Source organism: Panthera leo, chromosome B1 (assembly GCF_018350215.1).
Source record: "Panthera leo isolate Ple1 chromosome B1, P.leo_Ple1_pat1.1, whole genome shotgun sequence".
Lineage (NCBI taxonomy): Eukaryota > Metazoa > Chordata > Mammalia > Carnivora > Felidae > Panthera > Panthera leo.
The window spans coordinates 184816088-184959555 of NC_056682.1; the positions used below are offsets into that span (position 1 = coordinate 184816088).

At 46.6% G+C, this 143468-nt stretch overlaps 2 protein-coding genes across 7 annotated transcripts; one reads left to right on the forward strand and one right to left on the reverse strand.

Annotated features, from left to right (window-relative positions):
* The first annotated feature begins 3355 nt into the window (after positions 1-3355).
* Positions 3356-98032, forward strand: CCDC149 (coiled-coil domain containing 149). Of its 6 annotated transcripts, none has more exons than XM_042936779.1 (13): positions 3356-3465; positions 38619-38780; positions 40999-41037; positions 45809-45868; positions 55125-55232; positions 69553-69669; positions 70469-70641; positions 71381-71453; positions 72870-72954; positions 75002-75146; positions 83520-83596; positions 90949-91065; positions 97403-98032. In XM_042936779.1, the coding sequence occupies exons 1-13, from the start codon at positions 3418-3420 to the stop codon at positions 97834-97836; spliced, it is 1638 nt and encodes a 545-aa protein (XP_042792713.1). In that variant the 5' UTR covers positions 3356-3417; the 3' UTR covers positions 97837-98032. The 6 variants fall into 6 exon arrangements, with proteins under 6 accessions (XP_042792713.1, XP_042792715.1, XP_042792716.1 ...); XM_042936782.1 differs by lacking the exon at positions 3356-3465 and adding an exon at positions 12812-13113; XM_042936780.1 differs by lacking the exon at positions 3356-3465 and adding an exon at positions 21745-22025.
* A 7539-nt stretch (positions 98033-105571) lies between these two features.
* Positions 105572-110708, reverse strand: SOD3 (superoxide dismutase 3). The gene is made up of 2 exons (XM_042936785.1): positions 110520-110708; positions 105572-106947 (listed from the first exon to the last, which is right to left on the reverse strand). Exon 2 carries the CDS (start codon positions 106929-106931, stop codon positions 106191-106193), a length of 741 nt encoding a protein of 246 aa, XP_042792719.1. The 5' UTR covers positions 106932-106947; positions 110520-110708; the 3' UTR covers positions 105572-106190.
* Positions 110709-143468: the final 32760 nt, after the last annotated feature.

A 143468-nucleotide genomic window follows, 5' to 3' on the forward strand; every position in this document is an offset into this window, starting at 1 on the left:
ATTGGTCCCGTGCAAATGGACTGTGGGGCGGAACATTTAATGTACTGCTTTTTATCAGATATGAGGATAGTTGGTGAGCGGTCTTATTTTTTTCTTTGAAAAAAGTTAACCACAATATAATTAGCTTTGTTTTTGTCAGCCTGGGCTGCTGTTGATGAGGTATCTAGAGGCCTTCTGGAATAGGTGCCTAACAGCTTAAACTGCATTTAATTATTATTATTACTCAATGTCAGGCTACATAAATGAAAAGAGATAAAAAAGAATCGCTTGCAGCTACATTGCCTTGGTTGGTGATTTCATCACATCTCACAAGCTAAGCAGGTTCGAGCTGGCACTTGGGGCATAAAACCTCTAAGGAAAAGCCAGGCAACTGTAGATGCCATTTCAACTGGGTCGGAAGTTTCTCCACGCGCTGGGGATGGTAGAGGCTTGCCACTCTTTGATTTTCCTCCCCAATACCTCAATACCTCAATAACTGGCTGACTTTCTGCAGGGAAGGAAAGCACATAGGGGAAACAGAGTCACACGGAGACTTGTCTTAAAGGTACATGGTCTCTCCTGTGAAGATCCCTGGGCTCCCAACTGCTCACTGATTATCCTGCCACCTGAAATACTAGCTGAGTCTCCAAAGCAGCAGGGGTACCGTGAACCTCAGCTATACATGGTAACTGGAAAGGAAGGGCTGCTTTCCTACCTGAATGCACAGACCAGGAAGCAGCGGAAGGCAGATGGACCACGTTATGCCTGCTCTTCCTACAGTTTGTTTCATCGACAGGTCGGATGAAACCAGATGGTTTGCCAGAGGGCAATATATTGGCAGACGGTACCTTGATTCGTAGCGTAAGGCATTGATCAAGGCTGTTAGGAACAAGTGTCTGGCACCGAGTTAACCCTAGACATTCAGCTCAGGGATGAACCTTCTTTCTATCCCTTTGGATTAAAAAGAGAGTGGATTAGGTGGTCCCAGCATGGTCAGAAAACCGGAAGCCTTAGGCTGCATTCCAGCCTCTATTTTCTCTTCTTGTTCCCTAGAACATCCGCTTGCAAAGCCTTGATGGTAAGGCTTGCAAACCCTCCAGGACAGGGCCCATGGTCTACAATGTCGTTGAACATTCCCAGGATGTGTACGGTATTTGTACATAAAAGGCACTGGATAAATGTGCGACCTGGCAGACTGGCTCCTTGTCATAGCCCCTGGCCTGCCAGATTCTGTTGCAGAATCTTCTCTAGATGAAGGCCCAACAGGTCCTGACGCCAGAGGCTGTTGCCTTCTACGGGGCCACCAGGGAGAGTTCAGACCATCCAGGCTCCTCGTCAGGAGTATCACCATCCACGTCAGTTATCTGCTGATGCATGGGTTGCAAACCACCCCAAACCCTAGTGGCTTCAAACACAACAGCCATGTGTTTCACCATGTGGTCTGTGGGTCAGCAAATTGGGCAAGGCTCAGCTGGGTAGTTCGTCCACCGGTTTCAGCTGGGCTCCTGCGTGAACCTCTCATCTGTGGCACCTGGGGGTCACTGGCTTCACGCACAGCTGTGGCAGCTGGCCGGCTGTTGGTCGTGAGTCCATCATCCAGCAAGCTCTTCCGGGCTCGTTTCCACGGTAGTGATCACAGGTTCCCAAGAGCTTAAGCAAGGAGCCCCACTACACAAGCGCTTCTTCACGAGCTTCTTTGTGTGCACAGTTGCAAACACAGCAGTAGCTAAAGCAGGTCACATAACCGAGCCTGGAGTCAAAGTTATAGACAGTGGCTGGGACACCGGCAGGGAATTATTAATGCCGTTTTCTGAACAGTGTACCGTGCCAACAAAACAAGGCCGACAATAAAATGCAGTATTTCCATCTCCCAGGTGTGGTACTTCTTTTTCAGGCTTCCAAGATGTTGAAGAGGCCCTCTGGGAGCCAGAAGTCCTAGTTGAGTCTCTGTTTCTCCACGTTTCAGATCTCGGTAGCCACATCTGATAAATGAAGAAGACAGCCATCTCACAGGGTTGATCCAGGATCCACAGGGGGCTAGAAATCATAAAGCAATGTTGGCAGTCAGGCTTCCACAATTGTGCAATAGGTTCACAACTCCTTCTCAATGTACCTGATCATTTGCACAGGTCGCGCTTCTGCGACTGGAAAGCTCACCATTGGTGGTGGTCCGTGAGAGTTTAGGAGACCTCGGGAAACCATCTTGAATAATAATGATTCATATGTTGAAGATTCCCTGCCCTCTATAACTCTCTTCGGTCCTTCCTCTCAGGGGAAAGTCTCGTTTGATGCCAGTAGGGTTTTGTTTTTCTTTTTTTTAAGCTTATTTATTTTGAGAGAGAACGAGAGAAAGTGACTGCAGGCAGAGAGAGAGGGAGAAAGAGAGAATCCCAAGCAGGCTCTGCACTGTCAGCACAGAGCCCCTCGTGGGGCTCGAACCCACCAACTGTGAGAGATCACGACCTGAGCCAAAAACTGAGTCTGAGGCTTAAGTGACAGAGCCACCCAGGCGCCCCATGATGCCGGTAGGTCTTAAACACCTCTCCTGACACATGTGCAGCATCGTGCTCAGAGCTTTTAGTCCTATTTAGAATTCAATAGTGTTTTATTTTCAATATTTTCGTTTGCTTCCTATTTATGACAGCTGAGAATTTGAAAAATAAATATAAGTAAACACTGGAAGCTTTGAAAACAATGTTAACTATATAATAACAGGAGGTTCGCTCATTCATGTGACCAACACATATTTGTAGAGCACCTACTATGTGCCAGGCCCTACACCTAACATTCATTAGAGAACAAGGCCACCACCCTGTCCCGGTGACGCTTACTTTCTGGAAGTGGGTCAGGGGCTGGTTAGACAGTTGGGGGGCGGGGGGGTTGGTTCTTGCAGGGGACACGCAGGTGTCTGTTGAGCCCGCCTCCGGCCCAGGGAGAGCAAGGCATCCAGGACACAGGAGTCACCTGCAGGTTGAGACCGCCGGCTGCCGTCTGTCCCTTCCCTTCGAGGTCCCGCACGAGGGTCGAGGGTCGGGGGGCCGGGGCTGGCGCAGGCGTCAGGGGTCCCGGAGTGGTGGTCAGGGGTCGGGGGCCGGGGCAGGGGTCAGGAGTCCCGGCGCGGAGGTGGGGGGTGGGGGGGTCAGGAGTCCGGGCGCGGAGGTGGGGGGTGGGGGGATCGGGAGGCCCGGCGGCGCGGGGCGGGCCGGGGCCGGCGGGGCCCTGGCTGCGGGCCGGGAGGCCGCGGCTCCTCCTCCCCTTCCTCCCGCGGAGGCGGACGTTGAGTCAACAGCGCGGGCGGCCGCAGGAGGCGGCGCGGCGGCTCGGAGGCGCCCGGCCCTCTCGGGGCCGCGCGGGGCGCGGGTGGCGGCGGCGCGGCGGGAGGCGGAGGCGGAGGCGGGCGGCGTCCACGAGGCCGGCCCGCGCCCGCAGGAGGAGGCCATGAACGGCGACCGGACCGAGAGCGACTGGCAGGGGCTGGTGAGCGAGGTGAGGCCGAGGCGCCGGCCAGGCGGGAAGGGCCGGGCCGCGCGTCCCCGCCCCGCGCCCGCAGCACGTCCCCCCTCCCCCGGCCCGCGCCCCCCTGGGTGGCCGAGCGCGGCGCGGGGACGCGCGGGGGGCGGGGGACGCGCTGCTCTCCGCCCCCGCCAGGTGCGCCGCTCGTCGCGCGCCTCCCGGGCCGGCCGGGCGCCGCTTCCACGCCATCTGGTGCCGGCTTCAGGGGAGGGGCCTTCCCCCTCCCGCGGGGCTCGGCCTTGGATTGGAGAGCGGAGCGCGGGGGACCCGGCAGGAGAGGAGCCAAGCCCCACCTGCCTTCCCGGTCACCACCGTTGTGGAGCCCAGCGATTGGACGGCCCGCGCTGAAGCGGAAAGGTGGTGCCGGGGAGGGGGGGGGAGATCCGGGCCCTGGGGTTCCCCCCCCCCCCCCCCCCGGGCCAGGTGGAATTACCTGCGGTGGAGGTTTGGGTGGGGGGAGTTCGGGGTCCTCCGTAGCCTTCATTCAGTCACTTACTTCTGTCAACAGTGTGTCTTGCGGGCCTACTCTGGGTAAGGTGGAGAGCCATTTATCAAAGGAGCGAACGACAGGTGCGAAAGGCACTCGATTCCTGCAAGCAGAAAACACCAGCCCTCTTCCCCCCAAACCCCTTTGTCACAACCACCCCGGGGTTGGCTTTTAGTCTCCTGAGCTATTGCCTCTTCAGCCCAGCCTGAGTTTTTTGGCCTGGGAGGGGCTGTCCGGCTTCTGCAGGTGACAGTGAGGGCTGATGTCTCCCTGTCACAGGTAGGTCGCTCGTCCTGACTTACCGCCATATGTGATGGCAGTTCCCGGTGCTACCTAGCCTTGCTGAGCACCCCCCTCCCCCCAGTTTTCCATTCTCTCCGTCTGGAGAACCATCCCTTTGCCCAAAGCCAACTTGGGGCCTCTTTGACTTTACTCCTGTGCACATAATGCAGGGTGTAGTGATTTGCTCTCTTCCTTCCCCTGTGGGATGTTAGAAGGGAAGCCCTTATACTTTCTCCTGTAATCATTTCCAGGGCCTCCAGGTCAGGCGGATAACAGTACTTCACATCTGGTGTGTGCAAAACGTTGTATTTCTGAAGAGGAATAAGGTGTCATAAGTTCTCCCTGGTTTAGTTTGTTTACTCTTGGTCTAGTAGCTGAAAACTCCTAACTAGACAGTGTTCGGACGCATTGTTTTGCGGCCTGCGCCCTCCTGTCTCCTCTAACTCCCTGGCTCTATGTCAAGGGACAGATCCTCCAGGGAACTTTCAAGAATCAAGAATCATACCCAGTAGTCAAGGAGGCTTGGGGTGCCTCTTCATAAGAGTCCAGGGTTAGGCTCTGAAATGGCAGCAGAATGTTCTCTACTCCAACAAATATGTATCGAAGGTCTATTAGCAGCCAGGTATCTCGCTAGGTGCTTGGGATTCAGCGGCAAAGAAGGCAGACAACCCCTTCTGCTCTCAAAGAATTTCTGGAACCTATGCTACAGTTTGGGAGAGTTACGCGATAAACATGAAGAGAATGCCAAAGGGTGGAAAACCAGAGGAAGGAAGTGCTTCATTGCATCCCAATATGCCTCCCCGAGGTGGCCTTCCTTCTGCCTTGCACTGACCACACTACTGTGGCCTGGTGGTCTCCCCACCGGGATGTGTGTTTTACTTGGCTTTGATCCAGGGGCCTACACACCGAGCTCCATACACAGCGGGTGCTCAAAAAATGCTTATAGAATAAATCAAGATCCTGACATGTGCCTTTTAGGAGTTGCCTTGCCTATCCCAGCTGGATTTCTTCAGGGTAGTGCATTCGTGCCTTACACAAACACTCAGTAAAGGCTCTAGGGCGTGGAAGGCACACAGCAAGGAGCTATGCTTGCCCCTCTCCTAATACCACATGGCTGTTTCTTGAGTCCTTCATCAGTGTTAAATATTTTACATAGCCTCATTCTCATAATGTTATAAAGTAGGAATTATTTCTCATTTTGCAAGTAAGGACACTGTGGCTCAGATAGGTTAAGGAGCTTGCCAGAGCCTCACAGCTGGAGCGGGCAGAATTTGAACCCTGGTCTGACTCCAGAGCTTGGAATCATTAGGCCATACTTTGTATGTTAATCATTGGTTCATCTCTGTGTATCTTCAGCTAGACAGCAGGTTCTCCAAGAGAGAGGACCATGTTTTATTCACCTTTGAATCCCCAGCGACTAAATCAGTGTTCCTCAGAGTACGATCTACAGATCACCTGCACCCCAGTCATTTGGGGAACAAAGAGCGCAAAGAGTCACTCTGCATTTTTGGGAAAAATGCAAGTTTTAAAGTCTCTCCCCAGATCCGTTGTGCATTTTCCCCTCTTCACCGTGGATCCTTCTAAGTCTTAACCCCCCAGTAGCTGTGAATGGGACCTTATTTTGAGATCGGGTCTTTGCAGATGTAATTACGTTAAAGACTGTGAGATGAAATCATCCTGGATTTAGGGTGAGCCCTGAATCTAATGACTGGTGTCCTTATAAAAGAAAGTAAAGATAGATTTCAGACACAGAGATACAAGGGAGAAGACAATGGGAAGGCACAGAGAGGGAGGCCATATGAAGATGGAGATCGAGATCAGAGTTGCACATCGAAAGTCCTGGAATGTCAAGGTTTGCCAGCTGCCACCAGAAGCTGGAAGAGGCATGGAACAGATTCTCCCTTAGAGCCTCCAGAAGGAATCAGTTCTTCTGACACCTCTTGACTGTGGACATCTGGTCTCCACAGCTGTGAGAGAATACATTTCTGTGTTTTAAGCCACCCAGTTTGCGGTAACTGGTTATGGCAGCCACAAGAAACTGATACACCGATGGCATGAAAATGCCCAGGGATATAGCCTAAAATCTACTCTTCTCAGACACTGAGCTACCCAGGGGATTCCCCTGCCCCACTCAAGTTTAGCTGGCCAGGTGCGGACTGGGCCTGGCGTGGAGATGCCTGCTACGTAGCCAATAGGATCCATGGGAGAGAGTGGTCAGTGGCTGGTGGTGTTTCAAAGTGATTTTGGAATCCAGCCAGAAGAACTGGGGAAGACAGTCACCAGACATCTGACCTGAGCTGAGTGGGCCTTTTGATGGCTCACATCGATTTCTGCAGAGGACCTGGTTTCTGCCTCCCGCCCTGGACACGCACTCCATTGCCCTTCCTGCCCAGAGCCCTGTGCTGCCTTTCCATCGGTCTGCTTCCGCGGCTCGCCTCTACCAAGCCGTCTTCACTTAAAATGATCCTACAGAGATCAGTTTTGTTTTCATATTTTTAGTATAACTAGCTGAAGTTGCAGCCCACTCATAGGCCCCAAAGTAAACACGGCCATGCATGTGAAAGAAGCCTGGCTGATGTTTTCTTTTAGAAATTAAATGTCTGGGGAGGGGGAAATGTTCTTCCTAGCACCACCTGAAGTGATCTTCCAAAAGATCTCTCTCTCTCTCTCTCTCTCTCTCTCTCTCTCAGGGAGAGGTCTTGAAATGCAGCCATGCAGATAGTCAGTAATTTTTTATTTCTAAAATAAAAATGCTGGCCACCTCTTGGCCCGCTGCCTTATGATAACCCATGCCTAGTTCAATTTCACTATTTTCACCATTTGAATTTTGGTTAATTAATTAGATAGCAGTCAGCGTCGTATTCTTGGAGTGTGTTGTGTAACCCTGCACCTCTACCCAGAATAGAGCCACTGACATTGAAAGACAGAGATTGAATAGGCCCTATGGTTAATGGTGTGGCTTTGGGTCTGCGTTGTTGACTGAGCTCTGTGGGTGAATCTTGGCTCTACTTCTCTCTGGGTGCAAATGATCAAAAACCCAACCCAAAGCGGTTTAGCTCAGGGAATTTATCGGCTGATGTTGTGGGTTGAATTGTGCTTCCCAAAAACATATGTTCAAATCTTAACCTCCCAAAGCTGTGAACGCAACCTTGTTTGGAAATAGGATCTTTGAAGATCAAAGTTAAGGCAAAGTCATTAGAGTGGGTTCTTAATCCAATGACTAGTGTCCTTACAAGGAGAGGAAAATTTGGATGTAGGGATGCACAGGGAGAAGACACTGGGTGAAGTCACAGAGGAAAGAAGGCCATGTGATGACAGAGGCAGAGACCAGGAGTTATGCAGCTAAGGAGTTCCAGAGATTACTGGAAACTACCAGAAGCTAGGAAGAGGCAAGGAACAGTCCTCCCCTGGAGCCTTATTAGGGAGCATGGCCCTGCTGACACGTTAATTTTGGACTTTCAACCCCCAGGAGTACAAGAGAATTAATTTCTGTTGTTTCAAGCTGACCAGTTTATGGCCGTTTGTGACAGCGGCTGCAACAAACCAATACAGCTGACCTGTCTAGTAATTCCAAGAGAGGAGTGGTTTGGGCCCCAGCTGGATCTCACACTCAAATGGGCACTTTCTCTCTATCCATGAGTCTCCTTGCTGTTTGTCTTAAGTCTCAGCCTCCCGTCCTTTTCAAGTTCAGAGAGGAAGACAGCAACCCTTATGTAGTACGTCCCATACAACCGCAGGCGTCCCTCCATTTGAACCCACCTAGATCACTCACCTGGCCTGGAAGACAGTGGCTCAGGAGTGTGGTAATCTGGTTGTGGGCCCTGCCCAGGAAGGCCATGTGGCCTGAGAGCGGGTCCTGCTCAGGAGGCCACGTGGCCTGAGAGCAGGCAGGCAGCAGGGGCTATTTGCCCTAAGCAGAATGGACCGGAAAAGTCCCTGCACTGTGCAGCTTCTCTGAGCCTCGTTTTCCTAATCTTCAGATGGGTAATGAGTACGTACCCCGTAGGTGTGTGAGGGGCTTGCTAGTCCTTGGCCCTCTGCCTGGCAGGTGGTGTTTAGTGAACGTTAGTACAATGAGCATGAACCTCAGGACAGAAACTTAGGCATTCATGAAATGAAAACGTCTATATTTTGCTACAGCATGTGAATTTTGATTACACATTCCCATTGTAAGGGTGATGGAAATGTACTTTGGGTCGGAGTCCTGTGTCTCCCTTTCCCCCAGCCTGTGTTTAAGTTGTAGGGGGCTTAAGTGGTTCTCAGCCGCTGGCAGGGGTGACGGGGTAGGGGTTACGCATCCCGTCTGGGCTACTTTCATATAGTCGCAATCTCCTCATGTTTCATCTAGTATCTAGTCATAGGTCATGGTTGTGTCTCTCCTTGTCCCCCTCTCAGCAATGGCTTGTACCCCACCCGTGCTACTTTGGGTGAACGAAGAACAAGCTGATATATTTGCTCCTTCGCGGCTCTGAGCCTTGCTCAGAGGACCTTGCTGAGCAAGGGGGACCTTGCTCTCTTGCCCAGGGTAAAGGCAAGGGATTCATATTCCGCTGCCCCCAAATCACTCCTGAGCTGACGGAAACTTTTGGAAACTATTGTGCAGTTGTCTGCATACATACACCACATGACACCGGGTGGGTCTAAGACCCTTGAGGTTATTGTCTACTTCCCCAGAAAGAAGGGTGAATTTTTTGGGTTAAGTTTAAGCTACTTTAACAAAGGTACCTACCCTCAAAATATGTTGTTTTAAATAAGGTGGATATGTTGGTCTCTTTCATGTTACAGTGTGGTGGTCCAGTCTGGGAGGCCCTGCTCCGTGAGTCATCTAAGAACTCAGATTTTTTTACACCTTCTTACTCCAGTGTGTCTTAGGGGGTGGTCCCCAACTGTATGTATGAAGCTGGTTGTTGCCATGTTTTTGTCCCAACCCATGAGAATGGGGGGAAAAAAAGGCAGGGGGAGTCCAGGGTGAGGGGCTTTTTATTTTTTTATTTTTATTTATTTTTTTTTTTTTTTATTTTTTTTAATTTTTTTAATTTTTTTTATTTTTGGGACAGAGAGAGACAGAGCATGAATGGGGGAGGGGCAGAGAGAGAGGGAGACACAGAATCGGAAACAGGCTCCAGGCTCCGAGCCATCAGCCCAGAGCCTGACGCGGGGCTCGAACTCACGGACCGCGAGATCGTGACCTGGCTGAAGTCGGACGCTTAACCGACTGCGCCACCCAGGCGCCCCGAGGGGCTTTTTAAAACTAGGGATGACTTCTGCTCACATCCCATTAGTCTGAGTATAGTCACGTGGCCACACCTAGCCATGGAGGCTAGGGAGGCTAGGGAATGGAACCTTATCTGTGCCCAGCTTGTACTTGGGAAGGTTCTCTTATCACCACTGAGATGGTTTTTCACAGTTTGGGAGGTTCAAGAGTAAGAAGGGTACATAGGACATGAAAAACATAACCACAAAAGGAAAAAAGAATAAATTGTATTTTATCAAAACTTAAAACTTCTGCTCTTTGAAAAACTCCTTTAGGAAAATGAAAAGATAAGCCACAGACTGGGAGAAAATGTGTGCAGAACAGAAGTCTTATATCTAGAATATATAAAGGACTCTCACAACTGAATAATAAGAAAACAAGCAGCCTAATTTTTAAAATGGCAAAAGAGGGGTGCCTGGGTGGCTCAGTCAGTTAAGCATCAGACTCTAGATTTTGGCTCAAGTCAAGTTCATGGTTCATTAGTTTGAGCCTCGAATCGGGCTCCACGCTGGCAGTGTGGGATTCTCTCTCTCAAAGTAAACAAACAAACTTTTTTAAAAAAAGAAAATGGCAAAAGAGTTAAATAGATTCTACACTCAAGAGATTTGGATGGTGGGGCACGTGGGTGGCTCAGTCGGTTAAGCATCCAACTGTTGGTTTCAGCTCAGATCATGATCTCATGGTTTCATGAGTTCGAGCCCCTCATGGGGCTCAGAGCCTGCTTGGGATTCTCTCCCTCTCCCTTTCTCTCTGCCCCCCCCCCCCCCACTATCTCTGTCTCTTTCAAAATAAATAAAATAAACTTTAAAAAATTTAAAAAAAGAGATTTGGATGGAAAATAAGCACATGAATATATACTAAACAGTGTCAGTCATTAGAGAAATGTACATTGAGACCGCAATAAGGCTCCACAACACAACCTGTCAGGAGGGAAAAACAAACAGATAAAAAATGGATAAACCGAATGCCGCCAAGGATGCAGAGCACTGGAAGCCCCATGCGTTGCTGGAGGAATAGAAAGTGGTTACGGCCACTTTTGAAAACAGTTGTGCAATTTCTCATAGAGTCAAACAGACGCTTAACCGAACAACCCAGCCGCCCTGCCCCTGGGTGTTTACCCAAGAGAAGTGAGGACGCACGTCAACACCAAAGCCTGTATGTGAATGTTTATAGCCCTTTTTTTTTTTTTTTATAATCACTGAGAATGGAAACAGCCCCAGTGTCCGTGAACTGACGAGCGGATAACTGTCGTGCGTCCATGTAATGAAATCCTGCTCAGCGTTACGAGGGGACAGGTTACTGATCCATGCAGAAACATGAATGAGCCTTCACAACATTTGGTACACCTGAAGCTAGCGTAACATTGTGTGCCAACTATACTAAAAAAAGCAAAAAAAATTGGCAAGTGATGGAAACCAGAGGCTCGAGCCAAGCGTACCTACTGTAAGATTCCATTAATACGAAATTTCTGGGGAGGCGCAGCTAGAAGGACAGGAAACAGATCAGTGGTTGCCAGAGCTTGGGAATAGGGTGAGCAGATTGACGGCGGGAGGGCACAAGGGAACTTTGTGGAGTGATGGACGTATTCTGTGCCTCAGCCGTGGTGATGGCTATGTGACTGTACAGGTGTAGTGAAATTCATAGAGCGGTACACCCAAAAAAGATGAACCTTTCTCTGTGTGAATTGTGCCTCAAGAAATCGAATGTTTTCAAAATCTTTTTTTAATATTTATTTTTGAGAGACAGAGAGAGACAGAGCGTGAGTGGGGGGGAAGGGCACAGAGAGAGAGAGAGGGAGACACAGACTCTGAAGCAGGCTCCGGGCTCTGAGCTGTCAGCACAGAGTCAGACGCAGGGCTTGAACTCATGAACTGCGAGATCATGACCCAAGCTGAAGTTGGACATGTAACTGACTGAACCACCTGGGTACCCCGAAATCTAATTTTTTTAAAGGGGAGAGATGGATATTTGAGATAGACATTGCTCTGGAGAGCTTTATTCCTTACCTCTTCACATCCCACTTCATCAGGTTTCCAGCACGACTAGCCGTGCTCCCCACCCTGGTCCCGGGGTTCCCCCTCCACTGCCCTCACCCAGGCGGATTAGGCCGAGGCTCCGTGCTCATTCTTAGAGACTCACTGATAGCCAACCTCTCTTTCTTTGCCCTCTGATTCTGCCCTTTCCTCAACTTTGGAGATCTTTCTAGTCTTTTGGGAAGCCATGGGGGAGGGAGCTCCTGGGGAGACTGTTCCATGCCCTGATGTCTCAAGGACCAGACTTCCAACACTGAAGAGCCAATCGCTTTGTTACCTGTGTTTTGCTGGATGCTCCCTTCCTTGGAACACAAAGGCAGAATGTCTGGTTTCTTAAAAAGGCAGAGGGATGTGTAGGGAGAAACAGGGTAGGAATTATAGGAAATGGAGGCAAGGTGGGTAGATAGGACATCAGTTAATATTTCAAAGTATTATTCATATTAATAATAGTATTAAATGAAAAAACCAGTACAGAATAGCGGGCACATATATAGACAGTTGGTCAGGCTTGAGAGGTGGGAAAAAGCTTCCTAGAGGCAGTGGAACTTGAACTGGGTCCCTCCCCTTTGGTTGAAGAGGCCATGGGTGATCATGATAGAAGCAGGCATGAACACTGGGCTGGCAGTTGACCTTTGAGGAAATGCTTCTGACCTTTGAGGAAAGGCTGGAAGTAGTGGGTTGAGGTATAGCAGACATGAGGTTGGAAGAGCCAGGGTGGACCAGATGGTAATGACCTCAAAAGCAAGACAGAGGGCGTGCTCTAACATAGCTGGTAATGGAGAGGTGCTGGACACTTTTTTAGCTGGGATACAAGTCGATGAAACTATCCGGGATAGATCTGTTTCCACCGAACTCAGTGATCACTGAGTCTCTAACAGAGTCTGCGAGGCACTATGCCAGGCAGCGGGGATGTGCAGACAAATTTGGTAACTTTGCCAGGAATCGGGGACAGACAAGATGAGGGACTAGCAATCTAGTGTTTTCTGTCACCATCAGCATTTCCGATTACTCCTTTGGCACCGAAGCCATGCCACTTACATGCTTGTCTAACTAACCTATACCGTGTCTATCTCTCCACTGAACCCAAATGATCTTGAACTCCTTGAGAGCAGGGACCATGTGTTGTTAATTTGTGGCCTTAGCTCTCTTTGCACTGTGCTTTGCCCTTTATAGGAATTAAGTAATTGTAGGATATATGAATCTGGATGTTTGAATAAATGAAGTGGTAAGGAGATAACAGCGTCCGTGGGAATAGAGGAGAAGGGATGGCTAAGAGAAAGATTTTGTTTTTAATGACCCCGACAGGATTTCATAGCCAACTGGATTGGGAAGATGAAATGGAATGGGTCCAAGATGACCCGTGATGGGTGGCTAGAGAGAGGCCGGGCTGGGCATGATAGAGGATTGGGAGTGGCCAAGTCTGGTGAGAAGAGATGAGTTCCATTTAGAACTCTGCATTGTTCAGAGTTTCCTGGGAGTACTTGAACTCTTGCAAGGCAAGCTTAGTGCTTACTGGGAGCATTTTGGATGAGCAGCTATCTGCATAGTGGCAGGCTAATTTCAGAGTAAGTTTATTAAAATTAGCATGTGGGGGAAAGTGAGCACAACTGCTATTTTTAACTAATAGGATTCATGTTCTCTCCTGTGCAGGGAAATTCGCATATGCGCTTCTAAAATTGACAATTTCTACTCTTATTATGTTAAAAAATTAATTTAGTGACTTTCACATTGAATAAAATACATTGGCTGAAGATTAGAAGAGGACTTCGGCTAGTCCCTGAATGAAAATGACCAGAGTGAATGACATTTCTTACTCACCGCCTGGTTTTCCACTAATAAAACCACACTGGGGCTTTGGGTACCTCATGGTGGAGATCTTTGCTTAGTGGAGAGTCTGCATCTCTCTGTGGCCCATCAGGTGACATGGTGCCCGTGGGAGGGGATAACTGGTTCCCAAGGAATGTAAACCTTGGTTGGTTTTTGTTTTGAAGTCTTCCCATTTTCATTTTCTGTATAAGTTTGTTCAATAATCTACTCTGTTTCTATCACCTTATGCTGTTTTGTTGTGACATATCATTTATGCCCAGGATATCAGATCTTCTTCAAGACAGTCTATCCTCTGTACAACTAATATATTATGCCACCTTAAGAAGAAAAGCACTTTTCACTAAGTCTTCTTACTCAGAAACCTTCTTGGCTCCCCATTATCTGGTATTCAAAGGCTCCCCTCAAACTGGCCTTGAGCTTTCCAACTTTATGTCTCATTGGTCCCCTCAGAAACTGAGTGTTCCAGACAAACTGATCCATCCTGCATTCTGGTTCCTACCTCATTCCCACATCCTGATCTCATCTGGGTGGGCCTTCTACTTCTTCCCAGACCACAGCCTTTACTAGGCCTCCAAAATGGAATAGAAGCCCGCATCCCTCATAAAATCGTCCATGACCGCCCAAGCTTGAAGTGAACTCTTCAGCCTGTTGCGTTACATGGCTTAGACTCCAAGCCACTCATATAGCACTAAAATGCTCCCAGAGAAATATAGGGACCTTCTCTGTGTGTGGATCTCAACTCCTACACAAGTTAGTGAGCTCCTAAGAGAAGGGACTGTGACAAGCTATGTTGGGTGGGTAGGAGATAGGAATGAATTTCATGCTATGACTCAAGAGGAGCAGAACTGAGTGGGGATACTGAATAATACCCAAGAACCAACCCAGTTCTGACCCATATACAGGACCTCTACTTTGAGGTCTTCACTCATGGAAAAGTGACTCATCAATGTGCCTGCCCACCTATAGCTTTATTAATGGTCGACACACAGGTAGAATGTTACTGATGACATGATTATATCCTCTGAGCAGGGGAGAAATTACCTGGGTGCAGTGGGAAGGTAGCTGATCTGCCGGGAGTCAATGCGATAGGGATGAGGGTCGAGAAGGACACAGGAGCCCACCTGAGCCTCTTCCTTGTCCCCTTGCTCTCCTCCACTCTCGATCCACCTGAGTCTGCCTTCTGCCCCTTCTTTTCTCCTGCAATGCCCTTGCCAAGCCCATCCAAGACCAGACTCCTCTCTGCCATGCACAGTGGTCTGTCCTCAGGTTTCAGCCTATGTGGTCCTGGCTGTGCAGCCTCTGACACTCCACTCTTCCTCCCCCACCTGCTGGGCTTCTGCATCCCTGCACGTGGCCACTGGACATGTCTCCAGGCACCCTACACTCAATGTGCCCTAACCCGAATCCATCCTCCCTCTGGCTTCCGCCTTTCCTATCTGTCTTCCCTTCTTCCATCCCATCTCGATTGATGATGTCGCTACAGAGTCGTCTTTGATCGTTCTTCCCAGCTGAACCCAATCTAATTATTAATCAAGGCCCGTATTTTCTGCTCTTGAACAAGTCTTTAATAAGGGCTCTGTGTCGCCATTTCCACCGTCCCACCACGGCTCAGATTCTCATTCACTGTCCTCAGAATTATCTGCTACATCCTGTAAGACCTTTCTTCTGTGTCCTGTCATCCAGCTGGAGTTGTCCTTATAAGCACTGAAATGCTTTACCACTCCTTTGCCTCAAGCTCTCTGATGGCCCTCAGGGGCCTGCAGAGTCAAGGCCAGTCCCTCAGTTGACCTCCAGGGCCCTGCTCCCTCCTCACCTCCAATGATTCCCCTGGGCCCCTTCTGCCTATCCACTCCCCCACTCTCCACAGAACTCCTAACAGATACCAGATCGTTCCATGCCCTGAGGCATCTCTAGGTCTTTGCTTGTGTCCAAGGTGACCTCCTTTGCATACTTAAAGGCCATGGTCAAATGCCACATCACATGAGCGTCCTACCTCCCCTGGGCCTGGTATGTTTTACTTGGGAAGTTGATGGTACGTTTCAGTTGGGAAGATGGTGTGGAGAATTGTTGGCAGCATAATAAGGCAAGGTAATGGGGTTCCTGACAATGGGGGCCCTCAGAGAGGTGGGGGGGGCAATAATATCTAGTACAATTCCAGGCACATGGTCCTTGGCAGGTACTCATGGAAGGAAGGAAAGAAGGGAGGAAGGAAGGGAAAAATGGGAAGGAAAGAAGGAAGGAAAGAGTTCATGTTGCCATTTCTGATACTGTCTTTGAAGCCAGCCCTGCTCAGCTGCTGGTGTGCCCCACTTCCAGCCTCTCCCCCAGACTGCTCATGGCCCCAAAGAAGCTGGGAGTGAGTGTCCACGTGGCACCAGCCCATGACCGGTATCCTCACCAGCTGGGTCATGTAAGTCTTCAAGCTCCGTAGGTAGGTAGCTACTTAGTGTTGGGTGAATCTCATGACTTCCCCAAGACCTCAAGTTTCTCTGGACTTTATGCAACGAGGATAACAATATCCATCTTGTATCCCTCACCTGAGATGAGGCTAGAGTGAGGTGATATATATGAAAGTATGTTTCCAAGTCCCCGACCCTCTGCAGCCGAGGTGGTGGTCCTGTGCTTTAGGAAATGGTGCTCTGGTCTTCGGAGCCATTGCTAACTCCTTCCCACGTTTGGTGGGGTCCTGAATAAGCCTCTTAGTAGGCTGACATCAGTTCTCAGGACACAGCACTTGCTCACAAAGAACTAACAGTAGCCTCCTCCCTGGAGAACATGCCTCCCTGCCTCCTGCACCCATTTCTGCCCTCCCGCCCTCTCCCTCACTGCCTGGTCAAGTGCCTGGAAGCAAAACTGGGATCTGACCCTTCCTTGGTCAAAAGCCTCCATAGCTCCTGCTGGCTCTCACTTTGTCTCAGACTTTATTGTTGTTTAAGGCCTTTCTTACTTTCATCCAAACCAAATGATCTGGCCTTACTTTGCACATCTCCGTTTCACATGTCCTGTGTTCTCGGTAAACAGAAGCACGCTGAGTGTTTGCAGGAAGCCAGCGTTTCCACCCACCTGGGGTTTGCTCAGGCTGTGCCCTCTGGCAGGAACCCTGGTTCTCTTACTTCTTCTCACTCCTCCTTCGAGGCTCAGTCATAACCACCTTAACCTCCAACTGGAAGGTCTTTGGCCTCCTGCGATCGCATAGCATCCAGGTGCACCTCTGTGACCAGGTCGGAATTATTTACGTACGTGCCTTGTCTCCAGCCTGGAGTTACTCAGAGTGGGATGGGGTGGATGTTTTTTGAATCTGCCATTATACCCAGCACAAAGTCCTGCTTGTAGACAAATCTGAAAGAGATGACAAGCCTATCCGGCTCTCAGTTAACACTTGCATTGAAAACCTGCTGAATTAAAACAAGGACATCCATTTGTTTGCTTGTCAGAACAACATTCTCGTGTGTTTCTCTCCCCAAAGTCCCCTTGTATCCATTTGATCTCACAGACCTTCTGACTTTCCAAATACAGACTGTGATCTGTTAAAGGTAGTAAGTCAAATCTCCTTTTAATAAGCCCCAAGGGATTTATGAATTCACTAGAAGTCGTTTCCTCTCTCTTTCTCTCTCTCTCCATCCCAACCTCCCCTTCTTTCCTTTCTTTTCTTCCAAACTGAAATTTTATCGTATCAGATATATTGCTTGACAAGAGGCAGAAGCTGTGGGTGGGAAATCATTTGGTTATAAAGAGCTACTTTCTGTAACGGGCTCTGACCTGTGTTATCGTGCGTCGTACCCAGCCTCTGCCTTCGCCCTGGACTAGAAGGGTTTGTGCCAAGGTTGTTTGCACCCACCTTTGACTCTCATGCAAAGAAGCTATGCAATTGCTTTGGCCTCTGCGGTCACCTCATCACAGGACATAATACATAAAAACAGTACCTTACATCTGTCTTTCTTCTACTGATGCTTAAGAGGATTAACCCAGCCTCAGGCACCTTGCTAAAAGTCAGGGTGCAGAAGCCAATGGGATGCTGTCACCTTCTTCTCCATTCCCTTATCCTCATAACCACCTCGTCAGTTAGAATGAGCAGGGGGTAGTGTGAAGAAATGGAAATTCGGAGTCCTTATTGATGGTCGCTTGGCAAGAAGCAAGTATGTGGAGGCAGGCCTTTTAACTTCAAGTCAGATGTTTCTCCCACCGGAAGGCTTGGGTTCCTATCCTCTGCATGCTCGTGCCAGCTGACCTAGATCTGAGCCCAAGAACTTGAGCTGAGATAGAGACTTCTGGGGTCGGGTTCCAAATTCCCGGCCAGACTTCAGTAGAGGCTGGAAGTTGAGCAAAAGTGGCGTCGGGGACGCCTGCAGATGTGGCCATAACTGGAGGACGGTCAGGATGCCACCTCTGCTGTGGAGGCTGCAGGCAGGCGCTCCAGGTGACCCAGTGCTGTCTGAGCAGGGGCTCCGCAGAAGTACTAGAATCTAATAATGCCACGGACCCACCTCCCCTGGATCCTACCTGCCCCCATCACAGAGAGTTTCCTTGGGCAGCTGTGGGGGCCCTACCCTTGTCGGCCTGAATCTGTGAATGGAGAAAGGGTGGTGAAGAGAGGTGAGTGACTGAAGGTATTACCTAGAGATGGTAAAACTTTGGATCATGATGGATTTGACTTTAAATATCTGAATAAACTTAAGCGGCCCCCAAATTTAGAAAATATACGTGTGTTTATTCATTTTTTAAAGTTTATTTATTTTTATTTTCAGGGAGAGAGAGAGAGAGCAGGGGAAAGGGAGAGAGAGAATCCCAAGTAGGCTCCGTGCTGTCAGCACAGAGCCTAATGCAGGACTCGATCCCATGAACCATGAGATCATGACCTGAGCCAAAATCAAGAGTCAGACGCTCAACCAACTGTCCCTAGAAAATATACGTATGTTTAAAAGAAAATAACTATAATTCTAGTACCCAGAGATGACTACTGTTAATATTTTAGTGTTTAATCATTCAGATACTTTTCCAGGCCTTTATTTCTAAAAATGAGTTTATATCACATGCTACGCACATACAGTGAATGCACAAGGTGAATGCTCAACGCATTTTTGCACGTGCACCACCCAGGTCAAGATATAGAACATTCTCAGCTCCCCAGAAGGCTCTGCATGCCTTTCCTAGTCGACTCTACCCACCCACCCCTCCTGCACCCATTAAGCATTTTTTTGAATTCTGTCACTGTATGCTGTTTTATAAGGTGTTCTTTTTCTTGCTCAGCAATAAGTCGTGAACAGTTTCCACGTCACTAACTCATCTCCATCGACATCAGTCTCTGTGGCAGCACGGGATTACACCGTGTCGACAAACTATACATTTGCTGGACTTTGAGCCTATGTCTTAGAAATTCTTAACTGCATTGTTTCCCACTGTTGGAACACCCAGATGTCTGACATCAGAGTTCTGTTAAACTCTAGAATAGGCTGCAGGGACAGTGACTTTAAGGTTTTCCCGTGGTTTTTTGCACAGCCGGCTTATATCTTCCCTTGCTTACTTAGTTTCTGTGAATGCACATGAGTTAGGCTGAACGACCTAATAACTACCCCTGTGCGCTGGGGCAAGGGTATCTGGCATCTTCCCACTCGGTGTAAAGGTTTGTACAGGAGAGCAGATTCTAGGGTGTTCGTTCATCCTGTCCATCAACTTCTTTTTAAAAATTCATTTTTGAAAAAGGAGAGGAATTCATTGGACAATTCAAACACCTGGGTTTTAGAGAGACGTTCTTTTAAGATGATAAGATTGGTTGGTGAGCAAGGAAAATAACTGTTTTGATTACTGGAAACATTCGTGAGGATTCATGAGAAAAATTCCACACTTCTCCAGAAACAGTCTCCGACCTAGTGCTGAACAGTTAAGTTTTGATCATGTAGGTATTAACCGCACACATTTGGGGACCTTCCTTATTTTCACCCTCTCTGTTTAGCTTTTGATTATTTTACTACCGCTGTTTCTACGACCACTGCTGTGATTGCTACTACTCTCTCAGTATCATTATTATTATTAACTGCAGTAAAGTTATTCTTTTCATTCTGTTTTGCTTTTAAGTAGGCTCCACATCCAGCAGGGAGCCCAATGCGGGGCTTGAACTCTCCATCTTAAGATCACGACCTAAGCTGAGATCAGGAGTCAGATGTTTAACTGATTGAGCCACCCAGGCGCCCCAGTGAAGTTATTCTTACAAATGTGTCCATTTATTAAGCCCTGTGTGCCATACATATAAGGTTCATCTAAGGTTTGGTGCAGGCACATATTTGAAGGAAAAAGGATATGTTTATTGGGTGCTATTTAATGTGCCCAGTCCTGAATGCTTTATATATGCATTTCATTTATACCTCACAACAGCCTTGAGAGGCAGCTAGAGTTACCACCATTTCATTTGCTGTGATCAATATGGCTAAGAGTTGATAAGTAAACATAAGAGAATATGCTGGCAATACAAGAGCTGGGATTTGAACTCGGGTTCTTTTTATTCCAAAGTCTGTGTTTCCCCTGGTCTACTATAGCCTCACCAAATGGATGAGTGAGTGAACGAATGAAAAAACATTCTAGTGTGGTGCTCATTTTTAGGAGGTGTGTATTTTGAATTATCAAGCCAAGAAGGAAGTATTCTTTCATTTAAACTCTATGAAAACCTCAGTGTAGTACTTACACAGTTTTGTATCATGGATATCCAGTGACACCTGTCAGGGGTGACATAGGGCTCTCTTATGAACTCAGTTACATATCTTACATTAAAAGGTGCCAAATTTCCTCAGTATCAGTTGCTTGGGTGTGTTGGCATACTATTTAGGATTAGTTTTAACGTAATACCAGAAGCAGCAGTGGTTTGGATAAGATAGAGTTATCTGTATTTCTCTCTCAAGTACAGTGACTTTAGAGGAAGACCATTTAAGGCTGATATGGCAGCTTACAGTTTTTCAGGGACCCAGGCACCTTCCGTTTCTTTTATCCACCGTTCCAACAGTGGAGCTTTCCATTTTCGGGATGAATATTTTGCAGGAGGAAGAAAACATGAAGAAGAATATGCTCCTTCCTTTAAGGAAACTTCCCAGAAGTCTCCTGGAACACTTCTGCTTCCCTCTTCTTGGCCAGCACTTTATAGGAGATGTAGGGGATCATAGTAACTCCTACCTCCTAGGGCCTCATTGTGAGGACCAAATGAACTAATGTGTGTGAAGTGCCCAGAACAGTACTTGGCACACAGTCAGTGGTGGAGGAGGGTCTGCCCTTAGTGTTTTGTCTGATGCCTCCATGGCCATATCTGGGGTCTAGGCCCATCAGGCTTGATAGGTCTTTCCCAAAGACTGTTTTAACTACTTTGGTCTTTGCACCCTCCTACACAGTACGGACAGCAGCAGTCCTAATGATATAGCATGAACATGATGATGATGATTGATGATGAGGAGGATGATGATGATGATTATAAAGATAAAAAAAATAATAACCTCTTAGCAAATGCCAGCTTCACGCCAGTGACTGGACTAAATACCTTGTCCCATTACCTCCTTTATGTCGCAGACCCTACGAAGGACACACTATCATGGTCCCCCTTTTACAAGTAAGGGGTCTTTGGCTCAGCAAGAGATGGATTAACTTGCTCAAGGTCATTCAGCTACAGGTGCAGGGCAGGGACTGGAATCCAAGAAAGTCTGACCCCCCCCCCCCCCCAAAACGTACTTGGGATATCCACTGCCTTCCATGAGCTTTTAGGTCTCTCTGCCCCTAAAATTTCATCTCCTTTTGGAATGGTTAGCCTGGTCACATATTTAGTCAGTCCTATTGACACTGCTGTCTGTAGTGACCTTGATTATCAGTGACTTTCCTTACTGAAAGAGAAATGCCCACGCCTTGATGCTACCTGCATCAGTGATGTCTTCTCCAAAGGAATCCTTTAAGCGCCAGGTCTTGTGTCTGTACTTGGCAGAGGAACAAACTGAAGCAACCCATGTTACTGTCATTTCAATGCTCTTCTGATGAACCGTGATTGTGGTGGACAAATGGGCTGTCAAGAGAAGCCATAAAATTATGCCCAGTGTTGGCTGTTGGCTTGTTGGTGATGTGGAGACAATGGGGACTTTGCCATCCTCCCTGAAAGCCATACTAAATTGAGATCATCCGTAGGAGCCCTTTGCTGGCATAATCGACCCAGTTGCACCATTACCAGCCAGGGAAACAGACCTGGACAGAGCCCTCGCCTTAATTAGTGTTTATAGTTTAGTCTGCCCTCTGAATAAGCCTGCGATTTGAATCAGCAGAACTGCACATCCACCCATGTTCCAGAATGAATCTCCACCTAACTTGTTGCCGTGGGGCCGAGTTCTGAACTGACAGTTCTTGTTGAGGAACATCTCTCACTAATCAGTACTGCCTGGAGGTGGTGGTAAGAAACTGATAATGACAAGCTCAGGAGCAAATTAACAGTGCTCAGGAAAATATGAGCTAGGCATAGAGAGAAGGCAAAAACAGCTCCCACTCACAAGCTTCAGCTGGGGACACCTTCATCCTGTAGGCGGAAATTGGGGCCCAAGCGGCCCTTTAATGATGACTCCGTGATTCTCACGCAGAGAGAACCGCTGGGGGGAGCCGTGATGATCACGATTGGCTGGCATCTTGGCAGATGGTGGTAAGAGCTCTACTTCCTTGGATAATTAAAATAGTGGTGGATTTGCATGTCTGATTTCAAGATCTCTAGTCTGCAGATGACTGCCTTTCGGGGGCAGACAGGGACGGAACACCTCCTCGCCTTGGAGTATCTGCACCTGACTCTAGTTGGAAGAGATGGAAGCCAGGGAATAGTCCCACAAACGCTCCATCTTGAGTTGAGTCTTCATCTGGAGCACTCTGACCCTCTTCTGGAACACTTCATCCCAGCAGGGAGATGATATTTTTCACAAAGGCAAGGTCTGCTGACAAACTTAGGAATGGAGATTGGTTTTCTTTCTTTGAATAGGATGAACGCAGTTCTTTGGATTATTGTGATTATTAATAAGATTGGTGCCTTTAGAATTTATTGAGTGCTTTAAAAAAAAAAAAAAAGCATGCATTGTCTTATAGAGCCCTTATGACTCTCCTGTGAGAGAGGTGGGGCTGGCCTGGGTTTAAATCCCACCATTTCCAGGGTGCCTGGGTAGCTCAGTCAGTTAAGCGTCCAACTCTTGATTTCAGCTCATGTCGTGTTCTCACGTTTCATGGGTTTGAGCCCTGCATTGGGCTCTGCGCTGAGATCGCGGAGCCTGCTTGGGATTCTCTCTCCTTCTCTCTCTGCCCCTGCCCTGCTCTCTCTCTCTCTCTCTCTCTTTCTCAAAATAAATAAACATTAAAAAAATAAATCCCACCATTGCCGCTGGCAAGTTGCGTGACTTTGTTCTTAAGTTTATTTATTTATTTTGAGAGAAACAGAGACAGCACGAGTTGGGCAGGGGCAGAGAGAGAGGGAGAGAGAAAATCCCAAGCAGGCTCCGTGCTCTCAGCACAGAGCCCGACACGGGACTTGAACCCACAAGATGTGAGATCCTGACATGAGCTGACATCAAGAGTCGGATGCCTAACAGACTGAGCCACCCAGATGCCCCACAAGTTGCGTGACTTAAAAAAAGAAAAATCTCCTAGGTCCTCAGTTTCTTCATCTGTAAAAGGGGAGAATGTCTACTTTTTGGGGTTGTGATAAGGATTAATGACTTATATATGGGAAATACTGAGTCACCTTTGGGCACTGAGTAGAGTCCACTATGGTGATGGTCATTCACCCAGCATTTATTTTTTTTTTTTTTTCAACGTTTTTTTATTTATTTTTGGGACAGAGAGAGACAGAGCATGAACGGGGGAGGGGCAGAGAGAGAGGGAGACACAGAATCGGAAACAGGCTTCAGGCTCCGAGCCATCAGCCTGACGCGGGGCTCGAACTCACGGACCGCGAGATCGTGACCTGGCTGAAGTCGGACGCTTAACCGACTGCGCCACCCAGGCGCCCCATCACCCAGCATTTATATAAGAGGAAACTGAGATACAGAGGGGGTGAGTGGTAGGTGATGGCCATGGAAGCCACATAATTTCACACTAAATCCCAGGTGCCATGTCGTGTCTATCAATAGTGCCTTTGTCTCTGTGCCTCCCAAATTCCTTTTTGTTAAAGGATAGTCCTGGAATCAGTTGGAGTTCTGCAAACGACTTGAGCCTCATCTGGGAAGTGGAGGCACTGCCTCATGGTGTTTGAGGGCAGATCTGAGAAGTCAGGGGCAGATAGATATACAGCGGTCACTGTGGCTCAACAGTAGTAAGGATTTTAGGGGTTTTTTCTCTTATTATTTTTTTAATGTTTATTTTTGAGAGGGAGAGACAGAGTGTGAGCAGGGGAGGGGCAGAGAGAGAGGGAGACACAGAATCCAAAGCAGGCTTCAGTCTCTGAGCCATTAGCACAGACCCCCACGCGGGGCTTGAACTCATGAACCATGGGATCATGACCTGAGCTAAAGTGGGAAGCTTAACCGATGGAGCCACCCAAGTGCCCCAGGGTTGTTTTTTTTTTTTTTTTTTTTTTTTTTTTTTTTATGATTTCTTTTTGAGACAGGGGGAAGATGAGCCACAGCAATTTTATAGCTTTCAAAGACAGTTTGACCAAAATGTTGTCCATGCTTTGTTGGCTTTTTATTGCTACCCAGCCCACAAGAAAAGCTTTCTGCAATGGAATTGAATTATTATCCCATAATGAAATGCCTAGTGAATCTCTCATTCCATTCCATGTGTGACTGTTACATGTTTTAATATGTCATTGTATATGTGAGCGTTTGTGATGTGGGCTGTCAGCTACAGCTACGTACCCCAGGCCCCTGGCAGCCTGGATGGAAAAGGGTGAACCTCAGATGCGTGGGCAATTTTAGTGCCCCATCCCGAATCCTGGATCTCTGTGAAACAAACCTGAATTGCACGCCTTGCCATCAGCATCTCGGCCGGAGGCAAGGTCAGATCAGCCTAGCGCTGGGGAGAGAGCAAAGTCGCTCTAGGCAAACAATGGTCTTTAAAAATATATGCCGTCTTCAGCAAATGAGAGGGATTTCCTAGCCCATTTATGGCCAACTAGAAGGAAAGCAGTCTTTTTTCCTTGCATTTCCTCCTAATCTTTATTGGCCTGAAAAGAACAGGGGTGCACTCAGACGGTACAGAGACTGAGAAGGTGGGGACAGGGAGTAAGGAAGGAATAACAGGAGGGAAGGATTGAAATAGATATTCAGGCAAACCCTCGTTATTCCTAACTTCACTTAACCAAGACTGTCAGTGAATTTCACATACCCCCCAGCTACCATAGTTCACATTATAAACTCTTCCAATTACCTGAAATCTCACTTAACTTAAATTTCCAGCACATCCCCTGGGGCATTCAAATCATCAAAGTTTGCCTGTCGAAAGTAATACTGAAGAGGGGGAAGCCGCCATGGTGACTCAGAGAAAGCTAGATCATAAAAAAAAAAAAAGAAGTCATCTTAGAGAATGGCATTAGAATCATTGTTACCAACCTGAAATTGCTGAAATGTTATCTAAAAATTACAGAGGCGAACACAGATTTGGAACAGGGCTGTGGACGTGCTTAGGAGACTGGGGTGTGATCGTGGCTGGCAAAGGCTGCTCCCACGGGTGAGTCAGTGTGGTGTGGTCACGATGGCCGCAGGCTGGAGGACCTCCGTGAGATGACTGTCCACGTGGGGTTGGCCCCACTTAGCATCTTACTCCACAGATGCCCAAACTCTGCCTGGCAAGGTTCAGTGTGTCCCTAAGTGACAGTCCTGTATATCTGGAGTGGTCAGTCTGCAAGATTTCAGAGAATAAAGGTGTAAAGGAAGTTTATGCCCCTGTGATATGGGGAAGCTCTCGTTTTAAGGAATAAAAATGAGGTGAAATTACAAATGCCATTATGGCAATTCTATAGGAACTGTCTTGTGACCTCTCCATACATATCAAGTTTTTGCAACCAGATTTCTTTCTCTAAAAATTTTTTAATGTTTATTTTTTATTTTTGAGAGAGAGAGAGAGAGAGAGTGCAAGTAGGGGAGGGGCAGAGAGACAGGGAGACACAGAATCTGAAGCAGACTCCAGGCTCTGAGCTGTCAGCACAGAGCCTGACACAGGGTTCGAACCCACAATCCGGGAGACCATGACCTGAGCTAAAGTTGGATGCTTAACTGACTAAGCCACCCTGGCGCCCCACCAGATTTCTTTTTCTAAATGATGCTAAAAATGGACTTTCGAGAGTTAAGCTTAATAATAAATAATAATTGATTAGCTTCCTAAACAATATATTACAAATAGGTAAATATATTTCAGCTTAGCAGGAATCAAAATTCATTTACATCTCAAATGTAAAGTGTATTGAGCACTCAGCTCTTGGTCAGGAGCTTGGCTCTGGAGACGCAAAGGTGAATGAGTTGGACCTTGGCTGCAGGGAGGCCTCAGTTGGTGGGGAGGCAGATGGGTGGGCTGGTGGCTGTGATGCCCTACTTCAGGTGTACCTGGAATGTCACATGGTTACCAGGAGTCAGGAAAAGGGCAGGAGGAGTCCGAAGCGGACTGCAGCCAGGTACCGCAGAGCTCTTGTTTGCCAATCTCTGTAACAGGGATATTTTTAAAGGTGAGTGAGTGGCAGGACCTGATGTATGGTTTTCAAAGGGATTAGTACCTGGACCAGACAGGTAAGGAGGCAAGAGGAGGCTGTCGTGATGGTCCCGACCAGACATCACTGGGCAGGGCAGAGTAGGGCTTCTGAGAATGGAGGGAGTGGCTTATTGGAAGTTGAAGTTATGTCGATTGTCGGATACTGTTTGCCCGAAGCCACATATTGGGTGAGAAAGGAGGTATTCCTGGGTGGAGGACGGAGAATAGGGTAAGAAGAGGGCAGTGAGAAAGCAGGAAGTAGAGGAGGACCAGAGGGGGAAATCCCTCTCAGAAAAGAGGGAGCCTACAGTTGAGAAGTTTCTAAATTATTCCTGAACACGAACCCTTCAGCCACACGAGTTTATCAGCACGTTGTGAAGCCTTTGGGGATTAGCAGGTAATATTCTCGCAGCGGCTAACGAGAGCTAGCCTGACCCCATCCGTAAAAATCGCCAAGGACCACGAGTCACTGTTCGAGGGAGAGAGTCACTCGGTGGAGAGAGGCTCCCTCCCTGACAGCCTGGCCACCTTTATCTCTCATCGCATTTGTCTAGCTGTAAAGCCATCTAAACAGTAATGTGGTATTTCAGATAGTCGTTTAATTATTATGATCTTCCTTATAGCAAATTATGATTTGCTTTATTGCAGATAACAGTAAGTGGGTAGATAAAAGCCGCTCAGTGGTGAAAACTGTAGGTCTCGGTTCTTAGGATGAGAGCACAAGGCTACCTACATGGCGTTTGTATGCAGGTAGGGATTGACATCGACAAATGACTTGTGAGTTGTGCTTTAAAAATACAATTGAAATGCAGTTCAAAAGAAGTCTATCTTGGAGAGGATAATAAAAGTGTTTCACGAGGTCTAGCATACGTGCCGAAAACCGGGCATATTTTACCGTTTATTGCATTCACGTTCACTGATTACCCCGTGTACTTGGTGTGTGGTTTTCTCCTTTCTCCAGGTGGTAGGTGTATACCCCACGGCAGCGTGTAGACTTCACCACTGTATATGTTTCTGGGTGTGATTGATAGAGTCTCAGAGGTTAATCAGAATAAAAGGAATTGTTATTAAATGTGCACTGTTTCTTTTTCAACCTTTATTCACAAGCCACCAGAAGGAGGACCTTAGCAAAGTTGAGGAATAAGCTCAATAGAATGGATCTACCCAGGTTAGTGTGGTGAACAGTCGTTGTTTTCTCACTCCCCAGCATTCATTTCTCTTTGCACCAACACCCCGGGTGGGAGGGCATTACCCCTGGATATAATCTGCAGGGACAGAGCACAAGACTATAATGTGGGTGTCCTGTGCTCCCCCAGGCAAAGGATGGCACATGATCTGCTTTAGGCCACCCCTTGAGGTGAGAGATAAAGAAGCTGAAACTTTACCCCGTTCTGCCCCGATCGGTGGCCTGTAACCTCATCTTTCCTGCACTGAGACCTGGTGGTTCCTCATCCTGCCTGCAGCCACCAGAGTCATCTCGCTGCTTACTTGTTTCCAAGTCGACTTCTCTGTCCTTCTGCCAATTCTATGAGTGCCAATATTCTTCCAGTACATTCCTGCGTTAGAGTATCAGTTACTGTCACTTACAGCTAAAGGGTCCTGTTGCTTAGAACCCAACGCAGAGAACAGTCTGGCTTTGCTACTGACTACTACTTTAGGAATGAAGGATAAATTGACCTCATTGGGCTTCAGTGTTCTCCTGCCTAAAATGGGGCTAATCCTACAACCTATGTCATAGAGCAGCTGTATGGATTGAATATAATGTTTCAAGTTGATCATTGCGTACAGTTTGGAACAAAATGTTCACTAAATAGTGGTCACTATGTCACTAATTACTATTGTTAATGAAATAAAAGTCTACACTTCTCATCGTTATTACTCCTAACAGTGCCTGACACATAGTAGGCGTTCAAAAAATACTAATTTGTTTTCTCCTTCTCCTTTACTGAAAACAAACCCAAACCCTCCTTTTCTTGGGCCGAGAAGAGAGCAAATATCCCCCACGCCACACGTGAAGAGGGGGCGTGGCCCCCACGCCACACATGAACTTAACAGGCAGAACTACGCCTTGACTGGGGAGCAACGATGGAAGACAGGGAGAACCAAGTGTGTATCCCCTGGCCAGAGCGGCCGGTTTCGTGAGGTTTGCCCCCGCTCGTCTCCGCCCTTTGACCTGCGGTTGGGCAGCCACGTGACCCGTCCGCCCACTGATAAGATTCTGATAGCAGCTGCCGTGGCTGAGGCTAACCCCCTGCCTGCAGCCGGTTGCCTGGGTAGCACCCCGCCTAACAGAACTGCGTTAGACAAGGTGATAACAGAATCCACATTAAGAAACAGCAAAGCCAGTGTGTTCTTTGTCGGCCTGACAGATCAGATCAAACTGCAGGATCCAAAGGTGTGTCTGCAAAGCGGGGCCCTGAACCCCAGCTGCCTTCCCCTCCCCCTGCGAGCTTGGCAGCAAATTTTACCCAAGCTGTATAGTCAAAGATAATTTACACTGCATTGATGTCAGGCCGAAATTGTCTTCCTCAAAGGATTCTTAATGTCACTCCCCTATTCAGAGACCCTCGGGGCTCCTGCTTGCTGGAAGAATCGAATCTGAACTCCTCAACACCACTTCCAGGCCCTTTCTGACCTGACCACCCATCTGTCTCTCTTTCCAGCTTTATCTTAGGTAGCTTTCGTTCCCACCCCTCCGCCCAAGACAGCCCAGCATGCTGCTTGCCATGCGGACAGCCTGTCTTCCGGCATCTCACCTCTGAGCTTTGCTGGGACCGTTTCCCTGCCAGGAGTACGGTTTTCCCATCACCACTACCTGTCACAACCTCAGCTACCCTCCCAGCAAAACAATCCTTCCACCTGTCCTTTGGGATCCGTCTCAAACATTCACATCTTCCTCTGACTCTCTGAGCACCTTCTTTGCCGAGCTGTGATCCTCTCCTTGTGATGAAAAATAGAATAGCAATGCACATACGGCACTTACTATTGTAAATGTTTCACACATACTAATTCTTTTAATTCTCACACTAGCCCTATGAAGATACTATAATCATACCCACTGAACGGATGGAGAGACTGAGGCACAGAGAGGCTAAGTAATTGGTCACATAGCTAGTGAGCGGTAAAGTCAAGATCTGACTGCAGTGTCCCAGTTCCTTCTGCCATGGTCTCAACCATTGCTTTAAGCTGCCTTTCCTGTGTTTCTGGGAACTTTGTATGTCTTTATAGCATTTAGCATACTATAGTTCGTGACTATTAATGAATGATGATCAGGCTACTTATTATCATCTATTACTCTCTCTTTTATTTTATTAATAATTTTTATTGCTATAAAAAGTACCAGGCACCATTCTACGTTTATAGGCACTTATGTCTCGCCAGGGATGCGTGCCTTAATTTGGTGTGTGGAGAGAAACGCACTGGGCTGAGAGGAACCCTCAGCTTAGGTCCAGCTCTGGGTCCTACTAGTCAGCCCTGGGTAAGTCAGTGCACGGTCTGGGTTCCAGTTTCCACACCTGTATGATTAGGAGTCTGGTTTAGGTGATTCTTGTGGTCTTTACCAGCTGCGAGTTTGAGAATCCATAAAATGGGGATAAAACCACACGTGTCACACAGACCGTTGAGGCTATAGTGAGATATAGTAAGATAATGCATGACATTTTCTCATTCGTTATATGTATGTATTGAGCACCAGCTATATACCGTGCATCATTCTGAATGTGGGGTACCTAGAATGAAAAAGCAAAGCACTCGTGGCCATGGAGAGGGAGATGTTGAAAATAAACCAATAGTCATCAGTTACATAACTCAAGATCAAGTATTAAGTGCAATGAAGGAAAGTAACACCGTGTAAGAGGATTGAGAGTCTGGGTGTTTACAGACAGGGACGAACTTCCTGAGAAGGAGACGTTAACAACAGATCTGAAGGAAGCCAGGGAACAAGTCTGCAATCCAAGCAGAGGAAGCAGCAATGCCAAGGCCCTGAGGTTGGAGTGGGCTTGATGTGGTCATAGACCAGCAAGGAGGCCAGTGAGGTTGGAGAGCAGTGAGCAAGGGTAAGTGGGAGGACTTTGGGTTTTGTTTTAAATGTGATGGGAGGCCGTGGGGGACTTTGAGTCACTACATGTCCCCATCTGCTTTCCGTTAAGAAGCATCATTCTCATTATGACACGGAGCAGGGACTGTAGGTGGGTAGAAGCAGACAGTGTGAAGCAAGAGGCTGGGGCCACGGTCTAATCAAGAGATGATGGCGGGGGCGCCTGGGTGACTCGGTCGGTTAAGTGTCTGGCTCTTGATTTTGGCTCAGGTCATGATCTCCTGGCTCATGAGTTCGAGCCCCACATGGGGCTCCGTGCTGACAGTGCAGAGTCTGCTTGGGATTCTCTCTTTCTCCTCTCTATTCCCTTCCCCGACTTGTGCTCGCTCTCTCTCTCTCTCTCTCTCTCTCTCTCTGAAAATAAATAAACTTAAAGATGATGGTGGCTGGAACAAGAGTGAGAGTGGGGGAAGTGGGTGAGCAGTACCTGATTCAATATACCCTGTGAAGGTAGAGCCCGTGGCATTAGCTGATGAAGTAAATGAGGGCTGCGAGCAAAAGAGAAGAAGCAAGGAGGACTCCAAGGTTTCATGGAAGACCAAACATGGTTTGTACCACTTCCCAATGGGGAAGATTCAGGGCAGGGAAGTTCAAGGGGATAGTGAGGGTTCAGTTGAAGCTGCCTCTCAGATGTTCAGATGGAGACACAGAGTTAGAGACGAGAGTGAACGCAGGTGAGAGGCTGAGCTGGTGACACCAACTTGGATGAAACCAGCAAGAGATGACGGGAAAGCCCATTGGACTGAAGGCGATCCCCTTGGTTGAGGGGGGTAAGGTTTTGAGTGAATGAAGAGAAGAGGGTCCGGGGCCTGAGTCACAGCTTACGTAACCGTGTGCAAGTGCCCTTTGAAAAACTATGCGTCTCATCCACGTGACTCAGCCGGCGAAGAGCCCAGTGTGTTCATCAGTACACAGGCGGCCAGAACTCTCCGTGATGGAGTTGGTTGGTGACCGAGCGGATGGCTAGGTGGCCTCTTGCGCCTCAGTCCTTCCCCGTGGAATATGATTGAAAAGGGTCCCAGGAGGGCCACCTGTCTTCCAAACGAGGCCTCAACACACTATGAGTCAAAATGCACCACTCCGAGTACACAGTCATCTCTGAGAGCGTTTGGTTAAAAATGTAGTTAGACCCTGGGACGCCTGGGAGGCTCAGTCGGTTGAGGGACCGACTCCTGTTTTAACTCAGGTGAAGATCTCACAGTTCAAGAGTTCGAGCCCCACACTGGGCTCTTCACTGTCAGTGTAGAAGATTCTCTGTCTCCCTCTCTCTCTCTCTGCTGCCTCTCCCCTGCTCTCTCTCTGTCTCTGTCTCTCTCTCAAAAATAAATAGACATTTTTTTTAAATATGGTTAGATCTAAGAGAGGTAATGTGTGGACCTACTACTAATGTATTTGGGACCAATATAGCATACTAAAAAGAGCCTGGAATTTGTACTTCAGAGTCCTGGTTTGAGCTGACAGTAGTTAGTTCTGTTACCCTGGGGAAGACAATCTCAGCTCTTTTTTAAAATGAGGAAAACAGTTTTTGTCCCACTTGTCACACAATGTTGACCATCAAATGAGAGAATGTCTGTGAAAGTGTTTCGTTCGCTTTAAGTGCCATGTACGTAGTACCTTGAATTTTGAAAAAGTGTACAAAGTCCAATTTTAGCATGGCACCTTCTGTTTGAAGCCCAGTGAGGGGGGCAGAGCAGGTATTAACTAATCAGGGTTGTGCCTCAGTCCCAAAGAACGAATTATCTCCATGACATAATGGCCTTTATTTGGGCGCCATGATGCCCACTCAACTCTCCAAATGCATCAAGTGCCATCTCCTGTATGTAGCTTTCCTCCCCTGCCCATAAAGCCAACCTCCATCCCACTCTTGCCTCCCTTGGAGGCCTTCGTGAAACATCCATCGAATGAATGAACACATGTGCAGGGTGGCTTTTTACAGAATAGTGGTTTATAGGCTTTTAGAGTGGCAGTCCACGCTAAATGTGTGAAGATACGCAGATACGTGTGTTTATTCCTACACACATGCTCCAAAAGAAAAGCTTGGGGAAACAATGCTTACCTTCATGGGATGCACACGGATATCTTCTGTTCTGCATCTTTTTTTTTTTTTCTTTTTAAAGAAAATGACATTGCAGGTGAATTAATTTCACTACCCAGACTAATGTGTCGTGACCCACCACTTGGAAAACACTATTAGGCCAGAAACCTTGTTCTTTGCAGTCGGGCAAGTCGCTTGGGTTACCTGTGAGGTTTATCCCAGCTCCAGCATTCAATGCTAATTCTAAATAACAAAGAAACTAGGAGGCTGTGGGAATAGACACATAGCATTTAAGGCAGCTTGAAGATTTTCTGCATGTAATGTACTTTTAGTTTTTCCTGGCCTATGTGAGGAAGTCAATATCCAATAAATGCTTACGTTTGGGGCAATTATTGTCCAAGAAAGATTGGACTTTAGTCACACACACGTCATCAAGACTATGTAGAGATTTGCAAGGGTGACTTTCAAATAAAAGTCAGGTTCCCTGTGTCTAAACTCCTTGGGTCCCAGAGGCGTTTCAGTTCCTGAAGTTATTGGAATCTGAGAGGAAATGCCTTAAGCATATGGTACATTGTGTATTGGCCCCAGCAAACTCCAGGGCAGTGACTAGTCAATAATCAAACACATTGATTTGTCTTCAGCAAATGTATGAATATTGACATTTAGTGGCATAGAGACCATAAACACCTTCACATCTAGGGCACGTGGGTGGCTCAGTCGATTGAGTGTCCAACTCTTAATTTTGGCTCAGGTCATGATCTCACGGTTCATGAGTTTGAGCCCCACATCAGGTCCCACGCTGACAGTGTGGAGCCTGCTTTGGATTCTCTCTCTCTCTCTCTCTCTCTCTCTCTCTCTCTCTCTCCCTCTCCCCCCCCCTCACCCCCCCACCTCTTGTATACATGTGCTCTCTCTCTCCCTCTCAAAATAAATAAAACTAAAAAAAAAGAATAAACACCCTCACATCAGCTGAGGTCACTAATGGGATGTGAACATGTTTTCAGTTTTCCGAATGTCGGGGGATTCAGAAAAACCCATAAGGGATTGTAGAAATAAGATTTGTTATCCAGGTATCATGTTTTTCATTTTCAAAATCAACAGGACCATTTATCCCTTGGGGAGACCGGTGTTTGGCTCAGTGCCTCCCACAGAGAAGGCACCTAGAAAATATTTGTTGAATGAGTGGCTGAGACCAGCTACAGCTTACACAAGACTGTTCCGACCAAGCCTCTTTGGAGGAAACAGCCCTCTGGTTCTTTTCTGACACCCTTAGTTTATCCCATTTCTTGTAAGTGGATAGAAAACTCATTGCTTCCACTTGGCTCCCTCCCAAAAAGCACAGGGGAGAGATGCTTGTGGATCCTCTTGGTTTGGGTTTTTGTTTTTTTTTCCTTCTTCCTTCAGGCCTAGAATCTGAGGAAAGAAGAGGCAGGCCCCCTAGATCTAGAGGGGAGTGGGTGAAGAGATAAAGGTTTCACTCATTTGTTCTAGGTCTAAAACGTAGCCAAATTCAGAACTGCCCTCCCATAGCTCCTTGTGCTGGGAATACCGACTCAATGTAGTGACCAACTCCATGAATATTCTGAGGATTTCTCTTTCTTTCTTTCTTTCTTTCTTTCTTTCTTTCTTTCTTTCTTTCTTTCTTTCTTTCTTCCTCTTTCTTTCTTTCTTTCTCTCTTTCTTTCTTTCTTTCTCTTTCTCTCTCTCTTTTTCTTTCTTTTTCTCTCTCTCTTTCTTTCTTTCTTTCTTTCTTTTTCTCTCTTTCTTTCTTTTTCACAGAATGCTTAGTTTTTCAGGATTTGGGGTTTCAAGGGGTTGGCCCTACAAAGATCTAAGTTCAAATTCTGGCTCTGTCCATCCCTGGGCACATTACATGAACTCTTTCATTTCAAGTTCATTTCCTCGTTAGAAAATGAATGTGATGATAGCAGAGTAACCTCACGGAAGGCACACATACATGGAAAGCATTTGTCACAAAAACTTTGGTTTTTGTTAATAGTGATGATAATAATACTTGTGTGTCTTCATCGTTGTGGTGATTCAGCAGCAGTACAGTGGGGGGTGGGGTGCACAAATATAATCTCCACCAGGCTCCCTGTGCTCCTGTTCTTTGACATGGACTGTATGAGCCAGGATGGGCTAAGTTATGCTGCAGTAACAAACACCTCCCCCAAATCTCTGTACCTTAACAACCGCAAAGTCTTACTTCTGGATCATGTAAATTTCTCCGTGGACCCAGATGACTCATCAGGGCAGTTGTCTGCCATGTGGGTACCACACTGCAGGCTCTTTTGTTCTTGTGACGTCTCCATAGCAATATGTGTTGTGGCAGGGGAGGAGAAGGCTTGGTGATTCTTACCTTGGCTCTTCAGTGCTTTCACCCTGGGAGTCCCTCGTGCCCCTTCCAGGGCCACTTTACTGGATAAAGCAAGTTACATGGCTCTATCACTCCAGAGCATGACGAGGGACAGTCCTGCCATGTGCCTGGAAGGAAAGGAGAACTGGACATGTCAGAGGGAGACACTAACGTCGACCACATAGACATTGGCCTTTTCTCGTTTTATTGTACATCGTTATTGCAAACACAGCTTCAGCCCAGCACCCTTTGCAACCAGGTAGTGTCCTTAGCCTCTGCTACCTAGAGATTCTGGAACTGCCACTGTCCTGGCCCGTCTCTGGAAATCGTTGAGCCAGCTCCATCCTAGATAAGGCAGAAGAAGAGATTTCTGGGTGCTTGAAGTGAGTCATACTTCCTGGACGGGAGCCCCTCACCCCCAGTGTTTTCTCAGACACCCTTTACCCCCAGTGCTGTTGGATGGTGGTGTTAAAATCGTGGGTTGCTCAAGTTATAGGGCACCTGGGAACCCCTCTCATTTTCCAAGGGAGGAAACCGAGGACCAGGCAGTGTGTGTTTGTTCTGTGGCTCTCCCAGGGTCCCCAAAGTTCATGATTAGCTCCTCACTAGACCTGCTTCTGGATGGAGGCCTTCTGGCTCTGCCTGGTGATTTTCTGCTGTCCACCTCCTCCATCATCCTCCTTTAGGAGCTGAAATGTCTCAAGTACGGTAACTTGGCTTGTCTGGCTTTCTGTTCTATTTTTGCCCCCCCCCTTCCCTCTGCCCTCTCCCCCCCTCCCCCCCCACCCCGCCACCGGGGCTGGAGTCATGCACTTGCTGGTTGTTCACAGCTGCCAGCAAGGAGGCTCTTGGGGACCCTTTCCTTTCCTTGCAGTTTTTGTTGTTGTTGTTGTTGTTGTTGTTGTTTGTTTCCAATTGGAGGGATATGAAATGGCTGCCATAGGGACTAAACCATCACCATTTTAGAACGAGTACAAGAAATTCCATCCCATTCCCCAGTGTCATCCCCTCCACACACATAACCCTTCCAGAGTTTTCTGTTGTTATTTTTTCTTAAGTGTTTATTTATTTTTGAGAGAGACAGAGCGCAAGTGGCAGGGGGGTCAGAGAGAGAGAGGGAGACAGAATCCTAAGTGGGCTGCAGGCTCTGAGCTGTCAGCACAGAGCTGGATGCGGGGCCCGAACTCAGGAACGGCAGGATCATGACCTGAGCCGAAGTCGGACGCTTCACCAGCCGAGCCACCCAGGCGCCCCTCTATTGTTATTTTAATAATATATGTAAGCTCTTTGATCAGATGCAATAAAACATAGTCCATGCTTGAACTTATTCAGAACCCTTCTCTTCTACACAAAGTGGCTCAGATATCCCCGGAACAGTCCTGAGAGCCTGCCTCGCCCTTGGACCCGTGGGCTGCCGCTGGCTTCTCAGGTTCTCCAGACTACTGTAGTTGGGGTTCTAACTTCCAAGATGCCACGAGGCTGGAGGTCCCCGGAGCCTGTGTTTTCCAAGTGTAGATGAAGTCAGAATCACCCGTGCCGTGTGCTAACGATGCAGATTCCTGAGCCGGTTCCAGATTCCAAGTCAGTGGGTTCCCTGAGCTGGGGCCGGGAACCCGCATTTTCATGAGCATCCTAGGGGGACGTAGAGCAGCGTTTTTTAGTGTTCCTTCTTGGTGCTGCCACACCTGGGTCAGGGCGCTGTGGGGGAGGTGTCCCCACCTTCGCCAGGGCAGCACCGCTTTGAGCTGCTGCAGCAATGAGGCTTCAGCCTGAGGGTTCTACTGATAAAAATAAGTGACACAATGCAGTTTTTGCAGTTGGCTGTTCTAGACCATAGCAGAAGGAAGAGCAGTCCAGCAGTGGCTTCCTCGAGACCACCCTTTTGTTGCTGGGGCTCTAGGTTCCGCACAGAATGAGTTTGCTTTCTTCCCCTTTGGTGAAGGAATAACTGTCCTGTTTTCCATGCCCTGAAGGGACTAGAACTGCAGGACTGCACTCATCAAATCCCAGGTCACGGGGCCTTGGCAAAGGCCTCTGTGCCTGTTTCCTGCCGGGCACCTTAGACCCAAGGGAAGGGAGTCCTCTTAACTCACAGCTTCCAAGGCCTGATTTGGACCTTGCCTTGGGAGAGAAACAGCTTCTCTCTCTGATCCCATCAGACTGCAGTTCAAGGTCAGGAAACTTGAATTTCCACTTTGCCCTTAGGTGGTGGCCCTTCCCTGTTCTCCTTCAGTAGACCGGCTGTTACAGCCAATCTTGCCTACAGCACCTTACGGCGTCTCCATGCAACCTGGGGTTTTCTTCCCCAAAGTTGGGAGACTAAGTATCTTTGGGGCCTCAGATTTGGATCTGATCAATTGAAGGGACAAGGGTGGCCATCTTCCTGCCACCAGGACTAACAGCACTGACAACCCAGGCCTCTGATCTCGGCCGCAGAACCGGAGGCACAAGGGCAGATTGGCTAAATTGTGTGTAAATGGGATTTTTCCTGTGAAATCTCAATACCTCTTTTAGGATGTTGCCGTTTAGGGTTTTTGAGCCACTCTCCTCTGATATTTACTCACTGGGGATTTTACTCTTGAAAAATCACAGTGGCAATACAACCATTTTGCTTCCATGAAGGCGATGTCAAAGTCTTAAAAATCCAGGACGTTTTAAGGCAGGATTCCAACCTCATTACTGCCAGGAATAAGATTCACCCAAGGTGGAAATGTCCTCCCTTAGAACGCAAATCCGTCTCAGAATGGCTTTTCTTTCCCCTTTGTTTTTAAAGCTAAGCAATTACTTTTTTTTTTTTTAAGGAAAAAAAAATTGTGCTAATGCACAAAACTCTCTTTTTCCCCTTTCATTTATTTGAAATTGAACTTAACAAAGTCAGTTCCAAGCAAGCACTATATATGAGTAATGCTTTTTGTCCATAAAAGAGCATTGACTCCAATGGTACGGGAGCGCTGATTTCTCTGCTTTGTGTGAGCGTCCATAATGACAAAGTGCTCATGTCAGAGTGTATAATGAAACTATAAATTGTTTTCATGAATGCTTTGAATTTGGTCTTTTACGGGGCAAATTCAAAAGGTATTTAATGCCACATTTCACATATGTGAATAACGCCAGACGGTGCAATATATCCAATAAAAGTAAAAGAGTCCCAGTCGGGCTCACAGTGGCCCAGGTGGTGGATGATTATCAGGTGAGGGTAGTTCATGGTCAGGGTCGGGGCGGGGGGGGGGGTGGGGGTGGTGATGGGGAGAAGGAGGGACAAAGATATCCTGTATCTCTGAAGAAGAGTTTCAGCTAGGTACACTCAACTGTTTGGGGGTAATTCAAAGTGTGGCTAAAATACTTAGCTCACAGAGTGGGTCTCTGGGGGTGGGTGCCTGCATTGGAACCATGGGAGTTGTACATATCTTGGTGGAGTTAGTGAACAAATGTTCTCAGGTGAGAAAATGTCTGCTGGGCTGAATGGACAAGTGAAATCTATTGCAGTGATATATAGTTCAATTAAGTTATTTTTAATAGCCATTTTTGTATTTTTTTAATTACAGAATAGTCGTAAGGGCTTATTCTAGAGAACACAGAAAAGCATAAAGAATAAAATCTTTAAAAACACATGCAAATACTTTTGTTACCAAGAGTTGTTAATAACATTTTTTTCAAAATTTGTATTGAATAGTCTTTCTGTGTATATCATTCCATTACATTTTAATACGATTTTACATAATCTTATCTGGATATATACATCCTTTAAAACAAAATTTGGTTCCAACTATCTATCTGTGTCATTTTTTTAAAAAATATTTTGCTTTTTTCCGTTATATGTCGGTTAAATTATTTTATCTATTTACCCCAGTTTGCCAAAGTTCACAAACATATAAGGCTTTTTGGTTCTGTCAGGAGAGGAACATCGTGTACCGTAGCCATCTTTAGGTGCACGTGTCATTCACTGATGTCTCTGGGCATATGACCTCTAAAAATAAAAAAGGCGACAAAACAAAACCAGCCCCACGGGGTCTATCAAATACGGCGTGTGGCAAACGGAGGTCCATTGATGTTTTTGACCAACGGCTTGGATTTGTTTGTTTTGCAGTACCTAGTGTGTAAAAGAAAGCTGGAGAGTAAAAAGGAAGCTCTGCTGATCCTCTCCAAGGAGCTGGACACATGCCAGCAAGAAAGGGACCAGTACAAACTCATGGCCAATCAGCTTCGAGAGCGCCACCAATCCCTGAAGAAGAAATACCGAGAGTTGATCGTACGTGTTACGTCACGGTGACGTCCTTGTCCCCTTATGACACAAAGTGGGTTACACTGGAATTAAAATTTTAAAAAATAAATAAAGCAGGGATTTTGACATGCCATTTCTTTAAAAAAGAGGGGAATGGGGCGCCTGGGTGGCTCAGTCGGTTGGGCAACTGACTTCGGCTTAGGTCATGATCTCTCAGTCCGTGAGTTCGAGCCCCGCATCGGGCTCTGTGCTAACAGCCCAGAGCCTGGAGCCTGTTTCAGATTCTGTGTCTCCCTCTCTCTCTGACCCTCCTCTGTTCATGCTCTCTATGTCTCAAAAATAAAATAAAACGTAAAAAAAAATAAATAAATAAAAAATAAATAAAAATAAATAAAAATTTAAAAAAGGGGGGGGAAAAAAGGATTGCATTCAAATAGTTCCAAAGTGGAAATATTAAGATGTGAAAGTTGTCACCCATTTCCTCCACAGCCCAGCCCTAGTCGCTAGCTGACGTATATGTGGTTCCAGGCCACCTGCTTTGGCACCCGTGAAATAGGCATATATACCTATGTGTTTATGTGTGTTTATATGTGCTTACTTATTAATTTATTTGTATTGGACTTTTTATCTTTGTTTTTTTTTTTTCTTCAGTAATCTCTATACCCAAAGTAAGGCTTAAACTCACCAACTGGAGATCAATAGTTGCATGCTCTACCGACTGAGCCAGCCAGGCACCCTTTTATGGGGCTTTTAAAATAGGATGCATATTATAAATCTGCACTAGAAGCCGCTAGTAACATGTGATTATTTAAATCTCATTTCACATTAATTAGAATCCAATAGAATTGAAAACTCCCTTCATCAGGCTCAGTCATCACACTTCATGGGCCCAGTCACCATAGGTGGCTGGCTGATGGCTGCCATATTGGATTATGTTGGTATAGATTTCCATGGTGGCCACTGTATTGGACAGTTAGATCTGGGACATTTCCATCATTGCAGAGCGCTGTTAAACAGCGTTGTGTGAATATTGTTCCAACATTTGCTCTTTTCACTCAGTACTTTATTTGGGACATCTCTCTAGGCCACACGTACAGATTCAATTCATTTTTAAAAAACAGTTGCAGAGTAAGTTTCCCATAATTTCTTTAACCTTTCCTTTATCCTGAGCATTTAGATTCTCTCTGGGTCTTCATGTGGCAGGATTTTTAAGGATACAGATCACACTGAAATGGAAGATACCAACTACAGAGTCCTATTTTGCTTCCTACTTTTTTCTCTCACAGATACAGTCTCTGTTTTGCGGTGCTAACGCTGTTGCTAACGTTTAGCTATCTGCACTGAGATCGTTATCCTGGAACAGAAATAGAATAGAAAGATTCTGCAGGTTAAAATAATGTCGACTTACACACGGGCAGCATCAGATAGAAGAGTTTACTGAACATTTACACATTCACCTGAACCTGAATTCTCTTTATTCCCAGGTGGCCCAAGAGGGAGAGGAATCAGGTCCTTTTAAGACAGAAAGCCTGTGGACTGGAAGAGCTCAGTTAATTCTTGCTTATTTTGAGCATATCCCTTCTTCCCTACCCGCTAAAAGTGTTCTGCCAGTAGAGCAAACTCAAGCATGTGTGGGTCCACTATTATTCCTTTGGATCTAACTATTTAAAAGACGAATTCAACTCAACCCAAATGAAATATTATCTTAGTTTTGGCTCTGTTCAAAAATAATTGTGATAAATCCAGTTTATTTGTTTGTGTCACATAGTTTTAGAAAGTATAGGGATGGCTGGATGGCTTAATCGGTTGAATGTCTGACTTTGGCTCAGGTCGTGATCTCACAGGTCATGAGTTTGAGCCCCATGTTGGGCTCTGTGCTGACAGCTCAGAGCCTAGAGCCTGCTTCGTGTTCTTTGTCTCTCTCTCTCTCTCTCTCTCTGCCTGTCCCCCGATTATGCTCTTTCTCTCTCTCTCTCTCTCTCTGTGAAAAATAAAAGTAATAAAAACATTTAAAAAAAAGAAAGTATATATGTTTCGTTGGAACTGATTTCCTAGAGGTTTTTCCAAAATAACTGGTTCCGTTTATACTTTTTTCTTAAAGTATATTTGAATTTGGCTCAGGACACTATTGACTGCAGAGGGCAGGAGCGGGTGGGTCTGAATTTAGTTCATAGTTTCGTTTGGTTTTTTGAATCCAAGCACATATATTGTTTTTAAGTAAAATGTAATATTTGTTTCTTTGTAGGATGGAGATCCATCACTTCCCCCTGAAAAAAGGAAACAGGTAAGACTTATTCCTGAAGCTTGGTAACTCTTGGATTATTCACACTGACGCCTTACAATGACTGGGGGATCAGGGAATCCCAAAATGTGTAGAGAGCTTCCTTACCAGCAAAACTCCCACGCCATTTATGTTCTTTTCTCCTAAATGGTAGTCAATGTTCTTTACTGATGAATCCATTCCCCCGCCCCCCACAAATTTTAGGTGCTTACTTTTGTCACTGAACAAATCCTTAGATATTTGTGGATCTGTTTATGAACTTTCTGTTCTGTTCTCTTGAGCTTCCTGGGTAGTTCCGGGGTTGTACCACACTGCTCTAGTTGTTTTGGCTTTATAATACTTGAGACATCTGCTTCGGTTAGTCTCCTTCCCTTTGCTTTTGCTTTTTACAACTTTCTTATTTGTTACTTTTTCCAGATGAAACTTACATTTTATCACACCTTCCTCTGATCCCACCCAAATAAACAGACCTATGGGTATTTTGATTGGGGCTTTGTTAAATTTATAGATTAATTTGGGGACAGTTAAAATATTCATAACATTAGGGGTGCCTGGGTCGCTCAGTCGGTTAAGCGTCCGACTTCGGCTTGGGTCAGGATCTCGCGGTTTGTAGGTTCAAGCCCCGCGTTGGGCTCTGTGCTGATGGTGCAGAGCCTGGAGTCTGCTTCAGATTCTGTCTCCCTCTGTCTCTGCCCCTCCCTCGCTCACACTCTGTCTCTCTCTCAAAAATAAACATTAAAAAAATTTTTTAAAAAAAGGATTTTCATAACATTATGTTCAGGAATATTATAAATCACATTTCTTTTAATCCAGTTGTATACATATATATATATATATATATATATATATATATATATATATGTTGTTGTTTCCCAAACATCCTGTTTTGTTCATTGGTGACATACCTGGCATCACATATAAATGTGTTGGGTCCATTTCCCTGAGATTTTTTTTTTTTAATTTTTTTTAATGTTTATTTATTTTTGACAGAGAGAGACAGAGCAAGAGGGGGGGAGGGACAGAGAGAGAGGGGGACACAGAATCCGAAGCGGGCTCCAGGCCCCGAGCTGTCAGCACAGAGCCCGACTCAGGGCTCGAACTCACAGACCGCGAGATCATGACCTGAGCTGAAGTCGGAGGCTCAACCGACTGAGCCACCAAGGTGCGCCCCCCCCCCCATGAGATTTTTGATCCTGAGTAAATAGTATGCCCAAGGCGCACACACACACACACACACACACACACACGCACACATACGGGGTATTTACCCTTAAACACCAGCTCAGTCCTATGGTTACCCATTTGGTTATTTGGTTCTGCTCATTCCTATACTCTCTTCCTACTTTAATTTGATTATTCTGCAATGCTCCAGGTTTGATCTAAAGGCAAATTTTGCTATGGAGCTAATTGACTTTTTTTCCCCAAACAAAATTACAAGGAGATTTGTCATGAACGGTTTAAAATTGGGATCCTCAGTCTGGAATTGCTAGATGTGTTTGTGTTTTTGGTGTCTACGAACAGTTATCTTTGTTGAAATTTTAGGAGTTTGTTAGTATTCATGAAGGGGTTTTACAGTTTAAGTGAATTCGCGTTCCGTGACTTTATAATACAAAATTTACATTGACTGAGGAGAATCTGATGAATTCCAGTAAGTCTGTCAAGCTGCATTCTTACGGCTCTGAAAAAAAACCAGTTCAGGTCCTAAGCACTGGCTTTTTTAGATTTGCATATGGCGTTCAGTTTCTGTCCCTTTAGGATTTGTGTGATGGTGTGACTGGCTCTGCGTCCTTCCCGCCTGGCTGAGAACCTCTGACTTGCTGCATGGGCTAGAATGCATTGGGGCACAGGTGACAGAAATTCCAAAGTGTTCAGTGAAGAAATCGATGACCTCACATAACCAGAAGCTCAGAGGTAGCACGTGCTGTTTCTTCTCCATCGCGTGGACACCTTCTCTCCATTGTGCCACACTTAGCAAACAAAAATACAAATAAAAATACAGGACACCTGGGAAATTTGAATTTCAGATAGACAATTGGTACTTTTTTAGTATAAAAGTGTGACCGATGTGGTATTTGGGACAAACTTATACCAAACATTATTCATCATTTATCTAAAATTCAAATCGAACAGGGCTCCTGTGTTTTTTATCTGATCACTCTACCACTGTGCCGATTTTAATATCAGCTTTCTCTTGACCTGAGTATCAGCTTTCTTCTCAGGCAGGTTTCCCTAAGCAAGAGAGGTAGAAACCCCAGGCATGGAATAGAAGTCCTTCTCTCCAGTCTGACTGGGCGAGTGTAGGACATGCTACCATTTCTGGTCTACTAACATTCACTAGGAGAGTCTCGTATGTTTTTTTTTTTGTTGTTCGTTAGTTTGTTTAATTTTTTTTTAATTTATTTTTTGAGAGAGAGAGACAGAGAATGCGAGCAGGGGAGGGGCAGAGAGAGAGGGAGAAACAGAATCCCAAGCAGGCTCCACACTGTCAGCACAGAGCCCGATGCAGGGCTCGAGTTGACGAACCGTGAGACCAGGGCCTGAGCTGAAACCAAGAGTCAGACGCTTAACGGACTGAGCCGCCCAGTTGCCCTGAGAGTATCATATGTTAATTGGCTTAGATTAATCACCCAGGATAGAAGGGCTGCCAGGAAGCCGGCCGTAACACCCACGAAACTAATTGTGTGGCCTCGGGAAGGTTCCTTTCAGTGTCCAATTCTCAGCTTTCTCATCCATAAAACGGGAATCCACATGGTACCCACCATACAGTGTGGCTGTAAGGAACAAATGAGAGAGTGCAGGCAGAGTCCTCACCACGGTGCCTGGCACTGGGTGAGCACCAATAAATATTTATCATCCTTTCCTCCGCCTTATCCTCTTTTTTAATCAATTGTATATTAGTGTGTCGAATCTGTCTACCACTGCCCTTGTCGGGACCCTTTTGTTTGCCTTTGACAGCTTGAAGTAGCTCGGGCCACAGAGGAGGTTCCTGGCTCGTAGGACCTCAGAGGGGTTGGTAATTAACTGGTGTTGGAGCAGAGTTTGAACCCCTGCAGTTTACTCAGAGCAGGTGCTCAGAGCCACGGTGACTCAGTACCTATTTATTGAGCATCTCATGGGTGTCTTGTGCTAATTTAGACAGTGGAGACACAGGTGTGAAAAAGTCAGAACCAACTCCCTGAGGTTATAGAACTTGCATTGCAGTTAGAGTGACCATACCTTCGTTTTTCCAGGAATGTTTCCAGTTTATCATGGCATAATCTCTATTAGTGTTCCTTTCCTCTCTCCAAAATCTCTTGGTTTAGACAATAAGTAATATCATCACCCTAATTCTAGTACAGATGCTATGAACAAACAATACAGAAAATAATTAAAATATATTGGATGTCAATGGCCACTGGTGCGATGGGGAGAAATGTAGAACCCGATGCAAGAGAGAGAATTCTGGCTTAGTATTGCCAGGAAACGTCTTGATAAATATTGGGGGGGGGGGGGTGATGGAGAATAGTTCCATTATTTGGAAAAATAGTTCCATTATTTTACCCATTCAAAATATATTTTGTCAATTTTATTTACTTTTGGTTATTTTATTTATGAAAGCATGTGACTGGTCTTTGGGGAGTTGGTGTTAAGATGCCTTCTTCGTTAGCTCCTTGTGGGGAAGAAAATGCACCATTAAATGCTTAGTCACTGGTGACAATGAAACTTTCCATTTAGCCAGAAGCAAACAGCTTTGGCATACATGTGACAGGATTGGAAGGGAGAAGCACAATGATTTCCTTAACTTTTTCCTCTGGGAAGAAGGGGTTAGAAGCATGCACTCTGACCTAATGCCTCCTATATCACATTACATGCTTATCCCAAAGGCAAACCAGTGGGTGACGTATTTACCCCTCTCCCTGCAAAGCAAGTACATCTTATATAAGCAGAAGGCACTGGAACAAGAACGAGCTGTCGGGTTAATGGATGGGACATGGAGGTCAAGAGATCCACCTCTTGGAAAAGGAGGAGAGGCCACACTGAGCATCTCATTGCCCATCAGCCTTGTTTCTTGATTTAGGAGGAAGAATCTCTCTGGTCTCTACTTACTGCCCCCTTCCCCCGTTGATTGCTCAACTCAGAGGGACAGATGGCTTGATCATTCTGTTATGGACTGGATGTTTGTATCCCCCCGCTTTCATATATTGAAATGCTCCTCCCCAGTGTGACGGTATTAGAAGCTGGAGCCCCTGAAAGGTAGTTGGGATGAGATGAGGTCCTGGAGGTGGAGGCGTCACAAACGGGATTAGTGCCCTTACGGGAGTCATGACAAAGCTCGCTCTCTCTGCTCTGCTCCCCGCGCTGCGAGGATACAATAAGGAGTCACAACCGAAGCGGGCCCTCACCAGAACCTGACCATGCTGGCACCCCAGCGTCAGCTTGTCAGCCTGTGGAACTCTGCAAAACTAAATTTCTGTTATTTGCAAGCCACCCAGACTGTGGCACTTTGCTATCGCATCTTGAGCTGACTATAAACGTATTTGAGGGTTCTTCTCGAATGTAGGTGGAACCAATGCCACATCCCCAGCCTTTGTAGTGCTTTGTGCTCTTCAGAGACCGTAGAGGCACACGCGTTTGTACACACGTGATCTCCCAACTCTCTCCTGAAGTCACACGGGCAAGTTAGGTCTTCCGCAAAGTCGCAAGGTCGCATCGTTGGGTAGCAGTAGGTGGTAAGAGGCTGGGTTCTGGTGTCCAGTCATACTGATTCGAATTTCACCCTTCCTTCCACTTGCAGCCTGGGGGAGTACAGGGGAGCTGCCTGACCTTTCTGAGACTCAAATTCCTCCTCTCCAAGGTGAACATCATGACGAGGCGTATTCACAAAGCTCTTATGAGGCATTGGTATGATAATGCTTGTAATGCTCATTGCCTGGTACTTAGTGAGTGCTTGGTGAATGTTTTCATGTTTCCTGTGACTCATCCAAGGTCACACAACCAGTTAACAGAGCAGAACTAAAATCCACGTCAGCTAACTCATAGTTCAGTGCTCTCGTTCAGGTTTCTTTGTTCTAGATTCGACTCTTAGACTGAGTGGGGAGGAAGCATAGTCAACATTTAATCCAACCCATTTTGGAAGTCCAGACATTCAGGTGCTTTAATCAAAGCCCTCTCCTTAGAAGTGGTGGAGAACCAGAAGCAGCTAGGAATTCCTACCTGGGAAGCCAGTGTTCTTTCTTGTGGCAACCAGTGTCTGGCCATAGATAACTTTCCTGCTTCGTCTCCTCCACAGAGGACAGACCAGAACTTTCGTGTTTGTAGTTCTAGAAATATAGTTGTCGAGGCTAAAGAAAGCCTTAGAACTTAGACTCCTTTTTAAAACAACTCAATTTCCAATGTCGAGCCATCCATTCCAGAAGCTATGAAGAAATCGTGACAACAGCGATGGCCTAATCGCTTCTCCTGGGATGTCGAAATGAAAATTTGTTCTTGGTGCCCCCAGCACATCCGCACACAGGGTACCTCTCTGCACTGCACTGAGAGATCACCAGAAGATCTCAAACAACCTTTGAAATCTTTTTCTTCTGTTAAGCAAGCAGTTCCTCCAAAGGAGACAAAGGGAATTTAAATTATCTTGGGTTAATATTCTTAGAAGATGGGACTCTTTGGGGTCACAGCAGCACATTTTCCCCATTCAAACTCCTCCTTGAGTAAACAATCAAACGCATCTTTGTTTTCCCCTGTTTTGATTTTGAGCTGACACATCACGGGAGATAATTCCTCCTGGCTTAAGGGGGAGTCTCTGCTTTCTTCCCTTGTAGAGTGATGGCTTCTTTAGACGGTGACATGTGCCAGAATGCTGACTCTGGAGAAATCAGAGCATGCAGGGGCCCTTTGGGGGATGGGAGGGAGCCTTTTATTTCAGTAGAAAAGTCTTCTTGGTCAACCTTTTTTTCTTCCCCGGTGACTGCAAATCAGAGCAACTTTGTATACGCGCCCTGGTTTGATGCTCAGAACCTAAAACTTCCTTCAAAGATCTTGAGTGCTTTGAGATGTTTCTTTTCATGACTCTTTGAACAGCACGACTTTCCTGTCCCACCAGGGACACTGGGAAGAAGTGCAGGCCCAGCCTGTGGGAGCCCTCCCACATCTCCGTGACAGCAACTCTGTTCTGAGCACCAGTGCATCTTGCTATCGGTTCTGTGAATCCTTGCGAGGGGTTTGGGAGGAAGGTGAGAGCACCCCACCCCCATCCCCCAGTTTACAGATGAGGAAATTAGGCTCGACAAGTCCAGACAACTTGAGAATTACTAAGGGGGGCGGGGGACACTAAGTGGCAGGCGCAGAATCCTAATGGCCAAGATGAAGCAAACGTTCATCGTAACAGCAGCCTCCCAGATCTATTGAAGAGTGTGTTTGCCTGTGGGCCTGGAAATGGGTTCCTTCGCAAGTGTGTGCTTTGAGATGATGAGGTCAGAGTAGGCTGCTGAGGGCCCCTTGCACAGCCAAAAACTATGTATGGAGTGAGCTTTGGCTGGGTAGTTTTTTGTTTTTTTTTTTTGTAAATAAGAAAACTGTCACTGTAGCAGAGGTTGTCATCTTGGCAGTTGCTATGAATAGGGGGTTCCTTGCTCAGCAAAGCGAGCTTCAGTCTGTTACTATTAACACAGGAGCCGCCATAGACCAAAGCAGCAGAGTAGAAATTGCCATTAAATTTGCTGTCAATCACACCGCTCAAGTATACTTGATGTTTCATCAAACTTTTTTTTTTTTTTTTTAACTTTCTTGTTTAACCTAGCACTTTCCCCTATCAAAGGTGTGGGTGTAAGGAGTCCAGAGCCTCGGACTTTTTAACACCTTGTCGAGCAGCCTGTTCTAAGTCTGGTCTCTGTCTCTTTCCCACTCACCCTCTTTTCCTTACTGTTCTCTGGGAAGTGCATAGGTCAAGGTTTTACTTCTCTGACTTTTACTTATTTTTTTTTCCCTCCCGCTTTTAAATTGTCGTTTTGATATGTCAGTCAACTGAGAAGTAAGTTTTCAGAGTTTTTGGTATACATCATTTCTACACTATGATGGTGACTAACTTTTCCATGGCTAGGTTACTGCAACACTGTATAGCTAATAAATTACCGAGATTGAGGATTGTGTGAGAGATTGTTCCTGGAATGTTGCCCCTGCCCCCTTGTTGCTGATCTGAATCATTTAAGGACTTCCTTGGAAACATGTGGCTCCTCCCCTTTTTCTGCTCTCCCCAGCGTCTGGGCTAGTGCAAGTTTAGAAAGTTAACCTTAAGCTTTTTATCACTTTATTTTGCGTTGCTTTTCCTCTGTCCTGTTAGGTTCAGTACACAAGGGCCTGCAAATTTAATCGACAAAAGACAGAAGAACAAAAGTATACAATTTTGTGAATATTTATATGAATGGGAAAGTTCACAGATGAAGTGAGACTCAAAGAAGTCGTTGACTCGGGGCTTATATACCGTTTTAATAAAAGAAAGGACGTCTGGGCTTCAAGGGATGATAAACTGGGAAAGTGACTAGGAAATGTACGAGGAAACTAATGGAAGCTAAGGGTTATTTTAGTAAGGTTTGTTTAGGCAGACTCATCGGTGTCAGGGGCTGCTCTCTGGTGATGAGTCTCTTGCTTCTTCCTGGTATGGAAGAAGATGGAATACTTCACAAAGGGAAATTTATGCCCTGCATTTAGGCAGACATGGGGAGGACGGAAGGAAACTGTCTCTATCTGTGGACTCTCAATTGCCTTCAGCTCAAAATATCCTTATGGCAAAGTGGAATATTTTGTAATGGCATATTCTGATCCCCTTCATATCCATCTTTTCTTACGTCAAGGAGAATGGTATGTAGTGGATCCTTTTTTTTCCCTCCCATATAAAAGATCCGGGGCTGTTTCTTACAACTAGTATCCTGAAAACCTTCCTTGTGCATGAGTGTCGATCACTTGATCATTGAAAGCAAGAGTCCTTAACAGTAATTGTCATTGCCAAGTTATATATCATTTACTTTTTAAAAAATCTCCCTCCCATCACTTCTGGTAAGTTTAAAAAAAAAAAAAAACTGTATTGCATCTAGAATGAACTTTTCTGACATATTTTATGGCACGTAGAGGGGAATTGAGACCTAGTGGCAGAGGCACTAAGCTAAGCTAGAGCTTAGGATACAGTGGGACTTGAAGAAAGCCGGAAAAATGACGCCCCCTGCCCATGGGACTCTGCCTCGGTGAGAATTTCTGCCCCCAAAGGCAGAAAGGTTGGGGTATGAGATCCACACTGCTCTCTCAACTTCCAGATCTTTGCCTTCACATAACTATCGGGATCTGTGGCCCTCACCTCTGTGCAGAGAGAATTTCCATGAGCGCCATGGTGCCCACACCAAGGATTGGCTTTGGAAGCACGCTTCTGCAGACATCGCTTATAATCGGGGGTTGAATTGTTCGTTGATGAAGGTGTGTCAGAATGTTCCAGCTATGTCCTCATCAAATCTCCCTCTCCTCTCTTCCCCATCACAATTTTACTGAACTTCCAGCCAGAAAGAGTGATTGCGATATATGGGTCCTATGATACATTCCACTGTATTCATTCCCCTATTATCAGAGCTAAAATGTCAACCTTTCACATCGGCCCTGGCTAGATCTGAATATTTAAAAGAGGCTTCTCTTTAAACCTTTTTATGTTTTGCTGTTTAAGCTACCTCCTGCCCCAGAGACTTAGAGGAAATAATTTCTCAGTTTGGTTTTCCTTCCCAGTGTTAGCCTGTCTGCCACGCTTTCTCTGACATTTCCTTTCTATAGTGCTGCTGTTGCAAACTGATGGTCACAGAGTCCTTCTCAATAACACAGAGACAGAATGCTCTGCATAGCTGATAAATTATAAGCAGGAGCCACGTGTTAGCTTGATGGATTGTTATAGTGAGTGTGTGTGAGTCATGGGTGTTATTTTTGGTCAAAAGAATTGTGTGAACTTTTCTCCTCTATTTTGAGTGCTTTGATGAAATGTACTACTTTCTTTTCTTTTCTCTCTTTATTTCGCCCACCCCCCTTTAAGGTATACGGCAAGGGATTAGGTACCATATCAGAACAGTCATGTTCTGGTTCCCAAAGTTACTGTTTTGGAGTTGAAGAGGCAGAAGGACTAAACAGACTGAACAGGAAAAAAGAAATGTGTTGACAGGAAACTCAGCCTGTGAAATGTGAAATTACAGTCTCCCTGCTTTGAAGCAGGGTGCCTCCCCCACCTGGCCCTCCCAGAGAGGTCAGTTTCAAAGCTGGGGGAGATTTACTAGAACCTAGCTTGGGGGCGCCTGGGTGGCTCAGTCACTTGAGCTTCCGACTCTTGATTTCCGATCAGGTCAAGATCGCAGGGTTGGGAGATTGAGCAGCGTCAGGCTCCATGGTGGGCACAGAGATTGCCTGAGACTTTCTCGCTCTCACTCTCGCTCTCTCTGTCTCTCTCCCTTCCTCCCCCTCTCCCTCTGCCCCTCTCCCCTGCTTTCTCTCTCTGTCTCTCTCTCTCTCAAAAATAAAAAAATAAATTAAAACTTAAAAACCTAGCTTGGAGGCTGTGTGCTCCTAATTCTGCAGCTACCATAGAAATGCCTGACTTCGCTTTAGTAGATTGCTTTTCGGCTGCCTACAGAGCAAATAACTGTCCCATCACCGGTTCTGCAAGTCACTATTTGCTAAAGCAGCCCTGTCCTCTGCTTCATGTGGCACTGGAACCTCTGACGGGGGTCCGGGGTCCCTGCCCTGTGCTAAGGAGAGCTTGTTAAGCTCAGTGCTTTCCAAAGTGAGGCCCAGGGACCATGCCAGGGGGCGGGATAAGCACAGAGATGAAGTGTTCAGAAACTCATGGCAATTTGACAGCATGATTTTATGTCCGTTGAATCTAACGAACACTTGGGGTTTTATCCTTTCGTCTTCTTAAGTTCATTTTTCTGGTAATGGATCATCGTACTTTACAAAAGTTCTGGTCTGGGTCAGGTTGGAGGCTGAGAGCAGGCCGTTCACCACTGACAGATGGACTTGTACCCGTGTAGCTGCTACATCAGGCTTCGGAGTGAACACCAGGCTGCCCACTACCGGGGGCTCTCAAGCCACTGTTGATCCAAAAAGGAAAGGGGTTTTTTTTTGTTTGTTTTGTTGTTTGGGTTTTATTTATTTATTTATTTATTTATTTATTTATTTATTTTTGGAGGGGTGGGGGTAGCCTTTTATTAAGTTTCCACTGGCACTTTTATTTTAATTTTAATTTTTAAAACTTTTAACGCCAGTATAATTAACACGGACTGTGACATTACTTTCGGGTGTATGGTGGTGATTCAACCATTCCATACATTACAACCTGTTCGTCCTGATAACAGTTGGCGTCCTGATCTCCCCCACCGGTCCTCTTACAAGCATTTCTCTCCTGAGAACCTCTTCCGCCGCCTAAGAGGAGGCAGGTCCCGGGAAGGTGAATTTTGCTGTGTCTCCTGCAGAGGGGGTGTGAGACGCCACTTCCCCGCCCCTCCTCGGGCGGCTCCCCTGCCTGTGGCGGAGGGATCATGCTTGCTGAGCTAATGTCTGGAAGACGTTCTGGGGTTCCGTGGAGGGGAAGTGGGGGCGGCCCCCTCGGGGATAGCTTCGCTAAGGAAGGAGAGCTGCGGCCGGAGGGGAGGGGCGGGGAAAGGAAAAGCAACAACTGAATCATCACTTCACCCTGGGGTCAGCCTGCTCTTGCGGCCTTGAACTGCCCAGCAAAATGGAAATCTTTGGGGCACCTGGGTGGCTCAGTCGATTTAAGCATGCAACTTCAGCTCAGGTCATGATCTCACGGTTCGTGAGTTCGAGCCCGGCGTCGGGCTCCGTGCTGACAGCTCAGAGCCTGGAGCCTGCTTCGGATTCTGTGTGTCCCTCTCTCCCTCTGTCCCTCCCCCAGTCGCTCTCACTCTGTCTTTCTCAAAACTAAACATTAAAAAAAAAATTTTTAATGGAGATCTTTGATGTGACGGGAGAGGGAGAGAGGGAAGCCAGTGCCATTCCCCCCTATCTGCGACTTTTCCCTTCCCACCCACAAGGCTCACACTTAATCTTTTTGCTCTTTTAGTCTTGATTTAAATGTGGCCCTTTCCTCAGACACAGTCTGTTCCGTCTGCCTACCTCATTTTTCTCCATAGCACTCATCATGCAACCCCTGGGTCATTATGTATTTCATTGCAAGATAATATAATTAATTTAACATCATCTATTCAAACGTACGTTTACAAGAGCAAGGGGTTTTGTCGCTCCTGCTCGGTGCTGTATCCCCAGAGTCCAAAACAGTGCGTGATGCATGCTAGGTGCTCAATAAAGACTTGCTGTATAAGTAAATGGACGAACAGGGAACGGTGAAGGGGCAGGATCGCAAAGGAGCCAGTTGTGTCCAAGGATGCATTCGGCCACGTCTACCCAACTGTCCGCCCAGCGGTTGAGTTGGAGCCACTGGACAGGCACAGTCAAGGGGAGCTAACCACCCTTTAACCAGCACCTACTTTACCAAGCACTGCGGTAGGTGTCCTATGTTCATTATTCAGCTTAGGGATCACATGAAGCATGTGTGGTTAGCCGCATTTCCAGACAGGGAAACCCTAGAGGTTGAAGAATTCCCACACGGCCACCCAGCCCGGTAAGTGGCAGAAGATGGGATTCAGCTTAATCCATCCGGTTTCCACAAATTTCCCAGAATAGTCAATTGGCCGTAGTATCTCTTGTCTTTTTGCTTTTTTACCTGTAAGATGGGAATTAATTTTCCTGGTAAGAACAGCGAGCTGGGGAAATCAGAATATAGTTAGTATAAAATACGAACTTTGCACACATGCGGTTGAAAATTAGATCGCGTTGTTGAGCCACACGGACTTGGTTAAATCCAGCCAGTGGGGATGAGTCCAGTTTTCACGTAGGACTCTGTGCTTAGCACTGGCTTCAGTGTTGGTACGTATTGTTGTTATTCCAAATTCCCTGCTAGGCTGAGACCACAAACTCCAGACTCAGCATATTGTCTCTCATTTAGAAAATATTTATGGAGCACCTACTAGGTGCTCGGGGTAGATCCATCGAGAGGACCAAGTTCCCTGCCCTTCATGGAACTTCTATTTTTGTAGGGAGAAAGAGGCAGGAAATAAGTAGTCGGCAGCAATCCATGAACTAAATTACATGGTGTGTTAAAAGGTAGCATGGGCTATGAATGAAAAAATTAGTGTAGGAGAAGGGGCTTGGAAGATCAGGGTGGAGGCAGGCAGGTTGCACTGTTAGATCGAGTGGTCCAGGTGGCTTTTGAACAAAGGCCTGAAGAAGGTGAGAGAGGGAGGGAACCAAGAGGTGTCCTGGAGGGAGAGCATTCCCATCAGAGAGTACAGAGCAACGGTGCAGGGATGGGAGCATGCCTGATATGCTTGGGGAACAGCGAGGAGGGAAACTTGGTGGGAGCTGAATTGGAGTGGGGGAGACCCTGAGGGTAGAGACAACCTGATACCCCAACAGATGGGACATGGGAGATGAGCTAGAGTGCGGGGTCAGGGGTGAGCCAAGCCAGGGCTTAATCTTCCTATTCTCTCACCTTCATTCCCTTTTTATAAAAGTACGTGATGTAATTGAGTATTCTCAAGAATATTAACATTTTTTTAAAGCAACCTTCCTTCCTTCCTTTCTTCCTTCCTCTTTCTTTCTTTCCTTTTCTTTCTTTCTTTCTTTCTTTCTTTCTTTCTTTCTTTCTTTTTCTTTCTTTCTTTCCCTTTTCCCTTTTCTCTCTGTCTCTCTCTCCCCCACCCCACTTTCTTTCTTTTTTAAGTAGGCTCCATACCCAGTGTGGGTCTTGAACTCCCGACCCTGAGATGAAGTTGCATGTACTGACTGAGCCAGCCAGACGCCCCTCCAAAGTATTAGCACTGAGCTTTTTGGAGATTTGGCCACTGCAGTTATACTTGTCCCCTAATGTCTCTGGATGTGGGTTTCATCAGCTATAATATGAAAGGAATCTTCTAGATAATCTTTAGAAGCCCCTGTACGACTATTGCTGAGTGATTCCTTTCCAGGAGTCATGTTCTCATTGCTTGCTTCTTTCCCTCCTTACTTTATTCATTTACTCATCGTGAGTACTTAAAACATTTGCTGGAACACGAGCCCTCCCTGGATGCTGAGGTAGCGGAGAACAAAATCTCTCGTTCAAAATAGCCTGAGGTCTCCTTGCTGAGCTTAGGTAAGAAGCTATGAGCAAGGCGAGAATCAGAGCAAGGTGCACCCAGCAAAATACAAACCGTGCTGTAGGACGAGCAGCCACGTGACGGCATCTCCAGGTTCGGGCCACCTGTGAAAGGGGGGTGGGCCCGGTAAGAGGTGCTCACGTGCTCCGGGAAAGCAGGCAGTGATGGTGTGATGGGAAGCTGGCTTGAGAGCGGGAGGCTGGTGAATGGAGAGCCATCCACATGGGCCAGAGGGATTTGAGTCTGAGCTGGAGACACATCCTAGGGAGGGGGTGACATCCTCATGCTGGTACTGCAGGACTAGAAGAGGAGAATAAGGAGGTGAGAAAACCAGCCCAGGAGACTGGTGGATTGCCTCTGGACCCCGATTCCGGAAGTGGTCGCTCACCCCTCGTCCCCTCTCTGGCTGCCTCATTTTGTGACTGAAATTCTAGACCCTGAGGTAGCACAGAAAAGCTCTTTAAACCAGTTCTCTTTGAAGGGGAAGAAAACTACCTAAACAAGGAAATAAAGCTTTTCCTGTATCGTTGGCTCAACATTTAGAACTGACCTCTATGGCCATTGCAAGATTTTTAGTGCAGAGCTCTTAAAATTGTTTTCTAAAAAGTCGAATGTGGCAGACTCCCCCCGTTGCTCGTCTGTGAAGCTCTCCTGGAGACCGAGCACGTCCCCGCGCCGAGGTTCACGGCCAACGTCGTTTGCCTCCATGCAGCTGTAGAGGCGTGATTTGCACCCTTGCTACATTCGTGCATGCGTTTACTCTAATGGGCTTTGTGTGGTTGTGCTGGGCCTGGACGCCAGCCTCAGTGAGCCTCGCAGAGCCCCACATTTTATCCACTCCTGTGTTTCTGAACGTATTTCATAATATGTTGATATTTCCAGGCTAATCTTGCACAGCTACTGAGAGATTCTCAGGACCGAAATACACATCTGGGAGAAGAAATTAAAGAACTTCAGCAAAGGCTTGCAGAAGTCCAGGGTGACAATAAGGTACCGTGAATATTTAAAGGGAAAAACTCTGCCGTGTAATTGTACACTAGAGGTTTATGTAGAGCACATCAGAAAAATGTAATGCAGCATTTGCTGAAAAATTTGTTATAGATTTTTACATTTGCAATGAAAATTCACAGTTTAGCATTTCTTATCTTTATTACATTGCCTTTGTGTGTGCACGCACGCGTATGTGCGTGCTTCTGGGTTGCTCTAAAATATTGCCACAACCCATTATAGAAGTTTCATTATGTTCAGCTTGGTGGTGAATAACATCGCGGTTGAGGGCAAAATAAAACCCCAAACGCTATACTTTCCCCCTTCTATACAAATAATGGATTTGTGGCTCAGATGATTTGGAATTATTCACATTCAGTTTTGAATTTTAAGCAGTCATCCTACTAATTATGTTCACATAACCAATTTATTTTATTGCTAAATTTGGCAATTTGTATGGAACATTGCTCAAAATCCGCTGCGTGGTATTAATCAAACTCCCCTGTTGGCAACGTTAATTATAAAATATGCACTCATAAACTCCAAACTGAATGTGTGCGCTCTCTCTCCCAGCTGAAGCTATGAACAGAAGTACAATTGAGAGAAAGGAAGAGAAACTATCAAAGTTTAATTCTGTCCCCCCAAATAATTTTCTGTTTGGCCACGATAGATTGATGTTCAGCTCCTTGCCAGAAGCAGCTCTCCTGATAGAGATGGCCACTGGAGTTTCACGCAAGAAAACTGCATGGCAGGGAGGAGGTCCTTTCTTGGGAAATGCCTTTTAAATGTTACCAAATTTCCTTGACAAATGGTGGAGGCATTCACTGTTTCTGGGAGCTGTTGGTTATTGGAAGGCGCCATTTTGAAAGACGCTGGCTCGTAAAGAAAAAAAAAAAAAAATGCACGAAGTGTCTTGAGTTTTCCAGAGACTTCTTCATAACAAAACAGAGAGGGTTTTATGCTCCTGCTGGCTTGAGAGGCTCAGTCTGAGGGCCAAGTGGCAAGTCTTCCTCTGTAGTGTCTTCTCCACTTAACCTGCCTTTAAGTGTTTTTTGAAACCTCTTGGATTTAACATATGTATTTGAAAAATTAGGCTTTACTATTCTGGGTCATGAAATTGGGGGTGGGAGAGAATGCCTAAAGAAGGGTTCTAATTAACACTGGACAAGCTAATCAGGCCTCTGGTATGGCTTTATTCACCACTAAAAGGATTTAAGTTCTGTAACCTAGGTGTTTGGTCCATAATTAAGGGCCAGACCTTCTTAGTCACTTCCTCAAGTGGTAACAGGAGGACAGGGTTTTCTAGAGAATAAAATGAGATGTGTTTAACAGTTTCCTTTAAACCCATGAAAATACTACAGGAATTTTGGAGACATAATAAACCCACGGAATACTAAAACATTTTGAAGATGGTATTTTTGGATTTATACCCCTTCCTGATTGATTTTTTTTTTCTTACTTTATTTCTTTCCCCCGCCCTTACATTAGCTCCCCCCACCCCCCAACTTTCCTAAATATACCTTCTGCTTCTTGTTTTGGTCACTTTTAATTCTGTCACCTTTTAGACACGTGGTATTTTAGGGATCGATGTTTGCAACTGGTATCTCAAGGGAAAAGAGGGTGCGTGTGAACGTGACTGTGTATGCGTGCACGTGTGAGTAGGTGCAGGACTCAGCGTGGGGATGTGCATGCATGTGCACCACTAGGCACAGGTCCGGGCCTCCTTTTGCATTGGCACAGTCTGAACTTCGTGATTTGTTTGCGCTCTGGGTCTTTATTCCAGTAGCTGGACACATTTATCAGACTTTGTTTTCTTGCTCAAGGTTTGGAATCTAGTGACTCATATTCATGGCCTATGAAGTAATTCGCCTGCCAAAAGGTACAGGAAAGATGTCATAATGTTCAGCAGACCCCCTGTCTCAGTACCCAGCCTCTCCTCCTCGAAAAAAACACCAGCTTCAGTGAGCCCCAGAGGTTCCATTTATTCTCATTTGCATCTAAAGTTATAGGGCTGATTTGTTTCAGATCCCCGTGAATCATAGCCACCCTCCCCCCACCCCCACCGCCACCCCCAGTTGTCAACATGAAAGCCAGATTACTCATTCGATAATGACACCAGGCATCTTGGGAAACTCAGAGGCCCCTGTTCCTAGGTGTGTGGTGTAGAATGGTTAGCCCTTCATTTATTTTTTTCTAATTCATCATGTCACTAGCTGCTTCAACCTTTCCATTGCCTTCCAAATCCAGTCCAACCTCCTTGCCATGGCGGGCTAGGCCCTCCAGTATTTGGCCCCTACTGATTTCTCCAGCCACATCTCTCGCCACTAGTCACCTCATGCTTCAGCTCAGCAGCACTAATTTCAGCCCCTTTGTTGAGCTGTACTGCCTTGTGCCTCAGGGCCTTTGCACCTGCTGTTTGCTCTGTCTGGGATTCTCTTCCCTTTTACTCTGCTCACAAACTCCTGCTCATCGTTTAAGTCTTAGGTCAAATGGAGCCTTCTTCAACTCTTAGGGGCCCACACTGCTCTGCTCTTTCCCCTCTGCTTACACTTGTGTGGCACCCTCACCCCCAAGAGTAAGCTCTTTGCAGGCTGAATTCCTGAGTGGTATACTGCAGTATTGCTAAGAATTGGCACTCTTAGTTCCTGATATGTGAACATTATTTAATAAATCTTTATTGAAGACATGGAGTGGAATAAATGAATGAGTGAAGGAATAAAACAAATGAAGGGAATGAAAAGGAGAGCAAAAACATTCAAGGAAGAGGAAAAGGGAGATGTAAAGGAAAAAGCATACAAGAAAATATGCAGACTGAGAAAACAAGCCCTGGTTGTCATCAGTAACTCTATTTGTGGGGTGAGAATAGTTTAGAAATTTGGAGAAAAGCAAACCGCTTCATCCAAATAAAAGCAAAAGCAAAGCAAACCCCAGGTATGAGACCTTGGGAAGCCCTTGTGGAGAGAGCAGAGGGTCTGAGGCTGAGCCATCGTGGGCTCAGGGTGAGATTCCTGCTCAGAGGTTGGCTCAAGCCTGTCAAAATCAAGAACACTCAATAACTGCTGTTGTTGGGCTCCTGACTCCTCCCCCCGCCCCCTCATTCCAAACAGAAGGGCCGATGGCATCATTTTATGAGCAACTGTTAACGTACAGGATTTTTATCTCCAAGTTGCCATTTTAACTGATGATCCTTATCCGTATTTTGGGAAGCCCAGATTCTAGATGTTAAGTACATTTAAGAAACAAGGTGATAGGAAATTACTTGCCTTGGATATTTTAAGGTAGACTAATTTTTCCATTTGTTCAGCTAGAGCCTTGTAACCCTATGTGCCATAAAGCATTTTCAAACAGCCTCTTGAAAGATTTGTTGCCACCCTGGCTTATAAGCAGCTTAGCCCTCCCATGGGGTGGGGAGGGTGGGGGTTTCCGTGATAGGGTGGGGGGGGTCCCATGATCAAATACCACCTGCCATCTCTCTGAACTGTGCCCAAGAATTTCTCGGGGCTCCTGGAGGGATGCAAACCCCTCATCCGAGCTTGAAGAGAGGTGTGAAAAGGGAAGCCTAGTGGGCACCCTCCATTTCCCTGATAATTCTAGTTCTGAAAGGTTAATGAGGAAAGAGGAGGCACGTGGGGAAGCAAGGACTCACACTTTTACAGATCACCCTGGGAAAAGCTTTTCATGGGTGGTAGATTGCCCCGGGCTCTCAATGAGTCAGTCTGTGAGGCATAAGGACCAATGATGAGGAAAGACCCGGATGAGGCCGGGGCCTCCAGTCTCAAAAAGCAGCCCGCTGAGAGAGAGCCGTAGCTTTCCTTCTTACCTCAGAGGTCTGCCTGCTCCGAATCTTCTGGCCACTAAGAAAAGAGTGGATTCAGGCAGAGGGGACCGGGAGGAGGAAGGGGTTCTCCGAAAAATTTAAGGAATGGTAAGAGGCAGTCAGGAAAACTAGCAGAGTGCATTTGGATCCCATAGCCAGAAGTCAGCTGGTAGACCAGCTCTCTAAAAGAGGAAGCCGGGCTGATAGTGCCTTGCCAACTTCCATGACAAACCAGGAGGCCACCGAAGTGAAGGCACTGACCTGGGAGTTGGAAAGATTGGCACTCCTGGAAAGGCCAGCTGCAGCCTTGCCCCTGTCAAGTGGCGTCAGGAAATACAGCCCAAGGGGTCCAGCTTTGGAAATCAGGAGGCCCCAGGTTTATATTCTGGCTCCACCAGTTACTGTTTTATGGGCGCGAGCAAGTTGGCTTTCTCCCCTGGCCTCAGTTGCCTCATCTGGAAAATGGGAGTAACCACACCTCTCCTAGATTTGTTGTTAGGTTTTATCAGGTATTTCATCAGTGCATGGTTGGGGAATGGCTACACCCCGCTTAATGCTCTAGCAGCCGTGGATACATCCAGGAATAAGAAAGACAAGGTGCTCATTCTCAAAGAGTGTATATTCTAGTTGGGGAGACACACGGTAAGAAAATAAAATACATAAGATCATCAGACAGTGGTTAGTGCTGGGAAGAAAGCAGGACGTGAGATTTAACGTGTGTGCGTACACGCACCTGTTTGTAAGGGTGTGGCACCCAGTAAGTGTTCCATAAAGGGTTAAGTGTTGCTGGTATTTTGGCATGACCTGGGGCCAGATTGGCTTACAGTTTTTTTGTGCGGGTATGCCACCAGGAAGCTCAAGGTCTTTCTTTCTGTTGATCAACTGTTTCCAGCGCACTGGGTACGTGCCTCCCAATAGAGACAGAAACTGTGGTAAAGAGCGTGGCACCTGCAGGGTGGATCCCCCAAACTCAGCACTCCTTGTGGCCACCCCAGACTTTGCCAGCACCAAGCATTACTGCTTTGGTACAGAGCTTCTGGAAGCTTCCTTGCATTTTGTGTGCCCCTTTCAGGGTAACCACCTAACAGAATGTGCCAGGAACAGGAACTCAGGTTCCCACTGAGCACTTGGTTTTCTTGTCCACTTGCTTTTATTTTTCTTCATTTTACAGATTATGGCACTTGGGTGCAGAAGAACAGTCACAAAATGCAAGTGTCCAAAAGCAGGGAAGTTCAGGTGGACATCTGCTCCCAGCAGTGTTCCACGTCCACATTTCCTGGGTCCCCGCCGGCCACTTTAAACGTAGCTGTTTGTCATATTGCATAGACACGAGGTTTTGCCCTTAATAATGAGCTTTATGTTACACCAGCTGACGGTCTTTAAGCACCTCTGTTTTATCTGGCGTTGGCACCATAAAACGATGGAGCCCTTCTGTGAACATACCTCTATTGACGTGGGACTTTTGGATGGATTCGGAGCGCAAACCAATTAAGTCAAAGCCACGAGTCAATAAAGACAGACCAATGAGCATGCGGGTGACTAATTAAAGTATACTTTGTTTCAAAAAAAAAAAAAAGATAACAACAAATGAGTGCTCAGCTGTGGCTGTTTGTAATGGTCCAGGATGAGGAATCAGAGAGCTCTTTGTAAACAGTTCCTCTTTATGCTTCAGAGGAGCAGAGAGATGTCCTAGTCTGTAGGAAACCCAAATGAAGAGAGCGCACTAATGAAAAGCTCTTACCTTGGGGCATTATAGAAATTAATTACAAAGAATTAAAATGAAGGATGAGAGCCCCTCACCTGCTTCAGCCCCGGCGTATCCTGCTCTAACTGGGATCTTGACTGTAAACTAGAGGCAACGCTCAGTTCAGCCAGCAGCTGATTCCCTAATGTTCAGGATTCCCTAATGTTTTGCTGTCAGATGAATTAGACACATTTGGTCTCAGAGACTGTATTTGAGTCCATGCTGCCTTATTTAAGCGTGTAGCTTGGGTGGCCCATGAGACCGGTGGTTTTGAACAGTCATCCCATAGACCATGTGCTTGTAGTTACTTTTTAGTAGAGAGCAGGCTCTGAAAGCGATCTCATTTTACAGCCCACCGTATCCAAACTACACTAAACTACCAAGAAATTGAAGCAGCCTTAAAACTGCTCGGTGGGACCCTATAAAGATTGTGGCTCCGCGGTCAGTGTGTACCGAACTGTCCGAAGGTGATTTCGGGGGCTTCCTGACTGTGTGATCTTGGGCCAGTCGCTTGACTTCTCTGTGTCACGGTTATTCTCATCGGTACAGTGGAGATGTCAGCAGTACAGCGGATGGTTCGGTTCAGATCATTTCACCACGTCGTTATTGAGGACCCAACCACGTGCTCTCTGGATAGGGCAGGAAATAGTGAGTCCCTGCCTTCACAGGGCTTCCACTCTAGCAAGGGAGATGAACAGTAACCAAATAAATAAATAAATAGGTATTTCACAGATCCGGAGATGCAGTTTTTCACATTTGAACATCTCTGACCTACAGTCAGTGGTATCATGTTGTTACGATTGCCGATTTTTATTCTTTTTCGAGACACGTCATGGTGGGTCTTCAACGTTGATGGAGTTTTATATTTGATGAAGCACAGCATGAGATGTCGGAGGGTGTTTTAGCGCTACAGGAGAAAATTACTCAGAGCACTGTGGAGCGCAGCCCGGGGAAAAGACGGGTTGGTGGGGGGAGCACCGTTTATATCGGGTGGTCGGGGAAGGTGTATCTGTTCACGTGCCCTTTGCCCTGAAGCTGCAGGGCATGTGGGGGGAGGTGGTCAGGTAACCGAGGGACGAGGTGCAGAACCCGGAGGCAGGAACAAGCTTGGGATGATAAAGTCGTGGCAGGGAGGCCATTGGACCTCTTAGGAGAACCACATATGAAAAGTTATACAAACGGTTAACACAGAACTCGCTCTGTCGGGGGAATGCTGTGCAATGGCTGCCATAGTCGCCGTGGAGAGAGCCAGCACCGCATAAACTCCAGAACCCTAGACTGCCAGCCAGGGTCGACCTCCCAGCCCTGCCATTTACAAGGTTGGCAACGTGGGCAGGTCGCTTCACCTTATCTGAAGATGGGGATGTCACAGTACCTCCCCGGGTGCTTGTTGGAATTACCTGGGTTCATGTGTGTCAGCACCTAGGCCGGGGCTTGGAGTGTGGGAAGAGCTGCATGTGTGTTTGCTGTAAGTCTTAGGAGACTAAGACCTTCGGAGAGGGAGCACTGGAGCCCAGGAAACCGAGCATGCACTCCTCGACTTCACGGCCTGTGTCAGCCTCCCTCGGGTGGCAGGGGAATCTCTCCTGTAGAGGACAGGACAGTATCTGTCTCCTGGAGTTGTGACAAGTGTGGAACGAGAGGCTTCCTGTGTTTAAGAAGTATTCAAGGACCCCTACGGTTAAGCCAGACGCCGCTATGGGTGCTGGGTATTCCATTGCGTGTGATAAGGGAGGCTCCCGCTGGGGTGGAGCTGACGGTAGGGAGGGTGCAAGAGACTGACGAGATCATTTCTGGTAAGTACCATAAAGACAGTGGGGCAGGGTGGTGTGAAGGAGAGCCATGTAGGGGTGAACGGCTCCAGCAGTGGTATCCATGGAAGACTTCACAGAGGGGAGTGACCTTTGATCTGAGACCTGAAAGAGTTGAAAGGAGTGGGTTCTGGACAGACCAAGAGGATGTGCAGAGGCCCAGAGGCAGGCACAAGCCTGTGTGTCTGCGGCATTGAAAGGAAGCCGGCGAGGCCAGAGAACAGAGAAAACGCAAGCGGCTGGAGATGGAATCAGGAGGCAGATGGGAGCAGCTCACGTCCTCATGTTGTGCCTCATCAGCCCCGCTGAAAACTTGGGCATGGATTCCAGTGCAATGAAAAGCCACTGACGATATGGGTAAGAAGAGCTTCTAGCACGTTTTTGGGTGCTCAAGTTGGGTGCTGGTTAACTGGGAGACGCTGATCTACATAGACCCCAAAGAGCTCTTTTGCCTCTTCTGCCTCGTGTGGATACAGCAAGAAGATGGTTGTCTGTGAATGAGGAAGCAGGCTCCCACCAGAAACTAAATCCTCTAGAGCCTTGAGCTTGGACTTCCTAGCCTCCAGAACGATGAGAAATGCATTTCTGTTGTTCAGAAGCCACCCAGACGATGGCATCCTTTTATAGCATCCCAAACAGACCAAGGCAGGAATTGGTACCAAGAAGTAGGATGTCGCTATAACGAATACCTAGAAATGTGGAAGTGAATTTGGAACTGTGTAATTGGTAGGGCTGGGAGAGTTCAAAGTTGCGTGTTAGATAAAGCGTACGTTGCTGTGAATGGACCATCACGGGCGATTCTGGTGAGGGCTCAGGAAGAAAAGAGGCGAGCTGCAGAGAAAGCCTACATCTTCTTGGAGAATACCGAAGTAATCCTGAGCAGAATATTGGTGGAAATGTAGACAGTGAAGGTCATGGATGATGTATCGGAAACTGGGGGGGGGCGGGGGGGGAGGGCCTTCTTTGTTATGAAGTAGCCAAGAACTTGGCTGAACTGTGTTCGAATCCATTGTTTTTTGAAAGGTAGAACTTGCGAGCAATAAAATTTGGTATTTAGCTGAGGAGATCTCTAAGCAAAGTGTTGGAGACATGGCTTGGTTCCTCCTGATTGCTTATAAATTACAAGAAGAGAGAAATGATTTGAAGATGGAATTGTTAAGCAAAAAGGAACCAGAACTTAAGGATATGGATAGTCCTCAGGCTATCTGTATTGCAAAAAAAAAAAAAAAAAAAAAAAAAAAATCATCAAGCGTGTGGCCAGGTGACCATTTGATTAGGAGATTTGTCCTGATCAACTGTCTCAGACAGAAGCCAGGTGCTATTTTTCATGACAGTGGAAGAATGACCATGAAGGCACATCTGAGGTCACCAATCTGCCTGGTGTGCATGGGCCTGGAGGTCATGGCAGCCTACACCTGGTTATAGAGGATGGGGCCTCCCAGAACTGCAAGGCCAGCAGAGAGCCACTGTGGGGCTGTCCTGCCAAGTCATGGGGTCACAGAAGTGACATTGCCATCCCAGCGAGTCCAAAGGCAGAGCATCAAGCCAGAGAGGATTATCCTTGAGCCTTAAGGTTTAACATTGTTTGCTCTGTTAGGTCACCTGGGACCTGTCACCTCTTTCTTCTTTCCTAGTTCTCCTTTTTGGAATGGGAATGTCTATCCTGTGCCTGTCCCTCCTTTGTATGGTGGAAGCACACAGCTTGTCTGGTTTCATGGGTTCAGAGCTGGAGGAGTTTACCTCAGGTCAAATCATACCTAGAGTCTCACCCATATCTGATTTAGACGCTATTTCAGTGAGGCTTTGGACTTTAGAGTTCATGCCAGAATCGGTTAAGACTTTGGGGGCTGTTGACATGGAATGAATGTATTATGTATGTGAGAAGACTGTGAATTTTAAGGGGTCAGGGGTGGAATATTGTGTCCCCTCCCCCTCCTAAATTTATGTGTTGAGATTCTAACCCCCAACGGGATGGTATTGGGAGGTGGGGCCTTTGCAACATTATTGGGTCATGAGGGTGGAGCCCTCATGCCTGGGATCAGTGTCCTTATAAAAGAGGCCCCAGCAGCTCTGTCATTGCCACCACCATGTGAGGACACAGCAAGAAGATGGCCCTCTGGGAACCAGGAAGCAGACACCAAGCCTGCCACCACCTTGATCTAGGACTCGTGGTCTCTAGAACCGCAAGAAATCAATGTCTGTTGCTTATAAGCCACCAGTGCATGGCAGTCTGTTACAGCAGCCTGGATGCCCTAAGACAATCCCCATTTCCAAAAGGACGGATGTCCCCTGGGGCCCAGCAAGGGCTAGGTGACTTTCCCAGGATGCATGACAGGCAATAGCAGCATCAGGGTCTGAACAGGTGACACCCGGGGAACAGCAGCCACTCCTGCCTCTGGCTTCCTCTTCCTGTCTCATGGGGAAAACGGATTCGGGCAGGTGGAAGCCAGGTGAGGAGAGGATATGGCGGGCCATGACGGCAGAAGCCTGAGAAGAGATGGTGGAAAGGAGTGAGTCATTCCGACTGGGGGAAGGAGGACCAGAGTTTGCAGGGGGCCTCGGCGGCCGAAGCGACTCAGGGGGCAGGGTGGGGGAAGGGCACCCAAGAGTCATTTAGCCGCATGGTTTTGTGGCCACGTCCCCCAGCCACATCCCAGCTGCAGCCGTTCCTCATCCATAAGCTGACGACTCACACCCGTAATTCATTCATAAACGTTTATTTCCATCTAAATCAGCAAATGAATACATCTATTGGTGGCGGGCAAGTGCCTCGCGGGGCAATGATCCACTTCTGGGGCTGGCGCAGGGAGGCTGGCCGCGGAGTTTTGCCCACCCTGTTTGGGGGAATTAAGTGCCTGGAGCAGTTGTAGCAATAGCCATTTCCAAGGTGGGAAATCAACATCATCGCCTGCAGTCTGCAGATAAGGTTGGCCCTGGAGCCCTGCTTCCTCCAGCTTGAAGGAAAGATTGGACTTCCCCAGCGGGCGAGTGTGGGGGGAAACTTACGTGGAGGACAACAATGATGACACTCATAACAATAATCGTAATAGCAGCTAACACTTCTTGCACACTTCTGTTGTTCCGGGGGCTGTGCTAAGGATCACAGAGAAACCCATCTTCTCTTAGGATTACGTTATGAAGTCAGCATGTGAGCGGCAAAAACTTGTGTCTAGCCACAGGTCCCCCCCACACCCCCACCCCACTGCCCCCACGATGGTCCCTGAAATTGTCCATCAAGTTCAGGGCACATGGCATTTATGTTCCCGAACACGGCATGATGCATTCGTATGAACAATGCGATCGTGCCTGAATGTGTTACCAGCCACGCCCCCACACTCCTCTGTCCGGGGCATTGAACGCAGGAAGTGGGTAGTCACCCAACTTAAAAAACTTTCTCTCTCTCTCATCCTTTCTTCCTCCTCTTTTTTTTTTTTCTTTCCCTCATCTTTTCGCCAAGGACGTATGCTTGAGCCCCTAAGTGAAATGTTCACTTAAAGCAACCCCATTCCTTCTCACTGCATGCTTACAGCAACCCTCCAGGGAAGCTATACCATTACGCTTGTGTTGTTTCAGTGCAAGATACTGCAGCCCAGGGAAGTTCCGGCGTGTGCCAAGGTTGCACAGCTAGCAGACTGTGGAGCCAGGACACAGACCCCAGCCAAGACAGGCTCCAGAGCCTGCGAGGCTGGAGCCCTGGAAGGCGGGTGAACTCTGCCTTCGGCATCCCTGTCGCAACCCCCTCCTTGGCCCCTTGCACTTGACTTGACTTGCACTTGACTTGACTTGCACTTGGGCTGCTTGCACTTGAGTTTCAGACCAACTAATGATCCAGCTATTACCAGTTTGGACCTCACTTTAAAAAAAAAAAACAAATGTTTCAACCAGTCCAGCCCTGCAGTTTAATAGACAATATTGTATGCATATTAAACACCAAATGATTGTTAACATATTTATTGAGGCTTAACAGGCATCCGGCATATAAAAGATGACTCTCTTATATGGCTGTCAGACCTCAATAAACATGTTTAATAATTAATTGGCATTAAGCAAACATAATTGCGTGATTCTAAATTAGGTGTTCAGTGAAGCGTACTGCGAATGGAAAACCACCGTAGTGTTTTATTACTTAAAGTTCAGGCTGTCAGTCTGGCTTTTCACAGATCAAGAGAAGTGCCCTCCGTTCAAAGCCGGGTCAAAGGCCGCCTGTTGCCTCGTGCCAAAAAAAGGCACAAGCCTTCTTGCTCCTAGACCCTTTGCTCCGAGAAATGTTTCTCATTTGGTTAGCTGTTTGTCTTTCTGTATGCCCTCTTGGGGTTCCGAAAGTTCTGAACCGAGAAGCTGTGTGATGTAAAAGATGGTTTCACGTGTCAGCTTTCAGCTGAATTAACCAGTTCTGCCATAAACTCCTGCTTCCCCTAATACAGACGATTCTCATTATTTGCTATAGTTCTGCTCTCTAAATTCTCTACGAACAGTGAATTAGCAAATACTGAACCATCGCTCCTAGGAGAAGCCCAAGACCAGGTTCCTTGGAGCCTCTGGCCACAACGTTTTTATCAATTAACACATAACTTTGCTTTATGTGTGATTCTGGTTAAAGCCACCTTATTTAATTTATAGTGTTGGTTCTGTGACATTGAACTCAGGGCCCGTCGTGCTGTAACTCATGCCTGACACGTATTCTCTGTAAGGCACCTCACAGCCTATCTAGGAACAGTAGATAACACTTCAGCACTAGGTATTTTACGTAGCAAAACACCAACGAAAAACACGAAAGGATGAACAGTCATGGCACTAAATAGACCACGAAAGGGGTATTTATTCACGGTACCAGAACTGAAATAAGGCAACACCCATTGCCTTGTTCTACCTCAACTGGGAATGCGCCTGTTGGATGATTCACACTTTCTGCACCTCTGTACTTCTCTGCACATGTCTGCCCATGATGCAAAAGCACCATGCATGTTGATTTTGAGATTACAAACACATCGGCAGTAGGCAAAGTCACAGATACAGAATCCTCGAGTAATGAGGATCAACCGGAAGCGGGTTCCATTAAGCACAGCCATCTGGATACCTACGTGCCATACGTCCTCCGCCAGCTCTGTGTGCAGACTTCCTGGAACATTGTCTGCTCAGTATCAGTGATGCTTTGGCTCGTAGTAGGTGCACAATAAATGTCTGTCACATTCAATTGAGTGGTTTTCAAATGAGGACCCCAAATAGATGTCACCTGAAAATGCTCTTTGCGGGGGACCTGGGTGGCTCAGTGGATTCGGCGTCCGACTTCGGCTCAGGTCATGATCTCATGGTTCATGGGTTGAAGCCCCATGCTGGGCTTTGCACTGACGGTGCAGAGCCTGCTTTGGATTCTCTGTCTCGCTCTCTCTCTGCCCCTCCCCTGCTTATGTTCTCTCTCTGAAAAATAAATAAACATTAAAAACAAAAAAGAAAATGCTCTTTGCTTTTCTCTGGGCATCATTACTTTCAGCGTTCACTGCTGGTATATCTTGTTTCAGTCTTGTTAATATTCTACCTTGGCTTTTAACTTTCTATCTCTCACCTGCCCCCAAATCCTTTAGAGACTTGAAAATCCATTTCTTTACCAGCAGTGAAGCCCTTAAGATCCATGCTGGAACAAGGAAGAGCATGCCCCAAGCAGACCCTAATGGCTGGGTTGTGAAAACCTGTCTCCAGGATCTCATCCATCTACGAAGCCCATCCACTCACACCCTACAGGGAGGTGGGGGAGTCAGGCTTACAACCTTTTTAGAAGAAGCATCCGGAAGAAGTGCCATAACTTGAAAAATTCACTCTAATGGCAACCTGTTTGGCACTGAGATAGGCACTTAAGGGATGTTCTGGCACCGTGGGATCATCCTGGGGTCACAGTTCCCATCGCGGCTCTACAAGAAGGTTCGCGGCTGTGCGTAGAGCTAGGTTCCAGAGTCCGGGGCAGCTCTAGTTTCTCCAGGGACCCTTCGGAAAAAGACATTTTGAAGACTGGAATTTTATCTATAGGGATTTTTAAAGAAAAGCCTGTTATGAAAGTTGTGTGTGCTTACTTGAAAAGTTAGAAAACAGAGATCCAAACAGAGACCATGCAAGCTTCACCATTACCTAAACGTGCACATTTAAAAATGTTGATGTATTTGGTCATTTTTTCTTTTGTGCCTGGGTTCTGAGTGTAATTTCAATTATACTGCAAATGGAAGTTAGTCGTCTGCTTTTGGTTCCCCGCTTAGCATGCTATCATAAGCATGTTCTGCGTTATTACACAGTTCATCACCCTTGTGTCAAACAGCTGCAAACTAGCCCATTGATTGATTGCTAGCCATTCCACTCTTGTTAGACTCTGTTTCTCATTTTTTAGCTCTTTCTGTGAAGGACAGTGCCATCTACTTTTTCTCTTTTCCTAAAGCATGTCTGGGATTGCTGTTAGCCCAGGTTTTCAGAAGCAGGGTTACTGGGTCATTAGTGGGGGCATTCTTAAGGCCCTTGATGATGTAGCCTCAGTGTTCAGAGCATGGGAGTATGCCCGACTCACCAGACCCTTCTTAACCTTGTGTTACCATTTTTTAATCTTTGATCTCTGACCCAGAGTTTTTTCCTCACTGTGGCAGTGCTGTAAAGGACATTCACCTTCAAATGCCCAGGACTGTGTTCCTGTTAGACTTATACTGTGTATGCATGCACATGCATGTGCGTACAAAGTATAATATATATTATATTTGGTTTTGTAAATTCATGATACTGTCAAGAAGTTTCTTTGCCTTGTGCCCTTCCTTAGTATATCTTGAAAAGTCTTACCTTCCAAAATTTTCTGCCTAATATGCTTGAGTATTTGTTTGGTTCTATTCATTTTAACACACATACACCCATTCTCTCTCTCTCTCTCTCTCTCCCTCTCTCTCTCTCTCTCCTTTCCTTTGCTACCAATGGAAAATGCAGCTCTTGAGAATGACAATTGCCAAACAGAGGCTCGGAGACGAAGAAATTGGCGTGCGACACTTCGCAGCTCACGAGCGTGAAGACTTGGTTCAGCAGCTGGAGAGAGCCAAGGAGCAGGTTATTGCTAACATCTGTTACGAGTGGGGGATGTGTTTGTACGGTCGGACTCCGTCCCCTGTTCCTCAGAGAGGGTGACGTGCCTGGGATGCTAGTCAGAGGCGGAAGAGGGTGTGATGCGTGCTTTTACTTCCTCTGTGCTCTGCGAGTTCCAAGCCTCCCTCTTGGGGTCCGGGCTTCCTGCACGTGTGCCCTCCTACTTTGGATGCCATTATTCTGAACGAAAGAAACCCACCCCCCCCCCCACACACACACACACTCACACTCAGTATGGACAGGGACAAAACGTGACCCCCCTGACCTTAATCTGCAAGTCTCCTGAAATGCCGAGCGATGCTTTTCAGGTAGAATCTCAAAGGGTACAGAGCCCTATTTAGGGAACGAGGAAGAGAGGCTAGACTTCCTTTCCTTCTTTTGCTCGTTGGTTTCGAAGAACAGGACAAGATTTCTGCGTCTCGAGAAGCTTGAAAAAGTATGCGTGTGTAAGACACCGGCTGCCCTTCTCAGCGTCTGGATTTGCCCCCTCGGAGCCTCCGGCTTGGGGGCGAGCTGCCGCTGGGAGGGGGTGGGTTCTGCTTCCAGGTGGCACTCATCCTATCTCAGACATCATGAGTGTCGGGCAGGAAGTCTGTCCCTTCCCTTAAGCTTTTATCCCGTGGGGTGCTTGCGGTTTTACAACACGCGGGTGGGGGCACGAATACGCTCTGTAAAAGTCAGCCAGCCAAGCAGAAGGCTCCATCTCTGGCCATGAAGTGACATCTGAAGACCATCGCAAGTAAGGACACTCCCTTGGTTTCAGATTGAGTCTCTGGAGCATGACCTACAGGCCTCTGTGGATGAGCTTCAGGATGTGAAAGAGGAGCGGTCTTCCTACCAGGACAAAGTGGAGAGGCTCAACCAGGAGCTAAACCGTATCCTGGGCGGGCACGAGAACCGTCTCATCGACGTGGATGCCCTCTGCATGGAGAACAGGCAAGTGGCCGTGCCCCGGCGGGCGCTCTGGGGGCCATCTGCAGCCCTAGTGACGTTTGAGGGAATTGCCTTACAATGGAAGGGAAGTCTCAGCGCTAAAATGGTGACGTCAGTGTCATGGATGAGTTCTGAAAGTCAGGAAGCACCACATACCTATATGCCTACATGCGAACCCCCTTCTCTCTCTCCTCTCTCTCCCCCTGCCCTCCCCACTCCCCAGTTGGGCAGGAGGGGTAGGGAGCCAGCAAGAGCTGCTCGGTATTGCTATCAAGGAGGGGGAAACGAATAAGAAAATAAATTGAGAAATTCCCGTAGCTGTTTCTCTTCCCCGAGGCAAGTTTCAATGCGCGCGCGTGTGTGTGCGTGTGTGTTTGTGCGTGTGCGTGTGTGTGTCTAACTTCATGTTATGTCTTGTGTCGCCTCTTCCTGCCTGCCTTCCCAGTGGAATCATCTTAATGAGAATTATGTGGAAACTGTGTTGATATCCCGTAGGGGATCTCTGCAGAAGGCTCTTCTAAAGTGGGGTTTCTGTGATTTGGGCCTATTTGACCTTGATCGCATCCATTTAAGAAGAGGTCACAAAGATGCATTTTTCTCCTCCTTTTGGTGGTGAGAAGGCATTATATGTAAAAGATGGCTCTTGGGATGTGTCCTTTTCTTTTTTTTCCTCTCTCCTACTTGAGTGTATTTTTTTTATCTTGTCCCCAAACACTCCCTAGTTGAATGTTTTCTTTTCTAGGTACCTTCAAGAGAGACTAAAGCAACTTCATGAAGAGGTCAACCTCTTGAAATCAAACATTGCCAAGTACAAGGTAGAAAGTCATGGTGACACTAGTGATGATTCATTATCGCGCATCTAAATGCCATTCTATTTTAATTCCCTTTTATGTGCCAAAGACGTTTGAGTACTTGCCTGCCCTCCCAGACAGAATAAGAGCTTTAACTGAGGTAACCAGGAAGAATTATACCCCAAACGACAAACACAACAGAAACAGCTCTTGCAAGAGTCCCTTCTGTTGCCGTTACTGGGACAGGGCACACAGAGACCACCCGAATCTGGACACGGCCACGTTACGGCCTCAGTGCACGTAGAATTAGCTTTTTTTCCCCAGCTTTTCTGTGCAGTATGCTGCCATCAGACGCTATTTGTCGCATAATCATCCCTAAGAAAATGGTTTCTGAGCGAGAAAGAAACAGAGATTGGGAAATCACGATCCGAGAGACAATGTTCACGTCACACTAAAAGGACAGAATGTTTAAATTCTCCCACTGTTGTTTAGACTAATTCCGGCACCATTAGTTTGATAATATCTATTTCTGCAGATGTTCGTTGTGAGCGTTATAATTAGAAACGTCTCCTGGGCTTCTCTGCTTTGAAAATAGATTGATTTCTCTTCCTGAGGGTGAAGTTTTACAGCAGTCTAGATGCTTGGGAGAACCTTCTCGTTTTGCTGGCTTTTGACGTTAGCTTTTTGCCTCAGAAGTCTCTACACTGTTCGTCCTCTTCCATTCTGTGGGGGCCACACTTTACGTCAGTCTATATATACGCATGGAGCCAAAGAAGAATACAGCTTTTAAAGTTGTATAATTAATACATACATTTAAAAAATGTGTGTATGCATTCATTTAACAGCCTTCATTCGGTTCTTCTATGTGCTAAGCATTGGCTAGACAGTGCATATCAATTTTAACGTAAGGGTCTGTTGTCAGAATGGCACTCTGGTTCACGTTCACACTTCCTAATCTTGTGTCCGTGACCGATGTCATTCTTTGACCATGTCTTCTTCCAGCCCAGCCACGGAAGCCTTCCAAATACTAATAACGATCTTTTGGCATTGGTATATGGAAGTAAACCTGTTCTCCATCTCATGTCTATTCAGAAGGGGTTTCCATAACTAGTGACTTCACACATTAGATGGAATTCTTGCTTCAGATTTGATTTAATTTAACAAATATGCACGGAGTGCCTTTTATATATAGGAGAAGGTAATTACTGTCATTCTGCTGGGCACCAACTTAAAAAAAAAAAAACAAAAACCCTCTTTACCAGATCCATACATTTCATAACTCTTTGGCAGGGACTCAGAATTTTAAAAGTTGGGTCAGCATCTGGAGTTTGCCAGGGTTCTTGCGTGCCAGATGGGAGGATGCGTCTACTATAAGGAGGTATTTTTCTATTATTTGGCTTTTTTGATAGAGATTTGTATTTTCTCCCAATGCTGCTTTAGAATGCTCTCGAGAGACGGAAAAACTCAAAAGGCCAGAGTAAATCTAGCAGCAGTGCGCTAACTGGAGTCTTGTCTGCAAAGCAAGGTATGGTTCGACCTCTGATGACAATCCGGTGCTGGGGCTGTGGGTCTACATCTCGGTTTATGGGTTGGGAACCAAGCGGTTCTTAAAACAGCCTTCCCAAACCTGCCTCTGCATCAGCATTGCCCGGAAGGCTTGTGAAATCACAGATTACTGTCCCCTCCACACACAGAGTTTTTGATTTAGTAGGTCTGGGGGGGGGGCGGTGCAGAAAATATGCATTTCTTAAGTGTTCCCAGGTGATGCTGATGCCTGTTCCGGGATCCTGCTTTGAGAACCTCTACATTAGATGTTTTTCTAATGACGGGACCCCATTTGCATCTGTTCCCCTCCACTGTGCTCTTCTTTCAAGAATGCTTCCCCCTACCCTCTCATCACCAGTTTAGCATCACTGAGTACATGTTCCAGCCTCATCGAGTTTCTCCTTTTCCTGGCCTCTGTGACCAGAATAGAAAAGTCTCATAGCTGCTGAAATCATTTTATCATGGAACATGTGCCTTTTTCAAAGAAGCTTTTATTGATTGCAATTTTGTTCCTCCTCCTTGTCGATTCTGATGAAAAATAATGATCTTCCAGGAACAGTCCAGGGGAATAAATAGCAGAGAGCTTGCTTCTGACACTTAATATTTGGGAATTCAGTTCTCAACGTGAGCCTCAGGTTGAACACGCTCGACTGGCCCACTCTCTGGCTGCCGGCCGTGCAGACCAGAACAATCAGGCGGCAGTCTTAATCAGAGCTACAGTGGCTGGGGAAAAAAAAAAGAAAGAAAAAAGTGCTGAATCTCCAGCCCACCTAATAACCAAGGCACTTGTCCAAGCAACTTTTGTTTTTCCACTTGACTGAAAAAAGGAAACCCTAGAATTGTTTTTAAACAGAAAACCACAATACTCCACAGAAATATGGAGTGGCTCATGTGAGGTTAGCCCTGGGTACCCCTGACAGCCAAACATGTTTGAATGGTGAGATCCAGCCTTGCACTGATGTGGGGAATGCCAGCCATGGCCAAGCAGTAAACTTGGCACAGCCTTTCTAGATAACCCTTTGGCCACCTATATCGAAAAGCCTTGAACTCATCCCCTTTGAGCAGCAAGAAATAATGACAGATGTATGAAAAACTTATTCCTTGAAGAAAGCTCTTCCTGCATTACTTAAAATAAAAACAAAACCAAAAAAAAAAAAACCCCACATAAGAAATAACATAAATGTCCAACAGTAATTAAAGAAGTTACTCTATATTTTATATATGGGCTACCAAGCAGCCACTCTATTTTATGTTTTAAAAAATATTAATGATGGGGAATAGGCTTAAGTGCAAAAAGAAGAGCTTTTTCCCATTTTCAAAGAAAAATGTATGAATTTGTGTACCTACATACAAGCATATAGGAAGTGATGCTCAAAGGTAGACAGTGAGATTTATTTGTTTCTGTCTGGTAAGCAAGTCCAAGTGGTATCTCTTTAGTGGTGACTCTTAGTTCCTAAAAACATGCATGCACAAAATATATTTTGTATTTTAAGTAATGCCCTATATGATCTTCCCACCCACCAAGCATACCACATCGTAGGAAACTTTGCCACAAAGCAAGGAGCTCAGGACCAGAGTCATTACCATTTGTGAGGCTGTGTGACCTTTAGCTAATATTTTTAACCCATTACCACCTTGCATTCCTGTCTGTGAAATGGGAATACATAATACTTCCCAGGTGAGTTTTTTTCTTTTTTTTTTTAATTTTCAGCCTCAAATGAGTTAGTATGAAAATGTTTTGAAAGGGCAAAAGACTGGACAAATACAAAAGATTATTATTATCCTTTTAAAACATTGTTGGTAAAAGTCCACGAGAACTTCCTCCTTTTACTTGCCGTTTACCCGTCATGCTGAATTTTATTTTGTTTTACTTTTGACACTTGATGCGGATTCTTCAGTACAACATCGTAGCATTTAGGACCTGGGAACGTATCCCAGCTTTGTTATCCAGGAAGAATGGACATTGGTTTGCATTCCAGCGTTTCAGAAGGACGTAACACTGAGTTGTAAACTTTAATCCCACCTAGTTCAGGATCTGTTGTCTGAGGATCACGGGTGCAGTCTCCCAGCTACTCCACAGTCCATTTCTGATCTGAAATCTCTGGCAACGGCCCTACTAGAGACAATCCACGAGAAAAACATGGTCATCCAGCACCAGAGGCAGACCAGCAAGTATGTAGATAAACCCTTGGGTGGGCGGTGGGCGGGAGAGAGGTGGGACACTGGCTACCTACCAGCAGTGGGTGGCGGCCGGGTGGGTCTGCAGGCCTTTGGGGGAAGCGGGGGAGCCCTCACGTTAAGGAAACTTAACTAAACTGGAATGGTCCATCTGCATTATGACAACATCTTGGCCATTCACCAGATTTGGGTGAGGAAATACTACCTGTCATTACATATTGAACACTTACTCTGAGCCACTCACTGAGAAATGCATATTACACGGGTGATTTGGGTAGTGCCATTGCCTGGGGAATGTAACCTACCTCTCCTGCAAGGTTTCCTTCAGGGGAGGCACCTCCTCAGTGCCGTCTTAGCCTCCAGCATGACTTTGAGGGGTTCGGACAGAGAGGAACATCAAGCGTCAATTTCCACAGGCAGCCAGCCGGGCCCAGAAGGGAGTGTTGCGTCACTCTTCCAGATAAGCAAAAACGGTGGTGGGACAGAACTACAGTCAAAACAGAGTGTGTTGGTTTTTACAAACATATTGACTACGAGGGGCAACATCAAGCCAGTTAAAATAGCAATTAGAGACGCATGAGGAATTGGAGGTGTTCAGACGATGGTGAATATACAATAAGTTAAAGCAACAAACGTGGCAAACAGAGCTGGTTCCAAGGGCGGGCGGCCATGCTCAAGAAAGGCCCCACACTTGGTCCAGGGCCCCCCTGTCGCCCTCTTGAAATCCTTCATCATTGTCTAACGAAGAGGCCTGCGTTTCCATCTTTCACGTAGCGAGTCCTGCTTATAAAACCTACTCACAGAACCAAAATGAAGGCGTGGAACGAGTGAGCAGGCTTCCAGCAAGGAGGAGAGAGATGAGGGAATCAGGGTCCTGGCGAGGGCGGGGGGCACAGGGAGAGAGGCAACCGGAAAATGATTGAGAGCATTGTAAAAACAAAACAGAAAAAAAAAAAGAGAGAGGGAAGCAAGGAGTGAAGGGAAGATCACGCAGGAGATGAAGATATATATAAAAGAAGGCAGAGAGCAGTGGAGGGAGTCTGGGCAATCTCAGAGGGATGACAAGGGTAATTTATTGACAGAAGAAGTTTTTAAAATTCTTTTAAAAGAAATCTTAACCAAGGAATGAAACAGTCAGGTGCTAAAATTCAGATACTTCTCAGGGGAGGGAGAAGAAATGGAAATCTCCCCAGAGTAGGTACCAGGTCTATTTTATTCCGGAAGAATCCCCTGCAGCCACCAGTGTTCCACATGAGCCTTCTTTGTCCTCACTGACTCCTATAAAGCAGTCACTGGGGCTCTTTCAAAACTTGTCAGGTCTTCTAAACCCTAGACTATTCTCAGCAGGCAGCCTCGGCTTCTCTTTGACCGAGAAAATAGATGCTACTCACCATGAAGCCCAAGACTTACTCACCATGAAGCCCAAGACTTACTCTCGGATGGAACCAGTGCCTTCCACCCTCTCCCCCATCTCTGGGAAACACACTGGCCCGCCCTCCTGTTGGTCCACACCGTCGTCTCCTGTGCACTCCTCCTCCCACCTGTTCAGCGTCTGCCCCTCCCCTGGCTCCTGCCTCTTCACCGAGAAACCACACAGAGCTCCCTGAACCCCCAAAGCCTTTCCGCACTCTGCAGCTCCCCTCAAATTCCACTTACCTAGCGTCCTTGTGAATAAGGACACTTTTAGTTCTTCAACAGCCACCCCCTCAAAGTGTGGGGGGGGGGGGCGGGGGGGGCACCTCTGTCAGAATTACCTGGAGGCACTTGTTTAGAAATGCAGATTCAGCTGGGGGGGGGGGTCATTCTGGAGGGAGAGGAGGGGGTGTCAGGGTTCTGGATCTTAGCACACACCGCCTAGGGGGGAGGGGCTGCCGTGCAAGGGAAAGAAAGACCACCTACGCTTCAACACCTCCCAAGACTTCTTCCCAAATTTTCCACAGCAGGGTCTCCAGTCCCCGCCAAGCCCCACTTTCTGAGTCTGTTTCTTTTCCAGTTTCTCTGCATCCCAGTTCTGGTCTTGCACTGCTCTCTCAATTCCTCTGACTTTTTCTCCACTGCCTCTTCCCCTCGATTCGCTCCGCGTTCCTCCCTTCCACCCCAGGCCTCTGCCAGGACTTCTTTTTTTTTTTTTTTTTTTATGTTTATTCATTTTTGACAGAGAGAGAAAGAGAGAGAGACAGAGCATGAGTGGGGGAGGGGCAGAGAGCGAGGGAGACACAGAATCCGAAGCAGGCTCCAGGCTCTGAGCTGTCAGCCCAGAGCCCGACACAGGGCTCGAACTCATAAACTGTGAGATCATGACCTAAGCTGAGGTCGGACGCCCAGCTGACTGAGCCACCCAGGCGCCCCTGTTCCTACTCCCTTAACACTCTTCATGGTTTTCATGCATTCAGTATGTATTTCAAGTCCTTGCCATGGGCCTTCAGTGCACACGTCACCCCTTCCCCCCTGCTTTGTCCCCACCAGACTATCACTTGCTCCTTGGGAAGACCTTCCCATCTATCCTCCAGCCTCAGACCCCAGTTCCTCCTGCACAACCTCCAGCCCCAGCGCTCTCATACCTGCCCCTCCAGCTGAACACGTCACAAGCCTCCACTTAAAAGCTGGACTTTTATTTTTTTGCTTATTTGTTGCAAGTTTTTATTTAAATTCTAGTTCATTAACATATAGTGTGATACTGGTTTCAGGAAAAGGCTGGACTTTCAAAGCAGAGTCCGGCTGCCTGCCAAACTCAGGGACCCCAAGCCATCAGCCTGACACTCCTACCTGTTGGGACAGACTGATTCCCTAACACGTTCCTACCATAACCCGCACAGCCAGCACACCCCCCAGGCTCCGTGGGCTCTCACCCTCTGTTGAGAAACAGACATGTTCCTTTTGCCAGGTTTGATTTTGTTGTAATGCACCTTTTCATTTTCAACTATTGTTTAATAATTTTGTGCCATCTCGTGGTGCAAATTTTAAAAGGTTAAATAACAATGTGTCTATTGGTTACTACTATCACTCAGCCACCCAACTCCTTTCCTGGAAGAAACCACCATTTCTTATATCTTACATATCCTTTCCAAGGATGCATATGTAAGTAAGTGTATAACATATTTACATAGACGCATATAAATACTCATGTATATTTATATAGAGATATTCTTTCTTTTCTGTTCTTTCTTTCCGTCCTTCTTTTCTTTCTTTTTACAAATGGTAGCTAGTATTCACCAAAAAACATTTTTGTCACTGTTTTGCCCCTTGCCTTTTTTCCCCCATAACAATAGATCTTGAAGATTGCTTCATATCAGCACATAAAGTACCTAATGTGCCATTTTTAATACTTAGGAGGTCTTAAGTTTCATACTTTCAATAAATGTTTTATTTGGGAGCATGTAAAGGAACTAATTAGACAACAAATGGAGTGGGAACTACGAATAGAATCTGAACTCGGTCTGCTTGCTGTTATCCCCGTTGAGTGGGCCCTTTGTGACTAAAGTAATAAAATAGTTTTGTGTTGGTAGAGCATTGTGAGAATATTCTGTTCTGTAAGCGTGTGCTCCCCCTACTGGCCTTCCGCTGCCCGACAGCTTCCCCCCCACTTGGAGAAGGGCCAGTGGGAGCCATCTTGAAGAACTGATGAATCCAATTTGGCTTGAGGTGCTTATCACCAAAGAGCCGGCAGTTGTCTGACGCTTGCCAAAGAAGGGATGAGGTTCGTGTGACCTAACAACAGGTAGCAAAGCAGTCGTGGAAGGGGCAGGTGTTGAAGTCCTATTTTCCTGAACGCCACGTTCAGTTTTCCAGGCAACGCTTTGCCCGTGGTTGGGTGCTGCTGGTGGTGGTGGCGGTGAATAAATAGGGACACGCTGGTCTCTCACTACCCTTCCTTCTGTGCTAACACTGTTTTCACTGCGCCGCCCCTTCCCTGGCCAATGGCAAGTAGCTTGGAAGTTCAAGATATTGACAGCAGGGTGCGCTCTCATGGATCAGAGCGGAGATTCAAAAGGAGGCTCCCTGAGGTGGAGGTGGGGGCAGGGTCATTGCCAGGCGTGTGTAGAGCCATAGTCCCTTCTTCCTCTTTGGACCAGGCTCTCCCCGGGGGCCCTCACTCTGGAATTTCTGCTCCTCGTGTTGTCTGCAGAGCAAGAGCAGATGTACCGTGGTGGTCAGCTCCTGAGTTAGTTCTGTCTTTGCCGATCTCCTCTGAGGTTGTCACTATCAGAAACTACTATTGAAAATCTGTCTAGAGGCCTGGCATCTTGGGGAATTTCCTGGGCCACTAGGCAGACATATGCCGAAATCCCCCCTACAACAAACCATAGCTAAATAAAAACCTTATTTTAAAATCTCCCCCATCCTACAAAAAAAAAAAAAAAAAAAAAACCCAAAAAACAAAAACACCTCTCTCAAACCTGCTTATGCCTCGAGCTACTGCCCTAGCTGTCTCCTCCCATTCCCTGCTAAACTACTTGAAGAGTCATCTGTATTCACCGCCTAAAGTTTCTCCTAGCCTGCTTCTCCCAACCCTGTCACTTGGATTCTGGGTTTCACCCTCTCCATCACCCTAAAACATCTCTCTCAAGGGCCAGGCACATGTTCTCGGTGGACTTTTTCAGCCAGTGTGACCGCTTTCTAGAATGAGACAATATTGACCACACCGTCCCACCTGGAACACTCTCTCCTCTTGGCTTGCAGGTCCCACCTTGCCTGGTTCTCCTCTTCCCGGTCTACCTGTGCCTCTCGAGTCCCTTCTTCCCTCTTGTGGGAGGTACTCGAGACTCCTATTCCTCTGGCTTCTCACACTCTGCTGGTGAGCAGACCTACTCCCCAGCCTACGTGCTCCTCTCTGCACTCCCAGACTTTCCTTCTCCCACGTGGCCAGCTGTCTACATGGATATCCTGTCGGCACTTCAAATTCCTCACCCACCTGCATGTACTTACTCCTTTTGGTTGACTTCCCACGTCCCCAGTGGCTCGTTTTGGGCCCCCACCATCTCTGACTTGGGCACCACCCTTCTGGCTGGTCTTTCTGTTCCTGCTCGTACTTGGTGCAGTTCATTCTCAACTCCACATCAAGAATACTTTCCCTAAACTCCATTATGCTGCTTCTCTGCTTAAAACCTTCCAATCTTTCCCTGTTGCCAGTGTATAAAAGTCTCACCATTCTCAACACGGCAACAAGATCGTTCATGAGCCGAGTCCCTAAAAACCACTCTGGATCCATCTTTCCTTGACTCCACTTCTTGTCTGCAGTTCTCCGTAAGTGCTTGTGTACGTTCAGGGCCAGGTTCTGATTCTGGGCCTTCCACTTACCAGCTGTGTCACCCTGGACAAGTTAGCTGACCTCTTTGAATCTCAGTCCCCTCACATACAAACTAAACTTACTAAGGGCTGCCTCACTGGTTGTTGCAAAGGGCTAAGGGAGATAATATCTGTGCAGTGCTTAGAGGAGTACCTAGAAGAGGATAAGTGATTGATAAATGTGATTCAGACCTTCCACAGGCTCTGTACATGTGTCTCCGTGTGTACACGTCTGTCTCCCACCAGACTTTTAGTCCCTCAAATACAGGGACCCAGGCTGCTTCCCTTCATCATCCCCTACCGCCTCAATAATTGTGCGTTGAATCGGTCCAATTGAATTCAAGGGACCCTGTTCCTACTTTGCTGTCTTCGTCTCTGCATACCGCCGCCTGTCTCCCTGCACCACACCACATTCAGTGGACGCCCTGCCATATTTGTTAAATGGGAAGCCAACAAGGAAAAGCCTTTTTTGTCATCTGAGGAATCTTGGGTTCTATTGTTCGGGTCAGCCCGGCTGCATCCATATTTCAATTACGAACAGTGTTTAAGACTTGTTTTTTTAATGTTTATTTATTTATTTTTGAGAGAGAGGGTGGAAGAGAGGGAGTGGGGGATGGGTAGAGAGAATGGGAGATGGAGAACCCCAAGTAGGCTCTGCACTGTTAGCACAGAGCCTGATGCAGGGCTTGATCTCACCATCCATGAGATCATGACCTGAGCTGACACCAAGAGTCAGACGCTTAACCAACTGAGCCACCCAGGTGCCCCGTGAACAGTTTTTAAAGAGTACTAGTTCCAGACGCAAGAGTGCTTGTTTTAAAGTGCCATTGTTATGGGTTGGTTAAGAGCCTGCACTTCGGCAACAAACCGAGTTGTGACTTCAAATCCAGATTCATCACCAGCCGAGTCCTGCTTGTGCTTTCAGGCACGTTAACGAACTTCTGCGCCTCTGTTTCCCAGTGGGAGTAATCGAGTGGGATGGGCTGGAAGAGAGCTCTGGGGGTGGGCAAAAGATACACCTTGAAGATAAACTGCGTGTCCTTGAGCAAGTTCCTTAGGGTCCATGTGTAAAAAGAAGATAATAATACAGTGTAGCCCGCAGGGTTTTTGTCAGGTCAGATGAGATCACGTAAGTTTAATAAGTGTTCAGCACGGGCTCTGACTCATACCCAGGACTCGGGAAAGATTAGTTCTGCTGTTCATGTTAACAGTGGTGTGGTTGCTATTGTTATTGATGATGTTATTGCTACCATTGCTACCAGTACAATTTCCACTTGGTCCATTTTATCACCTCCAGCTCTGTATCAGATGCCTATGTCAGGCCAAAGAGAACAGTCACTGCTGACAAACAAGCAGGGTCCCTCAAAGTAGGGGACACCAGCAAATTCGCCTCAGCCCATTTCTGGGAGACAGGTCTGTGTTATCCGGGAACATCAGTAAAAAAAGAACCAAATGTCTCTTCACCACGCCTTCAGACGTTGTTCTGATGGCATCCTTCAGTATACACAGAAGAGTTAAGCCTTATCTTCTGTTTCCAAGAGGCAGCCACACACAGATGATCTGATCTCGTTAAGAAACAGGCATCAACTTGAACTCTGCCGTGATTGCATCTCAAACCCATCAACTGGTGAAAAGGGAGCTTGGATCAGAAGGTCTGAGCAAAATATTGAAAGCGAGATTACGAAGAATGGTGTTTATTGAAGGGTCGGTGACACGAAAGCAGAATAGACCCAACAAATAGGGTGAAAATGGAAAGTAATTGATAAAGACCTCGCAGAATTTAAGACTTAAGGAAAAGAAGAAAAGCTCCAGGTACCTAGATGAAGAAAACCACATATAGTAACGTCAGAGTTTTCTGTGAACTCAAAGAGAATATTAATTAAGATGCTGCAAGTCAATTCAGGTAAAATATAGATGGATCCAAAGCCATATATATACGTGCAGATATATACATATTCATGCCTCTGTATGTATGTGGGTGTGTGCAGCTATCTCTGGAATATAAAGAGAGGTAGAAGAACAATTCTGGCATTCTGATTTCTCCTGCTGAAAGGAATCGAAACTTTACCTTGAAGGTGATTTCCGCATCATTTTAGCACAGCAGGGTCAAGAAAATCCCCCCAATAATATAAAGACTGGTTTTTCAATTTCCAGGCCAATGGAAAGTGATTGAAGTTTTCGATGACTATGGAATCATTTCCCAACTATATTTAATGTCACGTAGAGTGAAACATGGGAAATATATGCCCACATTTATGTCCTTCCATGCATGTGGACCAAGTTTGGCCTCCAAGTAAACAGCATAATCTTTTAGATCTACATTCTAGAACCTATATGTCACAATGAGCCAGAAGGGTCACCTTGCAAAGCAATATAATTAATTATTCTAGTGATTCTGCAATTGCTAGGAGTTCTTTTGCAATGCCTATTTCTTAATTCCTTCCACAGATAATTACAGGCCTTGAAAAAAGGAAGGCATTTTGTGTAATCAAATATGTTTATCGAACACCTACCGTCAACCAGGCATTACGCTAGGTAATAAGGGTGGGGACGTCAGTAAGACGTAGGTTTGGTATAAGAAGGCAGATCTTACTGTTTTATTGACTCAAAGCAACTTTACCAAGCATGTTCACCCACCTTATTTGTTAGAGTTGGTTATTTCCAGAACTCAGATCCACTCTCAGAGAATCAGCTGTGATACTACTAAGGGTATTCAAAATGAATTGTAATCTCTAGCAATGAGAAATTCCCGTATAGAAATTGTGTCAAATATTTGGGCAATGATGGAATAATTGACGTGGGAGAGGACTCGAATGGCAACATTTTAGTATTTTTTTAATTACTCGTTTTTATATGTTTTCATATGTACTTTCAATAGAATGTATATGAATATAATATATATTCTTTACACACACACACACACACACACACACACACACACACTTTTTTTGCATATACCTTAAATATCAAAACATTTTCTATCAAGGCACTAGGGCGTTTTCCCAAGTAGCTTGCTCACAGCCCTGAGAGCTGATAAGACACTCATTAATCTGTCTGTTGCCATTTTCTCTCATTTTCCAGAATCCTAGGGAATCGGGTGGCTGAATTGGAGAAAAAGTTAAGAACTCTGGAAGTTTCTGGTTTGTGGAGTCTTCCAGGTAAGCAGATCTTCATGAAAATTCTTTTCTCTCCTTTTTTTTTTTAAGGAAGCCCTCACATAATTTGCAAAGAAGATTCTACTTTTTAAATGTCCTTTTATATGAAGATCGTTGTGGAGAAATCTACAAGCACTTTAAACTTAGAAGCCATCAATTTTGGAAAACAATCGGGAAAACTCAATAAATATACAAATTCCCATCTATGGACCTATCAAGTTTCGCTGACCTAAATTCAGAAATTGGCATTGTATGTGTCTGTGTATGCTTTATTTTTCACCTTTGTGAGTGTAGTAAATTGTTTCTTTTCTTTTTTTTTACCCATAGGTATCTTATAAAGATTTGTTCATTTTATTCTATGTTTTTAAGTTTATTTATTTTGAGAGAGAGAGAGAGAGCACACATGAGAGCAAGCAGAGGAGGGGCAGAGAGAGAGAGGGAGAGAGAGAATCCCAAGCAGGCTCCACACTGTCAGCACAGAGCCCAATATGGCGCTCGATCGCACGAACTGTGAGGGCATGACCCGAGCGGAAGTCAAGAGTCGGATGCTTAACCACCTGAGCCACCCAGATGCCCCAAGATTTGTTCGTTTTAAGTATGATCCCTAAAAGGAATATAAGAATGTACAAAGGTTTGTACAATTTAATCATCAATCTAAAACTGAATATAAGAACTGACAAAAATTTATTCTATTTATCATTCCTAAAAATGCATATAAGAGCTAACAGTTAGTTCTGCCTTCTTCCCTTCTCTTCCCCTATCCTATTTGTTTGTGCAGCTTGAAAATCAGAATTTTCTGGGGCACCTGGGTGGCTCAGTCGGTTAAGCGTCCGACTTCGGCTCAGGTCATGATCTTGCGCTCTGTGGGTTTGAGCCCCGCGTCAGGCTCTGTGCTGACAGCTCAGAGCCTGGAGCCTGTTTCAGATTCTGTGTCTCCCTCTCTCTCTGCCCCTCCCCCACTTGCACTCTGTCTCTCTCTGTCTCAAAAATAAATGAACATTTAAAAAAATAAAAAAAGAAAAAAGAAAATCAGAATTTCCTTTGGAGATTTTTTCCCACAATTGTACTCTGTGTGAGGAAACTCTGATGCCTCACTTTAATTAGCTATATTTATCCTCTTTGTCTTGATAAAATACCCCCTTTGTGAGACCCCCGTCAGCTATTCCCCTTTGCTTTAAACTCTCCAGAAACTTGTATTTATCATTTTCCACCACCCACTCTTTCCCTAGAAGCAACATTGTACACATATTTTTAGTTACTTAACCTTTCTGCACAAACCAGCCTCCTGTACCCTTGAATCATATCAGTTGCTTCCCGGTAACGTGTGAGAAATGAAAATTGCCATAGGGACGTGGACAACACGTTTTCCTAATGTAAACCTGAATAGCTGCCTTAGTTTGTCTGCAAGTGCGTTTCATAAATTGGAATTTTTAGCAGAGATTCCTTGAACTTGATGTCAAAAGACCTAACAGAACTAATTAGTGGCAAGTGCCATTCTGGGGATTTGAATGATCCATTTTGCACAAGAACCTTTTGATGCAGTTAAAACCTTATCTTCTCTGAGGGCCTTTCTTTCATTGCATTGAATTTCAACACAGGCAAATTTATCGTTTATTTTGTGCAGTCAGATTGCTATTTCTGTGCCTGTACTGGAGTTTTGACTTTTTTTTTTTTCTCCAAGTGATTTAGTGAAATTTCACAATGTTTTATTTCTACGATTTATGTAAAAAGATGGAAGTTGAATAAGTAAAGGAATGCCGAGAATTTTCTCTCTCCCTCTCTCTCTCTCTCTCTCTCTGGTGATGTTTGGTCTGGGTTAGAATGGCTGTATTATGCACTAACAATTCTTTCTTTCCTCTTTTTTGCTGCCTGAAGGCCTGAGCTACAATGTTTCAGTAGGATTCGGGAGTATGTTCTATTTAAAATATCTGTGTTTGGGTCTGGTATCAGCAGTGCGTTAATAACACCCCTGCATGTAAATAAATAGGAATGCATTCTCTATGTATCATTGCACTTTTCTGATTAGAGCAGTCAATTGAAATAGAGAATTCAATTAGTACAAAGCAAATATTGAACGGTAAAATTAGCTTTCAGGGACCCAGCTAAATGGATTTTATGCCATGGCCGTGTTGGTTCTAGTATCCGGCCCCCACATAAACACAAAGTGAGAGGACAGGAAAAAAAAACAAAACAAAAAAAACGGTGGGGATTCCCCAGATCTGATACAGTTTAATGTAAGGGAAAGAGCTGCTCTGGTACACTTGTGAAGGATGTTACAATGAGGCATGGCTTGTGATCATTTCTAAACGCTGGTGAGAAATACAAGGGAAGGGCCTCTTGCAATAAGAATCCAATCAGGCCCTGCTATCGCTCATTGTTGACGGTGTGCTTTTAACACACCAAATGGTGGAGCAAGGGTCACTCTCCTCCTTCCTCTCTCCTTCTCTCCTCTTCCCACCCCCCCCCCCACCTCCTTCTCTTCCTTTCTTCTTCTCCACCTCTTCCTCTTCCACTTTTTCCTCCTCTTCCTCCTCTTCCCCTCCCCAGGGTGAAGCCATATCAGTGTTTCAGCCACCTGGAGGGGACTGAGTCCCGGTAGTTTCAGAGAATTGCTAGCTCTCTCTTACTTGCTAGCATCTTGAAAGGATCAGTGTCTTCTCCAATATATCAGCCCATCAGCATGTTGATACCTTTTTGAGCAGCACCTTTGTGAATTCAGTTCTGTTCCGGGCATTCTGGACATGCCCGTTGCCCCCTTCCAAGAACCCATAGTCCCATTAGGGCAGCAAGATGCATCCACATGTGGCAATGAGAAGAAAGCACGAAGTGATATATAACTAAGTGCTGAGTGACAAAGGTGTTAGTGTGTGTGAGTGAACGATGTGAAGAGTCATCAAATGTCAGATCTGGAAGGACAGCTGAGAGCAAAGGGTTCAAGGATGGCAAATCCTTGGTGTATATTAGAACACACCCATTCCCACATCAGCGGCAGACATTGCTAATCAATCACATGACTCTTCCATACTGATCTCACATGTGGCCTTCAGAACAGACATCCCCACTGGCTTCCCAGGAAGCCACCTCTTGGTTCGAGTTGCCATGGGAGAGAAAACATTTCCCTTTCCTGATCTAGTCCAACCCCCTCCATTTTCGATGAGGCAACAAAGGCTCAGGAATTACAAGGGTACCTACAGCCACCGAGGCGGGTATTGGAACTCAGGTGTTTCCACCTGTCCTGGGGACCTGCAGTTCAGAGAAGAGAAGAATGGGGTGAGTCAGATCACCCGGGGACTGGATTTCAAAGCAAAGTGGATTGGAGAAGAGGCGTTCAGAGCCAGAAGAGTCTGCCCTGAGACTCCGAAGGACTGTGGTGAATTCCGCCTCACTCCACGCCAGGATCACCGCTGGGCTTTGAGCATGCAATGAGTTTTCTCTGAGTGTCTTCTCCTCCCTCCTCACTCTCTGCGCCCACAATATGTAGTTCTTGATGTCGTTTGATAGAACTGGGGAAGGTTTGGGATCTTGCTGGGAAGGCAAGTTCGACAACAGCACAGCCTGCATGGAGAAATCATCTGGATAGGAGAGGGCACTCCAGACTATTTAATCGGTTCCTATGAGGCAGAAAGGCATGGGGCTCCTGCGAGAAGGAGGGGATGCTGACCTGGTCCCCCAGGAGGGAATGACACCCCCCAGCCTCAGCCCTCCAGCCCTTTGCTGGCCTCTGCAGGGAGAGGGGGGGTGCTTGGGGGCTCTGAGGGGAGGTTTCCTGGACGAGCTCCTGCTCTGAAGAGAAACACTGAAAGCCAGAAAAAAACCTGGCAAGAGCAGAGCCTGGCTCCTTGAGTTTTTCATTTTACTTCCCTCTTCTCCATTCTAAGCATCAGCCTGAGGAGGAAAGTGTGCATTTTGAAAGTACTTGGCACACTTTGGAGAAGGGAGAGAGGGATGTTGTGTTTCAGGGAATCAAGAGCGCTCCCAGACATTCACACGCCCAGCAAACGGAGGTGCCTCTGTGGCCTTCCACACCGCCTGTGGTCTGACTCCTTGTGGGTCATCTGGCCTCACCCCTCCTCCTCCAGGTAGAGGCATCAAAATGAAACAATGAGACAGCAGACCATCAGATTAGAGCTCACATTCATCAGCATAGATGGAATCCAGACTTAGAAACGATAGGACTGCCTTCTGATAAGCCTTTGAATCCTTCAAACGCTGCAGGAATGACAAAGTCTTGGCATTTTACCTCCAGATCAGGAAATGATCTCTCCAGGCAGGAATTTCAGGAAGTATTTATCTTCTCCCCAACCCCCAGCTTGGTTGGCCATGGAGAGTGATGGCTTCAGTTTCCCTTTGCTAATGCTTGTTGCTCAGACTCTTGGAGAGGTTTCATGGTGCTGGCTCCAGCATTTTTGAGGAGCCACTGTGGAAAGGATGATGTTCTGTGGCTGGAGAGGGCCACAGAGACATTGCACCCTAGAGAATTCCTCATGCCAGGAGGAGGTGGCCCTCAGGCCACCTTAGTCACTCGGCTGCACCCAGCTCCCAGCTCAGTCGGTAATTCTGATTCTTCGGCCGCCAGGGCAGAGGGGACTTGGAAGACTGGTTGGGACACAGAGTGGCAGAGTGTGTCTCTTCCTGCAAGAACGGGTCTACCTGCTAGAGAAAGCTCAAGAAACGCAGTCCTGCTCCTAACTTGAAGACAGTAACTGTTGCCTTGATGGAGAGAAGCAAAAGAAGTTCACCCTGAGGCATCTGCTGTGGGTTCATAGTAACCACTAATCCCTCAAAGTGTTCCCAGATTGGATCTTTGCAGCACAAAGGGAGACCTGATGGTGTTTATTTCATCTGAGGGCCTCTTAATAATATCCCAACCTGTACATCTACAGTTCTCTTTGGGACACTTCTCCAGACTGTGTCCCTGAAGATTCTGGAGCTTTTTCCACATCAGACACTAGCTGTGCTGGTGGGGAGCTTCAGGATCAGCTTCTATCAGATTTCTGTTCTCCTGGGATGACCCTCCGCAGACACCAGAGTGCTGTGGCTGCTAACAACATACGCCATCTGCCCGAGGCAGCAGCAGGCACCTGTGCCCACCAAGACATCAGAAGTCCCAAGAACCCATCACCCATTTATCCAGACACTTATCAGCTATTTTTTTTTTTTTTTTTTTTTAACATTTTTTATTTATTTTTGGGACAGAGAGAGACAGAGCATGAACGGGGGAGGGGCAGAGAGAGAGGGAGACACAGAATCGGAAACAGGCTCCAGGCTCCGAGCCATCAGCCCAGAGCCTGACGCGGGGCTCGAACTCACGGACCGCGAGATCGTGACCTGGCTGAAGTCGGACGCTTAACCGACTGCGCCACCCAGGCGCCCCGGTTATCAGCTATTTATTAAGCACCTCCCATATGCCGGACTCTCTACTACAGTCTTGGAAATGAAGTTCCCTACTGGGAAGCCAGTATTGTAAACAAACTGAGGGCTCAGGGGTGCAGTCCAAGGTTCAGCTGGTTCTCTAACGGAGGGAACGTCTTTATAGACATACCATTCTATATCTGCTGAACCTGAAGCAGAGTAAAATCACAGAGCTTTAGGGCCCCTGATGTGAGCCCCAGAGAGACTGAGTAGCTTGGAGTTAGAAAAGGTCTTGCTTAGAGTGTGATGCTAAGTGAAATAAGCCATACAGAGAAAGACAGCTACCATATGTCTTCACTCTTATGTGGATCCTGAGAGACTTAACAGGAACCCATGGGGGAGGGGAAGGAAAAAAAAAAAAAAGAGGTTAGAGTGGGAGAGAGCCAAAGCATAAGAGACTCTTAAAAACTGAGAACAAACTGAGGGCTGATGGGGGGTGGGAGGGAGGGGAGGGTGGGGGATGGGCATGGAGGAGGGCACCTGTTGGGATGAGCACTGGGTGTTGTATGGAAACCAATCTGACAATAAATTTCATATATTTAAAAAATAATAATAAAGTAGCATAAAATTAGCACTGTCCAAAAAAAAAAAAAAAAAAAAGAAAGAAAGAAAAGGTCTTGCTCAAAGTTGGACTGCTAAGGCTGGATCCATAGCCCTGGGGTTTTCATTTTGGGCACTGCAGTTCCCACCCTCAGAATCACAAGGCCTCGTGGACAGAAGTCTGGGATCAGATTCTGCTTGGCGTGCCCTCCTGACCCCTGGGCAGTGTCCCTTTATGTCCACGTGTTTTGTGTCTGTGTGCCTGTGTCCATGAGCCGCACCGTGTCCAAAGCCACACTTCCCTGCTCCTAACTTCCAGAACTTGCCATGGCCTCAACAATAGAGTTGTAATGGTCTTCTTCATTCCTCAAACTTTCTCTATCCGCTTAGGGTGTTCATACTACAAGTTCCTAATAGATGAAAGAGTTTGGCCAGTATGGGACTAGATGTTGTAAGTGAAAGTTTAGCTGTGATAATTTGGGGGACCTGACACTATCTTCCACATGACAGAGTTAGTACTCAGCCTACATGATCAAATTGAAATAAATCAAATATAGTGTATATGGCAAGTAGAGTGTGTTTATTTTTTTTAATTAAAAAAATTTTTGCTTACATTTATTTATTTTTGAGAGACAGAGCGAGACAAAGTGGGGGGGGGGAGGGGCAGAGAGAGAGAGGGAGACACAGAATCCGAAGCAGGCTCCGGGCTCTGAGCCGTCAGCCCAGAGCCCGACTTGCGGCTTGAACCCACAAACCGTGAGACCATGACCTGAGCCAAAGTCGAACGTTTAATCGACTGAGCCCCCCCAGGCACCCCTAGTGTAAGGGTTTAGAGTGTATGTAGCTGTCTACACTGCAAAGTAATAATTTCAAGATGTGACGTTCACTGAGCGCTAATGAAATGCTTAAGTGCTTCACATGAGTCCGTTCATTTCATCACAACTACCCGGCGAGGTGCGTGCTGTGCTTCCTCATTTTACAGAGGAAGGCTCCGAGGCTTAAGTCCCTTGTCTGAAGTCAGCCATCTGGCAAGTGGCGGGGTCCAGAACACAAACCGTGTAGCAGTCCCAGAGCCTGCACTCCCGAACACCCCGCAGTGGTTATCCGTGCTCTTACCTAACCCAGACCAAAGCCATTCGGTTTGTGGCCAACATAACAAACGGTGGCATTTATTGGCAGCCGTGTCCCAGCAGACTCTCAGGACGCTAGACAGCTGACCCTGCACCTCCCTGCCTGGTCGTCACGCCACAGAAGGGGCCGGTCAGCCATTCCCCTTCCACGGCATGGCCTGTGATTAAAGAAAGTGCCTTGTTCACCCAAACGGCCAGCCCATTGTGTGGGGTGAATGTAACTATAACCACACTGGTGACATCCTGTGTCCATTTTCCCCTTTTCCACGACAGGGGGCAAGGACACCATACTGTTCGGCGACCCCGCTGTTCCCACCATACAGAGATCAAGGTCTCCCCTGCTGAAGTTCATCGAGCAGCCTGCTGAGAACAAAACGAATTCCAAGGACGGTCAGTAAGCACACCTTGATTTCTCTGTCTCTACCTGATCACAGAGGAGGGGCTCAGTGGGCATCAGTTCTTCCCCTTCCTACAGCTTCTGTGGCCCCGTGGGGTCATTCCTTGCATTTCCTGTTGTTGTTTCTGTGGGTCTGTCTTGTTTGGAGCTTCCGGCCAAAGAATGCAGGCCTCTGGACTCAGAACAGTGGCTTCAAGGTTAAGAGAAAGGGCTCAGGATATGAACAGGTCGGGCTCATATTCCAACCCCATATTGTGTTGGCTCTGAGAAGTGGGACTTCTAACCTCTGCACGTCTCCTTACCCATAGAATGGTGAGATGATGGTGCCAACCTCAGGGAAATCTTGGCCCATTGTCTGGCACAGGTTAAGTGTCCTGGGAATCATTTAAATGGAGAATAAAAGCTTCTCCTCTACCAGACACACTTTCCGGAGGCAGAGAGTTTTGAAGGTACCGTTGAGGGTGCCAGAGGGGCCCATCTCACAATGTGAGATACAGCTATCTTCCCATGTGGCAGTCTTGTTTCCCCAGCTAAACCATCTATCCTTCCTATCTTTCCGAGTTTCGTCTGTCTTCTTTTTTATCCCTAGTGTGATCGCCAGCTTCCAGGATGGCCCCCAGTGATCCTCACTTCCTGGTATTCATGCCCTCGCATATTCCCCTCCACATCGTATCAGGGTTAATCTGGGTGACTGATAGAATACAAGGGCACAAGTAACCTTATGTGACTTCCTAGGCTGGGTCATAAAAGACATACGGGGTCTTTCTTTCTGTCTCTGTCTTGAGTCATCCTCCCTGGAGGAAGCCGGCTGCCATGGGCTGAGGATACCCAAGCAGTCCTACGTGCTGTTCACGCGGTCGGGAACTGAGGCCTCCCAGCCACCAGCCATGAAGCAGAATCCGCAGCCCCAGTCAAGCGTTCAGATGACAACAACCCCAGTTAACATTTTGGTGACAGCTTCATGAGAGACCGCTAATGAGAGCCACCCCGATCAATTGCTCCCAGGCTCCTGAGTCTCCAGCTGCTACGTTTTGAGTTAACTTGTGGCACAGTAGCACATAACTCACATACCCAGCTTGCAGGAGCCAAGGGTCTCTCCCCGATTCCGGTATTTTCTCTCCGTCTCCTCTCGCTCTGAGTCATGTCTGCAACCATCAGCGCTATGAAAATATTCTCGAAATATTTTTCCAGCCGGGTCCATCTGTAGAGTTACAGTCCCTTATTTGCCAAAGTGCAGACTTTACCACCTAAGTATTCTGTGGGCTTCTCAAGTATGCCGTCACCAACTCTCCACGCTTCCTCCCTTTTTTTGCCACCCTCTCGGCTCTGCAGCTACCTTTGGAGTCCTCATTGACCCTTGTCAGCTTTCCTTCCTCATCGCATCTGGTCTGTGGCCACTCTTCTTCAGACCTTCTCCCACCTCCATTCCTCCCACCTCTGGCTTGGCTCAACCCTCTTTTCTTCCTCCGCAGGGCTTCCATCCGGTTTCCCTGTCTTCTGGACCCTCCCTACTTCACTCCCATCCTCCTCCCTTGTGCTGTAGGGTAAAGCTTCTGGAGCACTGCTCTCCTACACCTGCACACCCTGCTCTGAAATCTTTGGTGGCTCCCCACTGTCTCCCGCTTGAAATCGTAACCCGGCAAACTGGCCTACCCTGTCTTTCTGACCTGATGATTATCTGACTTGAAAACTGCTTTTATGGAGCTGTACTAACCAGTTTGAAACAGTTGTTACCATTGTGTAACAAGCCACCCCAAAACCTAGGGCTGAAAGGAACTACTATGTATTATTAATCACGAGTCTTTGGGTCAGACCAGCAGTTCTGCTAATCTGAGCTGGGCTCGGCAAGGCTCACTGGGTACAGCTGTATTTTGAAGCTTGTCTCAATCACTTATAATAGTGCATGGAATGGGAAGAATTGGACAGGTCTGGGATTTCAACAAAGAGGATCCCCAAGTGTACGCAGGGAGAATTCTTGGAGAGAATCGCCAACTCGGGTGGGTTTCATATTGGCCAGAAGGCAAGGCCGGGTCTTTCCAGCCAGCAGCACGTGGCTGTTTCCAGATCTGGCCCGTAACACACCATGGTCCGGTGCAGTCTGGAACGTGGCTTGGCTGATGGTCACCCCGTGCCAGCATCCAGCGTCCACACTGGATCCGAAACCCTCTATCTGCTCTGAGCTTGTTTAGCCCCTGGGTGGGTGGGCCCAGGCCTGCGAAATTGAAATGGAACATGAGACCGGCTTGATTTTCACAAGGGTAGCATAAGTAATGGCCTGATTCAAAATGATAGCTTCCAGAATTCCATCATTACCTCTCATTGTTCCAACCCCGTCCTTCACCAGTGCGGTAGGAACAAGGAAGCATTTACGTAGCGGCTGTCAGCGTCTGGGAAGGTCTCATCCCCACCGCATCTCTGATTAATTCCAACCGAAAGAAGCCCACACTTGGGAGGACAAAGCCCGTCAGAGATCAGTTAACAAAAGAAGACGAATGTCCCCTTCGGGCCAATGTGCAAGGGTGACATGGTTTTAGGAGCCTAACAGCCTTTCTACAAAGAGCTACTGTTTCTTCATCTTTTTGAGAAAACATTTTTTCTTTCCTTACTATTTATACCATGAAGCAATTCTACCGGTCGATTGCGTCACCATTATTGACACGTGTTTGTTATTAGTAAGGATTAATGATACTAATTCTGTGTGCTAAAACAGCACAGAATAATTACTATTATTTTCTAATAATATCTTCCCATGCCGAGCTAGTTCAAAAATCCTTCTTTCATGGAAATGGCAGTGCGACATGTCTGTTCTCAAGGGGAAACCAAAACTCGGCACAGTTTAGGAGTCAACATTCCATAAACCCAGACTTAAGGGCAGGTTTTGCACCTCCAGCAAGGAGCGGAGGTCCTAGTTATATAGATCAGCGTTTGTGGCATTTTCGGGAACTTTTCTTTGTCTCCTGACGATGACTTGCGCATACTTTTTAGACATCTTTTGGATAACAAGGGAGGAGAGGATTGAAAAATCTTGCTGTTGACCTATAATCTAATCCTGGGCGGAGCCTGGTGCCTATGTTTTCATGGTCCTGAGGCTCTGAAAATCCAGACATTCTCAGGAAAAACAAACAAACAAACAAACAAAATCCCTGACCAGACCAAACGGGAGAACCACAGCCTCGCCCATCCCCCTCTTGCCGCTGTGTTTTGACCTCTAAGGATGACAGCAATGTCGCTTCCCCCCAACCCCCAGCCAAAAAAAAAGGTTGAAAAGTTCTCCCTGGTAATCTCAGAGGTTTGCCATTTTAAAAAAGATTCATGCGTTTGGACATGAGCAGAATGTCATCTAAAGAAATGGCACGAGGCAAAGTACCGGCGACCAAAAGGCCCCCGTGTAATTTAGACCACCCTCACTTAGATGTAAATTAAGGTAGAGAAGATTAACCTGACCCACAGTAAAAACACCGCGAATGGTTTAGGGGTTAGGTTGTTACGGGTAAGGTTAATTAATTTTTCAGGGGCACCAGAATATACTATTAAGTGTCTTGGAAGGAGTAATTTCATAAGAGTAATTTCCAGACGGAGTTTATTCATCTCACGTTGGTGAAAAATTTAACTGCAGAAAGGACCATAATTTACTCCTTTTGAATACAGCTCCTTGCACGATGCTGGAAACTTGCTCGTTTTGACTCGGTGTTTCCCATAACCCCCGTACAACAACCATAAAAATTTTCTTTTCGTTAGTATGGAAATTATGTTATTGCCTCCCTGAGCTACCTCAGATGCCACTAAACGTTTGCGTGAGTTAGAGATCTTTTTTTCTGAGAGTGCCATTTTAGGAACTTTTAGGGTAGCAACCTGAGTACAGCCTAAACAAATACCATAAATTCAGTGGTTGCTCTCATTTATTTATGTGTGACATTTACATATATGTACTAATATACTCATTTATTCATATATATGTCCCCGGATTCAAACATTTAATCAGCCATCTGGTGAGTACCCACTATAGAACACTGGCAAAGTTTGAAGCCCCTGGGTGGCTCAGTCGGTTAAGCGCCCAACTTCGGCTCAGGTCATGATCTCACGGTTCATGGACTCACCACCCGCATCAGGCTCTGTGGTGACAGCTCGGAACCTGGAGCTGCTTCAGATTCTGTGTCTCCCTGTCTCTCTGTCCCTCCCCTGCTCACCCTCTGTCTCTGTCTCTCTCTCAAAGGTAAATAAATGCTAATTAAAAAAAAAAAATTTGACAAAGTTTAAAAATTAATCAGGTAAGATTTTATACTTCAGGTGATTTTTTTATGAGCTAATTATACATAAGTAACAAGTTAGGGGTAAAAAAGTAAAAAGTACAAAGCTCCCTCGGAGGCGCAGACACAGCTGGGGGAGATGAGGGGCACTGCGGTTGGTAATATTTTGCTTCTTGTCCCGGCCGCTGCTTCCGTGGGTGCATTCACAGTGTAAGAATTCAGTGAACTGTAGACATAATGATTTGCACACTTTTATGTAAGTTATACTTCCATCAAAAGAAAAAAAGGAAAGTGAGGGACTGTTTATTTTTTTTTTTTTAACGTTTATTTATTTTTGAGACAGAGAGAGACAGAGCATGAACGGGGGAGGGGCAGAGAGAGAGGGAGACACAGAATCGGAAGCAGGCTCCAGGCTCCGAGCCATCAGCCCAGAGCCCGACGTGGGGCTCGAACTCACGGACCGCGAGATCGTGACCTGAGCTGAAGTCGGACGCTTAACCGACTGAGCCACCCAGGCGCCCCTGTGAGGGACTGTTTATAAACATTCTTGAGTGCTTAGAATGTGCCAGGCACTGTGAACAGGTCAGGTGAGGCTCCTGCTTATATTCTAGAATAAGATAAACATGTAAAACACTGAGCACTCAGCCCAGCACAGAAAATCACCTAAAAGTCATTAGCCGGTACGATTCACTTTAGAGAGGGAGAAACCAAAGGTGCCTGCATAAAATGGACAGCAGTGAAAGAACCATGGGAAGTGAGGCTATGGACTGAAGCAAGAGCTCATCAGTTAGGATCCTGCCAAAGACCTAAGTGAAAGGAATGAAAATTTATCCTAAAAGCAGCAAGCCTCCAGTGAAAGGTTCTAAGCAGGAAAGCGCATGGTCAGAACAGCTCAACTCTCAGGGCGCCTGGGTGGCTCAGTCGGTTGAGTGTTGAACTCTTGATTTCGGCTCAGGTCATGATCTCACAGTTCATGAGTTGGAGCCCTGAGTTGGCCTCCGAGCTGACGGCGTGGAGCCTGCTTGGGATTCTCTCCGCTCCCCCCCCCCCCCCCCGCCCCTCCCCTACTCACTCTCAAAATAAATAAACTTAAAAAAAAAAAAAGGTCACTCCCTCTAACTGCCCTCATTTGTCCCCCAGTTTCCCCAAATGCCAGCTGTCAGCCTGAAAATATTTGCATGTGTCTGATGCCAGCCCAATCGCAGTAAGACTCCCCTCGGGCCCCCTTATGGGTACCAGGAAGTGTTCCCCCCAGGCCCCTTGCCCCTGAAATCAGCCCTGTGAGGCTCTTGCATACGTTTCACCACTGTTTGGTCTGAGAGCTAAGAAAATCTTGACTTCTGGGGGCTTCAGAGTCTGGCGTTGAGCTCACATGATCGGGTGCTAAGAAGCTGCTCCCCTAGTGGGTCTCAGTCCTGCAGTCTGGAAGGGACGTCAGAGTCCCGCCCCCCCCCCCCCCCATTTTGTGTCTGAGGAAAGGAGACCAGATGGGTCCTCCTGATCACAAAGCGATGAGTAGGAAAATGGGGCTGGGTACCAGTTCTCAGGACCCCGTTCTCTGCCATCCATCCCCCTCCAGTTGAACTCGACAATCTCTGTTATTTAGAGAAGTTTGGTGGAACAATTTAGTTAGGAGGCGTAGGGAGCTTAAAGCTTCTTTTACACATAGCATGTTATTGAAACTAAGGAAACATCAGCTGTCTGCATCGAAGAATGAGGTGCTGATGGGGAAAGGGTGAAATCCCTCCCAACTGTTCTCTTTCCTGCCCTGAAGGCAGCCAGCACCTCTTGTCATTACTAAAGGTCCCAGGTCTTTCCTGAGCCGCAGCATCTATAAAACCTGCCTCGATTTAGATATTTAACGGCACACGGAAATGATGGTTATGGACGTGGCCAAGGGCTCCCTTTCCCTCCGTGAATGACACAGAGCGGCTGCTTTCTTTTTTAATGTGAGTCCCATGGCCCCCGCCAGCAGCATGTTCTATCTGAGAGCCCCTGTGACGTGGGCCTGGGGTTGAGAGGAGAGAGGGAGTGAGGGCTGACTTCCTGCCAGAGGTGTGATGCTGTCCCGGGTCTGTTTCAGGGGAGATCCAGACGCAAGAACGAGATGAATGTCGTGCCGCCACCGAGGCACTGACAGCACCCGAGGACGCGGGAAGGCCCGCCATCAGCTCCCCGGCAAACCAGAGCCACGGGAACCAATGCAACCCCTTTCATCCTTCATTACCGCAGGTACCCTCTGAGGAAGAAGAAATGAACAGGCTTGGAAGGGAAATCACGAAACTGACAGAGGCACAGGCAGAGGCAGAACCAGAAGGGGCCAGAAGAGCAGGTCCCGGGGAGGCTCAGAGGAACGAGATGGGGACAGCCACGCTGGGCCTGACCTCCAGGGGGGAGGCCCCCAAATCTTGCCAGGGCCCCACTGAGTCCAGCCAGGCAGCGGCCGAAGCCTCCGCCGCGGAGGACAGCAAGGAGACCCTGGAGGGTGCAGGCAGGAGGAGCCCTGTGAAAACATGAAGGGGAAAGGGATCCCCGCGATGTCACGTCAGAGGCACGGGGGACGGTAAAGAATCAAGCATCAGAGCAGCTTTCGGAGGCGACTCTCTCCTAAAACACTTCCAAGTCTGCAAGTGAGAAGGGACACAGGTCCTGTTGCAAACTGAACATGCTGATGATGCCAGCACAGTGCGATTTATTAAATGCCGGTCCTCAAGCTTCCCGGTGTCCTCTCTTCGTGCCGCAGACGCGCTGCGGTGAACACGGCCGGGCGCAGAATCGTGTCCCCCACGCGGCTGGGTTTTGGCATCCGTCTTTCTGTCAGGCGTTTGTTTTATTAGAGATAAGATGTTTTTCTATTAGCATTTAATGTTGTCGATCAAGATTATGGGAAGAGCTTGAAAGGGATGGGGTTTTTAATCAGGCCCCTGTCTTTGTAATGCTTAGGCGGCTGGAGAGAAAGGTGTAATTGAGCGTAATGGGTCCAGAGGGCCCACAGCTCCGCCTCATCATGTCAGGGCCCCGTAAGGCCTCCCAGCATGGGTGTCCTTGGCACCCTGCCCGCAGCCCTGTCTGTCACGGCCCCGACTGGCAGGTGGAAAGGGGCTTAAGCAGGCTCAGAAGGCTGGGCTTCCGGTTTGAAATCCACAGCCCCTGTTGGGCCCTGTTTGCTGACTGCTAGAGCTGAGTTTTCCAGCCTGTAATTCTGAAGGATTAATCGACCTGGACTGATGGAGTGGGGCTGGGGGGGAGGGGGGGGGAGGGGGAGCGGGGGGGGGGGGATAAGGCAAGGAAGGGGACTCCAGGGGTGTTTTGATTTTTTGTTTCTGAGATGAGATAAGAGCCAGAACCTGGAAATGCTGGTTCTCTCCACTCAACCTGCGCTGCCTATAGGGTTTTATGGCCGTGTAGGGTTAGGGCAAGATAAGCAGTTTCCTGTGCCACCTGAAACCTTGAACCCTTCACCTCGCTTCCTCTGTGCTGCCACGTACTGGGATTTTAAAGACAAGACATAGAGCGGGTGGCCCTAGGGTGGAGAGAGAGGGAGGAAAACAAGATAACTTCATGACAGCCCGTTTCAGGGGGACTGTGGAGCCAAGCACCAAGCGTGGGAACAGGGGAGATCTCATCCCTCCTGGTTCTTTCCTTAGCGATCAAATGAGCTCTTTCAGGTGGCATCTGGAAATTAGAGGCTCGTGGAATGAGAGACCTTTCTTTCAGCTGAACTCCGTTCATTTCCCCAGAAAGGCCCGATACCAGATCCCAAAGCTCCAAACACCCCCTGAGAACCAGAATCACTCCTTGAAGAGGCTCTCCTGCAGGAAAAAGAGAGGCTCCCCAGCTGGGAAAGTTGAAAATTCCTCCGAAGTATCAGCTGTCAATAGCACGCTTGTGATTCCGGCGGGGGGGGGGGGGGGGGGGGGGGGGGGGGGAGGGGGGGGGGGGGGAGGGGAGGGGGCGGGGGGGGGGGAAGGGGCGGGGAGGGCCGGCCCACCCTGATACCTCCCTGCCACGTCTCATCTGCGGCGTTACTCTGCTGTGCCGTGTGCTGCCTTACCCTGCAGGAGGGCGGAGTGTAGGCAAGAAGGTCCAGCGTGGGAGCCTGGGCGGACCTCCCGCTGCTTTCTTCCCGCTCGCTTAGAGGTCACCCCAGCAGTGGGAGAGGTGGCACGGCCGAGTCGGTGCTCTGTTGCCCCTGGACACAGGAGCTGGGATCTGGACACACCACCTGCCCCTGCCCGTCAGGCCTCGATGCCCCTTTCATCCGTCTGCGCTTCAGCGCCTCCCCGCTCTCCAGACCCACCCCCTCAACTCCCTCTCCAGGGAGGTCGCTTCTGCAGCTGCAGACCTTGCACAGGCCAGCAGCCACGGAAATAATTTTCCTGCTGCACGAGGCCTTAACTATCTGCAAATGTTCAGCGCGACCGCATCGTCCGCCAGAGCCACCAAAGGAAAACACAGCCAGGTTTAATACAATAATAATAAAAAGAAAGATCTCTCCCCTCGGAAGCTCTGGTTTTGACACACGGTCGGCCAGGTGCACATCTTTAGGGCCCATTCAGTCACCTTCTGGAAAGCAGGGCTTATAACAAACTCTGTCCCATTCCGTCAGGGGCAGGGAAACGCTGAGTCCCAGAGAGAGGGGGGTTTGGGGTACGGAGGTCAGAGGGAGTGATAAGCCACACTGTGTGTGCCGAGGGTTTTGTGTCGGTGGATGGAATTGGAGCCGATGAGTCGATCCTGTCGCATGTGTAACCTTGACAATGCCCCATACACACATATGACACTCCCCCACCCCTGCTGTCCTAGCCCGACATGGTTCTCCTGTTCCACAGACATTAAAGAGGAGGTTTCAGCAGTTATTTATGGTTGTCTTCTGTCTTTGTGAGAGTCGTCGTGAAAGCATACAGCATTCTCTCTCGTCCACCAGGTAACCCTGTGTCAGAGTCCTCTCAGCTACAACTCACACTTTAAGAAACTTAATAGAGAAATGAATTACGTTGCGTAACACGAAGTTCAGAAGTAGGGCATTCCTGGGCTGGTGTATTCAAGAAGTCATCGAGTATCTGGGTTCCCATCTTCCTGCTCTGCCGAACCTCAGTGTCAGCTACTCCCTCAAACTGCCAAGATGGCTGCCACAGCTCCAGCATCAGTCACCTGTTCTCACATTTGTGTCCAAAGGCAGAAGGAAGTTTCTCCGTGTGTGTGAGTGTGTGTGTATGTGTGTGTGTTTAAGAGCAAGAGCAAGAAATCTAGTTCTTGGCACATTTCATCGGTCAGAATTATCGCATGCCTCTGTCTACACCGACGCCTGGCAAGGGAGATGGAATATTCCTGCGAAGGGTTTAGGTTCCGTAAGATCACCATGGGAACTAGGGAGGGCCCGACCCTGGACACGCACACTCTAAAAGGGTGAACACCAAAACAAAATCAGGTCTGAAGAAGTACAGGAAAGTTAGAAATGGATTTAAAATAAACCACCGACAGCATGGTCTCTGAAGTCCGTGTCTGATTTTGTTTCATTTTCTTCCCTTTAAAAGCCAGAATGTTGCGTTACTCATGGGTTTGGAGGTGGGGGGAGGGGCAGTGGTTGGTTGGTTGTTAAGAAAAATGCCATCTTCTCTCTGCTCCTCCCTGGCTTCTTTATCATCTATTCTGTTTTGTAGCTGGAACGTTCCCACCTTTGTTTATCTCTTCGAGTATGTCTGTCCTTCCATTATTTTTCCAGCTCGGTTGCCAGCAGAATGCAGAGCAGTCTGGATAAATGAAACAGAGCTGACAGGCCTCTTAATGAGAGCTTGTTTGCACATACTGCATTTCTTGTGACGGCTCTGTACCTGAGAGCCTTTAGGTGTGGATTTTTACATACGAGCGTTTGTCCTTCTTGTAATTAAGGCCCCTGGAAACGGATTGGCTTTTTAAAATCAGGCATTTCTCTTCCTTAACTCCTTTTTCCATGCCTCCTCTGTCCACTTTCCCCTCCCCCTCTGTCGTCTTCACCTCACGTGGCTATTCCAGAAGCCTCTCTAGCTAGGAGGCTCCTACTGGCATTCAGCTCAGTCCCTGCCGGGGCCTCCTCTCAGTTGGCAATCTTACGCTAAATTCATTTTCCCCTATGGGTCCTCTTGTGTCCTCGATCCCAAACACACACCATTGTGACGACGTGGAATTCTAAAAAAGGGTCCTGGCATCGGTCGTTGACATGTTGGGGTGAACTTGGGGATGTGTTATTCCCACTGGGGCATTTGTGCCCCTATTCACCATGTGACATAAAAGATTCAATCTCTTCCTCAAGGAATTTCAAAGACCAGCTACTTGCCCATTGGTGTTTTCGTCCCTGTTTCTTTAAAATTCCAGCACACCTTTGCCACGCTTTTCTCCTGGTTCCATCACTTTCCTGTAGCCCTTGGGATGGCTTGGTATTCGACTTCTCCTTGAAAAAGCCCTCTCTTTGCTCTGCCCTCCGCTTTCATTCTGGACGCCTCCATTTGGAACAATCTCTCTTCATAACACTGAGGGTACCAGCACACAGCTCAGTTAGGATGTCAAAGAGCCAAAAGATTCCCCTTACTTAACTCACTACTTTAATATATTCCTTTTTTCCAGATGTCTTTCTGAACAGAGAAAAATTTGAAATTCCGAGATGCAGTAGAGAGCTCAGTAGTGAATCTAATTAGAAATGAGAAGCAGAAAAATAAGAAGGGCCTGTCTCTCGATATTATGATTGCTCACGAAAACAAAACAAAACAAGTTGATACAGCATGAAGGCAATTTAAGATGATAGATACAGATGTGCTGCCCTACATTTCATATCACCTCTTGAATGGGATTTTTTTTTTATAGGGAAAGTTTGTACAATACTGACAGGTTAGACTTTCTGGAATCTATGTAAACCCAGGAATATATTTTGGATCTTAGCCAAGGCCAGTGATAGCCTATTAAATTTAAAACAATTGGTGAAAGAAAGAAAAGAGAAAGAAAGGAAGGAAAGGAAGGAAGGAAGGAAGGGGAAAGAAAGAAAGAAAAAGAAAGGAAGAAAGAAAGAAAAAGGAAGGAGAAAAGAAAGAAAAAGAAAGAGAAGGAAGGAAAGAAGGAAGGAATGAGAAAGAAGGAAGAAAAGAGAAAGAATGAATGAAAGAAAGAAAAAGAAAAAAGAAAGAAAGAAAAAGAGAAAACCAGCTGCTATTTTGTAGTTTAACTTAAAGACAGAAGTAACTTCTATTCATTTGCAGACTTTGTGTTATTGGATTCTATGACCATCATGTAACATAACTATATATTTTTTTTGTTACCTGAAATAAACATGCAGTAATTTTCCTGATACAGATGATTATCTTTATTATTTGCACCATTCTCCCTCTCCACCCTCACTACAGGCCAGGCATATAGACTGAGCGTTCCTTCTGAACATTTTGTAACAACTTATCCGTTGCAATCTGTCACCTAAAATTATTAGATCGAATGGTACTCATGAAAATTATGGAGAATGTAAAGATTTTATGCATTCCGTCAAAAATGCCAGATCTAAAATCAGTTAGTTTATTTCCTGCAGTCTTTCAAGTTGACCAAAGCACTCACTGATTTGCTCTATTTTCTTACGTTTTTAGTATTTCTGCATATATATATATATATATATATATATATATATGCACTGAAAAGCCCCACTCGGAAAAAAATTCACTGCAATTCTGAGAAAAAGCTTATCCTAAACATCTAAAGATAGCATTTCTAATTATTGTCTACATTGTGTTTAAACTGTGCAAACTCGAGCATTATTCTCACTTTACCAGCTGTGTCTAGGTAGAGTCATTACATCAAACGCTTCTAATTTTACAAAAAGAAATCAAAACAAGTGTGTGTTTAAGTCTCAGTGACAAATGCAAACCCTGTGAGTCAAACAGGCAAACTGATTAGCAAGCTGGCTGGGAAGTCAAAACAGCAAATATAAGGAGATTAACAAAACAGATCTGTAAGATGAGAGGGGTAAAAATAGCTTCCAGGGGCCAAGTGGGGTCCAGTGGGTGGGTCTGGCCACACGCATCAAGTTCTGTGCCCAAAACCAGATGCCTGCCTGTACCACTCACAATCTTCCTCCGTCCCAGAACTCTACCTGCCCTCCCCCAGGAGCGAGGATCAAAGTTCAGCAAGCCAGCCTCTTCACCGGATGCAGAAACTTTCTTTCAAACCTAAGTGGAAGCAACGTTTCCTGTACTTGAATCTTTCTAGTTGCCGGCACTCACTAGGACACAAGGTAGTTCAATCTGTTGGTACGTAGCTATTTTTCTGACATTAGCCATCATTATTAAGTAGACATTTATTAGATACTTAGGTCCTCCCTTTATACAGCTCTCACAAATAACACTTGATTTAATTCTCACAACAATACAATATAATGATCTTATTTTACAGATGAGAAAACCCAGGCCCAGAGAGGTGAAGTGACTTAACTCAGGTCACACAGCTTCTAAAAGTGTGGCGGAGCGGGGGTTCCAAACAGGCCACTTCACCCTTCTATTATTTCCTTTCTTTGTTTTTTTGCCTCTGGAGCCCCATGGAAGAGCTTATCAATCCAATTCCCACCGATGGACCGAAAGAACATGGAATGGGTCTGCTAGGTTACCTCTTTAGTCTTGGAGGGTTGAGGGTCATGAAGAGAGAAACTAAAAACAGAAGATACTATGATCTGAATGTTTGTGCCCCCCCCCCCCCGCCAATTCATACATTGAAATCCTAACCCCCAAAGATGATGGTAACAGAAGGTGACACCTTTTCCCAAAGGTGTCCCAAAGTCATGACGGGGGGAGCCTTATAAAAGAGGCTCAGAGAGATCCCTAACTCCTTCCTCCATGTGAGGACAGAGTGAAAGGCTCTGGGTGTGAACCCCAAAGAGGGCTTTCACCTGACCATGCTGGTGCCATGACCTTGGACTTCCAGTCTCCAGAACTGTGAGAAATGAAGTTCTGTTGTTTATAGGCCACCCAGTCTGGACTTTTCTATGACAGCCCAAATGGACTACGACATAAGGTAAGTGATGAGAAGCACCAGCCTCCTTCTAAAAAAGAAATCCAAACCTCCCTTGATGATCCTGAATTTAACCTATAATCGGGGCGGCGAGTGGAAGATGGGGTGTTGGGCATCCATCCGTGGGGTGTTCATTTCTCTCCACTGTGTGTCCTATGTGCTTCCTGCCTCGTTTTCACCACTTTTAACTGTGGGGATAGGCAAACACATCTGTTGGGATCAGGATATTTAAAGAAGCAGTTTGCTAGTCCCCTTTCAACGCTGATCTGCACAGTTCAAGCGAACGCTTCAAACCAGTGAGAACCAGTTGGTGGAGCAAAGTCACCAGGCAAAACCCTTTCCCTCCAGTTGTCACTTGGGTTCAAGGAAAGATTTGTAAATAACAAGTTAGTCCTAGTAAGCGGTAAAAATAGCCACCGGGGATGGGTTTCTGGCGAAGGTTCCGTTTGACTCACTGCCTCGAGTCTGGGAGGAATGGAAGTCGCAGCTAGAAAGCGGGCCTGCCCAAGGAGCGTAAAAAGTTGTTGGGTGCTTTTATTCCACAAATGAAGGTGGCTACGCATTCTAATCTAGTCTGTGTAGAGATTATAATTTTCAAAAAGACAGGCTGAACATCCAAGTCTTAGTCAATATCAGCCTGCCCATGGGCTTCATTGTTCCAACCGCCTCTGTGTCAAGAAGTCAAGAGAAGCCTTGTCCTTATCCTGACTGTGGAGAAGGCCAGCAACTTCAGATCCCAAAACCAACCGCCCTGTAAACTGCTCTGTCACACTGCTTCACTGGGCCCTCTCCCCACCATCTGGGACCTCAGGCTGCCCTCAGAGGCACATGTGAGGAGACACAGGGCCCAGTGAAGTGGCATTAGCCTTGTGTCACACTGGCGGCCCCAGCATCAGAGCCACCAGGAAGCTTGTTGCAAATAGCTGTCCATCTTTCCCTTTGGATTCCAGCCCAGGATGCCCAGGGTCTTTTGGGTTTTTTTTGTATTGTTTTGTTTTGTTTTTGTTTTTTTCTTTTCTCACTTTCCTGAGTGATCCTGGTGCCCTCCATCTTGGGAGCCACACGGAAGGACAAGATAACCAGAGACCCCACGTCGTGGTCAGCAGATGTAGAGAGAGGAGGATAAGGAGAAATCCTGCCTGTTTTTGGGAAATATCTTTGCTGTTCCCAAATAGTAGCTGAGCCTAGGAGCAGAGCCTCAAACAAACAAACAAAAGTAACCAAGGCCCCAGTGCAAGACTGAATTGCTGAGTTTTAATATGCAACACGAAGACTGCCAATCGGCCTCTCTGTGGGTGGCAGCGGGCGAGCAACAGCCGAGGACACGGGGAAGGGGCGCCTAACTGCAGGCTGCATGTGCTGGCATGGTGTGTGAGAGGTCGGGGGTCGGCGGTAGGGGTGAGGGGCTAGGTGACCTCAGGAAGGGTCTCAGAGCTCCTAGAAGGACTCTAAGGGGTGGGAGGAGTTGAGTCCTTAGGGCATAGCAGGATTGGTTCAGGGCTCCTGGAATGAGGGTAGAAAGGAACCTGGGGTGGGGGTGGGGGATCCGGGAGGGTAGGTGGGTTATTTCAATACGTCCAGGGCTCCTCAGAGCTCGAGATGGGGGTCTCAGAGGGCACGGCCTGCCCTCTGGATGCGGAGGGGTGTCACCGCATACGTGGTTGGAGGCCTCAGGGTGCAGGGGATTTTCGGGGAGACCTCAGCCGCGCAGAACTGGGACCCGGGGCGAGAAGGTGTCTCTGGGAGCTGGGGGGAGAAAGTCAAGGCCGGCAGGGGGCAGGTGCCTGGCGCGCGGAGGAGCGGCGGGGCCCGCAGGGGGTCTCCGCCGGCCCCGCCCCGGGCGAGGGGCGCGCTCAGACGGCCTTGCACTCGCTGTCCCGCCGCCGCTTCCGGCGCTCGGCGTGCTCCTGCGCCTGGCGCGCCCAGGGCAGCGGCCCGCACACGCCCACCACGCAGCAGGCGAGCCGGGGCCCCGCGTTGCCGTTCTCCACGCTGGCCGCGTTGCCGCCGCGGCCCAGGTCGTCCTCGCCCGCGTGGACCACCACGGCGCGGCCCACGATCGAGTGCGGGCCGAAGAGCGAGGCGGCCAGGCCGCCGCGGTACTTCCAGAGGCGGCCGTCGCGCACGGCGAAGTTGCCGAAATCGCCCGGGTGCTGCGGGTGCGGCACGGCCCGCGGGTTGTAGTGCGCGCCGGTGGAGTCGCAGCCCTGGCTCAGGTCCCCGAACTGGTGCACGTGGATGGCGCGGCTGGAGTTGTTGGGCTCGGCCGGGAAGCCCTCCAGGTCGAAGAAGGCCTCGAGCCGGGCGCCGGGCACCTGCTGCCGGAAGAGCACGAGGCCGCTCACCCGGGGCTGCGCCGCGTCCAGCGTGGCCGACGGCTGCACCCGGCAGGCGGCGTGGAGCGCGGCGTCCGGGCGGTCGCCCGCCGCCTGCCGCTGCGTCATCTCCTGCCAGATCGCCGTCACTTTCTCGTGCATGTCGCGGATCTGCGCCGCCGTGCTGGAGCCGGGCTCCTCCGGGTCCGGGTCGGACCAGGCGCGCGAGGCGCGGGCCGCCAGCAGCAGGTAGGCACACAGCAGCGCCGGCGCCAGCATGGCCGGAGTCGGGCACCTGCGGGCGCCCCCAGGGGTGGAGCAGAGCGAGCCTTAGTCCCTGGCAACGTGAGGACCCCCGACCCCAGGGGCTTCCTCGCCCAGCGCGCATTCCTGCCTTGGCCCCGTGCCTTTCTGGGCCTGCTATGCTCCGGGACCTGGATCAGGTGCTGTGCTTGTAAAGATGGCTTTGACACAGTCTCAAGCAACTCATGGGGATCTTTCCGAGCCGTCGGGGTGATCATGGCCCTCTCAAGTCCTGTCTGCATCACTTGGAGGAAGTCATGGGGCAATGGGGGGAGAGTCTCAGGGCACATAAGGATGACCCTTCCAGACCTCCCCCCCCCCCCCCCCATCACGCCACCCCACCCCCTGCCACCCTGGCTGAGCATCCTCCTGTACAGACCAGTTAAGACTTGCTACCCCTCATTCTCGGCCCTTAGACTAGCCGTGCCCTCTCCGAAGTGTCCTGCCCCCTCTTCTCTGCCGGGCACAGCAGACTTGAAGACAGAAACTCGGTTTTCCTCCTCATCAGCCCCAGCACCTGGGCCCACACCTGGCTGTAGGAGACATTTAATATGTGATTGTTGAATGAGGACTTTACCGAGGGACAGGCATGTCATCAAGTCATTCTAACACCATCCTGTGATTGGAGATGGATGAGCTCTGGGCTGGGGAAGGACAGAGAAAGTAGTACCCATCCTGCCAGGGGAACGCCAGGAACGCTTCCCCAGAGGAGATGACGTTTGAGCTTGGTCTCCCACGACAAGCCGTTTTTGAGCTGAACCAGACTGGAGACTCCTTTCAGGCAGGAGGCACACCCTGACCTGTTCACAGCCTGTGAAGGGACACGGCATGTCTAAGGGACGGGGGGAGATTTTGTGTGGGAGAAGTAGAGACAGACAGAGGGAGAGGAGTTGCCCAGTTGCAGCAACCCCGATGGGAACCAGTGAAGGCCTTCACCAAGGTGGAGGCAGCAATGCCGGAGGGGTATGGACTTGAGAGACATCTTGGATAGCACGGACAGTGGGGGGGGGAGAGGGGGGCACGAGCCGGCGCGATGACTGAGTAGCCAGCAGGGGAGACTGGGCTGGGCCCATGGACAGAGGCCCCGAGAGGACAGCAGGGAGGGTGAGTTCAGCCGAGCCCCCGGGGGTGAGAGTCTGGTCGGTGACGCACGTGGGGTGTTTGGTAGACATTCGGAAACACGGGTCTGGCACTTGGAAAAGGCAGCGTCACTGGGAGGGGTTTTCCGTGTCGACTGCACCTCACATTCCGGTTCATAAAAGTCACGTGCCCAGGCCTTGCCCGAGAGCTTCTGATTCAGCGGGCATGGATTATCATTTTTGTAAAGCTCCATCAGAGATTCTGGGACCCAGCCAGAGCTTGAGAGTCAAACACAGGTTCAAATCCCAGTTCTAACGTTTGCTCATGGCGATATTGTGGGGGAGTTACTGGCTCTGTCTTAGCTACCTGTAAAATAGGGTGATGTCACCACGGATCACGGCGAGGATTAAATGAGGTATTATACGGCAGGCCAGTTTCATGTTTTTAAGCGCATCCTCAGGGATCAGGTCAGCGGCACTTTCAAGGGTCTTCTCCCGCCCCACAGCAGGTACCATTTTAAAAGCAAACTCTGGGGTTGAGGATTTTTTTCTTCCCGTAACCGTTACAGAAAGGCAGTCTAGTATGGTGAGTACAAGAAGGGGTTCTGGAACTCACTGTCTGAAGCCTGCCTCTGCCACTTACTCTCTGAGGGTTTAGTTATTTTTATTGCACAGTTAGGAAGAGCAACTGCCGGACTGAAAACTGGTGGGGCTCCAGCTCTTTCCTGAGCCTCAGTGTGTTTTTTGTTTTTTGTTTTTTGTTTTTGTCTGCAAATGGGGATAATAATACATACCTCAGGGGCTGGCTGAGACTTCAGGGAGACAGTTCGAATCGTTAACATTTATCGAACACGCAGAAGCGCTGTTAAAAAGCACTTTGGATATGTTAATTCGTATAAGTCTTCCAGGAACCCTATGGGGTAGGTGTCACTGTTATCCCCATTCCAAAGGGCAGGAAACTGAGGCACAGAGAAGCAAGTGTCTCGCCCGAAGTTACACAACGAATAGCTGAGGGCAAGATTTAAAAGTGTGTGGTCCAAGCCAAGGCTTAGCCACTACACCGAATGGCTCTCAAGTCGAAGGCACTTAGCATAGAGCCTGGTTGGTAGAAAGTTCCTAGTATATGGCGACTCGTAGCGACCAGAGGGAAGCTGCTGATAGAAGTTTCGGGACAGGGGCACCTGGGTGGCTCACTAGGTTCGGCATCCAGCTCTCAGTTTCAACTCAGGTCGTGATCTCACAGTTTGTGGCACCGAGTCCCTTGTCGGGATCTGTACTGACAGCGTGGAGCCTGCTTGGGATTCTCTCTCTTCCTCTCTCTCTCCCTCCCCTGCTCATCATGCTCGCGCTCTCTCTCTCTCTCCCTCCCTCTCTCAAAAAGAAACATTAAAAAAAAAAAAAAAGGAGAAGAAGTTTCAGGACAATCAGGTGAGAGATGCTATTGAAGCCGTGACAGGAGGACGTGATTGCCCGGGAAGGGCTCCCAGGAGGAGTGGCGGGAAGGTAGGAGAAGCCCAGAAAGTGAGGTCCAGGGAACCACCACCTCAGACACGGCCTGGTAAGGGGTTACCGCCCTGGAGCCCCAGGGAGCAGGAGCGGAAGTGGGGGACCGTCCCAGGCCTCAGCCTCAAGCTGTCCACCATCATTGCCTCCCCCAGCCCCGCTGGCCGTCCTGCCCCCCAGGACGGCTCTGCCAGTTGGAAAACTCTTCCTTAAAAACAGAACAAAAACAGATGGGCGCGGGGTGTGTCGATGAAGCTTTTTTTCAGAATTGGCTGGGTAATAATTAACATTTTAAGGAGAAAAAACATATCTTCCTCCACCTCAGGTGAGCCGGGACTCCTTGGTTCTCAACCTGGACTTCTACGTCCTGAGGCCGGTCCCCGGGAGGCTCCCCTTTCTCACACACACACCGTGTCCCCCTGAGATCGAGCTGTGAAGGACCAAGTGGTTTCGGGGGGCCTTGCTATGTGCCTGGTCTGGAAGGGAAGACAGGTCATTGGAGAAAGAGGTCAAAGGAAGCCACCAGGCCTGTGCCTCCTTCCTGGGTCTGGATCTGGGAAGACGGTGACCCTTCTGACCTCTTCCCCGTGTTCCGGTCCCTCGGCCCACTCCCAGAAGGAGCCCTGGACGTGAGCCTGAACCGGCCAGGAGACCCCCCTCTGTGCCTCCGCCAACCGAGCAGGTGGTTCTGCAGGAGGAGGTCCTGGGAGAGGCGGCCTTCCTCACTCGGGATCACTCCTGACCCTAAAGTCCACTGGGACTGGCCTCCGCGGTGCAAAGGACAACAGCTCCTTTCTCCCCGGAGGCCTCCCTCACCCCTTCCCCACCTCCCCGCTCGTCCCCTCCCCAGCAGCCAGGTTCTGTCATTAGATGATCAGTCGCTTTCCCAAGAAGCGCCCCCCCCCCATGCCCCGCCCCAGTTTCAGACTCTTAAACAAACGCGCTCTGGGAAGAAGGAAACGAACTCCAACTTGGCACCCACCTTTCCCGCTCTTCCAAGAGAGCTTTCCTCCTGAGAAGCGGGGAGCTGCACCCAGCGTTCGCAGGAATGCAGGCTGGCTCCTGAGGCCGGGCTGTTTGCGGGCAGCGAGGGGAAGCCGGCCCATGGGAGTGGTCACGGCGGGGAAGGAAAGAAGGCCATTGGACTGACTTCGCGACGGAATGTAGGCCAGGTCCCCCGTCGTCTGATTGCCTCACCTCCTCCTCTGACTCCACCCGCCTCCGTCTCCACCTCCGCCCTCCCCAGCCCCCGGGCTCGGGCTCCCTGGCCTGTTGTTCCTTCCTGTGACTCCACTGAGTGGCGCCCAGACGGAGCCAGTGACCTTCAGCCGGCAGCAGGGGGATAAGAAGTAGACAGAAAGCAGCCTGTTTGGAGAGATGTACAATGGTCTCTTTCTTGAGCGGCCTTTAGCTCTTCCCTGATTTCCTCAGCTGTTGACTTATTTTTGCTCGATGCTACCAAGAAGGGAATGGGCCCCTTGCAGATACACGTGGTGTTTTCGTCCCAGAGCCTTTGAGAGGTGAGAGGCAGGAGGGTGGGGGGGGGCCGTGCACTCCGGCTGCCCAGGCCCCGCTGTGTCACATCCTGACTTTGCTCTGGGACCAGCTCCCCCGGGACCTCCCTTTCATCATCTGTAAAATGGGGATATGATGTCAACCCGGCGGCTGGCACACAATCAAACTCCTCAGCAATCATCATCACTGTTGTCGCTTTATTATTAAAGTTCTCGAGGAGTCTTTGGAGAGTATGTGGCCCAGGGCACCACGAGCCTTTTCCACATCCCCCCCTCCCCCAGTGGCCTTCCTTCCTTTGCTGCCATCATCTTTTCTCAATCACAGCAGCACTTTCCTGAAATAGCAGCTTTTCTCTCCCAGAAAAGCCCACATGGGAGAAGGCAGTCCTGTCTGCCTGCTTGTCCACCCTCCAGCCTTCTTTCCTTCAACAAATGTTCTGTGGGTGCTCACTCCATGCTGGGTGCCCAAACCTGCAGGAGCCCCTGCCCTCTGGGGGTTTGTAGTCTGGGAGGGAACAGTGGTGTCGACAGATCCATCCAGTACAGAGTGAAGAGTGAGGCTGCAAAGGGACGGGCAGGGCCCCTAGAGACCCAAATACTAGTCCTGGCAGCCGGAAAGCTTGTTCAAAATCTTAGATTCTGGGCCCCACCCGAGGCTGAGTGAATCAATTGCCAGCTTCCTAGAACTGTTTGTTTGTTTGCTTGTTTTTTCAAGGTGGTCATTCTGGCGGGCAGCCAGCTCTGGGATCTTCTGTTCGCCCCCATCCTTCCTTTGGCAACGGCACCTCAGTTTTCTGCATTTTCATTCCATGCAGGTGGAATTGACTTCATCCCTCACTCCAGAGGTGGGCTTGTGACTCATCAAAACATTGCATTGGTTCCAGGATAATTCACGCAGAGCCAGTGAAATGTAATGCCACTTCTGCCGGGACTTTTAGAAAGACTGGAGTTCTAGCCACCCCCTGGCCCCCACTGGGGGAGAACCCAGCTGAAGACTGGGCCAATGTGGAGGGAAGTGGAATAAAAGGTGAGTGAAATCGTGACTCAGGGGCAGAGTTTGCACCCCTGGATCTAGCCGTACCTGAAGCTCTGTTTTTTTTACGTCAGTCAATACGTTCTCATTTTGCTCAAGTTGTCTGGGTTGGGTTTTCCGAACTGGCAACTGAACACTTTGCGGAACACACTTTCTCATACGGTATTTTATGTAACGTTTGTATTCATGGTGTGGGATGGGCGTTAGCTTGCCCACTTGGTAGATAAGGAAAATGAGGTTTGGAAAGAATCCGGAAGGGGCCCGAGGTTGCAGAGCCTAGAAAGTGGCAAAGTCGAGAGCTCAACTCAAGACTCTGATCCCTAAAGCCTGACTCCTTAATCGTTACACTTTACTACCTCGCAGGCTGAGAGATGAAAGAAAGAGACAACAGGTGAGCCGGCCCCCCATGTCTGTCTCCTCGCATCAGTGACTGCCTTGCAGCCAGACGCTGAACTGCTGACCTCTCTTTCTTTTCACGTCGGTTAATGTCTAATACAACAACCGAAAAAATCAAGGGAGTGTTGTAAAAGCAGCAGTATTAGAAAATGCAGTCCGAGGTACTCCTGTCTGTGTAGAAGAGATCTCTGCTAGAGAACTTTGAACTTCTTTTGTGCAGGGACACGATTATAGTTTCCTTTTCATTGTGTTCAGAAAACGCATAGAACAAAATTCCACCAGGAAATAAAGCGGTTCCCACGAGGAGAAAACTTTTCGAAGCAGTGATTAGGGTCTCCAGGTGGCGTCCCTAAAAGGCCAGATTCTGTGTGATGATAGTTTAACCCAACCCGAGTACTTTAGACACGCCTGAGAAGACTCCCAACTGTGTCTTGCCGCCTCAGGTTGGCCCAGACACCCCAGAGGGAGGGAAACGGAGTCAGGGAACGACAGGGTCTAAGTTTGGATCTGGGTCATTTTGTCCAAACACATCAAGGTAATACAGGGGCAAGGAGGTCCTTGTTAGTAAGATTGGGCAAAGAAGCATCATTCTTAGTGATAGCAATAAACTAATAGCATCTAGCATTTATTAAAGTGGCTCCTGTGTGCCGGGCACTTGTTAAACAATTTGTGTGCACCTTTGCGTCCCCGTGAATAGTGAAAAGGCGGGCCTACGCCGCCGGCCGACTCCATCTTGTTCTGTGTCCTTCACCTAGACCGCGCCTCCTCCCCTTGAGTAACCTCCCGCTCACCCGTTCAAACTTCCTGATCAAAACACGCCCAGCGACCTGCGTAACAGGACTCCGACCCTTCCCCAGCCAATCGGCCGAGGCCACGACCCTTCCCCAGCCAATCGGCTGAGGCCACAGCCATTACCTCACCAACTGCCCCTAGGCCCCTATAAAACCTTTGTGCTTTTGAAACTCGCTCTCTCTCCCCGGTATCTCACCGCTGCGTCGGTGCAGGTAGGGGATTGAGCTCGAGCTAGCTCAAATAAGGGCTCTTTTGCTTTTGCATCGGACTCGGCTCCCTGGTGGTCTTTGGGGATCACGAATTCTGGGCATAACAAATAGCCCCGCTCCTCAGTGAAGAAGGGAGATTGCATTCTGGGTCCGTGGAGCATTCTGGCAAGTTTCCTCTTCCCTGTGAACGCGTCACCCTTCCGCTCACAGGTCAGGACAATGTGTGCGAATCAGAAGGTAATGAAAGCCAGTCAGAACCAGGACCTTCTCAACTAATTACACTTGGCTGGCCATGTGACGAGAATGACCAATGATAGGACACGACAGCGGTGCCTTTTCCGACCAGAAGGCTAGGGTGTGCGAAGGAAGTTACTCTCAGGAAAGCACCAGAGTGAGACCCTTCCAGGGGAAGCTCTGCACTCGCCCTGACCCTGCCTCTGGTTCCCCTTCCTGCCCATATCTGCGAGAGGAAACAGGTCATTCCTGCTTTACCTACCGTCTGAAAACAAGATAGCAGCGTGAATAACCAAAAAGCACATCGGGCGTGGTGCCTCCTTCCTCAAAATAATCGCACAGTGTATTCCTCTTGGGAAAAGGGAAGCATTTTCAGCTTACTTTCTCGTCATACTTTAAAAAAAAACTTGCCAAGCGCAACGGCCACACCTGCCCCTCCCTCTTCTTGCTTCCTCCCCCCACCCCCCCCCACTGTAGAAGCTGGAAAGTCAGACACTTGCTTTCACCCAGGGGCACTCATGGGACCCAGTAATCCGGCAGTGAGATCCAGAACCTGATGTCGCTTTGGGGAAGGCAGAATTTTAAAAGGGGCAGAAATGGTTGGTGCCGCCTCTTTCCTCTTGCTCTTGCCTTGAACGTGGGTGCGACGTCTAACGACGCGGCAGCCACGTTGGGACTGCGTGTCGGCAAGAGTGAGAACAGAAGCCAACAGAGGGGAAAGATGGAAAGAATCTAGGTCCTCAGAAACCTCATTGAAAACGTGGTGAAAAAAAGAAAAAACTAAATGAAACCCAGTGCCCCACTGAGCACCTTAACCAACACCCGTGCAACTCTAGTCTTCTTGTTCTAGGAGAAAAGAAACCTCAAATACGTTCTCCTGTTAGTGAGATTCTGTTATTTGCAGCCAAATTCATGCCCAACTGATACGGTTAGATGCCAGACCCTTCGGTGGGCATCATGACTAGGAACTTTTAGAAATCAGAGCCTTCCTTCAAGCAGCCTGTAGTCTATTCGGAGAGACCTATATATGAGAGACCAAAGCATACTCCTATAGGGAGGATATGGTCACTCACATATTTTACAGATAAGGAAATAGACTCACAGGAGTTAACTGACTTGTCCAGTGTCATACCTATAGGTACAGAGGAGGGACTTATGACCAGGTGGCTGAGCTGTCAGGCTCTTGACCTTGTACCTCACCAGTTTTGAGGCTCCATTCACCATCTCTTCTTCACTTTTCCCATGCTGTCACACACACACACACACACACACACACACACACACACACACACACCCTGCAACCTCACCCTGAAGAAGCAATACTGTCCTCACTCAAGACCCTAGAATGACCAAACTAACAGAAAAGATGGGCAGAAAAACTCCTCAGGAACTTATGCAAAAAGCACAAACGTCGCGACATGTAGAGAGTGAAATCTAGAGACAAAGGCGATAGAATATTCTCTACTGCTAGGGTTATGGAAAATTGTTGCTGGAAGCAGCTATAGAGAAAAGAGAGGTCCTCTGACTCAGCTTCTGTCCTAGAAGAGAAATTAGAAAATCTACATGCTAACAGGATTCAAAAAGCCTTAGAATCAAGGCCCGGGAACGAAAATAGGGAAGCAGCCATGTGATTCATTCAGAAAACAAATCCAAGATGGTTCTGGCCCTTCTTAAGTGATGGTTCCAAAGGGAGTGGGTTGGAACCCCCATCAGAGCTTCCAAATCACTGTCGCCCACCAGGCCCACTGATGGGGGCAGCAGCATCTGGAAGATTGGGACAGTTAGAGTAGTTAATAAATTGAATTAATTTTGGAGCAATCTAATAAAGTCATGAACCTCCTCATAGTGCTTCTGGGCCCTGGCCCAGATGTACAGGGCACCACCTTGCCCTCTCTGGAAAGAACAGGAAAGATAAAGTCGGGTCTTAATGACATTCTGCTCACAATGGAGAGGTGAGAGGATCTACTGGTGGCTCCAACCAGGGACCAAGACATGGAACTTTTTGAGTGTTTCCCTCAACTTTTGTCCATCACGGTGTAAGAAGGTTTTCACGTTGGTCTTTCTCCACAAAACGTACATCAAATATAGGAGTTTATCTCTCATTGGCCTATTTCCCTCAAAAGCCAAGGCAAAAGAGATGGGATCTAACTATTGGTTCAGCTATTTTATTTTACTTATGGAGACATGCTTAATAATCAGAGCATTGTTCTAGTTGGGTTTTATCTATCCGAATAAAGTTGTCTTTTCATTTGTGAGCATATATTCATTATATAATCACTAGTATAGACTTGAAATTGCTTTTGCAGCTGAGAGCAGCTATTTGTAAAAGAAAATGGCTATGCATAGCCTGAAACCAGCCTCCCTTTTCTTAATTCTAACCCTCAAAGTTAGATCATCTCAAACGGAACTTGAATATTTACTGTAACAGGAATTGAAAATTCCTGTGGGGGCCAGACAGGTTATACAATGAATAAAATAGGCCAAGTGCATGCCCTTTCCTTTTTGCCTTTAAACACACAGCCTTCTTATTTACCTCGTGTCTTCATATTGTAGTGGAGATCTTTATCTGAAGAAATATTTGCAGCTCGTTGAAAAATAGCAATCCAGCCCCCGGTGCGTGGGCAGAACGCAAGATGCCAAGTCTGTTGGGGGCAGGGGCAGCCCAGCCATGTGCTGCCATATTGGAATGCAGCCCATTACCGCCAGATCTTCCACTCCTCAAGAGACGCCAGAGATTCAGATTTCCACGTGATACCTCTCATTTTTTAGAAAGTAGTTAAGGGGCACCTGGGTGACTCAGTCGCTTAAGCATCTGACTTCGACTCGGGTCATGATCTCACCGTTCGTGAGTTCGAGCCCCACATCAGGCTCTGTGCTGACAGCTCATAGCCTGGAGCGTGCTTCAGATTCTGTGTCTCCCTCTCTCTCTCTACCCCACCGCCCCCCTCACACTCTGTGGCCCCCTCTCTCTCTAAAACAAATAAACATTAAAATTTTTTTAATTAAAAAAAATTAAGAAGTAGTTCATTAGGATTATTTGCTGCCTACAAGAGTTACATATGAAATATAAAGACACAGATAGGTTGGCAGTAAAAGGATGGAAAAAAGATATACCATGTGAACAGTAAGCATAAAATGAGCATGGTTGTCTTAATAGCAGATACGGTAGATGTCAAGGCAAAGACTGTTGCCATGGTCACAGAAATTGAACAGCTCATGATGATAAAGGCACATTTATCAGAAAGACAATAATCCTCAGTGTTTATCTCTCTAATAGCAAAGCCTTGAAATACATTAGGCAAAAACTTACAAAGCTAAAGAGAGAAATAAATCCACAATCATAGTTGTATATTTTTAACATACTCTCTTACTAGTTGATAGAAGAAATAGTATTTAGATTATCTGAACATTATCAACCAACATGACTGAAATGATATTTTCCCAAGAATTCAGAATAAGTGTTCTTTTCAAGTTTACACGAAATGTTCACCAAGATAGACCGTGTCCTAGTCTGTCTTGTTTCATTAAATTTGAAAAGGTTAAAGCTTTACAGACTATGTTATCTGGTTGCAATGAAGTAAGAAATGGAAATCAGTAACACTGAGAGATCTAGAAAATCCCCAAATGCATGGAAATTAAATCATGCACACTAAATAATCTGTGAGTCAAAGAACCCATAAGAGAAATTAGAAAAGATTTCTGAGTGAGTCATAATGAAAGGAACATACCAAAATTTGTGGGATGTAGCCAAAGCAGTTTTGAGAGGAAAATGTATAATTTTAAATGCCTAGAAAAATACAAAGGTTTAAATGTTATGAAGCTATAAAAGTAGCAGCAAATTAAACCCAATGTATATAGAAGGAAAGAAATAGGAACGTAAATCAATGGAATTCAGAACAGATAAACATTACAGAAAGTTAAAAAAGCCAAAGGTAGCTTCTTTGAAGATTATACAATTGATAAAGCTCTAGCAAGACTAATTAAAAGAGAGAGAAATCTGAATTACCATTGCGAGAAATAAAAAAGGCATATCACTTCATGTCCTATAGCCTACAAAAGGATAAGGAAATATTTTGAACAAATTTATGGTTATAAATGCAATATAGCCCCATATATTTAAAGTCTATTTCCTAATTAAAAAATTTTTTCCCACAAAGAAAAGTATAGTCCACATGGATTCACTGGTGAATTCTACCAAACGCTTATCAAATATTTGAGAAGTTACACCAAACTTACACAAACTCTTGCAGAGAAGAAAGGAGAAAATTCTTCTCACTTCATTTTATGAGGCTCGCATAACCCTGAAACCAAAATCTTGATAGACCAATATCCCTCATGGGCCTGAGAAAAATAATAGCAAAAGAAATCCAGAAAATATATGTGGAAAATATATCATGGCCAAGTACAATTTATCTCAGAAATGCAAGATTGGTTTAACATTTGAAGACTCACGGATGCAATTCACCACATTAACAGAATAAAGAAGAAAAATATTTTATTTTCGTGATAAAAAACTGTTAGCAAACTAGAAATAGAGGGGACCTTCCTCGATTTTATTAAAGGCAGCTATGAAAAACTTACGGGTACTTGCATACTTACTGGAGAAATCTTGACCGCTTTCCACTTAGATAGGGAACAAGGCAAGGATATTTGCTTTCTCCACCTCCATTCAACATTGTAGTAGAAGTCTAGCCAGGGCAATATGACAAGACAAAAACATAATAAAAAGCATGGATATTGAGAGAGAAGAAAGTAAACATACAAACGTCACGACTATCTACATAGGAAAGTCGAAGGGCTATTAAAAAAACACTACTATGAATAACAAGAGAACTTAAGGTCATATAATACAAAGTCAGAAAATAAAAATCAGTTGGAACTTTATATACTAGCAACAAACAATTGAAAATAGAATAGATACTATTTATAACAGCACCAAAGAAGAAAATACTTAGCGATAAATTTGGGAAAGAATTTAAGACCTCTGTACTTAACATGTACAAAATGCACACAAATGCAAAATGTTTCTGAGAGATATTAACGTAGATGTAAAAGCGGGTATTCCATATTCACGAATGATAAGATTCAGTATTGTCAAGATGTCCATTATCTGACTGTAATTCTAGTCAAAATCTCAGCAGACTTATTTGTAGAAATTGAAGAAGTGGCTTCACATCGTACGTAGAAAAGCAAAGGATCTATGGGGCGCCTGGGTGGCTCAGTAGGTTAAGCGTCCGACTTCGGCTCAGGTCATGATCTCACAGTCTGTGGGTTCGAGCCCCGCATCGGGCTCTGTGCTGACAGCTCAGAACCTGGAGCCTGTTTCATATTCTGTGTCTCCCTCTCTCTCTCTGACCCACCCCTGTTCATGCTCTGTCTCTCTCTGTCTCAAAAATCAATAAACGTTAAAAAAAAAAAAATTAAAAAAAAAAAAAGAAAAGCAAAGGATCTAGAATTGCTAAAATAATTCTGAAAAAAAAAGTTCACAGACTAATACTACCTGACTATTGTAAGACTTTAGAATAGGAGGTAAATCTTTGTGACCCTCAAGAGGGTAACGATTGCTTAATAGAAGGACGACAAGCAGAAGCCATAAGAGAAGAAATGGACAAACGGACTTCATCTTAAGTAAAAATGACACCCCTGTGAAACTGAAAAAACAAATCACAGCCTGGGAGAAAATATTCCTAATACCTAGATCTACCAAAGGATTTGTATCGAGAATATATAAAGAACTCTCAGAACATAAGAAGAAGAAGAAAGATGACCCAATTTTAAAAACAGATCAAAGAATTTAACCAGTGGCTTCACAAAAGAAGATATATAAATATAAGTGTCTTTATTGGTCATCATGAAAATGCAAAACAAAATCACGATCGAATGCCCCTTGATCAGTGTGCCTGCTAAAAATAAAAAGACTGACAATGTAAACGTTGGTGAAGACGTAGATTAACTAAAACTTACATTTTGGTGGGAGTATAAAACAGTACAACCACTTTGGAAAACTGCAAGTTTCATATAGGGTTAAATACATATTTAACATGTGATCTGATTTTTTCCCCTAGATATTTACTCAAGGGAAACAAAAATGGATGCCTATACAAAGACACAAGAGTATATGTAAGAGCTTTAATTGTAAGTTCTACTGGAAACATCACAAATGTTCATCAGCAGGTGAATAGATCATTTGTGTTATATTTCCACAGTTGAATGTTGTTCAGAAATAAGAAGCTGTTGGCACATACAACAATGTGGGTGGACCTCAACACTATTTAACCCTGAGTGACAGAAGCCAGACACAAAATAGTGCATACTGTATGATTCTGTTCACATGAAGTCCTGGAACAGCTCAACTAATCTATTATCATAAAAGTCAGAATCGTGAAGGGGTTAGGGTACAGGGGCATTGGATATGAGTGTGTTAGACTTGGCTGCAGAGGGACTTGAGAAGTTTCTCTAGGGTGATGAGGTGTTCTATATACAGAATATTGAATATGGGATGCTTACGTGAGGGTTTACATTTGCCAAAGATCATGCATTTTATTGCTTGTAAGTTATACTTTAATAAATTTGGAAAGCAGAAACGTTTGCAAATGGCCTGATAACAAGGTTGGCAGCTGTTGGGCTGACCTCATTGGTGTAAGGATCGCCTCAAGTTCAAAGTCTTTCCAGGCAGAGTCATTCAAATGGAACTTTGTATGATACGTTGTTGGTCCTTAAAATTCAGTCTTGCAGCGTTTGAGATCAGACCTCTAATGAGCCGGCATTCTAGAGTAAAAAGAGAAGACTTCATTGCGGGGCTGGGTGTCTTGTTGAGGCATAAAAACAACTGAGGCTAGCTGGACCCGCTCTCCCTGAGACCTTAGGAGAGGTGAGAGCACTGCTCTTGACCTCATGCTGACTGAGTTGGCACCCCTCCCAGCATCTGCCCACTCTGAACCCTGGGGTTCTCACACGTAAGAACAGAGACAGGAATTGTGTGAGGATTAAAGGAGATATGGATGTAAAAGTAATAAGAGAGTGTGTGGCATATGGTAACCACATTATGTAATTTTATCACTTCTTTTTGAGGACGTCTCATTTTCTGCACTGAGCTAGGGAATAGACGAAGATATTAGGGTGGAGTTAGGAGACGGTTGTGAATATAAAATTAATTTTTTTTTTAAATTTTTTTTTCAACGTTTTTTATTTATTTTTGGGACAGAGAGAGACAGAGCATGAACGGGGGAGGGGCAGAGAGAGAGGGAGACACAGAATCGGAAACAGGCTCCAGGCTCCGAGCCATCAGCCCAGAGCCTGACGCGGGGCTCGAACTCACGGACCGCGAGATCGTGACCTGGCTGAAGTCGGACGCTTAACCGACTGCGCCACCCAGGCGCCCCTAAAATTAATTTTTTTATATAGTCATGGGTGACTGTCTCCTCTTTAAGACTCAAGAGACTGGCACTATGTGTTTCTTGTATTAACTGGATCTCCTTACATTGCACAAATGCAACTCATGTCAAATTCAGTAATTGGGGTTTTATTTGTTCATGTAACTAAAAACCCCAGGAGCTTACATTCCAGTAGCTCTGCAACCCCTGATAATTCCAACAGAGTCCCAGGTTGAGTCTCACAGAACCTATTTGGGTCATGTTTGCCCATCAGGACCAACTACTGAGGACGGAATACGAGATTGTGTCATAGACCCATCCCTCTAGCCAGGAGTTGGGCCAGCACACCAGAACCACACGGGGAGAGAGGGAAAGACAGGGTTCCCCAAAGGAAAACACAGGTGCCTCTCTGTCCTGTCCTGGCTCTGTCCGTCTGGCAGGCGGTTCCTGGTACAACTTGTTCTCCCCTGGTTCTCCACTGAATACCATGGGGCTTTATGCGTTAGCAGATTAGCATTCTGGGGAGGAATTAACTCTTGCGAAGCTGCCTATACATCATGTGATCCTGTCATCACTTTTCACATCCATTCCCAGTGAGGCACCGGTTCTTGAAATTCCTAAGAACATTAGCTCCACACTGAAAAAAGTTAAAAAAAAAAAAAAAGACTATTTCCAATAAGCAACCATGATTTTGCTTTGTTATTAAACAGACTTTGGAATCTTTCTCTTTCCACTTAAACAGAGTTTGGGTTGACTTTAGCACGCTCTAGTAGAGTGAAGGTGACTCAGTTGAGAGGAAAAGAAGGGAGGAATTGTGTTTTTTTTTTTCTTCAAATATTCCGTTTTTACAAGTAGACTGTTTGGTCCCTTGGGAAACTTTAATTGCTTCCTGTTATGAGACCAGTCAAATAGGATGAATGAATTAGACCATTCAGTTGGAACCATAAATGTTAGCTGAATGGACAAGAAAACAAGCCCTCCTTTTTTAAGTAGCAGCCAGACAGTGTTGAAACCAACGTCGGCAGTAAGCTGGTAGAATCATCGTCGTCATTTTGTACTTTGGGGTTTTCTGCATTCACAGATGATGCAACATGTGTGTAGAGCCCACTTTGGTTCCCTGGGCTGATCGATCCCTGCGTTTCCTTTCCTTTTGTTCAGGTATCCAGCTCTACCCCACAAGATGCAGGGGCTCAGCAGGGAAAGTTTCTGATTAGTCTAGTTTAACTGGCACACAGGGTTCCCCAAGGAAGGCCAAGCGGAGGGATGGAATAATCTGGGTCCCTGAGGCTATGATGGTTCTGCACCTGTGTCTTTTTTACCTCTGGATTTCCCACTCTGTGTGATTTGTTACGTAAATTAGCGCAAGCCAGGGGTTCCTTTTATTTGGAGCCCAAACTAGCACAGCCGTACCCTGCAAGGAAGTGGCCTTTTATGCAGGCGGTGTTCAGCAAAAAATGTTTTTTCCCTTATCTCCTCTGGGCACCAGAACTCAGACTGCAATTTGCAATTAGCTCAACCCAAGAGTGACTGCCAAGGAGGGCTTTTGGCTGCAACTAACGGAAAATATGATAAAAAGTTGTTGAAACACTTAGATGTTTGTCACATAGAACACAAAGTCTAGAGCCGGCAGGGTGGCTCCGTTATGCCGTCAGGGCGCAGGGCTTTCCCGCGTGTAGACTTCTGACCTCACGCCTGTTGCCGCGTGGCTGCGCCGTGGCTTTTGCACATCTGGATGTTGACTCTGATTTCAGGCAGGAAGAAGAAAGGGGAGGAGTAGCAGCCCCCTACTTCCCAGGCTTCTTTGGCTTATGTCTCGTGGCTCCGGGGCATCCCTCGACGCTTCAGAATTTGGCAGAGCACGTGCTCTTAGCTGAACGTGTTGCTACCCTAACAAAATTGAGTTTTCCTTATTAAGAAGGAAGGGAGGATGCGTACTAGGTAGGCAGCTAGCCCTGTCTGCCACACGGGTCCAGGTATTTATCTTTAGTTCTTTACGGCACTAAGGAAGTTCTGTAATGTAGGATTTTTCTAAAGACAGCGAGAAGGTCAGATGAGAAGGGTTCGTCTCGGTCCGTGGAATTCACTGCTGCTGGTTACCTTGAGCGTGAATAGAGGCTGCCCACTAGAAACTTGGGTTCCTTCTCGCAGTTGCTGTCACTGGGCAGCTGGGGCTGCCACGAAGCTGGATGTCTGAGCCTCAGGTGCTCAGGGCATGGCCACAGCTTCCCTGAGCTCAGAATTCCTGGAGCAGCACCAAATGCCATTGGTCAAAGCATTCGGGTGGCCAAACTCAGATTAGGTGGAAGGGTGTGTGTAAACATACGAGGGGAGCTGTTAATGGCTTTGAATTCCACGAGGAGGGGAAGGGAAGGGGCTGAACAAACCTTGCCTGTCTCATGACTTGCCTCCTAGCCAGCACCAGCGCCCGGCCCTCACCCCCACCCCCACCCCCGTCACGTTTATTTAGGAGACAGCCTTGACGCAGGAGGCAGGCCGTGTGGCGAAATAGGGTTGCGTGCAATTTTGGAGTCTGGCTCAGAGTCAGAGAGACTCAATAATACACTTATTCCCACTCCGTAGCTCCACATGTGTTTTTAATCATCCATCCTGCGGAATGAAGGCAAAGCCTGCTCTTGAGCATTTGGAGAAAAGCTAGAGGGATGGTCTCACTCTGCTCTGGCCAAGGCTGACTTCGTGGCCACGTGCAAGAGCACCTTATCCAAGCAAAACGTGTTGATTATTTTTAGCATAACTTAAGCCCCGGGAGACTAATGAGGTGCTAACAGTGTGTGTTAATTATGTGATTTTCGTTGTCTTCATTAAAGTTAAGATTCTCAATCCTGTTTGCCACCTGAAATCCCAGAGGGGCCCCATCACTCTTCTGACCCTGGCATCTTTTCACTTCCTGCGGTTGACACAATCACGTAAACATATTGTGTTCCCCCCGCAGAGAATCCGACGAGCGCGGCTCACACACCCGGAAGACCTCGGATACCCCCGTTCTAATCCCTGTCCGTTTTCATCTCCATTGCTGGTTGTTCGATCTTACAGTAAGCTCATGGTGCAGGAAGCGAGCGACATTAGCTCATTTTTGATCATCTAAAATTGACTGCCCTTCAACTCACAGAAAACTGCCAGAGAAGCTGAAAACCAGGAAAAGGAGAAACACAAAAATCAGCTTTCGTTGCTTTTCCCAGCATTTTAATTAACCAAGGAATTGCGTCGCATACACACGACTCTGATTATTTTAAACTCCTGCAATATACGGTATACCTCTGTCCCGAGTGACAATACATCCCACCCAGAATAATCTTTTCTCAGGAAGAGATAATCACCTATCCCAGACTCATTTCAAGCAGCAATCAACATCCCTTTCATGACTTTGTCTGCAATGCTGATGTTCTGGAGAAGCTTTATTTGGCAATGGTGTTAGGGGCCTTATTGCGAGTCCAGGAGGTAATGGGGTTCCGGATTTCAGTTGAGGGCGTCTTAATGATGGCCTCATCAGGGTGTGTGAAGTTGTAATGAAAATAGCAGGCGAACCTGAGTGGCAAATAGTACATTATGAGTCTTCCTAGTAATTAGGGTTGTCTAAAAATGGAACGGGCTGTCACATGAGGTGGTGAGCTCCCCATCACCGAAGCAGGGATGTCTAAGCAGAGGCCCTTGTCAAGTGGGGGTTAGGCTCCATACTCTTTTGCGCCCCTTCCAGCTTTCGTCTGCATTCTCTGATTGTTCTGAGCCCACACACAGAGCAGGAGTGTTGACTTTGGGAATTTGAAAGTTGGGTTCCATAGCGGGGTGTGATAAAGGAGAAAATCAGGCACGCCTGGGCTCCAGTCTCTGCTCGGAACTTTGTTAGCACTAGGTGACCATGAGCAGGTGACTTAACTCTCTGTGCCCTGTAAAATGAAAATTGAAATATATCGCTTCTAGGGCTGTTGTAAGTGTTACAAATAATACACGTAAAATACGAGGCCCAAGGTAAGCACTCAATAAATCTCAGCTCTAGTTTACTCTGTGGAGCCTACTTCTTTCGCTTTTTTATTCACTCTCTACTTCAACGATAGTCTTGATTTGTAAAGGCAAAAGAAATGGAGGGCTCACAGATACTGGAGAAAGGTCGTGCTAGCAGCTGGACTCGTTGCCCAAAGAAGGCGGAGCAAATTTTCGTGATAAGCCCCCAGGTAGATTCTCCTGAGCAGGCAGAATCCTGCAGTACTGCCCTCTTCCTGGGAAAGAATATTGATGGCGTCGAGTGCCTGTCACATACTAGACATGCCCATATTTTATCTTAGTTATACCACTGCCATATCAATTCTGAAAGGCAGGTCTGATCATCCCCATTCTACAGAGGAGAAAACTGAGGCTCACAGACATCATGTGCCTGACCCAAGGACATATGGCCGTTTCCCAGATCCACCTCACCTACCCCATTACCAGGCCTCCCGAGCATTCTGCTGCGTCCTCCATTCACAGGGCAGAGTAAATCCAGAGGTCCAGTTGCCCTCTGGAAAAGATACTCCCACCTGCTGGAATATGGGAGATTTAACCCAACCAACGGGCGCCTGGGAAGCTAGTGTTTGGAGAACTGAGATAGGACCTTAGTTTGTAGATTCTGAGCTAACTGTGATCTGCCACTAACTTATGCTTTACTTATTTATCTTGCACTTTGTAGAAGGTGTGCATATATCCGCTGCATCTTCATAGCCTCTCTTGGCCGCAGGCTTCGACATTTTAAAGTACAAAAAGGCATGGGGCGCCTGGGTGGCTCAGTCGGTTAAGCGTCCGACTTCGGCTCAGGTCATGATCTCACGGTCCGTGAGTTCGAGCCCTGCGTCGGGCTCTGTGCTGACGGCTCAGAGCCTGGAGCCTGTTTCAGATTCTGTGACTCTCTCTCTCTCTGACCCTCCCCCGTTCATGCCCTGTCTCTCTCTGTCTCAAAAATAAATAAATGTTTAAAAAAATTAAAAAAATAAATGAATAAAGTACAAAAAGGCATACAAGGCAAACTCACCCTTGCGCCCTGTTTCCCAGATACCCAGTTCTCCTCCCCAGAGACGATGAGTTTACCTGTTTCTATGTGCAGTCTCCCAGAGGTCTTTTTGGTTTCTTCAAAAATTGAAGTTCACATATAGCTATTTTAAAGTGCACAATTCACTGGCATCTAGCGTATTCATAATGTTGTACAGCCACCACCTCTCTCTAGTTTCCAAACTTTTTCATCAACCCAGAAAAAAAGACCACAAAAAATCACCGTTAAGTAACAATTAGTCCCCATTTTCCCCTACCCGCATTCCTTGGTAACCACTAAAGTGCTTTCCATCGCTATGGATTTGCCTCCGTGTGTGATACATCATATACAAGGAATCACACACAGAATATATGACCTTTTCTTTTGGGCTTTTTTTCACTTAGCATAATGTTTTCGAGGTTTTGGCATGTATCTGTTCTTTATTCCTTTTTACGGCTAAATAGCATTCTATTGTACACACATACCACAGTTATTTATTCATTCATCCGTTGATGGACATTTGGGTTGGTTTTTTTTTTTAATTTTTTTTTAAATGTTTATTTATTTTTTTTGAGAGAGAGAGACAGAGTGTGAGCGGGGGGAGGGGCAGAGAGAGAGAGGGAGACACAGAATCCAAAGCAGGCTCCGGGCTCTGGGCTGTCGGTACAGAGTCCGACGAGGGGCTCGAACCCACCAGCTGTGAGATCATGACCTGAGCCGAAGTCAGACGCTTAACTGACTGAGCCACCCGGGCGCCCCTGGGTTGTTTTTATCTACTGGCTATTATGATTAATGCTGCTACAAATACTTGTGTACAAGTTTCTGTATGGACGTATGTCTTCATTCCTCTTGGGTATATACCTGGGAGTAGAATTGCTGGGTCATATGGTAATTCTGTACTTACATATTGAAGAATCAGAGGTTTTTAACGTGTAGTGTCCCCCGTTGTTAAACAGTTGCTAGCACACGAGGCACATTGTGCTCCCGCTTGCTTTATTTACTTGACAGTAGGTGGTGGAGATCTTTTCAGTGATATGCTAATAAATGTTTAGCACCAGTGCTTATGGGGTAAAGAGGGCTTTGATGGGGTAGCATGTACAGATTCCCATGACATAACTGCCGCCACAGCCAATGTCAAGCTGTGTGAGGTCACTGACTGCAGAATTAGGAACACAGGCTAATAATCCGCCCTTACGAACTGGTCCAAGCTACCTCCAACACACAACTGGATCGTTCCATATCAGAGCATGAAGAACTGCCTCATTCCCTTTTATGACTGCATAGCATGTCATTTTAGGATGCACCATAATTTTTTAACCAGTCCCTCGTGGTAGACATTTAGGTTGTTTCCAGTGTTTTACTTTCATAAACCTGGTTTTAATGGATAACCTTGTGTGTGTGTCATTTTTGCTCATGTGCAAATATAGCCGTAGACATGGTTCCATGACTTCATGAGATTCACCGTGGGAAGGAATTCTCAAAAGGCAATTTATTCCTTCATTGGACAGTTATGATGTTAGGAAGAATTCTGTACAAAGAAACTGTCTGGTTTTGCCCCAGTTTCCTTGTGAATAAAATGGATGCAAATTAACCCTCTACTTGCCAGCATTAAAAAATTAATGTCAAACTTTGAGATGAAATTTTAAAGCACTTTTTTCTTATTGGAGTCAGGAATTTGTGTTAACACAGAGTAACGTGGTTCACACTTGGTGACCTAAAGAGCTCTCACAAGTAGGTTGATGAGAAAAACATCCATTCCCCGGACATTGTGACCCTGCTCTACAGCCAGATACACATGTGGTTTGTAGCAAAAGGATCCATTCAGCTGGTTAAGAATAGGATAGTTGAAGACTTTAGCCCAGTTCGTACTTAGATTTTTTGACCAACGGACTATAGAAAAATGTTTTTCAACCATGGTTGCACTTTTGAATCATCTGGGTGGCTTTTAAAATCTTGATGCCCAGGCTACAGCCCTTGCCAATCAAATCAGGCTCTGTGGTCAGAGGACACGGGCATCTGAGTCTCTCAAAGCTCCCTTGGTGATTCCACTGTTCAGCCACGACCGTGAAAAGACTAGAAGAAGGGAATCAAATTAGGGAAATAGGAAAACACATTGGTATTAGTTAGGATTCCCCAGACAAGAACCAATGGGATATGTATACACATAGAAGGAAATTTATTTTAAGTAATTGGCTCATGTGATTACAGAGGTGACAAAATTTGTGGGATGGGACTGCAGGCTGGAGACCAGGGAAGAGCCAATGCTGTGGTCCAAGTCTAAATACCACCTGCTGATGAAGTCCCTCTTGCTTGGAGGGGTGTCTTTGGTGGATGAGGCCCACCTACTTTAGGGAAGGTGACCTGCTTTACTCAAGGTCCACTGGTTTCAATGTTAGTCCCATCCACAAACACTGTCACAGAAACATCCAGAATAATGTTGGGACCACGTATTTGGCCACTCTGGTCCCGCCAAGCTGGCACATATAATTAACCATCAGTTTCACAGTTGTTTGGGGTTACTCAAAAACGTCATCTTGAGGATGGAGAGACAGGAGTTTAGTGTGCCTTTGAAGGTGTGTTTCTCTCATATGGTTACAGATTGTCGCCGAAATTCCTTGGCTGCTGCCTCCAAGAGGAACTAACCATTTACTTGTCATTTGTAAGTCTTCCTCCCAGAGCCCGCGGATTTTATTAAAATTAAGAATTATGAGAAGATAAAGTATTTTGTTCCATCATCTTGCCATTGGATGTTTTTATTAGAAGATTATCAACCCTTTTTGTCAGCAGGAATGAGTGTCGTTAATTGTGCAAGGAGATTCACTAGAGTGGATGTAAAAAGGTTGATCTTAAGCCAGGAATATATTCCTTTAAGAAGATCTGATTCTTTCTGCTCTCTCGAAAGAACCCCAGCATCAAAACCCAGAATTAAAAGAGATTAGTGTTGAGAATTCTATCAGTCACCGCAGTAAGGAATCCGTGGTTTATTGGGAAAATCATGGACAACCTAATTATCCCTTTTCCCCTTTATGTAAAGCACGTTAGAGCCCTTCCACATCACCAGCAATAGAGTTGATGTTCTTCCAGAGTGACTGGGGATTTCATCTAGAATCCAGTTTTTCTAAATAGCTGACCATTAGGTTGCATGAAAATCCCAAGGTATTTGATTTCGAGTAACGGATGAGGAGTTGGGAGGCCTTTGGCTCAGCAGCAATCTCAGCCCTGTGCTTCCAGCTGGCCTGGCACTTGCCACTCTTGTTCAAGCTCTCATTCCAGGGTGCACCCTGGAAATGCTCAACCTAGCAAGGAGGTCTAAGCCATGAGGACAGTGCAGGCAGCCCGAGGACTCCTTCTGAGTCTCTCGTAGTGGCCCTGTGTGATGTTCTGATTCCCAGGGACCTTGTGTTCTGCCTCGTGCCACTTGTAACCTGTGGAACCAGCTGACTGATAGGGCCAGGGCTGCTGTGAGTCAGCAGGAAACTGAGTCAGCCTTATTGATTGGGAGCAGGAGGGTGTGGGTTGGATTTGTCGGGACCTTGAGTGGGTTTCTGTGGTCATGGAAATAGTTTCATTTTGCCAGCTACGAATCAACTCGCATTCATGCAGGCCCAGAAGCAGAAGAGCTAAAGTTAAAAATAAGTCAACCTTTTATTTTTAGGCAAGGCAGAGTACAGCCCTAAAATGGGAATTGGGGCATGTGGACCTGCTTCTCTTTGGAAACTCAAGGGGAAGGGGCAGTAGCCCAGGGTCTCGCTCATGTAGCTTCCCTGCCTGTGGAGCAAGGTATGTCCCTCCCATGTCCGAGCACGGGAAGCGGCCTAAATTGAAGCATGGTTGCTCACCTATCCCATCCCCAGCTAAAGTCGGGGGGGTGGGGGGCAGAGCCTCAGCTTGCTATCTAAATGCTGTCACGAAATGACATCAGGGTGGCGACACGTCCATTGTATATGGATTTCGTGTGTGTAAGACTGGTGTGCATCAGTACCCAGCTGCCCTGGTTTTCAAAACTTTGGAGTATTTTCATGCTACTTGGTAAATAGACATTGACCTAAGTCCTCTATTTTCCTCTTATTACCGGCAGCTACCCATTCCCTCCTCTGGGGCTTCACCGACTTCCCTGGTGCCCTGCAACTAGAGGGTTAATTCCTGACACAGCAGGACATCCAGAAAATCTGATTCCCTCTTTCTCTAGAAAGACCGGCAGTATCAAAATTCAGAATTCAGAAGCATTGGTGTTGAAAATTCTACTGGCCTCAGGAATGAATCTGTGGTTTGTTGGGAAAATCATGGACAACCCAATTACCCCCTTGTCTCTTTTGTAAAAGTGTTCTATAGCCTTTCCAAGTCACCGGCGACTTTCTTCTACAGTTGGAAGCTTCAGCACCAGGGCCAGCTACATCCTTTTGAACTGGTCCTTGTCAATACAGTAGCACAGTGGTTAAATACAGTGAGCATCACCACTGACTGGGTAGAGGTATGTGTGTATTCTATCAAAGGGAGGTGTTGGGCTGGTGACCCAAGGGACTATTTCCATAACCCTGCCTACTTAGTTGCAGAAAATACTCCTCCATTTCATCACAGAATTTTCCGCCTATTTCAGTCCTTGGGCTGCCTTCTCCCATGTGCTTGGGCACAGACTCTCGGATTTTGCCATTCAGACCTCTTCATCATGCCACCATTCAGTGCCTTTACCCCCCCGTGACCCTCTGCTGGTGACACCACTGCCGCTGCCAGCTGACCTTAAGGAAGCGAGGGCTCCCCTTCTTGTGTCCACCAAATCCCCAAAGTAGGCAGCCACTGCCATTCGGTTTCCACAGGGGATCAGAAATCGGGATGTCACTTTTAATGAGGCCTAGTGTAGGTGAGGCAATAATGACAGGAAAGCAAAGTACAAACAAAAGTTTATAGCTCTGATGGGCCCCAGACCCATCTTGGAATCCCAGCAGGTCAGTTTCCCGAACATGTACTCTTTTGGCTGCTTTGTGGCTTGGATGAGCTTCACTCAGCTGCCATTAGAAAGGCCCCAGATGTTACCACGTGTTAGAGTTTAGGCAAGGCTGACTCTGCCTCGCTCCACTACAAGGAAGAAAGGATTTTCTCACCCAGCTCTAGGGCCTGCCAGAAGACTGATAGCTTAGTCAAGGTGAAACTTCACTGGATTCAGTCAGTCTCTCTGTAAGGGCCTGAGCATCCTGCAAAGGAATCTGACCCGGAGTCAGCCAGGTACAGACCCCACTTACCATGAGTGTGTTTGTTATACTGTCATTCCCATTTTACAGAAAAGAAACTGAGGTCCAGAAAAGTTTAGTAACTCAATGAAGCTCACATAGCCTGTAAAGCTTCTAAGGCCTTGTACGGGGACGATCACTCTAAAACCTGAGCTTTAGCCACTACACAAACACATTTCTTATGTGGATCTAAGAGTTCTTAAAAATTTCAATTATCAATAAGTTACAAAGGTGCAAAAGGCATATGGCATTCATGACTTAAACAGGACATTGAGCATGAAGACCTCTGGTGGGTTTCATATGGAATAAGTCAACAACGAGAAGCTTAGAAGAGGACACACTAGCAGAATCCTTGTGAAATTGTCCAGGTAATTTCTTCACTGTCTTATGGTAATGTCAAGACAGCAGCTTCAGCCACGCATTCGTGGCCTGAGTTCTTGCCACGTGGCTTCAGGCATTCGTGTTCTTGAGTTCTTCAGTTGCCACGCTCCTGCGAACACTATAAGGTCAGCAAACATAGTTGGGATGATCACAAAAGCCAAGTGGTTTCACAAGACCTCGATCTGTCATATTCTGTAGTTTCTTTTGTACCAGGCTTCTTTCAGCTGTGATAAATCTCCATGTGGGGTGATCTTTTCCGATCCGATTTCTCACTGCCGTGTCTTTCTGCTTTCTATCTTTTAAATCGGTGCATCACTTGGATTACTAAATGAGTCACCTGGTTTACTCGCCAATACCAGAATAATGTCCTTGTATATACTAGGTGATGTCTCTGGTTGCACATGGAGGTGAGAATCTATCCCTAGATTATAAGTTCCTTGAGGACAGGAACTGTGTCTCAAGCATTTTCGTCTTCCCCTGAGCTCCTAGATCTGTGCCTTTTGTGGCAGACACATTGGAACTGCTGGGAATTGGTTTATGTGTTCTAAGTTTTCCCTCAAAGAATAGTTTTCAGTGCATGCCTGGCTTGTTCCAATTGTGTAAGCCTCCATTTCTCCTTACTACCCACCCAAGTCCATCCTGGACCATTTCCACTTACCTGTCCTGTGCAGAGGGGGTAAGAACTGCACCACCCTTATCCTTGAAAGAGCTCCTCATTTTCTTAAGTTTCAGTTAAGTTCATTTTCAGTATTTCTCTCATCAGGAAAAATTACAAATGTGTGTGCTTCAAAATTTGTTCTTCGTTCTCCTGGAAAGCAATTGTATATGGTGGCATACATATTGGGCTTATTGCCTTCAAGGTAAGATATCCATGGTTTGGAGAATTAAGATATGGACATCTTTGGGACGGGTGGCATTATTCTGCCTTCCACAGGCACTGAGGACATTAGATGACCTAAAACATCACGTTGTACCAGAAAGTACTCAATTAATGATGGGGACATATCAAAAGGACTCCAGAAGCCAACTTGAAGGGCCTAGTATTCGTCTGCTCTGGCTGCCATAACAAAGCACTACAGACTGGGTGATCTAAACAACAGATATTTTATTGTCACATAGTTCTGGGGGCTGGAAAGTCCCAAGATCAAGGGGAAGGTTGGATTACTCCTGAGGCCCCTCTTCCTGGCTTGCAAATGGCCACCTTCCCTCTGTGTCTTCAAATGGCCTTCCTTCTGTGTGTGCACTGAAAGAGTGAGCTGTCTTGTGTCTTCTCTTCTTATAAGGACATCAGTCCTGTGGGACTAGGGCCCCACCCTGATGACCTCATCGAACCTTAATTATTTCATTATAGGCCCTGTCTCTGAATACTGTCACACTGGGAGTTATGGCTTCAACATACAAATTTTTGGAGTACACAGTTCAGTTCACCTATACTGTGGTTTAGGCCCTGCTGTGTGAGCAAAAACAGATCAAGAAAGCTCTCTGGATATCAGAATGTGGGGAGCAAGATGTGCTGTGGTGTATAACATACAGGTGGCCTTTGACTCTGCACTGGTTGGGTGACGGAAAGCAAGCACAGGTTTGTACCATTTTTCAGTTTCATTATTTGATTTATTTCTCCTGTTAGTTATTTCGTGAGGGAGACAGAATTTCATTGTAATGGAACGCATTAACCTACCTTGGGAGCTCTTGAGCCTGTGTCCAAGAAGATAACAGTTGTGGGTGCACTCCTTCCTGGCCCTAAATTGGGTAGTTATGGAAGTGTCATATAAAGGCAAGTCAACCACTGCTCAGTCAGTTCCCACCACAGTCAGTGCTGCCTCCCTGTCCGACCAGTCACCCTGTCAGTGCCCCCTCTCACCCTCACTGTTCATGGTGACCCCAAGTGTAAACTATGAGAAAAATGGGAGAGGCTAGAAAGCAAAAATATAAAATCACTTAGAAATAGGTCGCATATGTTGTTTTCTTGTCTTTCCTTCTTACTATAAAATAGATGGAGAAAATCATCCTTAACAACAGAATAATATGGAATAATTTTTGCACATATTTCCAGTGTTTTCCACGTGCCTATTCCTTGTGTCTCACTTCAATCGCAATATGCACACAATCCTAGATTCTGCCTTTTGTATTTGATCTTAGAGAATTTAATGTGTTGTGTGGCAGTTTTTGAAACATACCTGCAAATTCTTTGTCATTCCTCTGTTGAGAGGTGGCACTGTGTTTCCTCCCCTCGTATCTGGGGTGACTTTAGCGACCTCCTTGTAGCCATTAGAGGGCAGCAGGAGTGGTGCTGTAACATCCAGAACTGGCTCAGATGGGGCCATGGTTCTTTGGGGGCGGGGGGGGGGGGGCGGGGTTCAGCTGTTGCCTGGTTCTTTGGGGATGTTGGTTCTAGGGGAAACTAGCACCACGTAAGAAGGCCAAGTATCCTGAGACAGCCATGCTGGAGAGGCCATGTGTACAAACTGGTTGATGACCCTGATGTGCTCGCAGCTGACACGAGTGTCAACTCCTCACCGTATGAATGAGCCATCTTGGACGTCCAGCCAAATCATCAGATGTTTGCAGCCCCAGCTGACATCTTACTGCAACTGCATGAGTAACTCCAAGCAAGAACTGTTCAACTGCGCCCCTTTCAAGTTTCTGATGCACACATTTTTGAGGAAAAGTTAAACGGTTCGTTTAAACTGGTAAGTTTGGAGGCAATTTCCCATGCAGCCATATTAACCAAAATTAATTTTGGTACCTGGAGATGAGGGGTTGCTGTAACAAAAACCTAAAACGTGTGGTGCTGACTTTGACACTGGGCAAGAGGTAAGGGCTGGAAGGACCTTGAGAAGTACGTCAGTGAGAGCTTAAAGGAAAGTGAGGAAAATGTTACAAGAAGCTGAAGACCAGTGTTGTGTAATGGTGGAAGGTTCAGCAAAACTATCACCTGCAATAATTAGAAAATGCATTCAGTAAACTCTGCAGTTGAGCTAAGAAAACTTCCAGGCAGAATGCTTAAGATCCCACCCACCTTTGTTGGACTGCCTATAATAAAATGAGAGCAAAGAGATATAAACAGATAAGCTGAAAAACCAACCATTCAGTTTTCAGGGAGAATTTAGAAGAAATACAAAGGGCCCAAGAGAATATTTTGAGCCAGCAAAGGGTTCTTAAAGTAAGAAAGAGCCTTGGAAAAAGACTTTTAAGAAAATGTGATCATAGGGTAAAAATGACGTCAGAGGGGTCACTTTAAAACATGTTTTTAAAGACTTCAGAAGGATTCAAGGCGGCATCTCATAGACATTGTCAACCAGAAAAAAAGTGTCTGAGGATCTTCAAGTCCTGCTTTGTAGATCATACCTCTTAAATAATAGAGCTTCTGGGCTCTTTGGGATATTACCCTTAGCAGCCTTACAGGCAGTCTAAGATAGAGAAGGGTCAGTCTCAAAGACCTTTTGTGGTTTTTGTCTAACGAAGAGAACTCTAATAAGATTCATAAAAACCAGACATTTTTCAAACGAATTTTATTGACCAAAGCAATGCCATCTTGACCGAAAGAGTCAGAAGCAGCACAAAATGAAAAAAAGTCCTCTGAATCTCCAACCTTCTGTAGGAAGGAAGCAGAATGAGAAAGGTACCCAGCTGCAAACACAGGCTGTTTATTACAGAAAAGAATGGACTATCCAAAGCCATCTACAAATTCAGTGCAATCCTTTTCAAAATTCCAGTGGCATTTTTCACATAATACAAAAAACCATCTTATAATTTGTGTGGAACCACAAAAGACTCCTAATAGCCATGAAGTCCTGAAAAGGAGGAGCAAAGCTGGAGGGATCACATATCCTGATCTTAAATTATGCCACAGAGTTATATAATAATCAAAACATTATGGTACTGGCATAAAAATACACACATAGACCGATGGAACAGAATCACGAGCCCAGAAACTATCTGCAAAGATTGGGTCAACTAATATTTGACAAGGGAGCCAAGAATACTCAATGGGGAAAGGATGGTCTCTTCAATAAACTATGATGGGAAAGCCAGATAACCTCATGCAGAAGAATGAAATTGGACCCCTAACACTACTCACAAAAATTCGCTCAAAAATGGATTAAAGATGTAAATATAAGACCCAAAAGCATAAAACTCCTAGGTGAAAACACAGGGATAAAGCTCCTTGATACTGGTCTTGGCAATAGTTTTTTGGACATGGTATCAAAAACACAAGCAACAAAAGCAAAAACTAACAAGTGGGACTGAATCTAACTAAAAAGAAAAGTGCACCGTTGGTGGGAATACAAATTGGTGCAGCCACTGTGGAAAACAGTATGGAGGTTCCTCAAAAAATTAAAAATAGAATTACCCTGTGATCCAACAATCCACTTCTGGGCATGTATCCAAAGGAAGTGAAAATAGGATCTCAAAAAGATACCAGCATTCCCATGTTTATTGCAGCATTGTTCATAATAGCCAAAACATGGATACCACCTAAATGTTCATCAGTGGATGAATAGACAAAGAATGGCTATAGAAAGTGGCATATATATGCAATGGAATAGTATTCAGCTATGAAAAAGAAGGAAATCGTGCCATTTGTGATACTATGGTTGGACTTGAAGGTATTACCCCGAGATAAGTCAGAGGGAAAAATACTACATGATATCATTTATATGACCTAAAAATCTAAAAACAGCAAACTTACAGAAACAGAGAGTAAAATGGCAGTTACCAGGGCATGGGGGTTTGGGGGAGTTGGGGAGTTGTTGGTCAAAGGGTAAAAATTTGCAGTCAGAAAATAAATACATTCTGGAGATCTAAAGTACAGCAGTGCGATTATAGTTAACAATACTACAGTTATATACTGTATTATGTAATTGACAGTTACTAAAAGATTAGATCTTAAATGTTCTCATCACAAAAAGGAAATAACAATTATGTCACATGATGATGGTGTTAGCTAATGCTACTGTGGTAGTCACACTAAAATATACGTTTCAGATCGATACATTGTGTATCTTAAACTTACACAATGTTAGATGTCAGTTGCATCAATAAAAAATAAAAGTTACTCTAGCTGCTTCCTCTTTGTTTTCTCAAATATAGATAATAATCGCTTTCCTCATTTTCCTTCTTTTGGATAATTTTGTAGGACACAGTTTCAAGTGAAAGAGTATGAAAGTGAAGGAGCATGAGCATTTTTGTAACTTCTAATTCACACTGCCAAATTACTTTCCTAAAAGATCATACCAATTTGCCACTGAAAACTTATGGGTATAGCAGCTTTATTGCAGCTTCTCCAGCTTTGGGTGTTGTAATTTTAGGCATATTTAAAAGCATCGCAAATTTAAAAGCTGTTCTTGCGTATGTACTGCAGAATTCCGCTAACCCTACTCCCAGAAAGGAAGGCTACTCAGTTGTAGCCACGGAGCTCTCTCCTATTCAGTCTCAGTCCTTTATTATCTGGTTGGTATGTTTCTTTTTATCCCAACGAAATTACTCTATTGTATCCCCAGTCTCCTTCTGGAAAGTTGGCCAAGGAGAACCTTAGCAGCCTAGGCTATATCTAGCCCTCCACATTGCTTGCCTGTCTTTTAAAAATATCCCTGAACTATATTGGCTTTCTGGTCTACCTCTAGCCTGCTATTGTTACTGTTGATGGAGACTTTACTATCTTTGCTGTGAGACCTACATATGTTATTTCATTCTTTCACTCAACCACCTTATAAAGTAGACTTTGTTCCTCCTTTTCAGATAAGGATTAAGATCAGAGACCTTAAGTCACTTACCTAGGTCACATGATGCATAAGTGATGAGACAGGATTTGAACCCATGTTTTTGACTACCACACTACCTCAGACTACCAATCTGCTGGGTGTTTCCTTCCTACTCACCCAGACTTTGGGGGAGGAAGGTAGAAGGTGATGGAAAATTCTCATGTGCACCCTCCAAACGTTGTCCTGATCCATACCTTTGAACTATACCAATTGAAAAGTCAACGTCCAGGTTTTAACTACGTCTTTACGTGACAGTAGCGTTAAGATGCATTTTCTTAGAAATTATTTGGAGAAAGCAAAAGTGAGTATGCATACATAAATATATGAACATCTTTTCTGAACAAATTTATTCACAAGCCTGGGAAATTTTATACTTCTTAAATAAAATGGGAAGAAAAAAAGTATTTTAAGTTATTCTACTTTTCTGCAGTCCTTTATATTTCTTCTCCTTTCTCAGGATAAGCTGTGATATGAAATATTGAAGCCAGAAGAAGAATCCTCTGAGTTTTGGGGAATGAGCTGTAAATGTGACTTTGCTTCTCTGGAATGTGAACTCCATGAAAGCAAGCATTTTGGTCGTTCAATGCTGTGTTCCCAGCACCTTTCACAGAACCTGGTGCTCCTATCTTTGGAATGAATGAATGACCTGGCTCCCTGCCTGACACTCCTCTAGTCTCTACAGCTGAGATAATTTGTCACATGACTTCAGGCTCAGCATCTGCCTTGGAACCAGTCTGAGTCCCTTCCTACTCAAATCCTGGTCCCCGGGCAAGCACCTGGAAACTTGTCCAGGGAATACAGATTCTGAGGCCCCAATCCAGACCCACTGAATCGGATTCTGCATTTTAACAAGGTCTCCAAGTGATTTGGTCCCACATTAAAATTTGCAAATGACTGTCTAGGGCAATCTCAGAGTATGATCCCTGGATCAGCATCATCAGCATGACCTGGGAACTTGTTAGATCAGAAACTCTGGGGGTGTGGGGTCCGCAGTGTGTGCTTGAAACCCCCAGGAGGCTCTGGTGCACCCTCACGTTTGAAAATCCCTGGCACAGCCCCACTGGCTTTGTCCTAATTCTACTCAGACTTGAGATCTTGGTTGTAGTAAGTAGACTGCTTTCTTATTTCCGATGACCAAACTTTTGCTTGATCCCCTCTAATTGTGGGGAATCCACTTTCTTTTAAAGCTTTACCTTTCAAATTTGGATAGCTGTGAAAGTTCATCCTTACCAGTTGTATGTAATGTAACATACTCCATTCCATTCCAAACACAATGAATAACCTCATTCTTCTAACACAGCCCTTGAAGAGTTCAGATACAGAGTTCTGTATATGGGTTTCAGAGTATAGGAACAGATCATGTCAGGACTCTCCAGGTCTGTGGAATCAGCTATTCCCTGCATGGAGAAGCTCAGTGGAAGGGGGATGAGAAGGGTAAAGTCTAGCCCACGTTCCACTCTATGAGTCATTCACCTACAGAGCTGTATCTACCCAGCAGGAGAACTTTTTCTAATTCACCCAAAGGTGTTGGACGAGCTAGCTGTGGACCTGAGTCTTACTCCTGTGACTATGGATGATCATTTCGATTATTGTTACAGTAGGGTAGCCCTGTCCAAGATCAGTGCACATGGCTCTAACATTTTCTAAGCTGTGTGCATCTGCCTTGATTACAGCTGACAGATTATTCTCTGCTCCTCCTGACAGTTGTCAGGCTGTTTCCTCTTCTGTTAATTCCTACACTTTTCCTCCAGGTTCACTGTTAGCCTTTCACTGTCAGCTATCTGATCTCTCTTCTTTAAGGCTTTATTGATGTATCTTCTTCCATTTCTCAAAGCTCTTATACACGGTTCTGCAAATTGTTTTAAACTCTTAAACACCTTTAAGCAAATAAATGCTCAAAACACACATCGTTCTTTTATAAATAGTGTTTGTACACTGTGTTAATTTTAAAACGGGAAACAAACATTTGCTATTATAGGTTATAATGTGTAGTATAGTTGCTAAGCTAAATTTTTAAAAGAGTAAAAAAACCTTACATGTGTATGTGTATACACACACACACACACACACACACACACACACAATTCATATAGCCATAGCCTACCTGCCATGTATTATTGTCAGCTTTTACGGGGCGCCTGGGTGGCTGGCTCAGTCGGTTAAGCGGCCGACTTCAGCTCAGGTCATGATCTCGCGGTCTGTGAGTTCGAGCCCCGCGTCGGGCTCTGTGCTGACAGCTCAGAGCCTGGAGCCTGTTTCAGATTCTGTGTCTCCCTCTCTCTGACCCTTCCCCATTCATGCTCTGTCTCTCTCTGTCTCAAAAATAAATAAACATTAAAAAAAATTTATTATTGTCAGCTTTTATAAACTAATAGCTTTGGTTTTCATAGTAATACATTATTTGACTGGAATTATAAAGTGAAAACCCATTTTCAGGTGACGTTTGGGAAAATATATTTAAGTATTTCACATAGAGGGATATGGAATTAAAATGTGTCTATCTGTAGCTTCTGCCCATTGATCCTAGATCTGTCACTGGAGGCAGAGAGAACAAATTTTATCCTTCTTTCACCTGTCAGACCTGCAGGTTTTTAAAAATAGCTATCATACCTCCCATTCTCTATATCTACCCCCTTATTTTCTCCTCTATGAACTAAATGCTTTCTGTTCCTTCCATTGTTCATCACATGGTAATTTAAGTCAATTTGCCGTCTTGATTGTTCTCTTCTAGATGTGTTCTTATGAGTCTGTAGCACACTAAATATATGATGGCAAAATGAAGACATAACTTTGAGTGCTCTGAGAAACTTGAAATAGAGAAGGACTATCATCTCCCTTGTTTAAGGTAATCTATCTCTATTAATGCTTCTTAACATTACAGATTACTGAGGTGCCTGGGTGGCTCAGTTGGTTAAGCATCCAACACTTGATTTTGGCTCAGGTCATGATCTCACAGTTCATGGGTTCAAGCCCCGCATCAGGCTCTGCGCTGAGCATGGGGTCTCCTTGAGATTCTGTCTCTCGTTCTCTCTGCCTCTGCCCCCCTTGTACTTGCTTTCTCTCTCTCTCTCTCTCTCTCTCTCTCAAAATACGTAAAGAAGCTCTAAAAGAAATCACAGATTACTTAGCACCCACATCCTGATGCTGGCCCACACCAAACAAACCCTAAATCTGCATACATGATGTTAGTAAGTAATCCATATCTATCCAGTACTCCAGGCATAGTTTTTAGTATGACTTCTTTCTACCATAGCCTTCTGGGGTTTTCCTCCTAACCTCCTGCCCCTCCAGAAAAGACTACCAGCAGCCAAGTCTTTCTCTGCCATGGTCCTATGCCCAGTCCCGATCCAGTCTTTCGACAGCCCAGGACAGCCTTTAAAACAATTGCCAGCTGCTTATTCACCAGCAGACTCGAAAACTTGATTTTTAACAAGAGCAACAAAAAAGAAGTGTTATCTATGAGGAAATCTGGTGACAATGATTTGTTATTATTACTGCTATTCCCAGCCCAGATGGTTCTCCAGATGAAATGGATAAAAATTGGATCCTCTTTGTGGATGGTGACAGGTGCAGATTTGGCCCCTCCAGTGGGATCTCATCAGACACACAGCACACTGCCGGCTCAGGAGCTTCCCACAGGCATGTGTGTGTTGCAGCAGTCCTGAAAACTGTCAAGTGAATAATTGGCCTCTTATCTGGAGTCTTTAGAAGATTCCCTTTTGCACATCCTTTGAAAAGCTGTATCAGTCAGGTTCTTTGTTTGCACGCAACAGAAACAGGCTCTGGCTAACTTGAGCGGGAAGGGTATTTTTTGGATGGACATAGAGGTTCTTCCACAATTGACAAAAGGCCAGAGAACGAGGCTTTGTACATGGTGGGAACTGGGGAGCTCTGGAAATGTAGGTAGCAGGAGATCATTGGGAATCTTGTCAGGGTGGGGCTAAAATGAATGGAGTATAACCTTTTTCTGTTTTTGTATCTCTCCTGTCAAAATTTAATATTTGAATCAGGGGAGTTTGACGGCTTAGCTGTGTCTTAGAGGTACCCCCTGGCAAGAAAAGGGCAGGGCCTCTAGTCAGCAGTCTCAGCAAAGCAGCGCACAATAGAAAGATAATGACCCAAAATTATATTGAGGAGGTGGGATTTCCAGATCGGCAGAGAGAAGCTCTGCAAATTCTTTCTCCCGCCAGACAACTGTAAAGCTGGACAAAATTATCAAAAACAACTTTGAGACACTGGAGACTGACCAAACATGCAAAAAAAATGAGAAGTGTTTATCCAAGTAAACCTACTGAAACTTGGCTAAGGATGGCTGGACCCTAGGGTGTTTTAGCCTGGGCCTGTTCCCATTATCCCCTCAGTTCCATCAGTATAGTAGGTCTACCAGGGCAGGGCAAGCTGTGAAAAACAACAGATTTTTCTTCCAGAGGAGGCAGACCTGATTTGGAATGGAGCATGGGAAAAATCCTACACCCTCAGAAATCATGGGAAACGGTAGGGGTTGCATTATCAAACATCTGGGGAAGGCCAGTATCACAGGTATTCTGAGGCTGTGATACTGGTTGGGACAAACAATAGACTGGAAGCCCAGGCAGAAATTTGACAGGGACACATAGGGAACAAAACAGGCATAGTGGGCCCAGGAAAGCTCCAAGCTATTCCTAGAGGTCTGAGAGGCTGTAATCATGCTCAAGGCTGAGTACAAGCTCAATAGAGAGTGGAGAAGCCCCCAGCTAAGTACACATCCGCAGATGAATGTGAGACTTTGTGGACATGCAGAGAAGGCACAAACAGGCTCAGTAGAGAGTAAAGACAGGAGCAGATTTATAAAATGCCTGGCCTTTAAATATCTTCCCCAATCCATGAAGAGATCCATTAGCAAAGGGCAGAAGGCTTGGTGGCTCAATGTGTTGGTGCCCAACTTCGGACCAGTTAGTGAACTGTGCTGCACTGAGGGTGAATGGTAGGAAGCCAAACTTCGAAATAAAAACAAGAACAAAAAAGATATCAGCTATCAATACTGAAGTAAGGAGATACTCTACAGAATAAGTCCAGGCAAGTCAATAAACAAAACAAAACAAAACAAAATAGCAGTAACAGCAACTCCCAAGAGGGGGAGTGAGACTCCAGAGCTACTATAATGTATTATCTAAAATGTCTAACTTCCAAAAAAAAATTACAGAACATCCAAAGAAACAGGAAAATGGGAAAAGCAATCAATAGAAACTGTCTCTGAGAGGTCCTCTAAGACGGTGGAAACAATTTCAAAGCGGCTGGTCAAAATGTATTCAAAACCTAAAAGAAATTGCACTTTAAAAATTAAGGTAAGGGGTGCCTGGATGGCTCAGTTGGTTAAGCGTCTGACCCTTGGTTTCAGCTTAGGTCATGATCTCACAGTTTGTGAGTTCAAGTCCTGCGTTGGACTCTGCACTGGGATTCTCTCTCTCTCTCTGCCCCTTCCACTTTCTCTCTCTTGCACATGTTCTCTCTCTCTCAAAATAAATAAATAAACTTAAAAAAATTAGGGCAAAATATGCCCAATGACTTATCAAATACAGAATATAGACATCCAGATAGAAATTATATTTTAAGGGGCACCCGGGTGGCACAGTTGGTTAAGTGTCTGACTCTCGGTTTCAGCTCAGGTCATGATCTCACAGTTCATGAGTTTGAGTTCCACATCAGCCTCTGTGCTGATAGTGCAGAGCCTGCTTGGTATTCTCTCCTTCTCTCTCTCTCTCTCTGCCCCTCCCCTGCTTGCTCTCTTTCTCTCAAAATAAATAAACTTAAAAAAAATTAAGAAATTATATTTTAGAAGAACCAAATGGGAAACCTAGAATTGAAAAGTAAAGTAAGTGAAATGGAATTTTCACTAGAGGGGCTCAATGTCTTATTTGAGATAGCATAATAAAGAGTCCATGACCTTGGATATAAATCAATAGAAATTATCCACTCTGAAGAACAGAGGAAGGAGAAGGAGGAGGGGGCAGAGAAA

Excerpts from the sequence above, each read along its gene's own strand:
- CCDC149 (XM_042936779.1), top strand. The coding sequence starts at position 3,418 with ATGAACGGCGACCGGACCGAGAGCGACTGGCAGGGGCTGGTGAGCGAG. Across the intron at positions 75,147-83,519 it reads CACCAGAGGCAGACCAGCAA|AATCCTAGGGAATCGGGTGG; the intron begins GTATGTAGATAA and ends CTCATTTTCCAG. Across the intron at positions 91,066-97,402 it reads CAAAACGAATTCCAAGGACG|GGGAGATCCAGACGCAAGAA; the intron begins GTCAGTAAGCAC and ends GGTCTGTTTCAG.
- SOD3 (XM_042936785.1), bottom strand. The coding sequence starts at position 106,931 with ATGCTGGCGCCGGCGCTGCTGTGTGCCTACCTGCTGCTGGCGGCCCGC.